Here is a 101,047-nt window from a genome sequence, read left to right as displayed (position 1 = left end):
TTGTTTTATTTATTAAACAACAAAACAATGGGTACAACAGGTCTCCCACTCCTACGGTTTTCCCTGCTTTTCAAGTAAGTTAAAATACTGGCTGCAAGAAATTAAATAAGAGGCATCCACTCACACCTGAAGCTGCCAGTCTCTTATGGCGGAGCTCTCCTGCTTCTTTGAAGTGATTTGGCTCATTCCAGTATGGAGTGATGATGATGAGAAATATGGCAATTGCTAGAGTTGTGCCTATGGTGCAGCTGCTGTAAAGGAATAGAAGCCTCAGCCTAGAGATGGGGAACTGGCGGCCTTCCAAGTTTTTGTTGGACTACAACTGCCATCATCCCTGACCACACTGGTTGCAGCTGATGGGATTTGAGGTCCCACAACATGGCCCATGCTTGACTGGATGAGATGCATACCTCCACCTTCTAAGAGAACTCCTTACAAAGCAGCTTGGAAAAATGGGGGAAAGATGGTGGTGCAATGGTCGTGTGGCCTTCCAAATATTGTGGGACAACAACTCCCATCATCCCCGACTGCTGGCCAGGCTGATGGGAGTTGGAGTTCAGCAACATCTGCAGGGCTACAAATTCCTCAGCGCCTCCGTAAGAAAAAGAGGCAAACCTGGCCACCACTTAGGAGTCATTACACACCATGCCCAAGGCTCCTTTCCCAAAGATAGCATCAAGCGTCTGGTGGGAAGGACAATGTCTTAATGCTCTTGATGCCCAGGAATCCTACGCTAGTTTGCCCAGCTGTGCCTGCAGGCTTCCAGCCCAACTGCCTTGCTTGCCCTTCCAGGAGCCGTTCAAGCAGCTCTTCCATGGAATCACAGCAGTCCCGGACTTCGGACCAGCACTGCCTGTCCTGCTTCCATTCAAGACGCAATTCTGGTCCACCTTGTGTCGGGTGAAGAACCAAGACAGCCCAGAGGCCGACCTGCAAGAGAATGACCTCGACATCCTTCTGCCTGCATTACCTTCTTCCACTCTCCCCCCCCCCCAATAATATTGGTGAGGTTACATTCAGGACAGCAAACAAACAGGAAGTCCTGTGGCACCTGCAAGACCCTGGCTGTGACCCTGCAATGCAGACCCCAAACACCCTGCCTTGTTTGTAGTGTGGGCAAGAGGGCTGTAGTGTTCAGCAAGAAGAACGTGCAGCTACTGCTGCAGCCAGCAAGAAAAGGAAGGTTAACCAGCCCCCCAAGCATTTCCCATTTAGAATGAAAGAAATGGAGTAAATAAATTTACCCGTGCAGATGCAGGAAATAAAGGTTGAGTCTCTAACGGCTACTCTGAGTGAATGTGTTGTTCTGTGCCAGGAGCCACGATGGGTGATGCATGTTTGGGAGGGCAGGAAGGGGTGACAGGTCCTGCCCATCTATCAATCTCAAACACCTAATCATGTTTTCCCCAATGTCATAAAACTGTGATCCTCCCAGTCAGGCAGATTGGTGTGACCCCTTATAGCAAGACCAGCTAAGACACAGCAAAATATAAGGCACGTTTTCTGGTTCCCCAATACAAAGAGGGTGGGGATGTGTTCTGGTGGTGGTGGGGAGAATAGTCTTCAGTTGGCAATATAGGTGGGGATGTCTTAGTTATGCAAGGCCAGCCTTCACCAACCTGCTGCCCTCTGGGTGTTTTGGACTACAAGTCCCATCAGCCCCAGGGGGTACAAACCAATATCTGAGTTATTACAGCTCAGATTGGGGGGGGGGAGGCATGTGAGTCCTGGGTGCAGAGGCTGAAGAATCCAGAATCACAATCAAGCCAAATTCCATTGCTTGCTTAGAGATTCTAGGTCATAGAATCATCAAACTGTGGACTTGGAAGGGACCCAAAGGGCCATCCTGCAACGCATGAATCACTATCAACTATCCTACCTGTTGCTCTCACTCAGCCAGCTCCACATCAATCACCCCTGAGCATCAGCCTTACTCATCACCCTTGTCAAAGCACCTGTTGATGCCTCTGACACGAGCACTCACAGATGCACACTGCAGAGAGATCCCTTCAGCTCAACCCCTTTTCCAGACTGTTAGATACATGGAGACCAGCAAGGCACGTAACCCAAATCCCCATGGCATCTCCAGTTGCCTGCTTACTGGAGCACCCTGGCATTCCTGCCTCTTGGCCAGTGTGAAAAACCTGTGGAAAGCCAAGATTTATTTTTTTGAAGTGTGTGCCATCCTTGGAGCAGAGCAGCCAGAGCTGCAATCTCATCTTCTCCAGACACACAGAAAGTATCAACAATACTCCCTCACTTGGAACGACAAGTGTGACTGAGACCCAGACCAGCAGCAAATGGGGAGCAAGCGTTTCTTTTTTGCTGCTGCCACCTGGTGATGACAGGAACAGCTGACATTTGATGCAAAGCCCAGTAGCACACAGAGAAGGTACAGGGATCCCTGAGTTGTGTTGGGGGTTTCAAAGAAGTGTGAGAGTCGTGCAACACACTCTTCTGGGTCTTGTCCAAAAAGAGGGCAAGGCAGTGACACACTGTCCCTTTGGATGAGGCCTGGAAACATGAGGCCCAGCAGAGGCAGCACAAATGCCTCCACAGAATGTCCTGCAAGGTTCAGTATCTGGTACCACCGACAGCGCAGCCCCCTACATGAGGACAGCCAAGAGAGAGCGCTACATGCAGCCAAACTAGAGTCAGCGCTTAAGGGAGGAGGGGGAGAGGGACACACTGCAAGAGCTCAGCCCAGGAGAAGACTGAGCCGCACAAGTAATACAAATGAGGTTAAAAATGCTAACACCAAACTCTGGGTTTCTATACGGAACCCATTTTTAGGCTCCCGCCTGAGGTGATGCCAAGCCACAGGAAATATACTTTTCCACACACACAAATAGTAACTTGTCAATTTGGGAGTAGCAACGGACATGCACAGATCCAGTCTGCAAATTACTGACATCAATAGCAGGGAAGATTCTGGAGCAGATCATTAAGCAAACATTCTGTGAGCACCTAGAAAGGAATGCTGTGATCACCAATAGTCAGCATGGATTTCTGAAAAATAAGTCATGTCAGACTAACCTGATCTCGTTTTTTGACAGAATTACAAGCCTGGTAGATGAAGGGAACGCAGTGGATGTAGCCTACCTAGATTTCAGCAAGGCATTTGACAAGGTGCCCCATGATATTCTTGTAAAGAAGCTGGTAAAATGCGGTTTTGACTATGCTACCACTCAGTGGATTTGTAACTGGCTGACTGACCGAACCCAAAGGGTGCTCATCAATGGTTCCTCTTCATCCTGGAGAAGAGTGACTAGTGGGGTGCCACAGGGTTCTGTCTTGGGCCCGGTCTTATTCAACATCTTTATCAACGACTTGGATGATGGACTCAAGGGCATCCTGATCAAATTTGCAGATGACACCAAACTGGGAGGGGTGGCTAACACCCCAGAGGACAGGATCACACTTCAAAACGACCTTGACAGATTAGAGAACTGGGCAAAAACAAACAAGATGAATTTTAACAGGGAGAAATGTAAAGTATTGCACTTGGGCAAAAAAAATGAGAGGCACAAATACAAGATGGGTGACACCTGGCTTGAGAGCAGTACATGTGAAAAGGATCTAGGAGTCTTGGTTGACCACAAACTTGACATGAGCCAACAGTGTGACGCGGCAGCTAAAAAAGCCAATGCAATACTGGGCTGCATCAATAGGAGTATAGCATCTAGATCAAGGGAAGTAATAGTGCCACTGTATTCTGCTCTGGTCAGACCACACCTGGAGTACTGTGTCCAGTTCTGGGCACCACAATTCAAGAAGGACACTGACAAACTGGAACGTGTCCAGAGGAGGGCAACCAAAATGGTCAAAGGCCTGGAAACGATGCCTTATGAGGAACGGCTAAGGGAGCTGGGCATGTTTAGCCTGGAGAAGAGGAGGTTAAGGGGTGATATGATAGCCATGTTCAAATATATAAAAGGATGTCACATAGAGGAGGGAGAAAGGTTGTTTTCTGCTGCTCCAGAGAAGCGGACACGGAGCAATGGATCCAAACTACAAGAAAGAAGATTCCACCTAAACATTAGGAAGAACTTCCTGACAGTAAGAGCTGTTCGACAGTGGAATTTGCTGCCAAGGAGTGTGGTGGAGTCTCCTACTTTGGAGGTCTTTAAGCAGAGGCTTGACAACCATATGTCAGGAGTGCTCTGATGGTGTTTCCTGCTTGGCAGGGGGTTGGACTCGATGGCCCTTGTGGTCTCTTCCAACTCTATGATTCTATGATTCTATGATTCTATGATTCTATACTCAAAGCCAAACCATAGCTTCACACACAAACACAGGATCATATGGCCTTTGCTCCTCCTCTGGTCCTGCTGCTGTAAGCTGCTTTGGCTTTGCATGTAATCTGAAAACAGGCATCATGATTTGTCTTTTCTAGACCATGGGTAGGCAAACTAAGGCCTGGGGGCCGGATGTGGCCCAATCACCTTCTCAATCTGGCCCGTGGACGGTCCGGGAATCAGCATGTTTTTATATGAGTAGAATGTGTCCTTTTATTTAAAATGCATCTCTGGGTTATTTGTGGGGCATAGGGATTTGTTCATTCCCCCCCCCCCAAAAAAATATATATTCTGGCCCCCCACAAGGTCTGAGGGACAGTAGACCGGCCCCCTGCTGAAAAAGTTTGAGGACCCCTGCTAGACAAACCATGACCTGTAAACCTAGGAACAAACCTTGCTTAGTTTGTCTGGAGACAAAACCACAAGCTAAGGTTCAAATGACGAAGAAAGCCAAACTGTGGCTTAGCTTACAACGGGACTGGAGGAGCAAAGGAGCTGGCAGGCTCATGTGTTCATGCTAAGTGGTGGTTTGGCTTCATGTTTTGTGTGAATTGAGCCATGCATAGGAATGTAAAAGGCAGAGAGCACCTGTAAACTGCAACTGGCTGTTATTAGTTATTGTCTAAAAGCCTTCCACAATCTTGGTTAAGCTGCCATGATGATGTCACAGGCACCTAGCAAGAACATCAGGCCTGCCAAGGGCAAGTTGCCCTCCGCAGCCTAATTTACAATACTTTTTTAGCACAATGCCATGCATTTGGCAGCACAATAATAAAGGCAACACAGAGAAATCCACCACAAAGCAGAAATATGAGCGTTCACTGAGTGCAAGATGACGACTTACAAGCAGTGATGACAGAGCAAGACAGCTTTATAAAATGTTCTCATTTTATTACAGAATATACACAAATACACTTCCTGAACTACAAGGCTGGAAAAGAACCATGTAGGCAGTGTCCATGCACTAAGTTGGCTCAGCTAGCCTGACAGTCAAAGCCCCAGACAGCAGACAGAAGAACTCCACTCAGGCTCCCATTTCCATCCACCAAGGAATCTGGGCACCTGCTGGCCGGAGGGGAGCCTCTTTCTTCGCCCTTCCCTTTGGGCTGGAATGCATCTTGGCAAGAAAAAATACTGATCTTTGAGTCCTGAAATCACTACTGCAAAGTCGGTGGCTGGTGCTGCTCCTTGCAGCTGTTCTTAGACCATCTTGGCCTTACAGAATCCACACCAGAATTGGCAGGCCATTGACTCCCGTCCTGCAATGGGTGGCAGGTCCTCAAGGAGTGCAAGAGGCGCAGCCAAGCAAAAAGGTCACTGAGGTAGGCCCAGAAGTAACAGCCTTTTATAAAACGAAAAGGAGGGGAAAGGGAGCGAATCAAACAGGCTATCTATCTCTGGAAATGAAGCCATGCCCAATTCTCAGATAGAGAAAGAGAAGAAATCCAGTTGAGAGCTTTCTGTTCGATGCTCACAGAAATGATTATGCTGCACTCTGTGCACAAGGGACTCTTCAGCCAACCCAGCCTCTTTGTGCATCTTCCCCCTTGTATGTATATGAAGCTCTTTCTCTCTCTGCTAACTTTGATACTTCTGTTTGTGTAGTACAGGGAGCTTCATGAGGGCAAGGAATGGTAGTTCAGGGGGAAATGGATCACAACACAGTTCCCGGTGTGCTGCAAATTTCTCAAGTATCCAGCAAATGCATTTGATTTGTTCCTCATCTCCAGACTGACTGCGAGGCCTGTAATCCCTCCATCCCTCTCCAATGATTGTCTTTTGCAAATAACAGACGCTTTCCCTGCACTTTAGGGAAGATACTCAGCTGAAACAGGAAGCCCTCCAGGAGCTTATGGGATGCTCATGGACCACAAGCCATCCCACCCAAACGTCTGCTGGCAGAGTGCTGCATCAACCCATCAGCAACTAAGACAACTGGCCACCCCTCCTGAAAGCAACATGGGAAGACATCAGCCTCTCTGCTTCCCAAGAGTGGCCCAACAGAGACCACGTGTGGACAAAATCAGGCTCCAACGACGCTTGGTCAGAAAGTGCTCTCCAGCAAGCAGTGGCACCCACAGCCTGTGGGACACACTTCCTGAGTGCGGAACCACTCCATCATGTGGCTGGTGTGTCCTCCGTGCCCGCAAGTTAGGCAGAAGTTGGAAGAGCCTCGGACTGCCACGTGGCAGATGGCACACTGGAACGCAAAGCCCTTGCACAGGGCACACTGAACGCCACGCACTTCGCTGCGGCAGTGGCTGCAGTAGACTCCAAACTCTGCGAGGAGAGAAAGAAAGGAGAAGCAGTGGAGAAGTTATTGGAGGGGCTCTTGCAAGCAAGGCTGCACCTGCAGGGAAAAGGCTGGCATATGAGAAAGCTAGGATCTGGACACCAGCATGTTACTAACACCACCACCGTGGGCTCTTTGGTTTTACCTTCTTTTCTTTCTGCCAGAGGGCATCTCAAAAGAAGAAGCTAAAAAGCCCCCTCCGGCAAATATCGCATTAACCAAAGTAGAAAGACACTCTGCTCCCATGGATCAATTTTGTAGGAGGGAGAGAGGAAAGAGAGAGGCCTGAACTACCCAGTCCAAGGACAATTTCTGTGGGAAGGAAACCCAGGACCTTCTTGCACGCACAGCATCTACTTTTCCACTGAGTTCTACAGTTCCTCCATCGAGGTTTCCACTCACCAATCCCCTTGTGCGGGTCAGGGGGGCAAGAGACAAACTTGAGAACTTCCGCCCGCTTCTCTCGCAGGCCCCAGCGGTAAAGGATTTCTCCGTAGCACTTCTTAAAGTCATCAAACTGCTGGGTGTTGGCTGGGTCCAGAAGCCTGGAGAAAGATCACAGAGTCCTCATCTCCACATACAATGAAGTCAAAGGGCACCTGAGCGCCTTTGTCCCAGGCTAGCAAAGGCTGGCATTTACTCACAGTCACTGCATGATACCACCTCTGCACCTCTCCTCCCTTTGTCCCCGCCCTCCAAATAAAATTCAGATTGTGTGCTCTTAGGGGCAGGGACCTATCTGATTTTGTTTTGTGTTTATGTAGGTTTTTCTGTACGTTCCAAGTTACCTAGATGGGCTTTGCTTCATGCTGCTGCTTTTTATTCTTCTCAGTTTTGTATGTTTGTAGTACGCAGTATTATCGTAGTACAGTGGAACCTAGGTTTTCTATCATAATCCATTCCAGAAGACCGTTCAACTTCCAAAACATTCAAAAACCAAGGATCAAAGGGTGGTTGGCAAAATCAATTGAAAAAATGGGGAAACACGCCTTGGAAACCATTCAACTTCCGAGGCACGTTAAAAAACGGAAGCAATTACTTCTGGGTTTTCGGCGTTCTGGTTCTGAATTGTTCGGCTTCCGAGATGCTCGAAAGCTGAGGTTCTACTGTATGTGCCTCTGTAGGTCAAACAGTTAAGAAAAGTGGCTCACAAAGAATAAAACTTTCTAAAGTTGGGAGGAAGAGGCAGAGGAGAATGATTGAGCATGCATGTTCGTGTAAAGTAGAGAGTAACTTTTATCTTGGCAATAGTTTGCAGAAATATAAAATTGTAGAGCTGAATAATGTAATAGACACAGCATTCAAGGAGCACAGTGCTGGCCACCAGCTGTATCAGTGTGAAGGAGGAGAGCAGCAGGGCTTTTCATCCTCAGGTTTGGCAAGATCCCTCCAAAGAGAAAACTGTGCACAAACATCTCAGCATTTAAAACAGCCTTTCCCAAGCTCATGGGCGTAGCCAGGGGGAGCCAGGGAGGCAGCTGCCCCCACAATCAATCAAAATCAATCAAAATCTGAGGTTCTGCTTCCCGAACAAAAGCCTGTGTCCCCCATAACAATCATGGCTACACCCATGCCCAAGTTCATGCTCTCCAAGTGCTGGCTGGGGTGCAGCTTGAGGAAGGATAACTTAAAACTTGAATAATATTGTTGGTGGGAGATTGGCATGGAAGATTTAAAAAGAAATGAAAACATGAGAACCTCAAAAATAAATGTGTGTGTTGATATTCCAGCTCCCTGGCAGACCAAAACGACCTGCTGGCTCAGCTGCACTCCCCAGTTAAACCAAGAGCTAGCCTGGAGTTGCAAAGGTTCCCCACTTTCCACCCCTGCCTCAGCCTAACTGCACTCTAGGAGGGAACAGGAAACGCTCAAAAAAATGGGAATGCAGAGCCAATGGGAATGCAGTTGATTTGAAGCTCAGTTCACCTCCCTTGTGAACTTTCAACCGAGGACACCAGAAAGCTTTCTGCCACCCTCCCTCCCACGCTTGATCACCCTTCTGTACCTTTTGTTCTTGTCATGCTGATCCTTCTCCCGATCCCGGTGGTCTGCGACTGCCAAGTTCCCAAAGCGGAAGTCATCAGGTGAAGACTCGCCCCAGGCTGGTATGTGGTCCAATTCTTTGCTGGCTGCAGGAGGTCAAAGGGTGGATAAGACCTTACAAGATGGTGGCAGCTCACATAGGGCTGTGCTGGTGGAGATGGGAGTTTTGGACTAGGACCTAGGAGACCAGGGTTCGATCCCCATGCAGCCAAGAAGCTCACTAGGTCACTTTGGGCCATTCACTGCCTCTCATTGTGAATTAAGGCCAAGTCGCCCAAGAGCTGGGCTTGGGTAGTCAATGGAAAGTGCTTTGCACAATTGTGTTCAATTGCCCTTTTGCAAGCAGATTTGCCAAGTGCAAAGCGACCACCCAAATTTATTTTTGATTTTAAAATCCCACTTGTAATGCAATCTGGGTTCTCAAAGTGGCTCACAATTATTAAGTCCCCAAAGTACAAAGAAAAAGACCCAGATGTGAAAACCTAAGCTTTCTTTTAATTATCTGAACAAAGAGGGCTGGGAGGTGATCTTCCAAGATGCCAAAATCTCTTCCTACTGGATATTTCAGAACTGACAGCAGTGTACCCACCTATGTTCCAGCTGCTGGTGCTGAGTCCAGGGTCTGACATGCTGGAACAGGAGCCAGAGGAGGTAAAGCTGGGCTGTTGGGAGAGAGACAAGAGGGAAGTTGCATCACCAGAAGAACCGACCTTGACTGGTCCTTTTGGGGAAAGCAGTCAGAGGCAGAGTCTACCCGTACATATCGGCTGTGGCTGGAGGAGCGTTGAGGAAAGAATCCCACAGGAATCAGGGCTCCCTGTGGCCTGGACTGGGCTTCAAAGACGCTGCACAGCATGGCCAGAGTCTGCACATCATGGAGCCGGCAATAGTGGGCCACCCTAGGAAGGGGAGGAAAAGAAAAGACTGGGTAGACCAAAGGCCACTCACACACACAAGGCTCAAAGCAGAGATGGGGGCCACCTGCCCCCAAAGAAAAAATAATTCAGATTTGGCAACCCAACGTCTTAGAGGAAATATCATGTAGATATAAACCATCATTTGCTTTGCCCTCAACAAAACCAAAGAGGAGGCAAACAAGTGCTCCAAAGCAGAATTCCTGTTTAGCATTACCACCAGCAGGTTTGGGGATTTCACATTCTTCATACTTCCCAATGTTTCTTGGGTTTTTCTTTGTAGCAAAAAAAGGGGTCTTCACTTGTTTTTGCTTTCATTTGCAAAGGAAAAGGTGAGAGAACCAGGATGCTGAATTTTTGTGCCTGATTTCAGATTCACTTTGCAAAGTATACAAAGCTTGGACTAAAACAAAGACCAAAACCCCCACAAACACTGCCTGGCTGAGAGACACACCTTTTTTCCCTCAAGTCTCTATGGTTTTATATTTGCAAAAGAAGATGGGCTGGGGAGCCTTGGGGAACATAAGCACCATCCAATGAGATCCTGGATGATCTACAATTTGAAAAGGAACACACTGGTGCTTCAAGCAATAACAAAAAGCTAAGTAATTTTTGTGAGTGTGTATTTTTAATTGAGAACAAAATATGACTGACAAGGGACAGATGAAGGGATTGGGAACATGTGGCCCTCCCAAAGTGGTTGCACTACAACTCCCATCAGCCCCAGCCAGCATGGCCAATGATCACGGGTGATGGGAACTGGAGTCTCCCTGCATCTGGCAGACCACAGATTCCCCACCCAGCTGTGAGAGAGGATAATGAAGTGTTGCATGGCATAGCAAAATAACTCTCTCTCCCTCCCTCTGTCATAATAGGAGAACCGAGAGACATCCAACGAAACCAATTGCAAAAATATTCAGGGCAGACCGATAGGATTTATTTACACTACAACATAATACTTATGGGATTACCTGCCCACAGCACATGTTAGGTAGTGCTGAGGGAGCTGCAGCCAAAGCAGAGATTACTGATGACCTCAATGATCCCCAAACTGGGAGTGCAGAAACTGTTGACACCCACTACTATAGGTGACCAACCACTCAACACCTAAGAGGCACCCAGAAAAAAAATAGGAAGAAAATAAAAGGCACTGTTTTGTTTAAGCCTTTGGGTCCTCGCCTCTTCCCCACCCTCCCCCCAATTCTTATTCCAGCTGCTTACAGAGAATCCAGGAGCTGGCGGCCGAATGGATGCTGGGCCCAGGGGGTCTCCAAGTCTGGGTCGGAGTTTGGGCCAAGGCAGAGATCAGTTGCTACTGTGGCCAGTGACCAGACCTGGAAAAGAAGGAGCAGATGATGGTCACACACACACACAGATGCCCATGCTGTGCAGTCCACAAAGCAAGCAGTAACACTGTAGGGAAGAGGTTGAAGGTTGTCTGCTGAAATCCATAGCTCCATGTTGCATGGATGGTGTAATTCCACCTATGGAAGAGAGGGGGCCACTAGAACAGGGATGGGGGAAAGAAGAAGACAAGTAGCTGAGCAACAAAGAAGAGAGTAAAAAGCTCAGGCTAGACCATTGGCCCACTCTCTGCTGCTCCCTAAGTCAAGATGCTCCCAAGACAATATTGCGAAGTGATGGGAGATGCCTCGCTGGGCTAGCAAAAGTACCTGCAAGAGATCCTTGCGTCCCACAGTCAGGGCAGAGGCAGCGTTCTTCTGACAGGTCTCTTGGATGTCAGTCACGTTCAGTCTGAAGGACAAGAATAGCAGGTGATGCACAAGTGGGGGAGACATCACTCTCAAAGGCTTGGTCTGATTCTCCATATTTCATGTAAAGCAGGAGTGGGGAACCCTTTTCAGTCAGAGAATTGCATTCCCTCACAGGCAATCTTACTGGAATTGAAGGCTGGTGGTGGGTAAGGCCAGAGACAAAGATGGGCAGAGCAATGGGTGGAGCTTTTACCTGTGTGCTGTAGTCTATATTCCAGCCATGCAAAAGACAGAGGCTTTTGAAGCCCACTACCACCACCCAGCAAGCAAGAGGCATTTTAACAAATCAAAGACAGGTTCCAACCAGACACAAACACTGGAGGCCAGCTCTGCAGCTTCCCTTCCTCTTCTGTTGAGACCATTGGGGTGGGGGGATGACTGTTGGCAGACAACTTGGGCAGTGGCTAGTTACTGAATCTCCCTTCCTTTCTGCCCAGGACAGGTGGAGACACAGCACTCAGGGCACCTCAGCCCTCTATTGCCATTTCCTAGCTTGGAAACACAGCAGGGTGCAAAGCAGTCACTAGGCTCTAAGATCTCTCTGCAGAGTGACAGAGAAGGAAAAGCCAGAAGCTGTATACAAGGCTGCCTCTCCCCTCCCCACCCCACCTCGAGCTATACAGTAGTATAGCTGGAAAGCTGGAAGGAGTGAACTCCACTGCACTGTCTCCAGAACACAGCATTCCTTGAATGAAAGACTGAGCTCTGGAAGTGGGTTCAGGGTTCCTGCTTTCCCCCTTCCAGGAAGAGAAGACCCAACAACCTGAATCACAGCCAGGAGCTCTTTAAGGCTAAAAGAGAGAATGTGGATTTGCCTGGTCAGCTGCGGGCAACCTAGCTCACCACAGACAAACAGGCAAGTGGCTATTTGCATGCCTGCAAAATGCGGGGGGGGGGGGTTAGGGGTGGAGGAAGGGATTCAGGATTGTAGGCAGCCCAGGGACAGACTTTCTGCCCTGATAGGGTGAAGGCCTGCAACAGAAAGTACAGAATAGGATCACAGGCTGAGTTCTTAGCCTGTCCCCCAGAACAGTACCCAAGACTGAGTTGCCACACAGAGTTTCTTGCACATGTGGCCCAGGTACTCACATGTACATCTCCCCTAGTAATTTGTGGACAGGAAGCAGGCAAGAGACATCCTGAATGATCACTTTCCCGGCAGCTTTGATGGGCCGGTTGGCAGCATCTGTCCCCTCTCGCTTGCTGCTCTTCCATCTCCTGGATTTCTGCAGTAGACAGAGCAGCATTTTAAAAGCAGTGATGAGGGAGAAAGACTGCAGACTGAGGGCAGGCAGGGAAGCTTTGGAAGGAGAATATTCAGCCCACAGCCCTGGAAGCTCTGCCTTAAGACCAACCAAGCAAACAGGAGCAGCTAATACACAGGGAGAATTGATAAAAGGCAGTCAAGACAGCAGCAAGAACAGAAGGAAGGAAGGTCTGTCGAGTTCAGTGGGCAAAGCCTAGAGAAGAGGCAGCTAAAGCAGGAAGCTGCCTTATGGAGAGTCAGGCTCTTCATTGATCTGGCTAATGTGACCGGGCAGAAGCTCTCCTGGGTTTCAGACAGAGAACTCCTCCAGCCCTACCAGGAGATGCTAGGGATTGAATCTGGGACCTTTTGCAGGCAAAGCAGATGCTCTACCACAGAAATAACAAGCTAATCCTTGTATAACCTTGGGGGAAAAGGCCACCAATCTGACTGTAGAAGGTATGTTCCATGTGGCATATGGAGAGTGAAAGTAAGAAAGATTTGGAAAAAGGAGACCTTCCTAGAATCCAAGTGGTTGTGGCCACATGAGCAGGCAGGGTGTGCTGGTGCATGGCCAGCCTGGCACGAAAGCAGCTTCTGCCAATCTGGTGCCCTTCAGAAATACAGCTCCCAACACAGCTGTGCTTCATGAGAGCTGGAGGGAATGGGCCTGGCAGAGGCCACACAGCAGGAAACGCTGTACCAGGAGGACAGGCAACGTTCACTTTCAAAACAAGAGCATGGGCTGCAAGCAAATTAGCCGTGCCCTGTGCTTACAGCCACGAAGACTGTCTCAAGTCCATGGTTTCACTCATTCCTTTGGCCACGTTTTCCCATTTAGTTCTTAGATTTGCTTCTAGCTGCCTACTGGGTGAAGGGGAAGGGAGACACATGCAGAGTCGGGAAAGATGGAAGCCATGAGGTGCCAGCAGCCATGCAAGTCATTGGGCTTTCACTGCATCCACAAGAGCTGGAGGCTTCTCTGGGTCTCCGAGTCTCATGTACACCAGTTTATATGTGTCAATGATGCTAAAGCAGCTGGTAACTAATCTGCAAGATGTTATCAATAAATGCCTTATAGGGGTATGCATGGATCCCATTCCCAATCCAAGTTCATTCTCAGAGGGACTTTGGCTGAAAAGGTCCAGGCAACACTGATCAAGCTGTGCTTACTGCATGTGATCTAGCCATTAACGTCCAAGGTGGTGACTTGGTGCATCTCTCACAGAATAAAACGACATATGACCTAATAGAGGGAATTGCTGCCTCCCACCCCTCCTCCCGTGCAAGTCCCTGTTGCAGATGCAATAATACGTGCAAATACACAAAAGCACAATTCCCTTGAAGTTCCCCTATTTGCACGAATCATTAACATCCAAAGCTGTTTGTCGGAGCAAAACAGAATTTATAGGGGGGAAATGTGTAGGGAGGGAGGTGGATGGGTGCACAGAGGAATGCACAAAGCCAGTTATGGTTCATGCACCTCTCGCCAGCTATTTAAAAAGCTGTGAGTTAGAAGAACATCTGGGATTTGAAGCCTGAAGGAGAGACCACAACTCTGAGAAAGCAAACCCTGAGAAAGTGAACACTCAAGAGACAAACTCTGCACTGGCACAGCGACACATCTGCAGAGGAAGCTTCCCACCCTGAGCGGCCAGAGGCCCAGGGGGCTCTATGATCTCAGAGGGGGAAAGTCAAGCAAAGTCATACTGGTGCCTCGTGGGGGGCACGAATTCTTTCTCATACAGACTATACAGCCTGCAATTCCACACATTCACTGTGGAGACAAAAATCGAGGATTAGTACAAACTGGGAATGAGAGACTTGGAGATCATACTGAACAGGGAGTCCCCCAGGCCACTTTGCTCAGACAGAAGCAAACACAAAGGCCTGTGTGTACTCTATACTAAAGAGAGAAAGAAAAGCAGGGTTCTGCAACTTATTCCAAACTAGGCAAATTTCACACATAAAGACTGGTTGTTTTCAGTCATTTTATTCTGAAGTCTGCCTGTCCCCTTCTCTTGCACTTGGGTGTCAGAGATTCCACAGGGCACGATCTCAAATATGTCTCCACAGACATAAGGGAGAGGAAAAATGTATGCTTAATATGAGGGTCAAACTAGATGTGACTTTCAGAACTTTCTTGAACTACATGCTAATGACTAACCACATCAGCTGCAAGTGTCCTGGTCTGGCTTAGCTGTTACTGGTGATGTAACACTGGTACCCCATCCCCACAGAGCACCCTGTTTTCAACATTGCTTGGAGGCTACTATGCTGTAACCAGCTGCCCTGAGACACAAGGACAGGCTGCTTACACCTCCAATTTCATTATGAACTGCAATGCAATCAAATGGAATCCAGATCAGCATTTGCCAAGCCCTCCAGGCATTTTGGACTGCAACTCCCTTCAGCCCTGAGCAACATACTGATGGGAGTTGCAGTTCAAAACACCTGGAGGGCACCGGCTTGGCAAGATACACACTCAGTGACTTGATAGAGCAAAAGAGCCACAGAGGGAATGAAAAGGCCAAGCAACCTCCTCAACTTCTAAGCATCAGGAAGAGGGATGTCATGGGATGGGGATGGAAGCGGCAACTGCACTCAACGAGCTCACAACGAGCTGATGGTCTGCACCAGCACACGGGAAGGAAGAGAGAAGCCATGGCAACTGGTTATGGATATATAGACATGAAGCAAGCCCAAGAATAAGCCACCAACCACTTTGTAGCAACCGCTGGGATATTTGCACAATCAGCAGGGTGTGGGGCTATGAAATCTTTCCACCCTCTGGTGACTCGTGTACACTTCCCTTTAGCAGCACATTAGATGGATGAAGCCTCAGCTGATACGTCAAGAATTCAAAAGCAACTTTTCACTAAGAATCTGCACTCCACCCATATTATGTCAAATAATGTTAGCTCACCCCTAAATCAAACTGGTCTGCGAAGGGAGGGCAGAGTCAGTTAAAGAGACTGAGGTCCCACAATACTCTGCTTTCTCCGTGCCAGTATTCAAAGCAAAGCCCTGATCACCTACAGTCAGTAAACAAGAGAAACAAGACATAGCAATCAATCAGGATGGCTGGTTGGTTATCGCATTCTGGCTACTAGGAATACAGATATCATTTGCCCTGATCTGCTGCTTAGAAGTTGTGTGTGCGCACGCATACACACAATTTTTGTTTTGTTTTGTTTTCTTCTCCCTCAACACAATGCAATGGAGCTTTATGACTCAACCATTGCCATGCAAATAACTTAGCAGCATCACCGATTAGTAATTCTCATCACTTCTTAAAAATAAGGTGCACAAATTGCCACCTGGCACAACATTTTGCTCCATGGCAGAGCTGGAACTTGGAGCTACTTATTCAGGTCTGCAGGCTTAGGCCTAAGTCCACACATTCAGCAAGAATTAAGTGGTGAAGTAGACTATACTACATCAGGTATCTCAGGCTGCATCTCAAGTTTCAAACACATAGGTCAGAGCCAGGGAATCTATGGACCTATGTTGCTGAACTACAATTTCCACCATTCCCAGCCACTGACCATGCTAGCTGGAGCTGATGGGAACTGGAGTGCAACAACATCTAGAGGGCCCAAGGCTCCCCATCACTGGTGCAGATGAAGATATAGACCTCAAAGAAGCACTACTATCACTTGAATCACGCTAACCTTGTACTATGAATGTGCTCTGGATGCATGCAATGTGTGTTTGGGGAATGGGGTGGGATACCACACTGCTTCTCTTAATGCCCCCCACCCCGGGGCTGATATGAAACAGTAGCCCCCGCAGGTGCTTATCTCTACCACCATCAACCAGAGCACAAGACAGTCTCAGTTGAACTGGCCCTGGGCAAGAAAAGACTCTCCTCCTGCCAGCTCTCTGCTACCACCACCAAAGCCCATTGCCTGATGTGGAAGGAGAGACTGGTAGGGGGATCCATTCCTTTTTAAAAAATATAATTTTATTAAGACTTTTCAGCATACAATAAAAACAGAAACAAAACAAAGAAGCAAGCTGACAGAGAGATAAGAATAATAACAGAGTGTACATGTGTGTGTAAGTGTGACTTCAAACTATTCATGTTTCAGTTGTGTCAACAAAAATTCCTCATAATAATCCAGTGTTCAATCCAGAGTAATGTCCAGTTATTCCTCCCTCTGCTAGCTGATGTTTTCCTGATATTAAATCCAGGCACCGCAGGTTCATTCCTTTTCCTTCCCATCCAATAATTCCAAAAGTTTGTCCAGTTATTATAAGTAAGCCTTAATCTTCCTGTAGTCCAATCTCACAACTTTACCTCCAGACTTAAAAAAAACATTCAGTCCTTATTCTGTATATAATAAGACAATATTCATAATTTATTAAAAAATATGTCCCTCAATGTCTTTGCTGCCCAGGCTTGCCAACTCTATGGGGCTGAGGCCTCTACAGCTCCCCACCTCAATGTCTGCTGGAATGGGACTCAGCCCCCTCCCCACAGGAGGCCTGGTGGGATGTCACCCCCCAATGTTGGTTGCAACTTAGCTGCTGCCACCTTGCTTAGAGTTCTGGTAAGGATGGCACTAGCAGCATAGACTTGGGAAGGCGAAATACTTGCTTTGACTTGATGGGTCTACTGGCGAGTCTAACTGCTGACTCAGCCTTATGCTACACTTGTGAGTATTATCAGGGCTTGCTAACAAATTATGTAGACATTAATTCACAGCCCCTAAAGATGTATCCATATCTTCCAATTCCATTTCCCGTGGCCATGGGCTTCCATCTTTGTCATTTAGGGGGAAAAATGATTTCCCGCTTCCTGTATTTCCATCCTTTTTTCAAAAGTATTGCAGGAGGCATTGTCAACTTTCCCCCCTCAGATGATTTCAAATTGTACACAGAGTCCTCCTTCCATGAATTCCATCTCCTTCTTCAACATCATAGCTCCAGCATTACATTGTTCCACTCCTTCCAGCACTGATACTACTGCAAGAGGCTTAGTGGCTTTTCCCCCCAAAGGAGAACACATTCCTCATACATGATGGCAATGGTAGCTTGGATGAAGGACTTCATAGAGAGGTGGGGTGGGGGTTCTGGAAAGAACACCCTCTCCTCAGACTTACTTACCCTACAGCTCTTCACCCCAACCACTGTTGCACAGGGGGAAAGCATATTTCAGGCTCAGGCAAGCTGAATGAAATGCTCTGTAGAAATTATGTAAATTAGGGAAGCTCACCTATTTTGTAGAGTTTGCTCTCCCCAGGAGGGGAAGGGATCTAGAGGGCACCCAAGCCCCATCCTCAGAGGACCAAAGATCTGAACAGCCACGTGGATTGCAATCCACATGGATTGCACCAGGAATTTCCAATGAATCTTTCACAAAATTATTATCATAGAAATGAAGAGCGAGCATAACAACTGGCATTCCTATTAATGCTGTCGGTGGTTCAAAGTGCTTCACGTATGCAAGCATATGATAATTCTTGCAACCACGCCGAAAGGTAGGTCAGTATTGTTATTATCCTTGTCTTGCAGATGTGGAGCAGAGACCAGGAGGCTGGCCACACACTTGCCTAAGGCTTTCCTAGTGAGTTCATGGCACAAACAAGATCTGAAACAGAGGATTGCTTGGCCTCTTAAACACCCTTAACAGCTCTGGACTTGCCAGGGCCAACATTCTTAAGAAGCTTGTTTCTACAGCCTAGACCACATACTGCATGGAAAAAAGGAAGCTCCCCACCCAACATCCCTGTCAGAGAGCCTATTCATAGGCTACTCCAATCCAATGCAGGAATCACAACTAAAGAATCCCTGAGAGATGGCCATCCATCTGTTTAAAAACTTCCAATGGAGGACAGTTTGTGACCTTCTGAGGTAATTCATTCCACTGTCAAACAGCTCTTACTCACAGAAAGTTCTTCTTTATGTTGAGAGAGAATCTACTTCCTCGAAATTTGAATCCACTGGTTCAGGTCCTCCCCTCTGAAGCAGCAGAAAACAAGCTCACTCCATTCTCCATGTGACAGCCCTTCAGATATTTGAAGGTGGCTATAATATCACCTCTCAATCTTCTCTTCAACAGGCTAAATATCCATAACTCCCTCAACCACTCCTCATAAGGCCTGGTTTCCAGGCCCTTTATCGACTTGCTCGTCCTTCTCTACACAAACTCCAGCTTGTCAATATCCTTCTTAAACTGTGGTGCCCAGAATTGGTTACGGGACTCCAGGTGGGGTCTGACCAAGGCAGGGTATTATCTTGCTCCAATTAGCACCAAGCATTAAAAGCTATATAATCATCCTGGTTGTCCTAGAAAACACAACCGACTCTGGAGTACCACCTCACATAAGCACAGGATGCCTTCCCTCCCACTGCCCTGATTCTTCCACCCACCCAAGTCAGTTGTCCTCTCCAGCTACAGTCTGGGTTACGCAAAGCCAGGCAGGTGGCAGGTTATTCTTGGGCCCATGGGGAGCGGACAGTTAGTCAAGGGCAGCAGTAACACAGCAAACAGTACCGGGAAGTCGTTAATTGCTTGTATGGACCAACGCCGTCTGGCAGAGCAAGGCGACATCTGTGCATGAGAATGTTACGCCCAAGAGGGGAAGGAGGGAAGAAGGTGAGCCGTTGAGAGAAGGAGAAGAGGAAGAAAAGAACACAGAGCTGAGAAACTCATGAGCCAAGGGGCCTCGTGCTGCACCAAGGGCAGAGGCCAGCTGTGGACCAGTCAGAGATGTGCCATTCCAGGGCAGCCAAGGGCCTTCTTATTCTGATTCAGCACAGGAAAGATGGAAAGGTCTGCCCTCTAGATGAGTGACACAGTACTATCTACTCTGAGAGCCAGCACCTCTCCCAAGGTGCAGACAAAAGACTGCAATCTGCCATTGCAGGGGCTGAACCTGTGGCCCTCTACATACAAAACATACTCATGACCACTTCCCACAAAAAACACAACAGAAGCAAGTTTCCCCAAGATGTCATACGAATCCTCGCTGGTCCTCATATCAATCCTCTATTCCAGGGATAGGGAAACCTGTGGCACTCCAGATGTTACTGGACTCCCAATTCTCCCATCAGTCCAAGCCAGCATGGCTAATGGTCAAGGGAGATGGGAGCAGAAGTCCAACCACAGCTGGAGGGGCACAGGTTCCCCACCCCTGTTCTACCTTCACTGTGGAAAGGGAAGTGTCTCACGCAACCAGCGCTGCTGACAGTGACACTGAGGTCAGAGGCCTTGAGTCCTCTGAGACACAGAGCAGTCAAATACACAGGCAGGAAGGTCCTGCTGGCTGCACCCCTCAGGTGGTTGTTTCCCTTTCCTTATCTGTTTTCCCCTGTGGCTAATTTAACCCACACAAATTCCTAGGAAATAATTAGCTGCTAAGAAAGGGAGCTCAGATGACCCCCATCAGTGCGCAGCAAATGCTCAGCATCTAGATGTGAAGAGCCCTCAGCCTGTGCCAATCCCTCCACCTATCCAGGCTATCCATGGATAGCTTCTGGGGTGCTGGCATTTCATACACTGCTTCCCTACAATATTCTTCCCATGATTCAAATTAAATACTCAATTACTGACCCAAGAGCACAGGAATTTGCCACGGGAAAAGCCCTGTGCAACTGTGTTTTATTTCATCACTTTAAAACCACCCTGTCAGTTGGGCCTCCCAGTCCCTGTGCATTTCAATCCCCGAAAGGCCCAAAAATAGGCAGGACTAGATACAGCTTCAAGAGCAAAAGACTCCTTCCAAAATGAGACCCCTGAAAACTCAGCCTTCAGGGAACCTGGCTGGCTCAAAGTGGCACATGCCACGCTGGGGAGAGGGTCTCTATCCGCTGCATCAGGTTTTGCGAAGCTGCTAACTGCTGATAGCGCTGGGAAATTTGAGCCTAGTGTGACCAGCTCAAAGAGCCCCAAGCCCCGATTCTAAGTGCATCAGCTCAGTTAAGTTTTTTTTAGCTCACTCTCAAGATTGTCATTTTAGGCCTCCGTACAGTATATGATGGTGTGGGGAACTCCAAGACTGCCAAGAAGGTAGTCACAGCTGTATCCTATGCGGTTTCATTAAAAAAGGGCCATTCAAGCTCTTCCAAAGTGGGCAGGAACTAGATGTGGTAAGTCTGCCCTGGGACACATAACCAATTATCTCTGGCAAGTGGAGGTGCTCAGCAGGAGCCAGTCAACAAGCCCAGCTCTCAAGTAAGCAGGGAGCCGGAGGCAATGTCACAGCCTTTGCAACCCAGGGGTTTGGCAGATTTCCACGCTCCCTGATGGACCCCAGTGTGACCCAAGTGTAAAAAGCCTGCCCTCTTGTGCCACACAGTCAGTCCAGATTGCTTGCACACAAATCCACAGAGCTGTCAGGCACCCCTATAGAATTCTTGCATGGTCCACCCAAGGACCACTCAGATGCATAAAAAACCTAGCAGCTGGACAAGTCCCTAATTGCAGATAGCTGGCCTTTTTCAGTAAGTGAAGGCATAATGCTAAGAAAGGAAGAATCAAGAGCATCCCAAAGAGAGCCAGCAGCACAGCTCATCCAAGGTGTCTTCTTGGCCTTCTATTACAGGACAGGCAAATCCTGCCCTCCACCCCGCAAGAGTGCTGTTAAGGGCAGTGATCTCCAACAAGCATAAATGGCTGGAAATGAGGCAGCGAGGAAGCTCCACAGACCACACACTTACCCTCTCCTTATAGTAGAAGGAACTGATGGAGACCTGCTCCTTCTCGTTGCGTGTAGGGCTCCCACCGTACAAGCGCAGGTTGCCAGGGGTCTCTGTACGGATCTTCATGGGAGTGATGAGGCCACTATGGTAGGCTGAGAGGGCCGACAGGGATCTGAACACAAGATACACATTCCTGAAAGCTAACAGTCAGTCCCATGCAGCATCACAGAAAGCAGGGATTGAGGCAAAGGGCACAGCAGAAGCATAGGAAACTGTCATAAACCGAGTCAGGCCATTGGTCTATCCCAGAGTTCACCAAAGGTTTATGGCACGTGGGCACATTTGCAAGCCTGAGAAACTATTATGGGAGCATCACACACACCACAACCTATTCTATACAACAGAATGTTTCTTTCAAGACTAAATTCTCAGCAGTGGAGGGGACCCTATGGACACCTGGGAAGGCCTCCGAGGGTGCATGTGTACCTGTGGGCACCATGTTGGTGACCCCTGTTCTATCTAGCACAATACAGTCTACTCTGTGCGATAATGCTTTCCTAAAGTCTCAGGCACAAATTATTCCTGGCCCTGGTACCCGAGAGCCCAAGGAATGAACCTGGGACCTTCTATAGGCAAAGCATATGTGTTTCTACAGAATCATGGGTCATTCCAATAGCCAAAACAAACTCCGTCTCCCTCATTCAGAGAAGAGGAGGAGGAGCCTGGGCATCGCCATGAGCACACCTCTTGCTGCTGAGATGGCTTCCACAACAGTCAGCTACCCACGTACTTACCGGGGGGTTGGTTCTGTAGGGGAGACTGCACGGTGCATCGTCATAGGTCGTGTGAAGTACACCAAGTACCCTGTGAAGATGAGAGATCCTGCACTGAAGAACACAGCTTCCAAAGTAATAGTTGGTACCACTTCTATAGTTAGAAAGGATGGTTATTTAAGTGTCTTCCCACAGGAAGGCAGCTTTAATCAGGGCTGTGTCTATTCTGGCCAAGCACACAATGCAGTACTGCAAAGCCTAGGGTCAAGGCTAGATAGAATCTCACAAGGCCAGCCAAGATCTCCAATGGCCAGGGGCTTTGACCCCTTGCTGCACTTCTCCCATATCTTGCAGACAGAATTAATCACACAGTTCAGGTAAAGGCACATCTGTCCAACCTGCAACTTCTATACTAGATGTCAAATGCATGGCTCATACTTATCCTAGGGACACATAGCAAGCCAAGCATTATCATGCTCCCACAACTGCCCAGGGATCAAAGGTGGGGGGTGGGGGGAGGTTGCACTCTAGTCTAGAATGCTGTCAAGAATTCCTGTCCACATGCAAAGATTCCACAGCTGACAAATGGGTAGGGAATTTGCTCCCTGAGCACAGAAGTCTGAATACCATTGCTCTAATTTGGGCTTTGTTCAGGGTTATTCTTAAGCTGCTACCACTTTGCTAAAGATTAGGCAATTCTACCCATTTTCTGCTTATCTTTACAAGAAAGAACTGTTTTATAAGAATGCAGGTTTTACTCAGCAAATCTGAGGGGCAAATTTGTTAAGGGCTTAAAATCGGTGTTTGGTAGGATGCAACTCCTTTGGCCAGTGTAGCACCCAAGCCTTCCCTACTCCCTGACAAAATCATAAATCTTATTCTGTCTCAAACAGGTTTTCTTTTTTAAAAAAAAATACATAGAAATTTGCTCCCTCGCTATATACATAGATTAGTAAATAAACTGGAGGAAAGGGAACCTAATCCTGGAACTGGAAACCTAAAATATGAACTCTATTTTTATTTTGCAAAGCTGCCAATTCTATTCCACTCCTGGAAACAAAGATTTTAAGACAAAAGATTTCTAGATGCCCAGAATCATGTCAATTTGTTTGTAGGGTTGTCCGCAAACCTCGTGAATTGCCTCCTTCATTTTGAGGGCAGGTTTCCTGATGCTGCACCAGCAGCACTGTAGCAACAGCTTGCTGTGCAGGCGAAGGGAAAGGGGGTGAGGGCACAGTGGTGTACCCTTACCACACTCACTCACACCCTTCTCCTCTTGGATAAGATCCGAGCTGGGAGCCCTGACCATTTCCCTGCCCTTCTTTAGCTTCACATGCTTAAGAGTCTACCAACCTGCCCCACAAAACCTGGCTCCAGAGGTGCGTGGAAATGGGATGTTGGAATCCTGATAGGAGCCGTAAGCATTCGAGACCCTGGGGAATGTTGGCAAGGGCGGCGTGACAGAGTTTGGGAGTGCATAGGGGTTGCTGGAGGAGCTGTCCTCCTGGTTCTGAAACAGAAAACAGATTAAGAGTTGCATGCATGGAGCCCATCATCTTGACAACAGGGCTTTCGTCCTGAAACACCAACATGCCAATATTTCAGGGAGGGGGCATAGCTCTAAGCTAGAGCGCATGCGTTGCAGGCAGGCAGTCCCAGGTTCTATCTCTGGAAACCCCAGTTAAAGCTATCCCAGAAAGCTCTTTCTGTCTGACGCTCCAGAGGGCTGCTGCCAATTACAGGAAGCAAAATGGGGATGGATGGACACAGTATGACCTGGGATCAGGCACTTTCCTACATTACTGCGCAGGCCTGCAGGGTCAGCCATGTCCCCTTTTTAAACTTTCCCAGTTTGCCATGTTTAAAGCAAAGGAACATGAGAGTAGCATTATTACTCTACCTAAGGATAGTAGATTTATCAGACAGAATTGAAAACAACCAATTAGACAAAACAGACTTTCAACCGGTGTTGAGTTCATTCATTCATTCATATATATATATATATATATATATATATATATATATGCTTTCGTAGATTTTCACGGGTACAGGAATGTAGGTTTTGGTGTCTTCGGGTGTCTTCCCGTGTAAGAGTTGGGGTGTCTAGGCGACGTTTCGACGAGGTCTCACTCGTCATCTTCAGGCTGGTGCTTTCGGCTTCTTGTTACTAGAACAGAGCAGGATCTCAGTGTTTGAGTTCCTATAAATACTGTGGAGGGGGTGTGGTGTATAGCCTCCAACGTTCTGGGCAGAGAGGAAGTTCCTAGGTTAATGTGCCTTTTCTTCTTTTGTTCATTAATTACTTGAGGGATATCTTGAGTGATTACTTGAGTGATATTCTGAGTACCACTTAGGAGGGTCATTAGGTGTGGATTAGTTGCTAAAGCTTTCGTGTCTTGACCTCTTGACCTTGTAAAGAGTTTTTCTGAGAAGATGGCTGTACTGCACTTAGTTGTGCTCTGGCTTGGCTTCGTGTATAGGGGCGAGCTGTGGTTTTGTGCCCTGTGCCAGCCAGATCTGTGTAGGGATTGCAGGGGGGTGCAGCATCCGGAGGTGCCACTATGGTTTGGCTACTGGATGGTGTCTGTAATTTATCTGTGGAGAGGGTCTGGGTTTGGGTCTGGTGTGGTTGATTGGAGATGGCGTTCTGTGTGCCTCTGGTTCTGGTGTCGGTTTTTGTGGGGAGGGCTAATTTCCAGATGTCTGGCAGGCGGGACGTGTCGTCACGCTTGTTCATGTTGTGAGGGTGTTTCTCTATCTCGATGGCTTCCATGATTATTCTCTTGTGGTGATGTTCCATGTTAAAGAGCAATTTGGAATCTGCAAAATTAATTTCGTGTCCTGTTTCTTTCATGTGTTGGTAAAGAGAGGAAGTTTTTTCTTCTTTTTTGACGGCATTCTTGTGTTCTGCGATACGTGCATTTATTCGTCTGTTTGTTTGTCCAATGTACGTGGCTGGGCAGACTTTGCAGGGTATTTCATAGACCCCTTGGTTTTCTAACTGGATTTTATCTTTTGGGTTTCTGAGGATATTGGCTATTTTTTGGTTGGTGCAAAAGGCTGTTTTGATATTGTGTTTATGGAGGATTTTGCTAATTTTATCTGTAGTGCCCTTGATATAAGGAAGGAGGGCCATGCCATTGTTTTCTTCTGTGTCTTGGTTTTTGGGGGGTGTTTCTTTTTGGATTAGCTTCGTAACCCTGTTTTGCTGGTATCCGTTGGCGATTAACACATTTGAGAGATTCTGTAACTCAGTTGTCAAGTGGTCTTTGTCAGCCAGGCGTTTGGTTCTGGAGATGAGAGTCTTGGCTACGGAGTTTATTTGTGCAGGGTGGTGGTGTGATTGTGCATGTAAGTAGCGGTTGGTGTGTGTTTTTTTCCGGTAGATAGTGTGTCCTAGGGAGCCATCAGGTTTTTTGTAGATTAGGACGTCAAGGAAGGGAAGTTGGTTGTTGGCTTCTATTTCCATAGTGAATTGTATTTTGGGGTGTAGGCTGTTGAGATGTGTGAGGAAGCTATCTAGTTTTTCCTTCCCGTGTGGCCAAATTACAAAGGTGTCGTCAACATATCTGAGCCAAAGTTTGGGTTTGTGTTCTGACTTGTCTAAAGCATTGGTTTCAAAGTGTTCCATGTACAGATTTGCGATGACCGGTGAGAGGGGTGATCCCATAGGTGCTCCTTCTATCTGTTTGTATCTTTGTCCATTGTGGATGAAGTACGTGTTGGTTAGGCAGTGGTTGGTCAGGTCCAGGATGTATTCGGGGGGATTGTATTTGTTTTGAATGGCTGTCAAGGCTTCATTAATGGGCACTTGTGTGAAGAGAGATACAACATCGAAGCTCACAAGTAGGTCATCGGGATGTAGGTTTTGCTTCTTTATTGTTTCTATGAACTGGAAGGAGTTTGTAACGTGTGAAGCGATAGATTCTGCATAGGGCTGAAGTTGCTTAGCGAGAAATTTAGCGAGATTTTGTAGAGGTGAGCCTATGGAGCTGACTATTGGTCTGAGTGGTGTTCCTTCTTTGTGTATCTTGGGGAGACCGTAGAGTTTGGGGCATCTGGATGATTTTTCTCTGGGGATGATTCTTAGCTGGATTTCTTCACTGATAGGAGAGGCTTTTATTTTGGATTTGGTGGTTTTTTCCAGATAGGTGGTGGGATCTGTTTTTATAGGTTGGTAGGTAGGGTCTTGGAGTAGATTTGATAGTTTTGCTTGGTAGTCCGATGTGTTCATCACAACAGTGGCATTACCTTTGTCTGCTGGGAGAATGATTATGTTGTTGTCTTTCCTCAGGTTGGTGAGTGCTTTCTGTTCTTCTTTGTGTAAATTGCTTCTGGGTGGTTTGCTGGAGCAGAGGATGTTGGTGACTTCAAGTCTGATTTTATTGGCTTCATCTGGGTTGATTTTGGTTAGGCTAGCTTCGACTCCGCATATGATGTTTTCCGTGGGGATGCGTCTCGGGGCGACTGCAAAGTTGAAACCTTTGGAGAGTACTTTGGTTTCAGTTGAGGTGAGGATCCTGTCTGATATGTTATGTACTGTTTGTTTCATGGGTTGTTGTGGAGGGTGGCTGGGCTTCTGGCGTTTCTCTAGTTTGTGGAGTTTGTTGGTGTGTATGTCTGTCTTATGTGAGGACTCTGTTTCAGCTCTCCAAACGGCTAGTTGTTTGCATTTGTCCCAGAGTGCAGGGTGGATTTTGTTACAGAGTTTGAGGTGAAGAGTGAGCAGATCTTTGTTGGTTTGGTTTAGTAGGTATCTTTTCTTATGTAGTTCGTTTCTGATTAGGGATAGTTCAGTTCGTTTCAGGATCCTTTCGGTAGCTGGGGTTTTAGAGTGGAATTTAAGTTGGAAGCATGTGGGAATTAAGTTGTTGTCTCGGCAGTTGCGTAGGAACAAGAGATCACATAAGATGGTGGCTCTTCGGATTTCTAGTTTCTCGTAGGTTCTTGTCAGCTGGAAGGTTTCCTCCCCGTAGAGGTGAGATATTTGCTTTCGTAGATTTTCACGGGTACAGGAATGTAGGTTTTGGTGTCTTCGGGTGTCTTCCCGTGTAAGAGTTGGGGTGTCTAGGCGACGTTTCGACGAGGTCTCACTCGTCATCTTCAGGCTGGTGCTTTCGGCTTCTTGTTACTAGAACAGAGCAGGATCTCAGTGTTTGAGTTCCTATAAATACTGTTGAGGGGGTGTGGTGTATAGCCTCCAACGTTCTGGGCAGAGAGGAAGTTCCTAGGTTAATGTGCCTTTTCTTCTTTTGTTCATTAATTACTTGAGGGATATCTTGAGTGATTACTTGAGTGATATTCTGAGTACCACTTAGGAGGGTCATTAGGTGTGGATTAGTTGCTAAAGCTTTCGTGTCTTGACCTCTTGACCTTGTAAAGAGTTTTTCTGAGAAGATGGCTGTACTGCACTTAGTTGTGCTCTGGCTTGGCTTCGTGTATAGGGGCGAGCTGTGGTTTTGTGCCCTGTGCCAGCCAGATCTGTGTAGGGATTGCAGGGGGGTGCAGCATCCGGAGGTGCCACTATGGTTTGGCTACTGGATGGTGTCTGTAATTTATCTGTGGAGAGGGTCTGGGTTTGGGTCTGGTGTGGTTGATTGGAGATGGCGTTCTGTGTGCCTCTGGTTCTGGTGTCGGTTTTTGTGGGGAGGGCTAATTTCCAGATGTCTGGCAGGCGGGACGTGTCGTATTTATAGGAACTCAAACACTGAGATCCTGCTCTGTTCTAGTAACAAGAAGCCGAAAGCACCAGCCTGAAGATGACGAGTGAGACCTCGTCGAAACGTCGCCTAGACACCCCAACTCTTACACGGGAAGACACCCGAAGACACCAAAACCTACCTACATATATATATATATATATATATATATATATATATATATATATATATAAAATACTATCCATCCTGCTGTTTAACTGCAACATTATGTATCACTGTTTCATATACATGTTCTTAAGAGTTCAATATAGTACCATTTTCATATTTTGGATCTTTTTGTCTTGCATGCACTGTTATCTAGGGACCCTTATCATTGTGTATTTTTAACTGCAAGGTACAACAGGGCTGCTATTCCCCCTGGCCTGCAATCACGCTACTCATGTGGGAATTGAGTGTCCTGTCACCACACACAGAAACTCAGCGCTAGTCAGCTTTCTGCTTTTAAAAGGAAAAAGCATAGAGCCAATGGAGAGGTGTCTCTTAGGACTGGAAGGCAGCAGAATGAACCCAGATACATCATTTGTTGTTGCCATTTTCTATTGTGGTCCGTAAGGAGGGTCTCTTCCTGAATCAGAAAGTATTTGCCACAGTGGTAGAAGAACAAGGCCAAAGAAGAACACTTTGTGGCCAACCAGGGCTTAGTTCTTAAGGCTTAAGGGCACTTCTAGATGGGGATTTCAAAGCACTTCCAAATCCCACAGCAGAGGTGCACAGAGGTGCTGTTCCTGGTATCCCAGTCCTCAGTCTGCCACAGAGCATGCAACTTGCATGACTGGTGCCTGGTTTATAGAAAGGAGAAGAGGGCAGTGGACTATGCCCCCTTTGGGTTTGAGGAACGTTTCCTGTCAGTGGAACAAAATGTTTTGCAATGCAGGAATCAGAACAATCATAAGATGAGAAACCTGCTACCCAGCCTCAGCAGCAACCCACATGCCAGTGACAAGGGCCAGCCAGCTTGAGAATCAGAGCCACCCCTCCCTGCGGATAGGCAAATTTTGGCACCTCTGTCCAATGTGGTTTCTATGCTTCTGCTTTAGCAGTACAATGCTAAAAACTGAAAGCATGCAAAGCTACTATGGAAAAGTTTTAAAATCTGTTGTAAAGCACTCTGGATTTGTAAAGAAAAAAGGGATACTAGGAGGTTTTCTCCAAACAAAGGTCAAGGAGCCTAGAGCAAAATGAGAAGATAGGTTGGCGCTGAAAGCCATTTCCTACCACAACAGACTCCAGGCAGGAGACCAGCTGGCGCAGACAGGGCTCCAGGCAGCACTGATTCCGTTTCACCTTCTGCATTGAAGTGTCCTTCAAGATCTGCAAGAGACCCCCGCATACTATGTGAATGGTTTGGGTCATGACCACACACACACCCAGCTTCTCCACACACTCAAACAATGATCAAGGCTCCACGACTGAGGGTTCCTTGGGACAGAATTCATGGGTAGGCAGCCAATGTGGAGACCCTCCCTGTTCCCGGACCTCCACAGCCTTCTGCCACCCCACCTGCCAGAGATTTGCTCGCTTGCAGACCCACCTTCAGCAGCTTGGCCTTCATGGTGGAGGGGATGGTGGTCTGATTGACAAACTGGAAGGAGGGGGCAGCATTGTTGGGATACTGAGCAGGGAACATCACCAGCATCTTGACCCTGTGGTTGCTGCAGTGCACGGAGACGGTGCAGCTACGATTTACAGCATCCATCTGCCAAAGTCAATGGAGGAACAGAGGAGATGTTAGGAGAATATTTTGTTAGTGGATCCAATTGCACTGACCTACTTCAAGGAACAGTGGAGGTCCGCAAGGGGACCAGACTCGATCTAGACCCTGCAATAATCATCATCCTCAGTGGTGGCTGGTACCCATTGGAACTGGATTCTATTGGTGGAAGGCAGGGAGACCAACAGTAGGAGACCAGAGCAAATGGTGGGCTGAGCCAAGTGGTTCTGGAATTGTCCCCATCTTCCTTTCTGCTGAGTTCTGTAAGGTCAACACGGAGACTAAGGAGGAAGTTGACAGCCAGTGCTATCATCTCGACTAGTTGTAAGAAAGAAGTTGGCTGGGGGGCTGACTGGCTGTGGGAGACCGAGCTTGGTGGGGCAGTGCCCTATTCACCCTAATAAACCAGCCTCTCTTGATCATCATTACTGTTATTATCACAGAAGGTTCCGTTACATTTCTTTTTGTTTGTAAACTGCTGCTGCTATTGTTGTTGCTACACTTAAAGTACGTACTTAGCAAATAATTTAAGTGAAGTTCTTGCCTGAAAGCTCAATCTTTGTTTTAACAAATGTATCTTCTTCCTTAGACTTCAAAAACAGATTTTGTATACTGCTTAAAGCAATTTTGGAAAAGTAAATGAACTGTATTTTATAATGAAACAAGCAAATTCACCACCAGAGCAGTCTAAAAACAGATGGGGCTCAAGGTGAGGATGGCTGAAAACAATGTCACAGATCTACTCTGGGCAGACTCACTAAAATCAGGGGGCCTCAATATCATGACTATTAATATCAATGGGTCTATTCTAAGTAAGAACACTGGATGCAACTCAGTATTTGGGCTGGCTGCTTCCACATTCTCTCCCCCCTCCCCTGCTTTCTGCTTAAGTGGTACTCATGGATGCAACCCTGCCAGGGAAGTCTCTACAGACCCTTCCCTTGGCCTGTCAAGGAGTCATGGCCCAAGAAAGGCAGCCTGCCAGAAGATGGCAAACAATCCCCACCCAGCAGCAGACAGGGTGTTGCAAATTCCACCCTCTCAAGCAACAGCACACCCAACAGGAGGACATGGCTCCTACCTCCATGTTGACGTTTCGGATCTGAACGTTGATCAGAGAGAATTCCTGCTGCAAGGTTTGAGGCAGCCCCAGCTGGTCTAGCTTTTTCCCCACCAGGAGACTTTTCTGAGAGTCTTCTTTCAAGGCTGTCAGGGAGAGAAGGCAGTGCTGAGGACCTGTGCCCTCCTCCTCCCATCCCCAGTCAGGGAAAGTGGGGAGAGGTGGGACAACAAGCTGAAAGTGCCAGGCATTTGGGGGTGATGAGGAGAGAATTAGAGTGGAATTGGACAGGGGCAGACAGGAAGATTATTCCTTCATAGAAGTCTGATGGACTCTTTGAAGCTCTGATACTTCAGCAGTGCTTTTAAGGCTGAAGTGGGGAACGTTTCCTCCTGAGAGTAGCATTCTGTCAGGGTCTACATAACACCAGCAGTGGGTCAAAAGCGGGAAAGGGTGGAGCTAGACCCCTTTCCCTTTTTCTGCCACCCCCTCTGTCCGTCCCCCCCTCACACTTTCTGCCACCTCTTCTTCTCTTTGCCACCTGCCTAAAATGAGTCAAGGGCTACCATTGCCAAACCCTCTTCTAGGGTCTAAGTCCAGATATGCAACTCAGTTGCCACCTGCAAAGAGTGAGCAACTCCTGTAGGCAAGTCTTTGTAACTCAGGACAGAGCCCTTCCTGATGTTGTGGAGCCTCACCTGTGTAACTCCCACCCATTCGCCTGCTCCCTTTTATGCTATTCAAACACCCACTGAAGACTGTTCGCTAACAAGTGCCCCTTCCCCCCCCCCCCACCAGAGCATGTTGTGTAGCATCCACTGAAGACTAATGGCTTAACTGCTTTCAGCAACTTATGTACCATCTCTACTTTTGAAGTAGAAACCCCCTTGCCTGCAAAATGCTCTGCTTGTTCAGCACAGATCTGTTGCTGGCAATCTTCTCTGTAGACATCCGTGGTGGCTGGTGCCCACTGTGGCTGTTAGGGTGGAGGGCAAGGCAGCTACTAAGAGATAGAGCCTGGGGTAGTAGGGCTGACCCTGTGACAGGGCCTTTTCAGTAATGGCTCACCAGCTGTGGAGTGCCCTCCCTAACAAGGTGCACCTGTCTCCAACATTGTTAATTTTCAGGAGGAATTAGAAAGCATGGCTGAAGACCACTGTTCCTAGCAACCTTGAGATCACTGGATGCAAGAATGTTTTTAACTAACTACTTTTAGATGTTCTTGATTGTAATTGTTTCTGGAGTGTCTTAACTGTTTTAGAATGCTATTGCTTCCATTTTTGTTTTCAAATTCAATTTATGAATTAATAATAGTAATACTGGGAGGGAATGGGACATGGTTAGGGAGGCATCCACAGAGCGACATGCAAAACAAGGCACAGAAGAGTCTGCCAGCTCCACGAACCACTCAGGCACCCCCTCGCCTCACCTTCCTCTTCTCCATGGTTGGCATTTTGCTGGGGCTCAGTGTCTTGGGAAGGCAGGGCCTTGTCTGGCTCTGGCAGGAGAGAAATCCCATCGATGAGCTCCTCCACCCCTTCCAGGAGGTCATTGGAGCACAGCTGGAACAAGAAGCAGCAAATGCAGCAAAGCAGAAACAGAGAAGGCCACGGATGCGGCACAGCAAACATGGTGCAACTGGAAAACATGGCCCCCCCCAAGTTGCAAATTGACTAGGATTTCTGCACCATCCCTTGTCTAGAGACCTCACTGGCTTCACGCTGCTTGTTCCAAGCTCCCACATAATCCTCGTCCCGGTTCATATAACCTCCACACCAGCTTTTCCCCGTAAGCTCCAATATGCTCCATCTCCTGGCAGCATTTCAACATTCTCACAAAAGTCAAGAGACCTCGCCTGCATTATTGCTTCCTTGCAACCATCCAAAAGGGATCACCACCCACACTTTGGGAAACCCTGAGCCTTGCTTGCTTATAGGTTTATCATCTGCAAAGGTGGACAAAACTGTACAGCTTCCCTGCTGGCACACCTTGCATGCCCCCTTCCTGTTGGGGGCAAGGGGAGCTTACACTGCAGTTTGAGGGATGCTGGCTTAGAGGAAAGAAGATACAAGGACAGAGTTATGTGTTTCACAACTGCTGAACCACCACCACCTCCACTACCAAAAGAAGACAGGCAGCTCTTGACCAGGGCCCCAAAAGGAAGGAGAAAAGGCCCACGTTTTGGTGAGGCAGCTGTAGGCTAGATTGAGGGAATGCTTCCTGACTCTAAAAGCAGTGGGATGAAGATGTTGACCAAGGACACTAGTGTAATGGTGCTTCCATGCTGATGTTAAAGCAGGTGGTGAACTTCTATCAGAATTAAGAGATTTTGCCAGCGCAAAGGGTTGATCCAGATACTCTCAAGGTGGGTTCCACTTGCTTGATTTATTCTGCTGAAACCACCATAAAGTCAGGAACAGGAAAGAGGTTTGATACAGAAGCACAGAAAGCAAACCCCATAACAGGAGATGGACCCAGGACAACAGGTACAGGAGGTACCTGACAATTTAGCTGGAAAATAGATGTTTTCTGGTTTCTGACATCTGCAACTTTGAGCAAAACAAAAAAGGAAAGACTATGCCACCTGCAACTTACCCGTTGCAGCTGGCAATCAACTCGCCACATCCGAAGTGTCTGATCTCGAGACCAGGTGACCAGCTGGTAGTCCTTGGATCCTGAAAGGCGTTTTAGATTAAAGAGTTTAAACTCTGGCTCTTTTGAGATGGTCTGGTATTTTGAAGGCGTATCTCTGTGCTCTGCTTGAGATGTTTTTCTTTGAGGTGGACTTACTCATTCTAAACGCTTGGCCCACATTTTTGTACTTTTGCTCTCTCAAGGGTGGGGGAGAGGGAGAAGGGTGAATTTAGAATTATCTTTGTGTGATGTCTGGCAATGTTGGGTTTTGCTTGTAGACCCACTTCTGTATGTACTCTTTTGGTTTCACCTGTTTCGAAACTCAATAAAAATCACATACAAAGAGCTCAAACCAGCCCATATTCCTTTGATATAAAAGGAATGGGTAGGTTGAAGTCTGTGTGAAATGCAGCTTAAACCCAATATTTGTGCCACAAGTGCCCAAGATCCTTTCCCTGCTTGTGTCATGCATGGCATTTTGTTCTGCACAGTTAGACCAAAGTTCTCAATTTCTTTTGGCCATCACAGATTTCCACACACACACCCGCCCCCAGCAAATACAGTTGCAGAGTGATGAGGGGGGATCTCTTATGGTTTACTGCAATTTAATTTTAAATGAACTAGTAGAAGAACAGAGAGACATGACACAGAGAGGGAACTCAGAAAAGACACAATGCAATTGAAAACAAACTGCATAAAAAGAGCCAGAACAGGCTTTAAGCTTCAAAGCCACCTCTGTGCTTTGTGGGCCAGACAGCCAGCAGGCACACTGAGGCCACTATGAGAAGGACGTATCTGTCACGCACCTTCCTTCTGCTTCCGCCACTGGAATTCTAGCACAACATCATCATGCCCTACAAAGGTGTGGACCGGCGTGTTCAGGTCAAAGACATTCCAGAGGAGGAGGCTGTTCTCTCTCCGCAGCTGGGGCACCATCACTGTCACCAGTCCATTGCTGAAAGGCTAAAAGAAGTCACAGGGGAAGGTTGGAGGTTCAGAAACTCTGAAATGTTTCTCAGTTGCCCTTTCCCCACCAAAACAAGTTACAACATGGCAACACACATGCATCTTTGTAATGTGTGAGTGATCACATCTGAAAGACCTGACAGCGGAACACCCCTGGGTGTGTGCCCAGCTCTTGTGCTAATTAACAGTGCCAATGTATCAAACCTCAGTGATTTTCACAAGCTTTATTCCTTATGGCTCTTGGGTGGAGAGTGAAGCAGGCTGCAATCTCAAGTTGTTCATTTACTTCATTTACTGTTCTTCTCTCTGCCACCTCTGCTACTTCCTACTCCACCCATGAGGCAGAGAAGAAGAGGGTCTTACATCATCTTAGTTGTAAACATGTGAACCTAGGAGTGTTGGAGGGTTGTTTTTTGCTTGGGATATATTTGTATGATGGAGATACACAAACACCTTAGATTAAGTTTGCAAACTTAGAAGAGTCATTCCCACTGCAAGGGAGAAAAGGAGGAAAGCCTCTTTTAAGACATCCCTGCTGAGATACATATGTCCATCACCTGAAAACAGATAAATATGCTTTTTCTCTTTGAACATTTGCCTTACCAGCTTTCTCAAGTTGGCTCTGTCCTTACCGTGTATCTGGCTTTCCAGACAGGAACCTGACATGCCAGGATGTTGAGGTATTTTCGGGGTTGTCGGTAATCCCAAAACTTCAACGAAAGAGATAACAAGCCAGTTCAGGAGGAGGATGCTTACCAGCAGCAACATATACACACACCTGGGAGATCACAGCACAACAAGAGCACTACAACATGGCCAGAGTGGCAATGACTTCTGGCCTTCAGTAAGTGTACATATGCTATTTGGAATAACATCCCACTGAAGGACTGGGGTATTCATAAAGGATTTTTAGTACCTGGGCTCCATGTATCATTTGAAGGTACAAACCACCCCTGGCTTGCCCACAAACCTCACCCTTCACTCCCCTGTTAATCACGCTGAGAAAGGGGAGCAGAGGTCATCCTTTCTATTGGCAGGACTTTCTAGCAGTAGTAAGACATGTGCATATCTGAAAGAAGCCTCCTGGCTACAGAAAACACAGCTGTAACATCTTGGGGTTTTCCTGGTTCTGGTCGCCAGAAACCCAGAAGGCACCTGAAGCTGGAAATGCTTTTTAATCAACACAAGAATAGACAGCTGGGGCCCTCCTCAGAGGAAAAAGCCCTTGTCACCACCATTAATGTACCGGTAAATATGTTCTGCGGAGGGCTATCCTTGAAAACAGTCTGGAAACAAAATGCTGCTGCCCTCCTCTTGCTAGAACTGCTAGAAGACACAGCTAAGTAAGAGTAGTGCACTCAGTACACCACCTCTCTGAAAGCTACCAAGTATAATTACAAAATGAAAGCAATGACCCATAAAGTCCTATAAACTGCCTTAAGCTATGATGCTTTCAAGCAGGGATGGGGAATGCCTGACCCTGCAAATGTGGCCTGACTTCGCCTCTCATCACCCCTGTTGGCCACATTAGGCTGGGGCTGATGGGAGATGGAAACCAACTACACTTGGAGGGCCTCAGGTGAGTCACCCCTGCATTAGGGGAAAGGTTATGTTATGCCAGTATGTTGCAGTGGTTAAGAATGTTGGGTTGCAATCTGGGAGACCAAGGTTCAAGTTCCCAGCCAGCCATGAAGCTCATTTTGACCTCTCAGCCTAAGCTACCGCACAGGGTCACTGCACATGGATGGAACTTCACAAATATAAGAACACACACAAAAACAGGCAGATCCAGCTTTTGCAAAATAAAATGCAAAGATGCCCAAAGTCTGCAATGATTTTTTAGCCTGTGGCAGTGTCACAAACTGTGACATGCAGCAAGGAGTATGGGAAAGTAGTCATGGAAAAGACTGGTTGCTTATTCACCAGGACACCTCTTCCCTCAAAATGGGTTGGTGCCCACACATACCCTCCATTCATTTCCCAGTGGCCCCCAATGGCTGTGAAGACTGGCAGGGATCAGCACAACTGGAACTCTCCACCTGCCTGGCTGGTGAAGTTCACATTTCAGCCAGTTTGAAAGGTAAGCGCCATGTCAGAACTGGGCTTAAGGGCCCTCAAAACCCAGCCCCACCCACCCACCTACCCTGACAGAGTTGTCCTGGCTGGACGTAGCCAATATGTTCTCATTGTCTGGGTGCCAGTCCAGGCCATGGATTTTAGAGAGATGAGCAGCCAAGTACTCCACCGCAGTGCCGGGTTTCTGCAAGAAGAGATTTCATTTGAAAGCTTGCACAAGAGATGACCACAACCATCTCCCTTAGAGGGGCAACAGTGACTCACCCGCCTGTCCCAAATGCGCACATCCCCGTCATGGCTGGTTGCCAAGCAGTGGGCATTCTTCTTATTCCATTTTACCTGGGAGGCACCAGCTGCAGAAGGAACAGAGCACACACACAATTTAAAAGAACACCAACATGCCAATAGGTTGTATGGTCAGGTGGGTATGCCGATGACACAGCAAATGCAAGTGAGATGTCAAGTCAAGCTCAGCCTGTTTATTGTATCTTGCTGGGCACAAATAATTGACAACGAACAGGGCAAGAGCTTTCAAAAATGGAGTGGTCACCAGAGGCGTAGTACAGAATGCTGCAGGGTGCAGCACAGCCACCCGAGAAGGCCAGCCCAGGGCACCAGTCAAGAACCAAGCCAGCTCATCTGCAGCCTACTGATGCAGCAGGCAACTGTCTGGGCAAGTGGGGCATGGGTCAAATTTGAAAAATAGGTTATCGCAGGTATAGGCAAAAGGTAGATTGGGCTCTACTGGAAGACTCCTTGGTGATTTGCAGCAGATTGCCAAGAAACTCTAGATCACAATGCCTTAGCAAGAACACCAACAAAATGTCTCCCCTGCCCTGTCCTAAATTATGCTGCTGAAATAAAGTCTGAGTAAGGCAGAAGTTGACACTTTATGCTAGCCTCTCCCAAGCTGGTGCTCTCCACATACTTAGGGCTACTACTCCCACCCGCCACAACCATGCTAGTTGGGGCTGATGGGAGTTGTAGGGCATGACATCTGGAGGGTGCCAGGTTGAGGAAGGCTGCTTAATACCATTGCCAGATCTGCTACTGCCTGCTCCAATAGTGGCAGGCATGCCACAGGTTGGACACCTTGTGGGCTACTGGAAACCAGTGCCAAGACCTCTTCTTTGCAGGGCACTTAACACCAACTACTGAGTGAAATATTATGCCAATATTTCAAATTCCACCTAACCAACTGGTACTCACCGACAGCAGAAAGTGAGACAGTAGGCTTCCGAGTGTCCCTGAAATACAACAATACCAGCATAAGCATACATACTGTTCTCTCTCTATTCAGGTTAGTGCCTCTCAATTTTTGCTTCTCCAACTTAAAACTGAAGACACAGAGTTCTTACACTCAGTAAGTTTTGCATTTTGAGGGTAACAAACTTCACTCATTTTGACCAGTAACAGGTGATACAGAGAGGCAACAGCATTACTTGCCTCCAGATAAAGCTGGACAGAAGAGGGCCAGGCCAGGAAACTATGCAGAGACAGAGCAGGCAATCTTCTCTGCAGTTGAGGACTCTGAGCTTTCATTAACAGTTTAATTAACTGGGTTTCCCCCCCTTTTTTTCTCTCTTTTTTCTATTATGTTTTATTGTGATTTGTATCTGGTGTTAGCCGCCCTGGCCAGGGAGGGCGGGGTATAAATAAATTTATTATTATTATTATTATTATTATTATTATTATTATTATTATTATTATTTGCTGAACATTTCTCACAGCAATGAATTTGAAAATGACTGACCTAGACAGATAGCAAATCATTCAGCCACCCCCAGCTCCCACAACTGAAGCTCAGCTGCATGGTAGCTTCTGCACAATGGGGGGGGGGGTAACTATGCTAGTGAGACAAAGTGCAGAATGCACAGGGGCCTTACAGGCTTCTGGGGTTTCTAGATCACTTGACTGGGGAGTGCTCCTTCATGATCCCAAATATGAAAGAGCAAAACCCATTCACCAAGAGGATATTACTAGGGACAGCTTCACCCTTCCAAACTATCCTGCTTCAGTGGCAGCAGTCCAAAGTGCCACACGGGAATTTGCTCCCGTAAAGACCAGCAGTATCTTCCCCGATGTGGCTCTGCACTTACTTGATATCCCAGATGTAGATGTATGTGTCAACCGAACTGGTAACCAGCAGGTCTGGCTCAAAAACTGCCCAGTCCAAATCACTAGAAAAGTTGCAAAAAAGGGAAGGGGGGGTGAGCATCAGCAAGAGGGATCTATCTTGGACAGCTGCAAACACCAGACTCTGCATAGTCATTAGTAACTCTCTCGTTCATTGCCTTCTTAACACAATACCCCACTGGCCCAGTTTCACAGCTCCAAAGACCAGCTTTTCCAGAGACAGAGGGAGCTTTAGCTACATGCCCTTTGCTCATTTTACTGGCCACTGTATTTCTCTAGGGCATAGGTAGGGAACCTCCAACCCATGGGCCAAAGGAAGCTCCCAGGACCTTCCCCAGAGTGCTTTGGTTTGGCTAAAATGAGTCCTTGAAATATAATACCTCCTGGAGGATGGAAAGGAGTTTGTGGATGTGTGGGTGTGGGTGGGTGTAAAACTCACTTTTGTGTGGCTGGAATGTAGCACATTGTACAAAAGGCAGGAGTCACATCTGCTGATCCACCCACTTTTACCCCTGGTTTCATCCACCATTGGATTGTGTCCACCTCATCCCACAAGATTGCCCGTGAGCTTAAAGATGTTCCCTACCACAGCCCTGGAGCAGAAGGTTCTACAGAAACAAGATCCATGATGGAAAACAGTGTTCCTGAAAAACAGCTAGCCCACTACTACTGAGATCTCCCTATAACACAGCCACAGAAAGAGCAATATTGCTTAACATCTGTATGATGCTTCCTATACGTTAACACCCTGCAAGGCACATCGGTATTATTATCAGCCATATTTCAAACAGGAAGGCTGTGACCGAGAGTGCTGTTTGCCTAAGGTCACCTATTGAGCTCATGGCAGAGGTGAGATTCAAAATGGAGACTTCAGGACCTGTAGCCCTTAGCCCTTAGGCTACCCCAGCTCCCAACAGAATTTGTGACCTGGAATATTCTTCTGAATCCTCCATAATGCAAAGCAGTTTCACAGAAAACAAACTGGCATGCAAAGAGGTAGAAAGTTTGAAAAGCACAGCTCTGGGGACTAGGGGAGTTCCAGCCCACCAGAGGAAAACACCCTGTTGCTGCTGAGACCATCATTTAATCAGGATGAGAGGGGGATGCTTAATCTTCTCCCTCTAATTCACTGCATGAATATTGAAAATATGTCCAGACAAACTCAGGATTTACTAAGCTGGAATATCTGGACATGTCCGCAGACAGTTGGTTAGACTGTGGTGCTGATAACGCCAAGGTTGCAAGTTTGATCCCAATAAGGGACAGCTCCATAGTCCAGCACTGCAGGGGGTTGGACTAGATAATCATCAGGGTCCTTTTCAACTCTGATTCTATGAGCCCAAAGTTACTGCAGCAGTGACTGATGCACTTCATGCACTCCAAGCAGGGAGGGCCAAAAGGGAGCCTTCAGAGGGGGGAGGGGGGGTCCAAGCATCAAGCTCATCACATCAGGACTGAAATTCCCAACACCATGAGCCAGTGTGCAAGGCTCACTGGCCCGCATGACAATGGAGTGCGCTAGGGCTCCCCAGGGCCGTACCTGATCACACGTGTGTGCCCTTGCAAGGAAGTGCCAACTTCCCCATTACCATCTTTCCATTTATACAGGTCAACTCGTTGGTTGCTCTGAAATTAAACAGAAGACATGAGAAGCCACAACACGGGCAGCAGAGTGCTATGTAGCTACAAAAGTGCTCCCTAGCATTGGAACACTCCACCACCGTTTAAAATCAGCAGGAAAGGCCCTGCTCTGGAGCATGTCAACAAGAGAAACTAGCTTGCCAGCATCTTTGCTACAACAGCTCTTCCTCCCTCCCTCCCTCCCAGCCACACCACCCCCAAGAGTCTGAAATGAAATCCCCACAGAGATGCATCAATGCACCACCCATTTAATTTTTCCTAAATGATGCAAGACAACTTACGAGAATTGATTTGGCTGCTTTAAGTTCTCCTTTATTTACACCACCTCACCTGTTTCTAATGGCTTGCTGGTTTGTTTTGACCCTCAGAATGCTTTACTAATTCTGAAGTTTGTTAGTTGCCTTGATCATCAAATAAAGTTTAACATAAACAAATTGTGCTTTGGTTCACACATCACATGAAACCATCGTTTTTAAAAAAAACCTACGGTTTAATATGAACAAGTAGCATGTGAACTGCTGAAAAGCTTTTGCTCCACTCATTTCCTGCTCAAAACTGGACTTATGGTTTGTTTCCCTTCTGAGGCTTATTCTTTTCTTATGTTCTTATGACTGCAAATCTTCTAGATGACCATTTTGGGAAAGAGGAGTACCCTTTCCCACCAGAAAACATGTTTAACTTTTCACACAACCAAGAAAAGTTAGCATTTGTAAGAACACCCAATGCAACTACTCCATTGCAAACCCTTGAAGCATCCTGATTGACAGGATAAAAGAGGCAATATAGAGCCATTAACTGGGCTGCCTCCAATCCCTGTCCATGAATGAAGATGTCCTGGCCACACACACACACACATGACTTGGGATCATGTCCAATGTTACATTTCCCTCACCAAATGTTTAAAATGCTTGGAGGGAGGTGGCTAGAAGAGAGCTGAATATGTGTTTTTATGTGTAACACTGAAAAGGGCCAGATGTGGGCAAGCTTCCAAGAAGTTCTGTGGAATTCAAGCAGCCTGTCCCAAGAACTGAAAGGGGCTGATTATTACAGGTTGATTGCAGAGTAAAGGGGTGTGTGGAATAAACATGATTGTTGCTATTGTTATTTCCGTTTAGGGTACCACGTACGGAAAGGTGGGACTCTGAACACTAGCATAGTCCCGTTCCCACAAGCTAGTTGGACAGATTTGTTGCACTCCTGGGATCCAGTTGGGAGGAAATGTAATCACAGGATCAGGGCCAGCATGGAGCATACCGATGCAGCAAAGTAGTGTGAGTGACTGTCATGCGGGTTCCACTGCACAGCTCCTATGTCCCACTTGCTCTGGCGCGAGATCTTGCGGTGGCCATCAGAAGGTGAATCTAAGTTAACAATGTAGAGGAAGCGGCGCCTGCAAGAGACAGACACACACAAAGAAGACATCAGCAGCATCACACTGGAACCAGCCTGTGAATTGCTGCACCTATGATTTCCAAAGCATCAGAAGAATAGAGCACAGTCGACCACCTACAAACTCCATCTTGTTTCTGAAACTGCTTGGTGGGGGTGGACATTTATCAATGCTGGTCAAAATGGGCTAAGCTACACTCCATCATGAGTGGAGGGCAGATTTTGCTCCCATGAACAGCTCAGACTTTCCCTGAAAGCAATGGGTGGCAGCCACTTAATTCAAGGATGGTTCTGAGGCTGGAGATAAACTTTCTTCCCAATGACCCCAGCCCCTGGTAAACAAGCTAAGCTTGATGGGATTCTGCTATTCAGTCACACCAGAGTATTGGGAACCTCTGTAAGGTCCATGAGGTTGAGCGAGAACCATGCAGCATCTCTTGTTAAGCTTCACAGCCATGGCCAAAGATTTGAATCTGGACCTCCTTGCTCAGCACTCCTACCACAACCCTACACTGGCTCTGTGACATAAATCATGAAACGTTAAAGTGAAAGAGATGCAAATTAAAGACAGCCGTGAACAAGAGGACATTAACTTTGCTGCTGCAGAACTTCACAACAGCAAAATCCTATATGACATATTCCAGGCCAGGCTAATGCAAACTGCCTTAGTTGGACACCAGGCTTGTGGCTGGCCTGGTTCCTCCAAGGGACTGACGGAGGCGCTGGCTGACAGCAATGTAAGGCTACACGGTCAGACGGCTTAAAAACAAAGTCCTACACGGTGTGTGACATTGCGCCAGTGAGAGACTGACAGGGAGGGCAGCTAGATCCACCACCAAGGAATGCCTCCCAAGAGGCTTAAAAATATCACAGAATATGATACGGAGACAACTATGTCCAACATTCCTTTCTCAGTCAGGATGTCGGCCTGGTTTCTGCAAAGAACGGAAGGGAGTGTAAACATGTGTCTGGTGTGTATCACTTCAGACTACAGGTGGAGCTGACATGACTGAATGCTCTTTCCATGCAAACGAGTAAGTCAAGGCAAATGATCCCAACCAATTCTATGCATGGGGCTTTTGGAGAAACAAAAAACCCTGTATGGAAGAAGCAGCCTTCCAGTTAGATGAACTCATACCAGTCATCCTGAAACAGATTTACTGCCTCGTCTGTGGATTGCAAGAACTAGGTCACAATTTAGATGCTTGCCTGGCTTGAGAGGCTGAAATCAATCACAGATTTTTGACCACAAGATGATTCTATCATGCCAGCCTTTACCTAATAAAAAATTAATTTGAACGCGCTGTCACGTGGCAAAAGCTGGCATTCACCACCTATGGTATATTCAGTGAAAATAAGCTTGTGTCCAGATGATAAGCACTGCATTCTATCAGGGGCAGGCACATTTGAATAGAATATTTACCACAAAGATAATGTTGTCACATCAAAATATAAAATGAGAGTTACGAAATATCACTCTGGGAAGGGAAGAAGGAACAGGCATGAACCCCCATGCAAAGTAAATGTCCAGAGACTTAGAAACAACCTGGGGAACGGCTGGGTGCAAAGCTGCACCAACTTTGTTCAGATACTCTGCCAGTACACTCTCAGTTCTTTTTTTCTTTTTTCCTTACTGTTTTTATTGAAAGATTTTCATGGATAGCAAAGGTACATATAGTGACTACGTTTTCAGTTCATGGAGTCCTATCTACATTTGGTGTGAGATAATGCTATCATAGGCATTGTGAGGATTGGGGGGGGGGAGAAAGAGGTGGGGAGAGAGAGAGGTGGGAGAAAGAAGGGGGTAATGCTTTTTTCTTCTTTTGCATAGTGTATGTGCATGGTTTTTGTGTCACTGTCATGTGGATAGGTTCTGCATCTATTTATTAATTTTTGTTGGTAGTGGGAGAGATTGGGGAGCCCAGGGCATGGCTGGTTGCATTCAATTGATTGAAGTGAGGGGTGTGTGGGTGTGGGTGTGTGTAAGGGGATTCTATGCTGTTGGAGGATTTATGTTGGTATCTTGTTGAGCTGTGTATGAAATAAAGGGCAGCCACACTAGAGTGAAGGAATCCTTTTGTTTGTCCCCATGCTAATTTCAATTTTTTTGATGCCCTGACCTGGCATGGAGGGGGCAGGAGGGACAGGGTTGGTGCAAGTGCAATCAATCCACATCTACATGTAGAGAACTGATGTCTGCGTAGGGCATTAGGGAAAGAAACAGCATACAAGGATGAAAAGAAGCATGAAGGTTAGACTTTGGCAAACACACAAGCAGGAGGACATCAGATAATCAAATCAGCAGAAGTTGAAGGTCACTGAACAGAGCTGAATACATGCAAGATGGGATTAGGGATAAGACTGAACAAGGCTTCAAAATCAGCAACATGGAAAAGAAGCAGTGTGGGGAGAGGCAAAGTGTAAGACTCAGAAGTCAAGGCCTCATGATTTTGGATCTGAGCAGTGACATGTGCCTCAATATGTTTTTTTAAGACTTTGCCAAAATGAATTGCATCTCATTAAAAAAAATCTGCTGAGAGGGAAAATATGGCATAGACTCAGCATGAACAAAGTCTTTCTTCATACAACATATAATTGACATATGGAATTCAATGCTACAAGGTGTAGAAAACGTTAGTAACAGACTGATTTTTTAAAAGTTTACAACCGCCTCCCCCACCTCGAAGTTTCAGACTACAGCTCTCATAGTCCCAAGCTATCATGGGAGTATTGATGCTGGGGCTGATGGGAACTGTAGCCCAAATCCTTTGGAAGGGGCTAGACTGGGAAAGGCTGGTATGTACAAATTCAAGGAGGTTAGGTCTTATCAAAGGCTATTAGGCCACAACAACTAAATGGAGCTTCCACCTTGAGAGACAGTGCGCTTCTAAATAGGACATCCTGACAGCAATCAGTGGGGTGGGGTGGGGGTTGCCTTCATGCTTTGTTTCCCAAAAGAGGCTTTTGAATGGCCAGTCATGAAAACAGGACATTAGACTGAACAGATCCTAGAGTCAGATCCAGGAGGGGTCTTTTATGCTTTTGGCACCTGAACTTATGCTCTCAATCTCTTCTCTTCTGCCCCACTGAGAATGTGAAGCACTAGGAAGAGGAAGAACATCAACCCAAGAAGATGTGTCCATCTTCCCTCCACGTCCACCTTCAAGCAGCTGCCAGGGCTAACTGGAATTCTATCCCAAAGGTGTTGGCACTCACCCAGAAAGCACTGCATGCTGCCCAAGACAGTCCACGGACATTGCAGTTGCCTGCAAAATAGGAGAGAGAAAGAAATAAGGTCCCTCACATTAGCTTAGCTTGTCGATACATTCATTGCTTAGGAAAAAGAAGAAAATGTTAAGTTGGAAAATTTGGTGGTGGGGAAAAGAGATCACTAGAGTCAACCTGATAGGGATGAAATAAACCTGATTAAACACACAATTAGGAAGGAGAGCTACACACACTTACTAGAGAGTAAGTCCCACTGACAACAACAGGATTTACCTTCACGTGGGCATGAGTAGGGTTGCACTCTAAGGAAAGAAATTCAATTTAGAGCAGATGGGGAGGCAAGTGAGCTCTTGCCTGCAAATGCACAAATCACATGTTCCAAAGATACTGAGATTTAAATATATATACTCAATATGCTTAAATCCAAGCATACCCAATTTAAAGGGCTGCAGCCCCTCTTCACGCCAAGGGGGGTTTTTTGTCCCTGTTTTGCAAGCTCCACATAAGAAATGGAAGCAAAGAAAAGGGAAGGGCAGTAAAATGGTACTAGTTGTTACTATTAAAAAAATAGTTATCATGAAAAACTAAAAAGGATTACGACATTTTGGTTGAAAACAACCTTTTTCAGGAGCACTGGGGAAAAACAAGCACATTTGCAAACCAAAATACACACACAAGCACAATGGAAAAGCCTGTGATAAGAACCTGTAGTAGACAAGACATATCATAAAACCTAAAATCGCTAAAGGCTTTGGTATGCAGCCTGGGAATGCTATTTGATTTGCCGTTATCCCTTGAAACTCAAACAACCTGAGTGGCAGGAATGACCTTCTAAAACTGAGCATAATACACTGTGTCCACCCCCTTCCCCAGGAGATAGCCTTGCCAGTTATCCAGTTATTCAAGGCAGGATTGCTGCAATGTGCTCCCCTTGAAGACTGTTCAGCAACTACAGCTAATCCAAAATACCTGCCCTGCTCTTCAAAAAGTGATTTGGGGGGTGTCAATCATTTGGTCAACACTTTAGCTTAAAGCTAGAGCTCTGCTGTGCTACCTTGTCTTCAAACCAGTAACCCAACTTCTATTTGGGCGCTGTAGTGAAATTTAGCATAAGGCTTTTAATCCAACAAGAAAATCAATACTGGAGTCCAAGTTCTGAGTCCACCAGTAAGACCTAGGATAGTAGCTCTGTGGTAAAGCATGCAGTAGGTCCCAGGTTCAGTCCCTGGTGTGTCCAGGCAGTGCTGCATAAAGACCCATCTCAGATTGGAGAACCACTGTCAGTCAATGTAGACAATACTAAGCTAAATGCATCAGTGGCATAACTCGGTATCTACCTAACAAGCATCACATCCTGCACCCCAGCTGCTTTGCTGCAAATTGGCAGTGAATCAAGGCAGGTAAAGAGCAGCTACTACAGTCTTTTGGTAGTACTCTTCCCAGAAAGGCATAGACAAATGGAATAAGCCTGCAATGCAAACTCAGTAAACTTGTTTTAATAAAAGCACTTGATCTGCAAGCATATTGCACTGCTCGATAGCAATCTACCTTGAAATGAAAGAGACTACCTTGAAATAGACTACCTTGAAATGAAAGAGAAACACCATGAAAGGCAGCCAGTGATTAGAAGCAGATGAAATGCTTGCCTTTCCAGCCTCTCTTTGCTGTGCTTCTACACTGTCAATGTGACAGACTAGGTCAGTAGGTAAACACAACAGCTGTTGGGAGGAATGGAGAGAAAGATGAGCTCAGTTCTGGAAGGAGAAATTCCAGCATCAGAAAATGCCTAAAGGGCTTGGTCTTCTGGGAAAGATTTCTTCATGACCTCTGAAAGTCTGCCCAGAGCCAAACAACAGCAGAATCTCCTTCAAGTGGGTCCTTGGGGCATCCATAATTGCTCCCATTATAGAAATACCTGCTAGCAGGCTTGCACTGAAGCAGCTGCAAAGCTTGCAAGGAATCTGGAGCCACTACAGGACTCCAGCAACTCGGTAACAATTTTTCTCAAAAGATTCATATTTTTTTTTAATAATATTTTTTTATTTGCTTTTTTCCAAGGTCAGAATACATCGTCAATGATACAGCAAAAGCGATTTTACAGAAAGAAAAAAAAGAAGTTAAATACAAGAAAATTCACTTTTCCAAATCTTTTTTCATAATCAACTGGACTTCCCCACATCTTCCATCCCCTGTTTTCTTTGCAATAAAAAATGAACAGCAAATTGATACCTTGTTTCATGTGTTTTTGTAATTTCATCTAATTATATACTCTATAAATTAAGCTTTTCACAGTCATAACTTAATTTCCATCATTTTCAGATCTCAATACTGAAGCATGTTTTTCCAAAACTTAGCAAATTTCTCAACATTCATATAACTTATAATGTTTTTGTAGATAGTCCTTAAATTTTTTCCAATCCTCTTCCACTGCCTCTTCTCCCAGGTCTCGGATTCTGCCAGTCATTTCGGCTAGTTCCATGTAGTTCATCAGTTGCGTATGCCACTCTTCCAGCGTGGGTAGCTCCTGTGCCTTCCAATGTTTGGCTATAAGGATTCTTGCTGCTGTAGTTGCGTATAAAAAGAAAGTTCTATCCTTCTTTGACACTCTCTGGCCTACAATGCCCAGGAGGAAGGCCTCTGGTTTCTTATGGAAGGTATACTTAAATACCTTTTTCAACTCGTTATAAATCATTTCCCAAAAGGCCTTCACCCTCGGACATGTCCACCAGAGGTGAAAGAATGTTCCTTCAGCCTCCTTACATTTCCAACATTTATTATCAGACAAATGATATATCTTTGCAAGTTTGACTGGGGTCATGTACCACCTGTACATCATTTTCATAATGTTTTCTTTTAAGGCAGTACATGCCGTAAATTTCATACCGGTGGTCCATAACCTTTCCCAGTCTTCAAACATAATGTTGTGCCCAATGTCTTGTGCCCATTTTATCATGGCTGATTTAACTGTCTCATCTTGAGTGTTCCATTTAAGCAGCAAGTTATACATCCTTGAAAGCACTTTCGTCTTAGGTTCAAGTAGTTCTGACTCTAATTTTGATTTTTCCACCTGGAAACCAATTTTTTTATCTTTTTTAAAAATCTCTAAGATTTGGGCATAGTGGAACCAGTCTCGCACCTTTCCTTTCAATTTTTCGAAACTCTGCAACCTCCAAGTATCACCAACTCTTTCTATTATCTCACAGTATTTTACCCAGCCACTCTCCATGTTAACTAGTTTTCTGGTCTTAGCCTCCATCGGTGATAACCACCTCGGGGTCTTATTTTCAAGTAAGTCCTTATATTTGGTCCAGACAATGAATAAAGCTTTCCTGACAATATGGTTTTTGAACAGTTTGTGAAACTTTACCTTGTCGTACCACAGATATGCATGCCACCCAAAAGCATTGCTAAACCCTTCCAGATCTAGGACATCAGTGTTTTCTAGCAAAAACCAATCCTTCATCCAGCAGAAGGATGCAGCTTCATAATACAACCTTAAGTCCGGCAGGGCAAATCCCCCTCTTTCCTTTGCATCTGTTAGTATTTTAAATTTTATTCGGGGCTTTTTGCCCTGCCAGACAAACTTCGTAATATCCCTCTGCCACTTTCCAAAACACTCCACTCTGTCCACGATCTGGAGGGTTTGGAACAGAAACAACATTCTTGGCAATACATTCATCTTAACTGCAGCAATTCTTCCCAACAAGGAAAGTTTCAATCTTGACCAAGTTTCTAAGTCCTTTTTAATTTCAGACCAACATTTTTCATAATTATCTTTGAACAAATTCAAATTTTTCCCAGTCAAATTAACCCCCAGGTATTTCACTTTTGTAACCACATTTAATTCTGTTTCCTTCTGGAACCCATCTATTTCTGAAGGTATCAAGTTTTTTACCAAGACCTTAGTTTTTTGTTTGTTCAACTTGAATCCCGCCACCCGACCAAACTCCGAAATTAGTTCTAAAGCTCTTTTTGTGCTAGGTTCTGGCTCCTGTAGTGTCAAGACCAAATCATCTGCGAAAGCCTTCAGTTTATATTGTTTTCCTCCGACCTGTATTCCTTCCACCTGCTGGTCCTTCCTAATCAAGTTCAGCAACACCTCCAGGACAGAAATAAATAACAAGGGTGATAAGGGGCACCCCTGTCGTGTCCCTTTTTCAATTTTGAACTCCTCTGTCACCACATTGTTTATTATCAATTTAGCTTTCTGTTCTGAATAGATTGCTTCAATACCATTTTGGAACGCCCTTCCCACTCCCATCCCTTCCAGGTTTTTCTTCATAAATTTCCAAGATATGTTGTCAAAGGCCTTCTCAGCGTCTATAAAAATCAAAACTGCTTTCGTGCTCAAATTTGTCTGAAGTAACTCCAAAACATCAATAATATTCCTGGTGTTGTCAGACAAATGCCTACCAGGGAGAAAGCCTGCTTGGTCCTTATGAATTACTTCGTTTAAAACTTTTTTCAGTCTATTTGCCAAAATATCAGCAAAAATTTTGTAATCCACGTTTAGGAGTGAGATGGGACGGTAGTTCTTAAGTTGAGTCTTTTCAGATTCCAATTTTGGTATCAAAGTGATGAATGCCTCTTTCCACGATTCTGGTGCCCCCTTCCCTTCCATAATTTGGTTACATACCTCCATTAGTGGCTGGGTCAAGTATTCCTTCAGTGTCTTATAATATTTGGAGGTGAGTCCATCTGGGCCTGGGGATTTGCCTAATTGCATATTCTGAATGGCACTTTCGATTTCCTGTTGTGTTATTTTGTAATTCAGAGCTGTTTGTTTGTCTTGTGTTAGTTTTTGCAGGCCATGGCTTTTTAAAAATTGGTTTATCTCGGTCTCTACTTGGGGTCCTTGAGTAAACAATTTTTTAAAGTATCTCTGGAAACACTTTCTAATTTCTTCTGGTTTCTGAATACATTCTCCTTCAACCTCCAGATTGGTAACAAAGTTCAATTTTTGTCTCTTTTTCAGCTGCCATGCCAGCAGCTTCCCACATTTATTTGCCGATTCAAATGATCTTTGTTTCATCTGTTTAATTTTCCATTCAACTTCTTGATTTATCAATTTCGCATATTTCTCAAAAGATTCACACATCTCTGTTCCTAGAGCCCAGCTAGGCTCCATGATCTAAGTTTTTGGAAAGCAGAGATCCAATTGCTGTTATCCCTCTGATTCCTGCAAGGTCTTTCCTGATTGAGATTGTTATCTCTTTTGAATGTTTATGTACCCCACCTTTTGACTGAAGGGTCCTCAGGGTATTTGTTTCTCAATAGCATAAATGTGTATGCATTTACTCCTAGAGTCTTGGAAGACTAGGATTCAACAAGCAAGGATCCCACATTCTGGTCTATACTATCAGATGTCATCATGATGCAATTAAAAAGGCTTCATTGCATACTTTGCTGCAATCAAATATTGACAAATAATAGTCAACTGACCACCATCCTAATCCTAGTAAAAATAATTATTAGTACACCATCTGCACACATATTTCCATGAAGTTTAACTACTTCCATACCCCCTCCAGTTTATGTGCAGAAAAGCATTGTGACTTATGTATTGGGGATGCTGCACTTGAAAAGCCTTTCAGGAGAGTTTGCCTGCCTTATTCCATAACATACTGCACAGATACCCCTCAGTAGATATATCCATTATTCTATGTAATGAATTTGTTCCCACAACAGTAATATTCTGGAAGGAGCAGCTTCCACAAAGGGAGCATTCACACGTTTTCTAGGATGTGGAGAGATATTTTATTTTATTTTATTTATACTTGCCTCTTCTCATGCTCCTAGTTGCATACTTAAGCCTCATTTCAAGTAGAACAAGATGACAGGAGAAGTTCCCATACCCTGAACCATTCTGCAAAGAGCACACATCCTGCATGGGTCCCATCTAAGCCTGGACAGGTTAAACAGAGTTGTCCAAAATTCTTGTCAAGTACTGTCTGCTGCAGTCAGATACAATAGTGCTGAAGTGCTAAATGATGAAACGGCATGTTTAGTCTGTGCTTCTTCCAACACTAAATGTAACCTTTTAAAGTATGTAAAAAAAGGCCCTGTTGGAACAGACCAAAGGCCCATCTAGTTTAGCATCCTGTTCTCACAGAGGTCAATCAGATAGCCCATAAGCAAAACCCAATAGCAACAGCACTGCTTCCACTTGGGTCCCAGTAAATGGTATAGAAAGATAAACTGACTCCAACAGCAGTCAGAATGGAACATGAGATATGACACAGCTGCCAAGAAGGTTGCATGCTAGATGTCGACGAAGATTCTGTTTCCACCAGTCAGCTTTGAAAGTAGGCACTGGTTAAGTGCAGCATGCCTTCAATCTCTTTATAAGAAACACAAGTACACTTATTTCACATTACTTTAGAAGTGGAACTCCCCAACAGTTGTATAGAATAAATTAGCACGAACAAGCTATATTCATAGAAACTGCCTACGGCATACCCCAATGCAATATTCAGGAAGCATTAACTGCAAATGTTAAATTTCCTCAAACTATTTTTAAACCAATCAGTACGACAGATCGCTGTATCTTTGTGTAAATTCAGTTCTCACATGACAAGCTTTCGATTTTTTGAAACTGAACAGCAGACCACAATCAGTTCACCATCTACAAGATGGAAACGACGGCAACTTACTGTACAAGGATGCTGTACAAGTTGAGCACATTACAAACAGAATTTTCAGGTGGTACAGAGATAACACACTGGTAAAGGGTCTCATTTTAGCTGCAAAACTATTATTGCAGCTCTATAATAACAGCTTCAGAAATGAATTAATAAAAACTACCACTATTGGAAAAAGGAAGCTTCTTTACCCTCCACCCAAAATAGACACCCATCCATCTAGCTATAAGCAGAAGCCCAGTATCCTGTTGGGAGATGGGGGAGCTATTCCCCCTTGGCAACAACACCAATAAGAGGAGTAGACAAGGGCACATTATTCACCACTGAATAAACTTTCAACAGTTACTGTCCCTGGCTTAAGAGGTCTCGGGGCTGGAAGTAAGTGATACTATCTGCCCAAAGAAGTAGCATCCTGAGTGGCACCACAGGAACATCTGATAGACTCCATACAGCAAGGATGGAGAGCCTGTGGCTCTCCAGATGTTGTTGGACTACAACAAGAAACAACACTACATGAAGGCAGATGTTAACCCCGCTATGTGGAAATTCCTTGTAGACCACCACAGTGCCTGGAGTCAGGTCACATATCCACAGCAGTGACCAGAAGAGAAATGACCACTGGGAGGAGCAGAGAGAAGAAACACCATGGTGCATTTGTAACAGTGAAACTGGATACCTTCATCTGCCCCAGCTGCAATAAAGCATGTATCTCCTGTATTGGCCTCTACAGCCACAGGAAATAACTATGCAACAGTTTGACTTCACCCCCAATGGCACACTCTTCCATTGTCTCTTGTCTTGAGACAGATGCCAACAACAACAAGAAGAAATGAGATTCTGACTAAGCATCAGGAAGAGCTCTCTGACAGCAAGAGCTGTTTGATGGTGGAACAGTCTCGCTTGGAAAGTGGTGGACTCTCCTTCACTGGAGGTTTTTAAGAGGAGGTTGGATGGCCATCTGCCATGGATGCTTTAGCTGAGATTCCTGCATAACAGGGGTTGGACTAAACGATCCTCAGGGTCCCTTCCAACCTTACAATTCTATGATTCTATGAACTAACATCATCAGCCATGACCACAGGACATGCTGGGTGGGACCAGTAGGAATCCAAGTCCAACATCTAGAGAGCCACATGCTCCCTATCCCTGACTTAAGAGGACTCTGAAAAACACCTGTCCTTTCCCCCGCCACTTTTCAAAGAAACACAGAGTCAAGAATCACATGCTGTCAATGGCCGGAACCACTGGAAGCACCTACTGTTCCAGAGGCTGGGAGAGGGAGGCTTGTTTCTCTTTCCTGAGGAATTTTATTTGGTAACAATGCAGGAAATATCTCCCCCAGTGCCTGCACATGATGATCAGCATGCTTTGCAGGGAATGGTTTCACAGACCAGCCTGAGACTTGGGCCAGGCCTAATTAATCCCAGAGACTGCAGGTTGGCTATCGTGAGGATGCTTGCCTAGATGAACCATTTGCATGATACACCGGGGTGTTTCTTGTGGGGAGAAGGAGACAGGTGGGTCCTGTAGCACTAACAAAATTATTTACTATGGCGTAAGTTTCCTGAAAAGTGGGCTTAAGTCCACAAAAGCTTATGCTGCAATACAATGATTTTTTTGGTGGACCACCTGAAAATTGCTGAGGTTTTTGGTCAGAGCGCTTAATAATCTTTTTTGCTGCTGTTCTACAAATCGAAATATATAATGTTTTAATAACCACAATTGAGCCTTTCTAGGGAGATGAGTGAATAAAAATAAAAACACTTTTTCTTCAATACCAGCACCATCATGAAAATCAGCACCTTATTTGTTGCATAATTATGAAGTTAGTTCTTTCACTTGTTCTACCTCCACTGTTCAATGTCAGGTGCTGGGAATCCCAAGTGAGAAGAGTTGCTGTTGCACTCAGGTCCTGCTTTCAGGCTTCCCTTTGAGGCATCACATTGACCACTAGGAGAACAAGATGCTAGACTAGTTTGGCCTTTGACCTGATGTTATTATGAAAACCATGGGCCCTGAACGCCCCTTAAGCTGGCAAATACTTTCAGAAAAATTAGACCTGGTATCCATCATCAGGAAAAAAAGGTTATTATTAAGCTTATTCATGACCTTGTAGAAAAGCATCTAAAAGCAACACACAGTATAAAAGAACACTAAATACAAACTAAGGTCACACTACCATTTGAAAACCCCTCATATTGCTCTTTTTCTAAACAAGTTGCCCTTTCCATTCTAATGTACAGTGGTACCTCGGGTTACATACGCTTCAGGTTACAGACTCCGCTAACCCAGAAATAGTGCTTCAGGTTAAAAACTTTGCTTCAGGATGAGAACAGAAATCGTTCTCCGGCGGCGCGGCAGCAGCGAGAGGCCCCGTTAGCTAAAGTGGTGCTTCAAGTTAAGAACAGTTTCAGGTTAAGAACAGACCTCCAGAACGAATTAAGTACTTAACGCGAGGTACCACTGTACCTTCAAAAAATGCTTGCTGTAACAATCTTATGTTGAGAGCTTTGCGAGGTCTACCTAAAAAATGGTATATAACTACTGTAAATAAATGGGCCTGTACTGTGACCACAGGACTCTTAGACCTTGACTACAGCAGTCTTAACACAGCCACGCTTGAGAAATTATGTTCTTAAAAACTCCCTACACACACACACGCACATACACTTGGGCTTGCCATCAAGTCTGGTGAAGAGTTCTGCAGAACTCGAATCTTTTGGCAGCGTTTTGGTTGGCCTGACAAAGAAAGGTGTTGCCCAAAACTGGATTTGGAAGTTTTCAGTTAAGGTGAAGCCAGCCCTCTTCAGCAAACCACGAAGGAGGGAGAGGCGCCCCAACTACACCAGAGGACGCCCCCCACCCCGTGTGACGCGTCAAGGGACATGGGTGCACCCCACTCATGGGTGGTAGGTAGGAAGGAACAGAGGGGGAGACAGCTGCTGCTCTCCCCCTCCCAGGGAAGAAACTTGTATGGGAAGGAAGAGACTGCAAAACAAAAGCCCCGCCGGCCATCCCGCTTCGGCGCAAGCCGAGGAGACCCGGTTACCTGCGAGTCCCGAAACTCCACCACAACATTCTCGCTACTCCAGCGCGCCGCCATCTTGGACTGCCCAGGAAGCAGCTGGAGCAAGGGACGCCGCAGGCGGGCGTGACGCAACGCGCGTCGCGCGCGAGGCCTGCCGGGAAATGTAGTCCAGCCTTAAGGAAGCCTGAGGAAGAGCGTATGGCTCGCCTGTAGCGTTTTATACGCTCCGGCGCCCCGCCCCACCTGCACCGTCTCCTCCAATAAAATAAAATAAAATAAAATACAGCCTCCCCTTGCTTTTCGTTTTGGGACTGGGTGGGGTTTAAAAATACGTGGAGCCAATATTCAGTTTCTTAAATTGCAAGGGCTAAGGAAGTCACATCTTGTGGAAGCCAGATGTGCTGAGGTTGGTTGGGAGTGGGGTGTACTTGCAGCATGCTCAGAAGCTCGTTTCCTCATATTTATTAAATTGTTAATTGGTCTCTTAAAGCCACTTTCCTGGTCCAGCTCATCCAAAGCGGCTTGCAACATTTTAATACCCCACAATGGCTGAACAATAAACTGGACAACCAATAAAGAAGCCAATTAAACAGCATGATTTCTAGGCAATAAAACAATATCACACGAGGGAGGGAGGGGTGAGAAGCCCAACACGATTCCCCAGGCTCGTTGGAAGCTGCGTTATGCAGTTTCAGATATTTGGTATTACGTGAACTCGGGGATGTGGAACAGTGGAAGGCTTTAAAAGAGAACTGAACAAATTCATGTGGGATAAGGCTACTAATGGCTACAAGCCACAATGGCTATGCTCTGCCTACACTGCTGAAGCCACTGTGTCTTGAAAACCAGTTGCTGGGGATTGCAGCAGGAGAGAGTGCCCTCAGGTTCAAATCTGGTTGGCATGTCGGGCACTGTGAGAACAGGATGTTGGACAAGATGGGCCACTTGCCTGGTGCGCAGCATGCCTTTCTTATGTTCTTATGTCCCTCCAGCACAGAAAGATGCAGTAAAAGTATGTTCATATTACACTGGAGCAGGCTTATTTTACATTGATTTCTCCTAACAGTTGAAAACAAGCTCTGCTGTCTAGTGCCCCCTGGTACAAATGTTAAGCCCTGGGGGGCATTCAGTTCCCATCCATGATGAAGGGTTCTGAGATGCACCTGCTATCTACAGTAACAAAACTCCAATGGAAGAGCTGTTTTATGTCGCAGCAGTGTCCCCCTCCCCTCGCAAAGAAAACCTGAAATTGGGCTTAATATTAGAGTATTAAGAATAAAAATTGCTCAGAGGAGCTCCACCCTGTAGATGCCTCTGAGACGTTAAGGTAGTAGGCGGCTTTGGAGTGGGCGCAGCTGCTCTATAAGCAAAAGAATTAAGTTTCAAAAGCAGGCAAATGAGACTATTGAGCAGCAAAAGATCTAGGGTTGAGATCCATTGGGCCACCCCCTAAGTACACCCCTGGTTATGGTTCACACTGGAGAAGAGGGATTTAAAGTGTTATGTGCTAATGTTCAATGTTGTTGTCCCCCCAACACTGGCTTACTGCTGCACATGGTCACTGTGTTAAAAACCAGTGAATCTTTACTTTGATCAATGAATTCCACAAGCTGATTATGGGTGTTCCAGACATCCTGTTCATTGAGGATCCATCCTGATTTGTTTGCAAAGGAGGCCAGATGACGTTGGTCATTTACTGAGCAATCAGCCATTTGGGGGGGGGGTGCTAGGCAGTGGCTGTGTACACACCATACATTTAAAGCACATGGCTTCGCTCAAATAATCTTGGGAACTATAGTCTGCCCTCTGCAGAGCTACAATTCTCAGCACCCTGAACAAATAAGTTTCCTCAGAATTCTTTGGAGCAAGTAATGTGCTTTAACTGTGTGCTAAATGGCCAAAATTGCGTCAAGCAAACGTTAGCCTGCACTTTCCAGAGATTTTCCCCATCACTTTCCTTAACTCAAAAAGTCTGGTCTTTTGAGGGAAGCAGGTTTCTTGCACAAAACCTCCCAACCAACTGTAATTGCATTGCCTGAATTTGCCAGTATGTGACGGAATCCCACTAAAAAGAAGTGACAGACTGGGGAGTGCCATATAAAAAGAAAATGAGGTTCTGCATGCAGATGGCAGTTGTGGACAAGGACAATCTATTTCCTCAACTTTCTACAACTAGGTGTATTCCAAAGAGCAACCCTATCATTAGATGTTGGGCTGCAAGGCTATCGGCCTGAATATAAAGATACAGGTTCAAGCTCGCTTCCTTTGCATCAAGTGAGCTTCCCAACCAGCTAGATGAGCTCTCTAGCTTTTCTGCTATATGTGTCAGTGGCTATTTTTAGAGCCCTCTTGTGAGCCTGGAATAAGATCATTGGAAAAACAGACAAAAGGTGGGTTTCCTCTCTGCCATCAGCACTGTTAGGCACAGCTTTAGCAGAATCCCTTTCTTACCTTCTGTACAGAGCGCTTTATGCAACTCACTGTGAATTTGCTGGACAGAATTTGGTCCTTTATGCATTCACACTCTGGCCCTAAAGTTCTGGGGTCTACTAAACAAATCTGGGAGACTGGCCATCATGGTTGACTTGGGCACGACTAGGCAGAAGGTAGATTTGCAGTAGATCAGCAAAGATTCCGACTCTTAACAGCCCCAAAATGACCTCGGGGGGCGTCAGATATGTGGAAAGACACTTAATTCAGTTCTGATACCCTAGTTCCTGGGCACAAATTGTAAGTCAGGGGAAGTGAATATGGTCCTTACATCTTGTTGGATTTCTCTCATTAGCTCTAGCCAGCACAGTCAATGGTCACGAATGATGGGAGTTGTAGTCCAGCAGCATCTGAAGGTCACTTGAGGTTATAGTGAAAAATGATGTAGAATTTGCAAGATGGAAGTCTGCCCAGCCATGTTTTAGCATAATTGTCAGTGTGAAGAGTGCACTTACCTTGCACTTTTATGAGACTCCCCTAAAACACTGGAAAGAATGGCTGTGTCCTTGCTACAGGACTGCGGAGCAATGCTAGATGAAATTTGAGAATATATACAAGGAGCACAATACAAAATGAAGTGCAAAAAATATGGGGGTAGAACAGGATAGGTTATGCATCTGTGGCTTCATCTTAAGAATATAATCTTCTGGGGGGGAGGATGGTGTTGCTATATAAATAATAATTGATTCTGTGTACTTGTGTGTGTATGTTAGTACTAGAAAATAAGAAAGTGTTCAAGAGATGTGAGAGATATGTATGAACTCCATTTTCAAAGGCCAAGAGGGCTGTCTTCTGTCCTTGTTCGCACCCAGTGTTTCACACTACACATGATCAATAGTGCAATCCTATACAAGTCTACACAAAAACTCCCATTAAGAACAAAGGGATTGACTTCCTAGTAAGAGGGTATAGAATTGCAGCCTAAAACTCAGGAGCACCTATAATAGCTGGTCAACTACTTAGCTCTGCTATTTTTCGCTATTCTTATTAAATATCAAATTCCCATCTGCACTAAATATGCATTTCCAAAAACCTGACTGTTTTATATTTGTGCTTATAAAATTCCTATTTATTATTTGATTTTTAAAAAGTCTCCCCACCAAATGTTTGTGTAACACAATGAAGCACACATTTGCTTGAAAGTAAGTCTCACTGCAGTTTCAAATAGAGTACCAAATTATTTTGTAGCCATCTTTGAAAAAGAAACCCAAAGCAGTCCTGGGACCCTTGGTGTGAATCAACCCCCCTCCCCATGGCAGGACCTAGGATGTGGTCAGATGGCACAGAAAACCACCATAGTTCCTGAAGCTAAGCTGGTTTGGGCCTGTTTGGTACCTGGATGGGTGATAACAGGTATGCCTCTTTGGGCTCCTTGATGAAAGAAAGGTGGAAAATAAATGTAGAAAGTATCATAAAATCAAAACCCTCTTAGGGCCACATAAGAGTGTAACTGGGAGCTGTATGATGGAATGCAGTATAGCTTCAAATCAAACAACATCGCTTAATATCTGAGAACCTGCTTCTCTTGTTCCTTATGACTTCAATCATTTTATTTATTTATTTTATAAAAAAATTACATTGCTTGATAGTAAAAAACTTCAAAGTTGTTTACAAAAAGATAAAAGAATCAAGTCAAGAAAAATGTCCCTCCCCCACTATAGGAGTCAGTAACCTCTGGAACATCCGAAATAACTCCGCTGGACAGCTACTAGAAGACGCAATGCAAGCTGCAAAATGAGAATTCTTTGCAGCCCGCACTACCACATGGTAGGCACAAGGTTAGGCACAAGCGAGACTTGTGCCACTTGTGTTCCAGTCTTTATCCAGCCTGTTTCAAAGTCCAGAGCTCCTCAGAATACCAAGGGGCTAGTTGCTCAGACTCCAAAATGCCAGAGAGGATGCTCAAGAACGATTGTGTCAGCCACCTATTTCAGCTTGCTATTCCATTGCAAGACCAGGGTTTCACCAGGACCGCCAGCTTTCTCCACTGGAAAATCCCCCAGAGCATTCAGGAACACATCAGGTTCCACCAGTCTCTGAGTGTGGGATGTCCTAATGGGCCCACCACACTTACAAGGAGGAACTGCTGTTGTCAGTCCAAGCATAACCAGATAATGGGCTGACCATGACAAAGGTGTACATTGCATTTCTCCTATCTTCAGTCCATCCCACGTATTACTAAGGGCAAAGATCATATCAAGGTGAGTCCTGCCTGGTGTGTTAGGCTGTTGACCCTTTGAGAGAGACCCACAGTTGTCATGGGTCTCAAGCTTGTCCAACAGCAGCCTGTGTGGATACTGAAGTTGTAGCATCCTCCAGGAACACCTCAGCCAGCTAGATCAGGGTTGCTGCTGGGTAATAGGGTAACCAGCAGCATCCCTGATCTGTCTTTCTGGCCCAACACCAGGTGCAGACAGTGTAAGCGCATCCCAAGGTCAAGAGGCTTCCTGGTGAAGGAGATGGTGCTCCTATAGACAATAGCAACATCCTCGCCTTGACCCCTTAGTCTAACCTGGTGCAGTACCAAAAACCCAGGTGGGTATATGTAGGTCAGGTTAGGTCCATCCAGCTCACTCACTCAAGTCTCTGTAATGCAAGAGAGAGAGAGGCCGGAACAAGGAATAGAGACGAAACACCTATGCCACACACCCCCATAGTGGTCAGCACCCTGCACCGCACCCAAACAGTGGCTCCCCATACCCAACACCACTGGAACTGGAGCAGCATCTAGACCAGCATCCTATTCTCACACTGGCCAAACAGATGCCTGTGGGAAACCAGTAAGAGGAACGGAGAACGAGAGCATTCTCTTCTCCTATGGTTCCCAGAAACCCCACTTACCTAGGAGCTAGTCCCAGTGGCCTTTGTGCTAATTACTCCCGAGTAAACGTGCGGGGAGGGGGGGGTGGCGGTTGGGCTGCAGTCCGACCTTGCGTACAGTTTACCCAGCAGCAAGCCCCAAGAAAGTAAGTGCGCCCACTAGGACGACGGCTGCCGTGCAGCGCAACCCCGCGCGCGTTTACCGGGGGATCCCGCCCCGCTGCTTTTCACGGGGCCCGACTCCCCCGACAGTTTCACGCGAGGTGGGGAGGGAATCCTGGCGGCCCGCCCCGTCCACGCGCCCACCGCTCGCCCGCCCAGCCCTTGACGCAACCCCGTGGCGGGGGCGGAGAGAAGCTCCGGCGCAGGCGTCCTGCGCGCCTCTATTGTCTCTCCTCCGGCAGCCGTCAGGAGGGCTGGCTAGCCGGACGGACGGAGGAACAGGCGGGAGGGAGCCAGCCAGCGAGGACGCCCCCGCCCCCGACGGAAAGCGGCGCCTGGCCGAGGAGCGACGAGGACGCCGGCAAGGCCGCGCCGAGGCAGCCCTCGGGCGGGCAGGGCGGCGAGGAGAGCCAAGGGAGGGCCTGCGCTCGCTTGCTCTCTCGCTCGCTCCATGGCTGGCCGGGGCGCGCCTTGACGGAGCCCGTCGCAGGCGGGGCTGCTGTTCCTCCTGCGAGAGGCCGGTCTCGCCTTCCCCGCGCTTCGCCTGGATGCGGAGCGCCAGCGCCAGAGGACCCGCGCACAGAGGCCGGGGCCCCAGCGGCGGCGGCGTCTTTCTTCCGTAGGGCGGGCCCCGGAGGCGGGGCAGCGCTGGCCCTGCTGCCTTGTCGCCGTGGATGAGCCCGGGAGGAGCAGCGGGCCGCCCGGTGGGGCGCGGCGTCGGACGGCGGCTGGGGCTGTTGCTGCTTGCGCTCGGAGCGAAGGAGGAGCGGCGGCGGCCGGAGCGGCGACGACGGCCCGGAGAAGATGCCCGGCTCCGGGGGCCGCTTTAGCTCCTAGTCCCCGGCGCGGGTGCCCCTGCTCGACCTCCCCGTCCACGGCGCTGCTGCCGCCGCCGCCAGCGGCATGGGCGGCAAGCAGAGCACGGCGGGCGCAACGGCCACGGGGCGCTCCCGGGGCGGGCCCTTGGCCGGCGTGTCGAGCGACGACAGCGCGGTACCGCCGCCCGGGGGAGCCCCCCACTTCGGGCACTACCGGGGCGCGGGCGGCGGCGGAGGGCCCGCCATGGGCTTGCGCAGCCGCTCCGTCAGCTCCGTGGCCGGCGTGGGCGTAGGGCTGGGCATGGAGCCCGCAGCGGCCGGCAGCGTCCCCTTCGGCCTCTACACGGCGGCGGCTGCAGCGGGGGCCACAACGACGACGACAGCCGCGGCGGGAGCAGACTCGGAGCGGGGTCCCGGCGGCGGGTCGGGCGCGGACTCTACCCCTTACGCCCATGGCAACGGTTTCCAGGAGACGGGAGGCGGTCACCACAGAGACGGGATGCTCTACCTGGGGTCCAGGGCCTCGCTGGCTGATGCGCTGCCTCTGCACATCGGACCCCGGTGGTTCAGCTCGCACAGCGGTGAGTGTGCTCGTCCCCGCGGCCTTGTTTCCGGGCCCCCTTTCAGACAGTCATGGGGAACCCCAAGGCTCTTCATAAAATGAGAAGGGGAAACTGTGCAAGAAATACCACCCTGCAACATATCTATAGCATCATTTATTTATTTTTTTGAGGGGGACCCAAATGCATCCTTCTTCCCTCTTGCCCCAAACACAAGGCCAGGGTCCCATTAGGCAGGCAGCAAAGATGCAGGCTTATCTGTGGTGAACTTGTCTTGTGCTTGGAGGTTCTGGGGGTCAAGTTTGCTGACACTTGAAGCCCTTGACTGGATATTCAGAGTTTTAAAGAAGGTGAGGGTGGCTGTTGTCCTTGCTTGGTGGTGGTGGTGAGGGAAAGGTTTACTGTGAGCATGTTTAGAAGCATGCCTGTGCTCAAGGCCTGGCAAGTACGTTTCATTTGTTTATATACTTTATGAAAGTACTTATAAACGGTATGTAAAATATCAATGCAGCATACAACCACATTTACAAGTCCCAAAAAGCATTAAATACCATAAAAACAATATACAATCATAGAATGGTAAGGGATCCAAAGAGTCATCCAGTCCAATCTCCTGCAATGCAGGAATCACAGCTCAAGAATCCCTGACAGATAGCCATTCAACCTATCTTTAAAAACCTCCAGTGAAGGAGACTCCCATCAGCTTCCAAGGGAGTCTGCTCCATTGTTGATCATGATAATAAAGTTATTTCTAATGTTTAGTCAGAATCTCCTTCCTGGTTATTTAAATCAGTTGGTTTGGGTCCCTGCTCTCTGAAGCAGCAGAAAACAAGCTTGCATTGTCTTCCGCATTGTCTTCCGCTTTTCAAATATTTGAAGATGGCTTTCAGATCACCTCTCTGATCTTCTCTTCTCCAGACTAAACATGCCCAACTCCCAACACAACCACTCATAAGGCTCGGTTTCCAGGCCATTAAAAATCCTGGTCACCCTACTCTGTACATGTTCTAGCTTGTCAATATTCTTCTTAAATTGTGGTGCCCAGAACTGGAGACAGAACTCCAGGTGAGGTCTAACCAAGGCAGAATAGAGCTGTACTGTTACAGTACTTCCCTTGACACTATAGGTTCATAAAATGACTGGCTCATCTTTGAAAAGTTTATACCAGCGAATAAGCCTTTTGACAGGCGCAGCAGTGATTTAGGGTCAGTTTGTGCCCAGGCAGCACTTTGGAGTGCCCACCTGTTTGTTTGTTTGTTTGTTTGTTTGTTTGTTTGTTTCTGTTTAGGGTTGGGGTGGGGCCTGCTTTAGACATACAAGAAGATGCACCACTATTTAAGTGGTGTTTCTTTCCCCCCATAGGAGCCCAGGGAAGCTAATAAAAACTGTACAAATAGAATTGTCAAACAATAATTTAACCCCAACTATAGAATAACAGTAGCGCTTCAACTGTTGAACTCCACTCCAGCTTTTGTTGAATTGACACTGTGACTTGTCTGGTGTGGCAGCTGAGGAAGTGATTACTGGGGTGTGGAGAGACTAAGGTAACGACCTGTTCTTTCTTACGGATGGCTGCCTGTGGCAGTTTTGCAAGTATGGTCTGAGGCTTTGGCACATCACCTATCAGTGCAAAAGAAAGCTGCCCAACAGACCATGTTATTATTATTAGTTATTAAATTTATATACTGCCCTTCATCCAAAGATCTCAGGGCAGTTCACAAGATAAAAATGGTGGTTCTCTTGATTAATGGACAGTATTTTTCTTTTGCTCTTGGGAAAAGAGCAGGCTTTCATTGTATTCTCCCCCACTCCACCTCACCCTCTATCTTGGATTAAAGCTAGAAGGGGAATGTAGTAACTTGCTTTCTCACCAATATAAGAAATGAACTGCAGCTTGTTGGCTCCCTTCAGGCATCTTGATGACCCATTATGTGCAGGATACTGGACTTAAATGGGCCTTTGGTCTGATCCAACAGATTTTTTTGTGGAGCATGTTAACTTAGGGCTGTGTTTAATTGGAACAGATTTTAGAGTTGCAGGAATGTATGGCCTCTATAGGCTGTTAAGAAGTTATGGTAAGTAATTGAGGGTGATTTTAGTTTTCAAATCTCACTCTTTGTTCCTTACCAAATTACCTGAGCCTGGACACCTGTTGTTAGTATGCAAGACATAGAGAATGAAGATAAGATCTGTGGGGCCTTGAAAAGTGGTATTTGGGCCTACTGCCCTCAGAAGTGTGTAGAACACATATTTGATAACCCATCTGGTAGAATTCTGGTAGATAGGTGAGCACCCCAAACAACTGGGGAGGCACCAGGTAAGCGAAGGCCATTTTAAGGGGAAGCTGAGAAAAGAAATTATCTGGGATGGAGAGTACAGAGATTTACGGTCCTGTCTTCTACATGTGAACTTGGAGGCAAGTCCTGGTAGGTTCCATGGGGTAAACTCTGATGTGTGTGTTCATAGTTTCCCTTCCACTGTGCTGCAGGGAACAAGTGATGTAAAGATTAAGCAGTGTCTCCTAGCAAGGCAATTTGCAACCAGGTTCTGTCAGGAAGTGGAGGAAGTCCCTTTCATCTTGGGAGATATTTTAGTCATCTATCTGTTGCCTGCCTAATTGATTAAAATATCAATTAGGCTAAATGATACAAGCAAATCTGATGAGTCCTGGTGTTTTCCAAGCTCATCTTCTTCCCTGTTAAATATATTTGCTACTTTGTTTTGCTTTGTCACCCTGGCCAATCAAATTCCTTCATAGTTAATGTAGTTCCTCTCCAAACCTTATGACCTGTCTTAAGAGCAGCAATGCTATATTTCTGTTTTTACAGAAGAAGAGCTCCATGTAACTGAGAATCTTTACCATTTCTAATATTGCTCCATTCATGTTGTCTCAGTTGGTCTGTGTGTTTTGCACCTCTGCAAGAGCAGTATGGCTACCAAGAAATGCACAGAACCAAAATATTATACTGCCAGTACAGATTTGTGGTTAGTTGATGCTAATTTTCTGTGGACCAGCTGGCACAGACAAATCATGTATTGTTTGGAAAATAATTGCCTGGACCAAGTGGAGTGCATAGATTGTTTACAGCCGCGATGTCTTCTTCACAGAGTGCAGCTCAGAGAGAAATTATTTAAAACCCATGTATTCTGTGTCCAGATAATTAGGTTAATCTTCCAATTAATGCTTTCCATCACCTTGATATTTCCCTGAACAGCAGGGGGCTTTTCTGCTTGGCTGTATCTGTGTTGCAATATTCTTGATACTCTATTGCTGGAGGGGGAAGCTTTTCTTCCAAGGGGGGAGCGGGAGCGGGAGCACTGTGAAGGTCACAGCGCACGGGACTCATCTCCACTTCACTGGCTGCCTTTACATCTCTGACAGAAGATATCTGTGTTCATGGCTGTAAGTTCTTGGATAAAGAGCAGTGGACAGCTCCCACAAAACCTTAGTTCCTTTGCGATGTAATTGCAGCACTGCCTTGTGTAGCATTCAGAAAGCTGGCTCTTGAATTCAATTATAACCTCCCTGGGTATTTATTTTATTTTATTAATTAATTTACTCTGGAAAACTCATGAAAAGCTGCCTTACATCAGCTCAGACAGACTGTTGATCCATCAGTATTGGCGACACTGACCGGCAACAGCTTTCCAGGGTTTCAGATGGGGAACATGCATTCCCAGTCCTACCTGCTGATGCTACAGATTGAAGCTGGGACCTTTCATGTGCAAAGCGGATGGTCTACCTCTGAGCTACAGCTCTTCCCCATTTACTGAAAGTGGCATGCCTGGGTTCCCCAGGGTTCCCCATCTAGGTGCTGACCAGCCCCAGACCAGTTTGGCTTCAACAAGGCTGCTGCATCAAGCTCCTGAAAGCCTGAGTTAGTTACTACTCCTTGATTCTTTGCCTGGGAGACTAACTCCCAGTCCCCCATTTCAAGCATCTTTATCAGTCACTTTGGTGGACTCCCCAAACTCAGCCTTGTCAATAAATTGACAAAAGAGAACAGCCTGCAAACTAGTAGTTCACCTGCCTGCACATGCCCAAGTTTAGTCACTTGTGACCTAAAAGACAGGTGGAGGGCCCGGCGTTTCCAGAGAAGTGTGTTGCTTACTACAGGTTTCCAGGCAAGTGGCTATTTATAAGCCAAACAGCTGGTAGCCCCTCCCTGAAAGGAGGCTTCATTGCTAAAATGGACCTTGCAGAGAGCTGGGTTCAAGCAACTTTTCAAGGGTGGTTTCTCTTGCTCAATTGCCCTCCCTAAACATAAGAACATAAGAAGAGACTGCTGGATCAGACCAAAGGGGGCCCATGTGGTTTTGCATCCTGTTTGTGCTGTGGTCAGCAAGACGCCTATAGAAAACCCATAAGCAGGACCCCATTACAAGAGCCCCTCTCTTTCAGTTTCTAGCATCTGGTATTCAGAAGCATTGCTGCCTCCTGCTGGGTAGGCACAGCATAGCCCATCTCGGCTTTTGGCTTGCCTTTTGCAAGGGCTTAGCCTCAGTGTTTGGGGCTAAGTCCTCAATCTAGCACTTCTCTTATGAGAAAAGTCACTTGACAATTGTTGGCTGTCTCTAGGTGGGGCTTCCTTGAGCAGCTGTTAGAGCTGGGTCAACATCTGTTTGCTCAGAGCCAACTAACCTTTTCTTTATATGTCTGTGGCAGCAGAAATGGGGCAGAGGTGAACATCTAGCTAATAAGACAGCAGACCTCCAAAAATGCAGCATTCCTGTTTTTTAATTAGTCACAGTAGGCGTTGTAGTGGATCCATATGGGTGAGTTTGAGGGCTGTCAGACAAGCGGTTATGGCCATTTCTTCCCAGTGAGTAGTATGACAAGGGAAGTCTCTCTCTCTCTCTTTTTTAAGAAAAAGAACAGTCTGCACACACAAACACTAATTATCTGACCTGTTGAGCCAGTGTGTTTGAGGCATACCATTTACCGTGGTATGCAACGGAAGTTGGGTCAACCTTGCCTTCAGAGCTTCATCCTGTGAGCTTAGCCACACAATTGATAGAGGAGGTGGTGCTTTTGAGCCATGTGGAGAGTTTGTTTTCCTCACCACTAAGTACCATAAAATGGTGGATTTGGAAGGGACACCCAAGGGTCAGTCAGTCCAACTCCCTGCAGTGCAGGAATGAAGCAGCCGCAGCTTGACCTCTTGCATCTAGGAGTGGAGGTGGGGAGCTGCTAGCACCACCTCCAAGAGAGATGCCTTGCTTCCATGCAGGTTCATTGCACAGAGATATAGCAAGGCCTGAACTTCCATTGTAACTGAAAGCTTATGGGTGTAGAGCAGTGTCGCTCCAGATCCTAGCATTGCTCTGATGGAAGCTCTGCTTACCTTGCATTGGAGGTTTGAGTGCGCAAAACCAGTCGTAGACCCGCAAGTGCCTTGTGATCACCATTGAGGCGGTCCCGTTTGGTGATTCCTTGTGCTGAGCTGTTGGACAAGTGGAAGAAACACTTGCCAACCTAGCCTTCTGCAGTGTGTCCCTGTGGTGTACTGGGGGTTGCTTTACAGTACAAGAAACCGCATATGCACACTAGTGAGCCATAAATAGGTCTTTTAAAAAAGAACTTGTATGGAGTCTTCTCTCAAGCAAGACCTTCCACCAGCCTTCGCCAACCCGCCGTCATCCAGCTGTTCTGCACCACCATCCCCAGTCAGCACAGCAAAGGCTGGAGCGCACAGGCAGAGAATAACTTCCCTGGACTTGCAGTGGCTCTTCTCAGCCTTTCACAAAGTTGGAAACAGCCCTTCTGTGAGTAGAAGAGGCTCTCTTGGTTAATGGAAGGGCACCTTTGGATCCAAGCTGTTATCTTTGTTTAAAAATGTATTCTTATTGTGTAACTACCAAGGCTGGTGGTGTTATTGGAGATGTGAATGGATATGGGTCTCGGGAGAGAGGGTTGGCCTTGGGTTTGGATGTGAAAAGGGCACTGTTATTATTGTTTATAGTTACCACTGTTTATGTACAGTGTGCCAACTTCCTTATAGATTCAGGGCATGATCTGAAGACCCGTGATGCAGCAATTGTAGGCCAGGTCTGGTCAGCGTCTGGGATGGGTGATTGCTTGGAAACAGTGGTGGACTTTGGGCTCTCAAATTCCAGTGTCACCCTGGGTGCTGCTAAAATTCAGCATCCCCCACGTCTAGTGGTCCATTCTACAGCATTGTTTTGGCACCCTCTGCAGCATGGTGCTCTACCCTATAATTCCCTCTGCTAGAAAACCCTTGGATAGTTTGCCTTGAGTTCTAGAGAAGAAAGGAAGGAGGTAAACACCTTCCTGATAGGTATTTAGAGAATGGATTCGGTTGCTGGTGCATAATCAAGTTATAGATTTCATCAAGATAACGTGCAGAATTCTAACTTTATATGGGGTGTCCAACCTCTCAGCTACACACACGCAGCCAGCCATCAAAAGCACATTTGCTAAAGAGTGTTAAGCTGGTGTAGCATAGTGCTGGAGTGTTTGACTAGGCCCTGGGTTCAAATCCCCATTCAACCGTGAAGCTCACTGGGTGACCTTGGACCAGTCACTGTCTCATAGCCTAACCTATCTACCAGGGGTGTTGGGGTGGGGTGGGGGTGGGGGAACGAAGGCATGCCAGTTTGAGCTCCTTGGAGGAAAGGTGGGATAGAAATCAGATGGATGGATAAATAAATATAAAGGCTTTGTGAACTAGATGTGAAACATGAGTATACCACTGGCATAGCTGTGCATTTCCTTGCTTGGAAGAAGGGGTTGCATGTGGAGCAGGAGGCAGCAGGAGTGTCTTTGGCAGAAAAAGAAAGGAGACAGGAGTCGTCTACTTTCACATAGCAAGGCCGTTTCTGGGGTTTCTGTTTTCAGCATCTGTGCTCTGCAGGAAGCAGCGGCTTGTGTGTGCAGCTTAATACTTCCTATGGGAAAGGAAATGAACAGCCTGCCAAGAGAAGCTGCAAGCTGATCATTACCTGTTTGTTGTGAACTCGTTGGCTGCACCTGGTGTGCCAGATACCACCGTTTCTGAAATTTGCCTCATTTAGAGAGTCACAACCCTCATCTTAAGACGGGGCTCTTCCTATGAAGCAAGGCTGGGGAACCTCTGGCCCTCCAGATGGGACTACGACTCACATCATTTCTGGCCAAGGACTCTTCAGGCTGAAGGTAGACATAATATGGAAGGGGGACATGACTCCTGCAGTGGAAGCCCAGCTTTGCTATGTGTGGGACAATACATTCATTTTGTCACGCCTAATGGCAATCTTGCTACACTTCTCCCCAACCTTCAGGTGGGCTGCTTGCCTTGCAGAAAGCAACATGCTCATACAAAAAGCTGTATTTTTCCACTTTTATGAAGTACACATTCCTTTTTAAACACAAATATCTGGCAACGGAGAGGCCTTGATATCATGAGTGGTCGCTGTTGAAGTGGTTTTGGCGGCAGTTCACCTTTGCTGCAAACCTTCAGGAAGTTTGTTCAGCTTCTGCCCTGGAGAGGGCAAGTTGCATTTGGGCAGAATACGGCATCATGCGTGTCTCCAAACAGGCACCGCTGCTTTGCAAGTGATGCATCTTTCTAAGATAATGTTGAACCAAGATTGAAGACTGCTGCCTGGTTCCATCCAAATGTACAGCTTTCGGTTTGAACGTACAGCTGTAAAACATTTAGGCCCGAACCCTGCATGGGCTGAGTACAGCACAGCATCAATCAAATGAGCACATTGGGAGACCCCTCACAGAGATACAATTTGCAGAGTAGTTTAACAATCAATCCCGCTTTCAGGGAACTCCGGGAATTGTAGTTCTGTGCAGCAAATGGGGTCTCCTAACAACTCTCAGCGCCCTTAACAAACTACAGTTCCCAGAATTCTGGGGGGGAAGCCATGACTGTTTAAAGTGGTATTAAAGGTAAAGGTAAAGGACCCCTGACAGTTAAGTCCAGTCGCGAACGACTCTGGGGTTGCGGCACTCATCTCGCTTTAAAGGCTGAGTGAGCTGGCGTTTGTCTGCTCCACAGACAGTTGTTCCGGGTCATCTGGCCAGCATGACTAAGCTGCTTCTGGCACAACGGAACACCGACACCAGAGCAGCGCACCTTCCCGCCGAAGCAGTACCTATTTATCTACTTGCACTTTTTGGGGTGCTTTCGAACTGCTAGGTTGGCAGGAGCAGGGACCGAGCAACGGGAGCTCACCCCATTGTGGGGAATCGAAACGCCGACCTGATTGGCAAGCCTGAGAGGCTCAGCAGTTTAGAGGTGTGGATGTGGCCTTGTCTTTTCTTGGCCATGTGCCTTTCCTACTGTGCATTTTGTGAGTTGGCAATTTTTACTGTTCTTCCCCCACCAAGTAACCCCTTGGTGTTGCTAAAGTTTTGGTTGTATTGGGTGTATTTTATTTTTTACCTCAGCAATTTCCTCCTTAGTTTGCCCTGTGTGTGTGCTTTTGTGTTCCTTTTGAAGAGGGATGGATTGTTAAACCATTCTGAGAACTGAGCAATTATCAATGCCTTTAACAAACTACACCTCCCATAATTCTTTGAGGGACGCCATAACAGTTTAAAGTGATACGGCAGTCCTGTAAATATGTGGTGCGAATATGGCCTGGATGCCTTTCAGTTCTTGTGGAGCAGCTCCTTGGACCTTTTTTCAGCAGGTGGCAGCTGAGCAGATGCCATTTTATTCTTGTCTCAAGAATGAGAGTTCTGTAAGTAGTTGATGCATTTGCAGCAGCTGGGAGATTCTACCCACCAGGCGAATTTGAAACCTTAATGGTGCACAGAGGGATTTCTGGGGAGTGTTTGAAAGGAATGAGAAGCAAAATATATAAGAGAGCTTCCTGAGTACAATTGTGGCAGTGGTGGCCTTTCTGCCACATCACTGCTGGCTGAACATTTCCTTCATGAGAGGAGAAATATCCCCTGACTCTCTAGGAGCATTTATTTATTTTGGAGATAAAGATTCTGCATCTTCTTTTTCCTTGGCCATCAAGCCACTGCTTTGAACCTTTTAACAAGGTTGAACCAACCATTCTTCGCCCACCACAAAATGCCAACAACCTTGCAGGTGCATTTCTCAATGTTATTGCGCACCAGCCAGACATGCCCTTCATTTGCTTACCTTTCTTTCCCCTCCCTTCCCTGGTGTGATACTGCTTCCTGCAAACACATTGTACTGGCAGAACCAGTGTGGCATAGTAGTTAGAGTGTTCAACTAGGACCCAGGAGACCAGAGTTCAAATCCCCACTCAGCCATGACTTTGCACCTGTCCCTATCCCCTAAGCCTGACCTTCCTCACAAGGTGGTTGTGAAGATAAAGGGAAGGGGGGAGAATTATGTACAACCACCTTGAGGTCCTTGGAGGAAAGGTGAGATTAAAATGTAATAATAAATAAAGCATAGACCCCTTTTTAAATTCTTTTAATGTAATTTTATTATTGTGAGCTTCCCTATCTGCTTACTTCATAGAGAAAGAGTACCATAAGTTGTCAGTTTGAAATAGATAAAGCAATTTCATGTTTGGCTTGTTTCTGTGTGCTGCTAGAGTGGTTTAGAGCAGCAGGCCTCAGGTTGCCTATAATGGACAGCTTTGGCTGCTTGGTTTAGCACCTGGAGGCTGGGAAGTCAGCCACTTAGGGACCTACAAAATACAGGTCACTTCCTGTCTGCATTGCTGTGCTGTTGTAAACACATGTGCTAGTTGGCCAACCCTAATTCCACACTGAACTGTGTTCACAACTTGCATTGCAGTTTTGAGGGCAAGTGTAGGTAATGCAAAGTGCATGAATGGATCTGCTATGGCCAGTGTGTATGTATCAGATGACATTGGATCACTTTTGCACACTAAGGAGGGCCTTTACAAAAAATCCATGCTTAAGATTCCAGTTTAGCACTGAAGAATTCCATGGAGAAGTAAATTATATGCCTGCTCGCATAACACAGCTGATCCCTGCTGTTCTGGCTATTTTTGGAGGTGTGATCCTCTCCACACAGAGGCAGGGTCCTTGCAGGTTTGGCTTGGTTTGGAAGTAAGGAGGAGCGGAGAAGTTCTGGGAAAGATGTGGGCATCACCACTGCTGTGTTCCTGAGTCAAGGGGACCCACCTTGCTTAGTGCTTAGAGTGCAAGGTATCCTAACATACTGTTTATTTACTGCACAGATATCCCACCTTTTCCTCCAAGGATCTCAAGGTGACATACATGGTTCTCCCCTTCCTCATTTAATCCCCACAACAACCCTGTGAGGCAGGTTAGGCTGAGAGGCAGTGACTTGCCCAAGGTCACCCAGTGAAGTCCCCTGGTCTCCCAAGTTCTAGTCCAACACTCCGGCAGCTTTTAAAAAGCAGCTTGCTAGGATTACACAGAGCTTGCAGAAGGTGAGGAAAGCCAGCCCCCAGCAGGAAATCGGGTTAGGTTTCCTGTGTATGGATCAAGCTTCATATGGGACAAGTGGGAGTTGTAGTCCAAAACATCTGGAGGCAAGATTGTGATGGATGGGTGGTGTTGGGACATCCATAAGTTGATGACAAAGTTATTGTAGCCTTGAATTGGGAATCCAGGAAATGAAGGCTTCTAGGAAACCAGTTTGCTTTGAAATTGAACTTGAGCTGTCTGGCATATCAATAAATTCTATTTTTACAGGGTGCTGGTGCTTCTTTTCTCTGCCCTCCCTCTCCCCATTGCTTACTCAGAATATTATGCTTAAAAATAACAACATCCACACCAATCCTCTTAGATCCTCTTTCTTTTAATATGTTAATTATTGTGTATATTTTGTCCTTTCTTAGTCAATCAAGTTACCTCTTGTAAAATAAACATATATTTTTTAAAAATGAAGCCGATTGCTCAGTATACCCCCAACCCCCTTGTTTACAAATTACTTGTTCTCTGCTGTGTGCTTAGTATTTTCCTTGTTACAGAAGATGAACAGGTCCATAATTTCCCGAATTACCTTTGTCCCTAATGGGCTGACAGTGGCCTGTAACAAGATCTGGGTCTGTTAGGCAATATGAATCTCTGACCCGGAAGGACTTGCGGCCAGATTTAGTACTGAATGAGAGAAAGGTGTTGGCGAAGGGCTGGGGCATAAAGGGCATGAGACTTAAGTTACTGCAAGCAGGGGCATGGGGTGAGATTCAGTGCCTTGTTGCAGCAGCCCTGTTTGTTGTTCTTTTCCTTTTACAATCCAAGGTGGTTAACGTGAGAAGCACAGAATGCAAGAAAACTAATAAGAATAAGGAGCCAGCAGGTTAAAAACCACCAAATACCAGCATAAAAAATGTAAATTTGATCTGTGGGAGTAATACTGATGTAAAAAGGCCTATGTAGTACAGTCAAGCTTTTAAAAGGGTAAAAGCCTTTTAGTACACACAGATCTTACTGGCTTTCCACTGCAATATCAACACAGATCTCCTGCCTAGGCAGGGAGTCCCAGAGCAACAAAACAATTGTGAGCTTCATAAGCTCCCTCAGATCTCTTGCTCATAAACCAGATCCCGTTGGTGGAGAAAATGGCCCGCTTTAATCACCATTGCATTTTTGGAAAAGGCTTTCTTTTGCCTGCTCTTTCCCAACAGGCTGATCACTTATTGCATCACAGATTACCTGTCTGCGCACAGCCCCTGTCACACAGGCATCTGGTTAGCCTGAGCCTGCAATTCTTATGGGTGATGCTGTAATGTTGCTGCACACATTCAGCATAGGGTGTGTGTGTTATTGCGTTGTTTTTGTTTTTGTTTTGATTATTAATTTTGTGTTTTCATATTGTGTTATTATCTTGGGAACCGCCATGAGACCTGCGGGTCCAGGGCAGTATACACATTTTAATAATAATCTTCATGCTGCAGTTAAAATAGCCACCTATTGATGGAATGTGACAGCACCTTACATTTTTATGTATATAGGAAGATATATACAGTACATATAATTATCATTATTTAGTTGGAGGTCACTTTATACAATTATAACTTTAAAATGAGTGTTTTATACATGATAAAACTCTAAGCCATTTACATAAAAACAATAAAAATACAGCAACAATCACTGACATTTGCATCCATTTGTTGTGTCTGCTATAGAGCAGGGGAGGGCAGATCATCACGATTATTTATGATTATTATTATATCTCATGTTTCTTCCAAGGCATTCAGAGTGGCATGCATAGTTCTCCCTCTCTCCATTTTAGCCTCACAACAACCCTATGAATTAGGTTAGGCTGAGAAAGAGTGATGTAATAGTAATAGGGGTTGCTCGTGAGTAAGTTGCCGCCACTCCTGGCTAGGTTGCCTGGTTAAACCTTTCTGTCTGGACAGCCCTTCACTTCGTGGCTGTTTCAGTCGCTAGCAGAATCCGTCAGTGGGCGTTTCTTAAACCTTTTCCAGCATAAAAGCTCTTTGACGCCAAGTCTCCTCCTACTCTCCTTGCGCGGAAGTCTTCTGCGCAGGGAGGGTGTGGGTAGCGGAGGACCCGTGCTCTCCCCACTGGTGTCCTGCGAGGAGTCCTGGAGCCCTCTCGCCGATTCCCCCATCTGCCCCCCTTTATCCCTGGTGTTGCGCTGATTTCCTTCCCCAGCTGATGAGCTGCCTCTCTCCCTGCTGGGTCCTTCTCCAGCATCACTTGGGAGCCTTCCCTCCGCCTCTGGCTCTGATGTCAGTTCCCTGACAAGTGACTTCCCTGTGAGTTTTGTGGGAAAGAATGTCAGAGGCCGGCTTCTGCTTCAGTGATGAGCATGTGGTTCTTGGTATATTGGATAAGGATTTTTCCTTAATTTATTTAAGCGATTTTTATATTGCTTAACTGCAATCGTCTCTAAGCAGCGTACAACGAATACAGTATGGGAAAGGTAAAAATCAGTTAAAACTTTAAAATCAGACTTCAGTTAAAATGCCTGCTGGAATAATAATAATAAAAAATCAGTAAGACACCGAAAGTTCAACAGGGAGTGGGCCAGTTGTAAATACTGGTAGCTGCTTTGAGGGCTGTAGCTGAGAAGCAGGAAATAAATGTATTAAATATATAGCAGAACCAAATCTATCTTCTACCCACTCCTGCGCCACAACAGTATGCTCTTGACACTGAGCTGTGACACAGGGTCTCGCCTGTAGTTGTTTACCTAAGTCAGAAAGGTACCTACTGGGTTGTGTGTGTATTTCTGCTGTAAAGGGCTGACAATAGATAGGATGATCAGAAGTGTCCCTAAGCGTGACAAGGGACGTACTGCCAAAGGGATGATTTGTTGGAATGTAAGTCTGCCATCCAGTGTTGTGCATCTGGTTGTCAACAAGCATGATTAATCCTGCTTGTGGGTTTCCCATAGGCATCTGGTCGGCCGTTGTAGGAAACCGGATGCTGGACTCGCCAAGCCATTGGTCTGATCCAGGGGGGCTTTTTAAATTATCCCTTAAGAAATGTATGGTGTGCAGACCATCATGGCGATCTCCAGATGACTCCTTTAGCAGATGACTCCTTTACCATCATATCACGGCACCATGGCTTTTTCCTGCTCAGAGGCCAAAGAAAGGTCAGCATTGCTGTGGGCTGTATGCACGTGGTGGTGGCTGTGATGGCACCACTGTGCAAAACCTAAATAAACTCTGCCTGGGCATGCCAAGACCTTGTCCCTGGGCTACTGGCCAGCATTCCAGCCTGTGCTCATCACCTGGGGATGTCAGTCAAAGCAGCGTCCCAGCCCTGCCCTTAGGGGAATATAGCATGCTGTTGACATGGGCTGTTGGCTTTTTTAAAAAGAGTATGTGCATCCTTATTTTTATCCTGTGTCCCGATCCTAGTTTGTGGCAGAATGAGCAGCCTTTGTTTGAACTTGCACTTCAGGCGAAAGCAGCACTGAGCTTTCCCCTCTTGGATGCTCTTTCCCTCCCATTTTGAGGGGAATCTCCTTTCCTGCTCTTGGACTGCTCACACCTCTTTGCGTGTTCCAAGGAAGCAGGAGTTGGGAGTCATAGTCTGACAAGTCAAGGTAGCTTATCCTGAAATAAAATGTACAGGTAAATGGTGGTGGTGGGTAGTTAGCCATGCACTCTGCATGCTCACCCCAAAATCACTCTCACAGATCCGATGCTCCAGCTGCGCTTGGTTATGCTGTGGGAACTGAAACTCACAGACCTTGTTGGCAACGGCTGTTTCACTTCTGCAATTAGTCCAGCAACAATCCTGAGACAAAAAAGGGACTGGAGACTGCGTTTGAGGATGTTGAGGGCTTGAGGGCACAGTTAACGCACAGTTAGCAAAATATGCATGTACACCAGGAGTTGGATAATATAAATTTGGATTTTGTTGCAGGTGCTGTGGCTACCACCCTCTGATCATGTCTCTCCCTCCCTGCCCCGCCCAAAAATCAAAATCAAATCCCAGATCAGCCCACCACCAAGAGACAGACTTTACTTTTCCAATTGATCTGGATAAAAGTTGGAACCAGAAGAATTAATCTGTTTCTTGAAAAGCAGATAGAGCTGAAGTGGGAAAGAGGGTCAATCTTCCAAGTTGCTCCTTCAGCATCTTTGTACTTCTCAGGGGACAAAGGGGTAGCCATTCTTACACACCTCATGACTCAGGGGGCAGTGAGTTTGTAGGGACTCAGAGGCCTTGAGGATGTCAAGAGTGGTATGGTATGCACGGCCGCCTATTGGCAAGCCCTAATAATACACACAAGTGTAGCATAAGGCTGAGTCAGCAATTAGACTCGCCAGTAGGCCCATCAAGTCAAAGCAAGTATTTTGCCTTTCCAAGTCTATGCTGCTAGTGCCATCCTTACCAGAACTTTAAGCAAGATGGCAGCAGCACAGGCACCAAGTTGCACCCAACATTGGGGGTGACATCCCGCCAAGCCTCCTCTGGCCTCTAAGATTGGGAGCGTGGGGCTGAGTCCCATCCCAGCAGACATTTGGGGGGGGAGCTATAGAGGCCTCAGCACCATAGAGTTGGCGGGCCTGGGCAGCAGGGACATTGAGGGCAGAGGCAGCCACCATCTGTCTCCAGCCACCTTTGTGCCAAAAGATTGCATGTCTGCATACTGGTTGATTTCTTGATTAATAAAAGGACTGAGGCAAGTGTGTTGCTTTCAGGGCTGTGTACATCTGCATTTGGATCTGGGAGGAAAAAGATAGGCTTCAGAGCTATAAAAATAGAGGATGGTTGCTGGGTGACAGAAACGAGCCGCTCCTGGTTGCCCAGGTGAAAGCCAATATCACGTGTTAGTTGTCTCTTCCTCATCAGCTTGGGTTTGTTTTCAATGGCATTTTCGTTGCTACGTGGCTGGCATAATGTGTGCATCAGCCTGGACTGCAACCTGCTTCTAAAAGGGTATGGAAATACTTTGTGTCTCGAGGCACACCGGCTTGTTGATGTTCCAAGTCTGTGTGAGAACCGGGAACAAAATGTTTGCCTCCTTTAGAGTAGCTGCAAGTGATGCTGTGGCATCCCTGAAAATGATCTCCCCAACAGCAACACTAAGATGTCAAAATGGTCTGTACAGTGTGACACTTAGGTGTCTAGAATGTCAGCCATGAAAGTGTTCAGCATCTCTTAGGTGTCCATGTTGTAACTTCTGGGTTAGCTGTATTTCACCAATAATGCTTCTTCAAGAATTAAAACTGTGTAGCTTCAGCTTCACCACCTTTTGAGCTCACCTCTTTTTTTGTGCAACTGTGGTCTGTGAGTGATCCATGAACTTTGCTCAGGTGATCCCTATCATGTCTGCAAATATACCATAAAAAATCATACCGCATCAAGCACAGTGCAGTACAGTTGATGCTGCAGGTCAGCCAACCACAGCTGTATACCATACAGTTGTTGCAAGATTCATATCCTGAAATGTGGATTTTAAGGGGTGCAGGGAACACTGCATTTACACACACACACACACACACACACACACACACACACACACCCTGGGCTTGGAACTATCATATGGAAAATTCTAGATCAGGCTCATTTTCATATCCCTTTAATTGATAAGTTACTAGAGATTTAATTGATTGGGGAGTGCAGATTGTAATAAATAGAGCTGCAAGCAACTAGTTTGCTTATTTGTTGGAACCACTTTAAACTTGCTGTATTAGTGAAATGAAAGAGAGAGGGAAAGATATTGCGAGAAGTGTACAGAAACTAAAAGCTTTAAAAGGTTTTTTTACAGCTTAAAACACTTTCAACTGTTATAAACATAGTCTTTTATAATATGCAAAAGCTTTTATGATATGCAGAATTATTCTAATCAAAGTTATTGTCTGATTTTTAACAGAGCATTTAATCTTCTGAAAAGTCTTTAATTGGCTAGCAGCCCTTATTTCCACACATCCTAATGAGGGCTTTTAAAACGGGAACAGACCTTCCTCATTATCCCACAGCTAGAGGAACTATTGATCTTGCAAAATTGTAACAAATATATTTAAACAGCCTCCCATGGTTCAGTTTGTAGAAATCCCCACTTTCTTGCCCCACATCTCTGAGTTCCTGAAAACTGAAGTTCCTGATGGGGAGGGTCCATGTTTGCTACATAGCTGCAGAAAGGGGTAGCTTTATGGATTAGCATTATTTAGAGTGGCCTTCCCCAACCTGGTGCCCTCCAGTTGAGGCCATGATGGGAGTTGCAGCTCTAAGGCTCTTGAGGGTATCTAGCTGAGGCTGAGGCTGGGTGTTATCTCTGAAGGTTCCCAGGTGACATTAGCCATTGCCTCCAAAGGCTTATGCCATGCAGAACACTTCCTTGGGGGGCATGGGTGAAGGAAGCAGGGAGTTGTTTCCTTGGCAGTTTGTGACAGGCATAAGATGGCATAAAGGTGAGCAGTTCCTGCTGTGCTCACTCAGGGCACCTGGCATCAGAAACCATTATTCGTACAGTGGTACCTCGGGTTAAGTACTTAATTCGTTCCGGAGGTCCGTTCTTAACCTGAAACTGTTCTTAACCTGAAGCACCACTTTAGCTAATGGGGCCTCCTGCTGCCGCTGCGCCGCCAGAGCACAATTTCTGTTCTCATCCTGAAGCAAAGTTCTTAACCTGAGGTACTATTTCTGGGTTAGCGGCGTCTGTAACCTGAAGCGTATGTTTGATAGAAAAGCATAAAATTTCTGTAGCCAACTGAACGCAGGGGGTTGCTGTTGTTTTCTTGGAAGCGCACATTTAATTTTGCTTCTGACTGGACTAAGAATGTTCATCTCTAGACCTAGCTCAAGTGAGGCATTCATAATAAAAATGAGTACTGCACTACAGGTTTACTTTTTGTTTTATTTTGTGTGTTTCTAGTTCATGTCTCTTTTGTAGGTTTATGTGAAATGAATTTGAGTTTTCAAAAATATTTTTATTAAGGGAAACTTAAAGGGAAAAATACGCCTCCACAGTTTGCACGACCCATAAAGACAGACACAACCTATCAGTCATGTATTGTGGCCCACCAGGTATTTGGCAACTATCCTGTGATCCTAGTCCAGGAAAACAGCAAACAATGGAGATTTGTAGGTCCCCTGATAAGCTGGGAATTGCTTGGTGCGTCACCAATTGTGTAGGCCTGATATAGATTTATGGTATATATGTTCATGGTAAGAAATAGAGATATTTGTAAGACTCGTAATGTGACTTTATTTTCTACCTGTCTTGCTAATATTCCTCCTAAGAGCACTAAACTTCTTTCATGGGCAAAGGCCAGCCATATGTCCTGGTTCTTCAGGGAGAAAACAACAGAGCATCTTGTCACCCCTTAAATACAATGCTGCAATAAACTAGTTTGTCTTTAAAATGCTTCAAGACTCTAGTTTTGCTGCAACCCCTAAGCTTAGGCTAATTCTCTGGAAACATTCATAGGGGGCATCCAGGATCAGGTGCTGCCTTTTCTCATACGTGAGCATGAAAAGATTGCGCTTGATTGCTTCTTGTTTTTCAGGAAAGCCTTGTGGCATATTCCAGAGTTCTCTCCTTCCATGTCCTGTCCTGTCCTTCCTGTGCCCTCTCTGACTGCAGCTGTCTGTCTCACACGGCCGAAGGGCAGCGCAGAGGCATTTCTTGGGAGGTGCACGTTCTTTCCCTCTGTGGTAGAAAGATGCCAGGCTGGAGAGGGCCTGGCCCATGAGACGTTTTTGAGCATGTTAGGAATACAGTTACAAAGCCATCCACAAAGAAAATGATTACAGAGCAGTTGCTCGTATGCAGAAGGTCCCAGGGTCACTCTTGACGTGTCCAGATAGGGCTGAGAAAGGGTTTGGTTTGGTTATGGAAATCAAATCTGGCACTCTTTCAGCTGCACCTTCCCTTACAGGGCTGCCTGACATTTAGTACATGTGACCTCAGGGAGATTTTAACTTCATGTCAGGTCTGACTTGGCAGGAGGCGGCTTCCTGTGTTCCTAAGATGGTGTCAGAGTCAGCATCCCGCTCTAATCCACATGTCCTTCTCTTTTGCTCCTTTGTAGGTTTCAAGTGCCCCATTTGTTCCAAATCCGTGGCTTCCGACGAAATGGAAATGCACTTTATCATGTGTCTGAGCAAGCCCCGCCTCTCCTACAATGGTAAGTGGGGGCTTTTGAGCCCCATCTGACTTGCCTGTTGCCACCTTGTGTTCTTAACCAGCTCACCTTTCTCAGCATCTTTCATGCAAGCCCAAGGGTGAACAACCAGACTTGGTTGGGACTCCAGCTCCCACCAACCCGAGCCAGCATGGTCCAATGGTCAGGCAAGCAGCAGCTGGAGGCACCAGATTCCCCAGACCTGAGGTCAGCTGTCCAGCAGCGAGTGTTGATACACCATGTCACGTTCTTCCAGCCTGGGCTTTTGGTGGCGTCACCTGTGCTCCTCAGAACTGTGTCAGCTTATGTGCTAAAAAATACAGAGAGAAGTATTAAAAACTGCTGCCTGGAAAAATAAGTACTAAGCCATTTTTTATGCAATGCACTCTCAAAAGATGCAAACTAAGTTTCTGGGATTTCTCCCACACCTGCTTAAATTCTTCTGAATTAACTCTGCAGCCATAAGGACTAGAAACTCTACAATAGAAGGCTTTTATGTACTGGGTATCAAATCCTGTTCTTAGATAGTGTTGATTGTGAGCTCATTGTAGGGGGTGGGCATGCACTGCCCTCCTTTTGCTGCTGGAGCAAAGGCAGTAGTCTAGCGCTTGGTGGGTGGGTGAGTGTGCATGCATGCATAGTTGGCGTAGATCAAGAACCCCAGGTGATTTCTTCAGCCTCCTTTGCAGAGCCAGTGACCCGCTTCCCTCGCTCAGGGCACTCGCTTGCTTTCTGCTGCTCACACAGAGAGCAGTGCAGGCTTTGCTCAGGGCTGCTGCAGTCACTGCTTTGCAGCTCAGCTGGCTCTCAGCATGGCAAGGGGGCTGGCTGCTCTCTCCCGCCCCCCAGGAGTGATGAGCCGGCCTGCCCAGCAACCAGGGTGAGTGGGGGGGGCAATGGCTTGACCGGCACCTGCTCCAAGCTGTTGGTGCCAGGCTGCATTAGTCCCCCAGTGTCCCTGACGCTACACAGGATCCGCCCAGGCTGTGCTGGCAGAGACGGCGCCAGGCAGCTCCTGAGGCTGCAAACTAGAAATCAGGTCAGGAGGAGGAGCTGGTCGCTCTGCATCACAGCTGGGCCTTCCCCAGCCTGCCTGACAGCAGCCTGCGATAGGGAAGGCAGCTCCATCACTCCCTCCCCACGCAGAAATTTCTCAGCCTGCCAAATTGAGCATAGCCAGAGATGGTGCACCTTACGCAGTGGTGCTGGAAGATTAAATCCGAGCTGCCTTCTCTGCTGCCCTCCCCACCATGAGAATCCCTGTTCTTCAGCACCCCACCCCACTACCCCAATGAGCCCTTACCATGCATTCAGCCTGCTTTTACGCAGGGTTGTGTCAGGTCAGGCAGCGGGGTGGGGGTGGGAAAAGTGGCAGGGGATTTGTGGAAACAGCAGAACTGCAGTGCTTAGCAACTCATCCAGTGCCCCCCCTTTGTCCTCACCTTTGTTGCCTATTTTTGGAGCTGTGAAGCAAAGGAGGGCTTTCACAGAACTGCCTCCAGGCATCAGACAGTGGGATGCTGCTTTCCTTTGATGCCTCTCAGTGTCAACCTAGCAGCCTCTCTGGCCTGCGTTTAGTTCAGAGGCTTCCAGAGGAGAAGAATATTGCACTATTTGTTAGGGCTGTCAACCGAGTAATGATCTTCACCGGCTTCCAAGGAGCTAAAGAATTACATGATTAGATTTATGCACACTTAACTAGTGCAGTGGCACAAAAGGTGCTTTTAGCATGGCAAGCGCAGGTGGCAATTTCTATTTTAGTATGCAGACTCTGCATATAAGAAGAGAGAGAAATGTTACCGCTTAATGTTTCAGACAGTGATTTTTACCGCTTTTGCTCTGGATCCTCTTAGTTTTTGTCAGCTTATCTGGTTGGAGAGCATAATGGCAGCAGCCTCCCAGAGTGAGTGTTCCTGAAAAGAGGAGTGAATAATCAAAATGAGTTCTGCAAAATAAACACTCCTTTGTAATGTTATGTTCTGATTGCAGCAGGAGTGTGATATCCAATTCAGACATCACACTAAACCATGCTTAGTCTTCCATAACAATGGTTTGGCATGATATCTGAATTGCATTTAATCAGATTTTCAAGACAGTGCAACTTCTCTATATAATAAGCTGTCCAGAGTGTGATGAGGAGGGAATGGGCCTTTTTAGTAGCGCCCACCACCAGGTTATATGGAATGCTCTCTCTGGAAAACTTTCCTGCCATCAACAATGATATCTTTTTAGCACTAGGCGAATACATTTCCCAGGCATTTGAGTGCTATTTTTTTCATTTGACAGCAGTTGATGGGTGTCTCCTCCCCTTGGGGATGCTCTCTGTGGTTGGTTGGACAGAGGGATTGTTTTTCATAGTACAATAACCTTGTTTTGCTTTTAATTATTTTGTTTACTACTATTTCCAAGATGTTTTAAAACATGGGTAAAGTGACTAATAAGCTGAAATGATAATCAGTGTGAAAATATTGCTTGGGCTTTTCTCTTAGCACTTGCCTGTGACTGCCTTTGGCTTGGATGTCTTATTCCTAAAGCATACAGCACAATCATTGTTTGTTTTGTAGGTAGCAATTGGGTTATTCCCTTTTCTCATTTCGTGATCATTGGTTCCTCTGAGTTCTGTTTTGCTTTCCTTTTCCTTTCAGCAGGATGCTTCGTGTAGCGTGAGCAAGATTGGTCTGTGAGACTAGCAACGTAGTAATAAAAACTAGAATAGAAGCAAGCCCCCTGACGTGCTAACTCTCTGTGGGTAGGAATGTTTTTTCTCAAGGAAGTGTTTATGGTCCACCACATGAGCTCTGCCTGTAGTCTGAATTAGTGGAACCTAGACACAGGCTTACCATCTCTATGAAGACTAGGTCCCAAGTCTCTAGTCAGATCTCCCGTTGCCTTTTCGGAAGGTCCTCCCTTCGAGAGCGGTCAGGAACAAATTAGTTGGTTCTCACATTCAAGATCTGTACAAAGAAGCCAGCCCTTGTCCCCAGCTCACCTATTTAGGTGTGCTGGTGGTAATCATTTGTTGCCCTAAAAGAGAGGGGGGATCTCTCCTGCTTGGTGGCTTGGAGAGGATTCTTATCTGCACAAATGAACGAGCAAGTGACTGTTTACAATATGGCCACTGTTGGGCTCAAGATGACTACCCGTGGAACTGCAGTGTAGGGGAAGGCATGCTCTCTGCAAGACCAAGGTTGCATGAGAAGAGGGACTTTGTAGCATTAGCCCATGGACAAATCCAGGAGTGAGAAATTCTGTCTCTGTTATGGGCCCTTACAATCTCCCTCTTGAGGCTGGAAGGTTGCCAAGATGGCACAGGAGGGTAGGAACCCATTTCTGCCTGGTGCTCATTGCTCAACCGCCTTCTCTGACCTTCATTCCCCCCTGCAGATGATGTCCTAACAAAGGATGCAGGCGAGTGTGTCATCTGCCTGGAGGAACTCCTGCAGGGGGACACGATAGCCCGGCTGCCCTGCCTGTGCATTTACCATAAAAGGTAGAGTATGAAGAAGACCTGAGTTCAGCAATCTCTCTCCGTAGAGTTCCATTGTGGGACAGCAAGGCTCCCGCAAATGGCCAAACCTGCCCCATAGCACCTTCATATGGGCTGCAGAATTCCTTGGGTGCTTCTTCCTCCTCAAGCCCCTTCTGCTGGGCACAGGTAGCCATGCTGCTCCTCATCCACAACCACCACCACCCTGTAGAGTTAGGGCAAGTACTTGGCCTCAAGGATTCCCCTGTTGTGGGGTCTAATACCCACCTTTTCTTCTTCAGTTGTATAGATTCCTGGTTTGAAGTGAACAGATCCTGCCCAGAACACCCTTCGGATTGACCCTGGCAACGCTTGCTGACCTCTCCCAAGGTGAGGCTTTGCTCAGAAATCTTCTCTTGAAACATCTGGAGGCCTTAAAACACCACCCACACTTCTATTTATTGCCAAGTTTTAGCATGAAGCGTTTACAAAAAACGAGCAGAGGGCAACCAATCAACAAACACTATCAGTTTATCCAACACCATATTTTAAAGATAAGAACTAACCCCTGAGTCATTCTTTACCCAATAGATGAAATTTTAAAACAACCAAAACATATTAAGCTGACAGAACTTAAAAGAGGTGTCAGCCCAACAACAAGATAAATCTGATAGATGAGTAAAAACCAGGATATTCAGAAATAGTTTTGCAGTTGATGAATATGACTTGTCTGCACAAGCTGCAAACCCTCATAAATGCCCTGGTTTTTATTTGCTTGTATGTGTTAATCTCTGTCAATTTCTCTACTTAAACATGGAACACATTTCTACAAACTACTGAGCCTTTCAGGGATGTCATCAGCAAGCTGTTTACTAGTTAAGTCAGCCTATGGTACAGTTAACAAAAAGCAAGACACCTGTAGTCGACTGTATACTTTTAAGAATTATTTCTAGAAGTAGCATTGGGTCTTCTGCAATAAGCCAGAGTTTCATTAATGTGGAAAAAAAGCCCAAGCAAGTATGTGTTGTGTTTCTTTGCAATGAGGAGGGGCCTTTGATGTTCTCAGGGTATCATGTTGATGTACTGTCTACCAGTTAAGGTGACACTCTTTGGTGGGTTGACAAACCACATTTTACAAAAAGCCTTGCCACGCAGAAACAGTTCCCTCAAATTTTCCTAGACTACTTTTGTGTTTAAAAACACATCTTCTGCATGCATATTTTTATAGCATCTACATGATGCTTCTCCTAAGTCCCCCGCAACCTCAATTCAATCCAGATTTTCCATTTCCAGGAAAAATCCCATAAAGCAAATAATAATAATAATTTTTGGCTAACAACCTATTTGTGATATTAAGCTCCTGTATGGAAGCTTCCTTTTTTCTTTCTTTCACTGAAAGGGTATATTACCCATTGCAGAACAAGGGGTGCATTTGTAAGAATACCCATAATGGATTTCTCATCTCATATAGAAGAATACTCTGGTTTTGTGTTAAGTTTAAACTCCCCTTATTCTGTGGGGGTTAAATGTGTTTTTCCTCTCGGTTGGTGTTGTCAAGAACTTGCTTTCCTCGACTTGAGCTCGCTTCTCTGTGCTCGTGGCAATCATTGATCCTGTCATTTCTCTCAACAGGTTGTCCTGCCATCCATCTCCCCTCCCTCACCCAACCTCCTCTGAGCAGGCTCTGGACCCCACTGGGACGACAGTGGGGGCGAGGGGCTTGTGTTAACTTCTCAACTTAAAAGGGCAGACAAGAACCCACCCCAAGAGAAGCTGCTGCCCTTGCAGGGCTACACCTCGGCAGCCGCCAGCCTGGGTCGAGAGGAGTGCCCGGTGCCAGAGCCGGCGGCCGTCGCCCAGCGGCGCCATGATGTTTGGGCCAGACCTGGTTGCTAGCCAAACGGAGCATGAGAGAGTCACCCACCATTTGACAAGGACTCGGCCCTTCCTGCCATACGCGGGTCACACTTTTGCACTGAAAAGGTGATTTCCCAGCCCCCCTCCCCTTCTCCTTTTCACCTCCACCCCTTGGAAAAGGAAGAGGAAACAACAGACTCCCCCCTCCCACCACGCCTGCCCCCTACCCTCATCCTGCGGAGGAAAGGGCATTTTCTGTCACGTTTTTGAAGGCGTCGTAGGTTTGTCTTTCAAGTGTTTACAAAACAGCCATTTCGTGTCAACTGATGTGTGTTCCTGGTGATGTTTACAAGACTGCGTCCTCTTGGCCTCCTGGCTCGAGCCGCTCCGGCAGTTGAGGAGCCAAATTTCCCGAGACCCTTCTCTTCTCCCTCCTGCCTCACCTAGGGACACCCCCCACCTTCATTGCCAAAAGTCCCCTGGTTTCCCCTTCCTCCCTTCCCTCCCTCCTCTCAGTAAGTCTTGGTTTGAACTCCTGACTCTGGGGCACCTTCAGGGGCATATTCTGAAGGGCTGTTTGCCACTCACAAGTGTCCTGCTAAGATGCCTGAACCTTTCTCAGCCCTGTGTGGAAAACAAAAAAACAACAACTGATTTTTATTAAAACACACACACACACACACACACAAATGCGCGCACACAGACACACACACACTCCTCCCTGATCCACATTTGAGCACGAAGCGGAGACCGCCTCAGCCATGGGAAAAAGCCCCTGCCCCGGTGACCTCCATCCAAGCAGGAAAAGGTATCTGTATTTATATAGTAAAAAAATAAAAAAATATAAAAAATAAAAAAATATTCAAAGCTTGGGAAGGGAAGCTTCCCCTATTAGTCAAGGTGTTTTGATATGGTATTAAATAATGTTCAATAAAATAGTCACTGTTATTTTATTTCAGTTGTATTCTTAGTTGTGTAAGGGCTTGAGATATGGTAGGTGTGCACTTTTATCAATTCTTTTGAGTCTGCAGCTCTTTTTGGTCATTTGTTTCAGCCAGAAATGCTACTACAAGGTAAGAAATCCCCAAATGGCAAAGTGATCGCTTGGAGTGAGAATATCGGAAGGGGCTTCATGGAAACGAGTGGTCCAAACCATGGCTTAGTGTGAACAAGCCAACATGTGGGATCCCGGAACAAAGATTGTGGCTGCTGTATTCTTCTGCCATTGCTGCTGTGTGACGTGGGGCTAAGCCATTTTGTTTCATTGCTTGTTGCTGCTAAACTATCGGTTGGCCTAGCATTACCTGTAAAATGGGGTCAGTGTGAGTTGTACTGCAGTATGTAAATGTGTGACATGGAAGCTTCTGTCACTGATTGGCTAAATTGCTCTGATGGTATGGACTATGAAGTCCAGAGAGCAAGGCAGTTTGCTGTCCATGTTCCATGAGGGATGAAAAAGTTGTAAAGTTTGGCTGGGATTAAAACTTCACCTGGGGTGGCTGAGGGCTGGAAAGAGGTTGCCCTGACTTAAGAGAAACGGGGAAAAAGATGCTCGGAGGAAGAAAACCAAAAGAAGGGCACGGGATAAGCGAGGCACAGAAGAAATTTGTGGATGAAGGAAGAGGAGACAGAATAGAAGGAAACTGGGAATATGTACATAGAAGGCTCTGAAAAAAATGTCAGAATGCTTAGGAGCTGGAGGAGCAGCAGACCAGGGAATGTAAGTGGGAGAAAGTGCCAGGGGAGCCTGTCAAGGGCCAAGGCTACTAGAAGAATCAGAGCAAATATCTTTGACCATTACCTGCAAATCAGAGATTGTGCAGAGGACCCAGGAACAGGAGGAGCTGTTCATTGTTGGTGGAAAAGAGCCCAAGGGCATAAGAAACCTGTCACTGCTGCATAGTGGGCTGGCAAGCTGGAGAAGGCAACAAGGGCCAAGAAGCGGTGCAAGAGGGGCTAGGTGTTTTTTTTCTTTCTTTAAAAACCAGTTCTTTGGTTGCAGTCTTGTAATGTCCACTGGTGCTGCTTCGGTAGTCAATTGGTGGAGCTGCTGGGGTGGCTGAATGCCTCAGGTCTGCAATTCCCCTAACTGGGACTCCTCTCTCATTTTTAGGAAAGCCTGGCTGCCACAGCCTGCATATATTTACACTGGTTAAGAATTCTCCTACGTGATGTGTATACTGCTGGGGGTGGTAAAAGGGCATGTGGGGCAATGAATCCCCGTCCCTCTGGCGATTCACTAGGTGTTACCTGCAGATCTTCACACTGGCATCTGCACCCACGTTGCGTTTCCTTTTAAGCTACAGCTGAGGATCTCAGGAAGCTGAGCTGTGCAGCTGCAACCACAATCTTGAGGTTTTCTGCACAGAATTGCAACCTACGCACATCTTTGCTTGGGGCTGTGGTATTGCGTATCAAGTAAAAAGGCTGGATGTTAAGGGACTTTTTCTTAGGAATGGCTGCATCTTGTTTCCTTCAGGTAAAAATGAATTGCAGGTAACAGGCAGTCCAAGGCCCCCTCTTGCTTGTCTCAGTGTTGTCCCTTGTAGAGCTCAACAGGTAGGAGGATGGGGACAAAACCAGAACTCGCTGGCTCTGGTGCCATCTACTGCTGGGTTCTCTGGATAGCAAGAATGGGGAACCTGTGGCCCTTTAGCAGTTGTTGGACTCCAGCTCCCAGCAACCCTAGCTTGCCTGACCAGTGGTCAGGGATGATGGAAACTGCAGTCCAGCAACACAGCACAGGTAGAGCCGCAAGTTCACCCATTCTTGGTCCATGGAATGAAAGAAAGGAGCCCGCACCTTGTGACATGGTTGAGAGCAGGAGCAAAACTCTCTCCCCCTCCCCCGCCGCCTTCTAGAAAACAGTGGAGAACCAGAAAGACGACAGCACTAGCCTCAATTTCAAAAGTGATGTGTTGGACGCACCCCTCCACTTTCCCCGGTACTGATGAATCACTGCCATTAATTGGACTGCCTTTGTATGCCACCTTTCTGCCAAGGCATCTGTATTTGTATTACAGTTTTGAAATACTGAAACGAATGGTATAAAATGCAGTGACAAGAGTTCTATTAGGCCAAGGGATGGTACAAGCTCTTCTCTAATGGCTTTTGTCTTCTCTTAAGAGCACACAGGTTTTGCATAGCTCCAGAGAAGGTGGAGGAAAAGCTACCCTCCAATCCCATCAGGCCCTCTTGATGCTCTCTGGCTGGGCATCCTCTCTTCCAGCTTATTAATTGGGGATGTTTTTCATTTTGTGAGACACTTGCAGGAAAGGCAAAATCTGACCTTGGTGCTGGGAGGCCTAATTCCCATTTCCAGGGTTGGCTCATGAAGATGAAATCTCTCATGTGTGTGAGGTTCAGATCCCGTACCCTCACTGCTTCTCCTGTAGTGTAAAATACGCCTGGGCCAGCATTCCCCAACCAGTGCCCTCCTGCTGTTGCTGCCAGATTCCAACTCTCATCAGCCCTGAGCATTTGCCATGCTGGCAGGAGCTGATGGGAGGCGGGAGTCCCAACAGCTGGTGGTCCATAGACTGGAAAAGCTGTTTAATGCAACTGGCAAGCCTACACACACTTTCCCGACATGTGCTGAAGGCAGTTTAGTATTGCTTCATCTTGGTTAAATAGTGGTGGTAATGGGGGCAGCTTGAAGTCCTTGATCAAGGGTCAGCAAAATTTTTCAGCAGGGGGCCAGACCACTGTCCCTCAGACCTTGTGGGGGGCCAGATGGTGGCAGTGGTGGGACAATGAGCGGTGCGCAAAAGGGCTCCAGAGAGAGGCTGCTTTAAATGGCGGCTGCTCAAGTGATCACGCTGCTGCTGTTGGCACCAATCAAAGCCCAGCTCCCTTCCTCCGCAAGGCGGGGAGAAGCCAGGAAAAGGGAGGGAAGAGGCGCCGTCGCAGTGTGTGTGTGTGTGGGGGGGAATGGCACAGCCTGAATGATCAGAATCTGATCCACGCGGCGATTCCCGGACCGTCCGCGGGCCAGATCCAGAAGGCAGTTGGGCCAGATCCAGCCCCCGGGGCCTTAGTTTGCCGACCCATGTTCTTGATCATGAGTTCTGCCAGTGAATTGGAAAGTAAGAAATGAAAAAGCAGATACCAGAGGATTTGCAGAGGAGAGAAGTCAAAAGAGACACACATACAGCTGTCAACCTGTGTAGGTAGGGAAATTGATTGAGAAGGCATCATGCAACTGCAACTTTGCTTCCTGGAACTAGAGAGTGAAGGATGAGTAAGAGGTAGATACCTCTTTGATTTGAAGTAGATCAGTAAGGGTTTCTGACTCTCAGAAATGTCACAACAAAATGCCTATCCCCCCATCTAGATTAGGCTGCTGAAACGAAGAAAGCTGATCAGCAGTGGGCCTTGGTGGGGAAAAGACAGAACAAGTACAGGTACTGAAAATGATTTTATGTGATTAGAAGCCACCCTGTTCTTTCATTTTAACTGGGTGCCTTTGCAGCTGGCTCTGGTTGGTAGATCTTGGGGCTCTAGTAAAAAAGCCCCAAAGCAGATTCAGCAAGCCTGGTCTTTGGCAAAGGACAAAACTTTAGGCTTTTCTCCACTGGAAAAGCATTTCTTCAGAGCCCACATCCCATCCCAGCTTCTACCCATGTGCTTTTGTAACACCTGCAGCTCCATGTGCTCCACAAATGCACATTTGTGGCTCATTTCAGCTCCGCTTGGCAAAACAGGTACGTAATACATATTCAGACAGAGGTGGCTGTGGAGTCACATGAGCTTGCCCCTCCAGCCAAGGTCATGCCTACCTAACAAAAGGTTGCCACATTTAAAGCATCTTCAGAATCAAAGCTTCAATCAGGAACCTTGGCAGTGGCACACTGGGTGAAGCAGAGAGTTCTCCGCTATACCGATTGCCCTTTGGATAACTACAGTACTCTGCATCCCTTGAGAGAATGGTAAGCTCTGCAGGTTGAACTGAACTGGTTTAATTTTTAAGATTGCAGTGCAAATGGGCCAGAGGTGGTTGGCAAGCCCCCTTTGGAAGGGCGTATGTGGTGCAGCCTCCGCAACAGATGCTTCCAGTCAAAGATGGAGCTTTTGCCCTGTATGGGAAAAAATGCTGGGCCTCATGGGAAGACACTCCAAGCGTCCTTATCATGTGTCCGTAACGGTTTGCGCTCATGATGGTAGCGGAAAGTATATACACAATCCCACTTTCAATACTGTGCCCCTCCAGATGGCAGTGATGCAATTAACACTGGGGAACCATCACAGAACAATTCATAGAGTGGACTGATGTGTGTGGACGGTTCCATGTAAATCCACTACAAAGCACTGTTATTACATCTGTGCAGACAATCTCAGGCTTTCACAGCACCTTTCCAGGGTTCATGAGGTTTTTAGGGTCCAGCGCCGCCTTGATCTGCTGCATGGTGGACAGCGCCACCTCGTCTACTTCCTCACGCAAAAACTGGCGTTTGCCCAGGCCTATGCCATGTTCCCCTGTGCAGGTGCCGTCCATCGCCAATGCACGCCTGGAGGAAAATAATAACAGCACAAACATTGGATCAAAACATAAGCACATCCGTGCTGGTACTTTGTTCCCAGCATTTGCCAGCCAGCATTTGCCTCTGGTCCTCTTGTTAAAACAAGGGGCAGCAAGGATACAAAGGGGCTGTGAGTTTTGCCTCACCCCTTGGCTTGCACAGCCCCCCACATATTGAAAGGTTAACTTAGGAAGCAGAAAGACTCTTCTATTATCACCATCATCTCATTCATTGGAGGCTCTTAAGCAGCAGTGATTCCTGCATACCACAAAATATAGAATCACAGAGTACGAGTTGGAAGGGACCCCAAGTGTCATTAGTTTAAAGAAATGACAGCTCCAGAATCTCTGACAGACGCCCATCCAACCTCTGCTTAAAAACCTCTAGTGAAGGAGAGTGGTGGACTACCTTCCAAGGTAGTCCATTACCCTGTCAAACAGCTCTTACCGCCAGAAAGTTTTTATCAAATGTTTCGTCGGAATCTCCTTTCTTGTCATTAGAATCCACTGGTTCAGGCCCTCCCCTCTGAAGTAGTAGCAAACAAGTTTGCTCCATCTTCCATGTAATAGCTTTTTCGATGTTTGAAGATGGCTCTCATATCCCTGCTCTCTGGAACAACCCTCAACCATTCCTCATAAGGCTTGGTTTCCAGACCCTTGATCACCAGTCAGATCCTTACCTGACCAGCCGTTTAGAAAACTCTGCCACCCTCCTGCTTTCTTCGGCATCTTCCGGATCAAAAATCAAGAGGCAGTGGAAATTCCCATCACCAACATGGCCGACAATAGGGCCTGAAAAACCAACAGTGGTAAAGAGATCATTGTTTGCCATGATACAGGATGAAGATGAGGCCAGCCTCCCTCAATCTAGTGCCCTTCAACTGGACTAAAACAGCTCAGGACCCCAGTAGCTCAAGGACCATCTCTCCCCACACGCTCATCATCCAACTAGAGGTTCATCATCATCATCATCTGAACTAGAGGTTCAGAAGTGGCAGTACAAAATCAGGCCTTTTCAGTGGTGGCCCCACATTTCTGGAATGCTCCTCAAACAATATTCTGCCCACCTGTGAGCTTGGACTCCAGTAGGTCTTTCTTTGTTTCCAGCAGGATTGCAGGGAGGCGGGAGATTGGAACACAGACGTCAGTCGAGTATCCCTGCAGATGCAGATGGGAGGAGGGAAAGGGTGGGGCAAGTGAGATGCTTTTGAGGAGGCATAACTTTCTCCCCTTCCTATCCTTTTGAAATCTTTTTGAGACCCACCAGACCTCAAAATGCCCTTGCCTAGCCTTCAGCCCAAGGAAGAGAGGTGGCAAAGGCCAAACTCCTCCTCCATCAACACCACCCCACATTAATCAGTCTCTGCAACCCTCCAGTCTACCCTTGTGTGGCTCCACAGCAGCCCAGTCAAGTTGCACCAAACCCTAGTTTCACTAGACATGCAGCAGAGTTCTTTCATCAACAACTCATTCTCAGAAGCAACCTTGAAAAGAAGGTAGCCAGTCAGCCAAACTTGGGAACCTGCTTGTAACTCAACCTTGCGATCCTCGTGAACGGAGGTGGCGTTCGGAACAGGGTAAGCGAGAGGTAAAATGAAGCATAATGGAGAGTGTTCTTCGTAACTCAAGCAAAGGAGCCAAATTGCAAGGCAGATCAGATTTCTTTCTTTCTTTTTAAAGCGCTAAGCCACCCACCAGAGCTTGCTCCTCTCCCCTTCTGACTCACCTTCCGGCCTGGGCGAAGGGCCAGCGCAGCATACCAGGCATTGTGGCGTGCGGCCCACAGCTGACTGCGAGCCTCCTGCTCCCGTGCCCACACAAAGTCCGAGCCCCCATTCGACTGCACAATCTCCCCTGCGGAGATAGGCTTGCGTCAGAGCCCCACCACTACCACCTCTGGTGAGCCAGCGTAGTGTAGTGGTGAAGAGCGGTACACTCATAATCTGGTGAACCAGGTTCGCTTCCCCGCTCCTCCACGTGCAGCTGCTGGGTGACCTTGGGCTAGTCACACTTCTTTGAAGTCTCTCAGCCCCACTCACCTCACAGAGTGTTTGTTGTGGGGGAGGAAGGGAAAGGAGAATGTTAGCCGCTTTGAGACTCCTTCGGGCAGTGATAAAGCAGGAGATCAAATCCAAACTCCTCCTCTTCTTCTTCGTCTCTGCTGCCAACCATAAGAAGAGCCTTCTGCATCAGGCCAATAGCCTATCTAGTCCAGCATCTTGTTCTCACAGCCACCAACCAGATGCCTGTGGGGAAACCCATGAGCAGGAGCAGAGCCCAAGAGCCCTCTCCCCTCCTGTGGTTTCCAGCAACTGGTGCTCAGAAGCATTGCTACCACCAGCTGTGGAGGCAGAGCATAGCCATCAAAGCTAGTAGCCATTGATCGCCTTCTCCTCCTCCATGAATCCATCCTTTTTTAAAGCCATCCAAGTTGGTGGCAATCACTGCCTTCAGTGGGAGAGAGCTCCATAGTTTAACTATGCACTACCACCACCAAAGCATAGTGCCAGGCTGCTGTGCCAAACATATCCCAACTCAGCCTTGTTCGCAGGCTTGTCTGGCTACCAGGCTTGGCCTGGCTTCTGCAGAACCTACCTGTTGCTTGGACCTGCTCCTCCACGCTGTTTTCAGTGCCGTGGAACTCCAGGAAGAGGGTGGGCAGCTCTGTGTAGCTCAGGCCACTGTGACGGTTGCAGGCGGCCACCATGACATCATCCAGGAACTCTGGTGGCAAAGAGAAGAGGGGCACTCGCCATAGGGGGACATCACAGGAGCAGAAGGGAAAACCCAGAGCAAGCAAGGCCACTTCAGCTGTGATCCTCATCTAGCTTACACCCCATTGAAGCCAATTGGAGCTGACATGATTAGGACTGCACAGTTAGAGGGCAATGTAACACACACCTGGGAGGAAGCCTCTTGGAACGCCATGGCGCTTACTTCAAAGTAGACTCACGTGAGATCATTAGTGTACGAATCAATGGGAGCAGCCTTCCTGCAGCATCAAAAAACCACCTCCATGCCAGAGCAATTTTCAGGCAAAGGAAGGAAAAAGTGTGCGTGCGTATTGGACAATGTAAGGAGGTGAACACAAACTTACTTGAATATATATGTCTGTGGAATGTATTTATTTGTTTCAAAGGGAAGGCTTGCCTTGTGGGAGAAAATACAAGAGATCCAATTTTTAATGTAACACTTGTGGTCACAGACTTGACTGTTTATTTTGATAGCCAGTGGTGGTGTAATGGTTAGACTGTCAGACTAGGACCTGAGAGGGGCCACAGTTCAAATCCCTGCTCAGCCATGAAGTCACTTCTTCCCAGCCTAACCTACCTCACAGGCCTGTTGTGGGGGTTAAATGAGGAGGGGGAGAACCATGTAGGCCACCTTGAGATGCTTGGAGAAAAGGGTGGGGTATAAATGCAATCAATCAATTAAATGGACATCTTTTACTTCTGGCCTTTTTGCTCCTAGATAGCATGAGGCTCCTTTAATCTCTGTCTCACTTCCTCCCATCCACCCCACCCCACCCCACCGCACAAACACACACACGCATATGCCAGCCATTAGCCCCTCTACTTCCCAATTCCCCTCTAACCGCCCTCACTCCCCATTCTTCCTGCTCTTATGTCCTGGTTCTTCCACCCAGCTGTCCTATTCCTTCCCTGACACAGCACCTCCACTTACCTTTGCATTCCATGTCTAACCCCTTCCCACCCACCCCAGCAGTTAGACCATTTGTGAACATTCCATGCCATCCCAACTCAGCCAGTAGCAGAGAGGAGTCCTATATATACTGCACAGAGAAGATTCAGGCTGACAAGACCATTACGAGGCCTGATCTTGCAGGCTCCGGAAGGAAGCCTTTTGTTTCTGTTCTTCTCCCTTGTCCCCCATCCGCCAACCGCCTGGGGTGCCCTGTAGTCCTGCTTACCAATACGGGCGATGGGGATCCCAGTTTGAAGAACCTGCACAGTGCTGTCCACAGCTGCTTGCACGCTGGGAAAGGCGCAGACGGCTGCCACGGTGGCCTCTGGGGTGCCGTGCAGGCGCAGCGTGGCCTGGGTGATGAGGCCCAGCGTCCCCTCGGAGCCGACAAAGAGCCCTGTTAGGTGGTAGCCAGCAGCGCTTTTCCTGCAAGCAAAAAGCAGCCCGTGAGTTTCAAGGGACCAGGCTGGGCCCTGCACTGACCAGCCTCTTCCCCTGGTGTAAGCAGTCAGCTTCCTCCTCCCAATGAGCACATGCAATGTATTTGATGCTGTATAAGGTCACACAACCATCAGGATGGTCGCTTTTCTGTTGGGCTAGCAGCTTAAGAATATAAGAACATAGGGAGAGCCTGCTGGATCAGGCCAATGGCCCACGTAGTCCAGCATCCTCTTCTCACATTGGCCAACCACAAGCAGGATCCGAGCACAACAGCACTCTCTGCTCCTGTGGTACACAGCAAATGGGACTCAGAAGCAACAGTGGAGGCAGAAATTAGCCATCATGGCTGACAGCCATCGATTGCCATTTCCTCCATGGATTTGTCTAATCCTCTTTTAAAGCCCATCTCACTCCTGCAGGAGTTAGATGACGTTGCATCAAACCAACATCATCCCATACTTTCTGGTGTGTTCCCCCTCACTTCCCTTCTTGCAAAACGTCTAATCTTTTGGAGAAGCAACCAAATCCATTTTAACTGAGCAAGCTGAACTTGCTGGCATATGACTGAACCCCATCCCAAAAGAGCGGCAGCCTGGAAGTGGCCAAAGCCAAGATTTGAGGGAAGGCGCAGAAGGAGCTTCAGGACAGCAAGAGTGACTTAGCTGGGTACCTGGGCCTCCGGCCCTGGCCGGCCGTGTGGAGCACCCTCCCGTCAGGAAGCACCACCTGCAGGTTGAGCACGTTTTGGCGCATGGTGCCATAGCGCACAGCATTGGTGCCTGAGGCACTTGTGGCCGCCATGCCGCAGAGAGAAGCATCAGCCCCAGGGTCTGAAGAAGGAAAAGCACAGCCGGGGGAGCAGTTAGGTAATGGCAAACCAGGCCACCCCCCTCCTAATGCAGGTAAGATCAAAGCAGCAATGGCTTGCCAGCCACTAGGCTGGTCCGCTACCACATTCCTTTATTTCCCAGAATGCAACTCCACTGCACCCCTCCCAGAATTGTACTTAAGGCAAGCGTACCTACAGGAAACCAGAGTCCACTGCCCCGTAGGTAGCTGTTCAGTGCCTTCCGGGTCACCCCTGGTTCTACAGCCACAGTGAAGTCCTCTGCGTTCAGCTCAGAGATCTGGTCCATTTGGGTCAGGTTAAAGCACACACCACCCTGTCCCATGGAAAGAGACAAGCACAGGGTTACCAAAAGGGGAACACAGGGAACCCAAAGAGGAGGAGTCTGGCATGGGGGGCAGGGAGGAGCAGGAGTCCCACCTATTCCCCAGCCTTTAAAATCCATCTCCTTGCCTCTGGAGAGCAGCCAATTTGTTCATTTACTGGTGTGATGGCATATTGAACAATAGTCAAAAACAGGCAGGAGAAAAGGAGTGATTGCCACACACAAAAGCTAAGGCACCATCTGTTTAAAGCAGTATCATACCACTTTAAGCAGTCACGACACCCACAAAAGAATCCTGGAACATATAAATTCCTAAGAGTGCTGAGAGTTACAAGGAGACCTCTATTCCCCTCCTGGAGCCGCAGTTCCCAGAGTTCCCTGGGAAGAGGGATTGATCATAAAACCACTGAGAACTGTAGCTCTGGGAGCAGAATGGGGTCTCAGCACCCTTAACAAACTACAGTTCCCAAGATCCTTTGGGGGAAGCGATGACACTTTAAAGTGGCACAAGAGTAGAGTGCTTTAAATGTACAGTGAGGATGTGGCCTCTGTTTAGGCCTGGCCTCACTTGGCACTCTGTCCTCCCCCAAAACCATACCCCACACCCCCACTCACTCCTCCGGCCTACCTTTCCCCCGCCCCCAATCCCTGGTCCCATTTCGCTTGCCATTCCCCTCCTTACCTGCACGGCACTCACGCCCCCTTCTAGGCCCGTTCCTGTCCCGAAAGGGATGATGGGAGCTCCACGGCTGTAACAGGCCTTCGCCAGCAAGCTGACCTGCTCCACGTTCTGGGGCCAGACCACGGCATCTGGTGGGCGGCACCTAAAGAGACGGTGGTGGGACAACGTAATTTATCCATCAATTTTGCACATGTATAAACGCCTCACTGGCCAAGGCTGTCAGTGCACTGCATAGCACATTAAGATGTGGGAGAAAGAAAAGTTAAAGCCATTTCAACAAACTCTAAAAACAGTAAAAAGTTTTCCTTTTAAAAAAAAGGAAAATTAATTTCTAGTATTTGTAGAGAGAAACGAGGTAAAATGTCTAAGCGCTATTCTCCTCATTGGTTTTGTGAGGAAATGTCACTGTTCCCTCCTTCCAGTCATGCGTCTTCATTTACTCAGAACTATGATGGTGTTGTTGATGATTTATTGAATTTATTCGTCGCTTTATTTGCCATGGCAACTCAAAGCAACCTAGGGGGGGAAACCTGCATTAAAACCAGGAAGAAAAGATGAATTGAAACATCCCACCCACTCTAAAAGGCCACAGATAATTAAAAGCCAAAGGCCTGATTAGAAATGAAGGTTTTTGGCTGTCTCCTGAAACAGAGCTGTCCATGAGGCAGAGAGAGTGAAGTGCCCACCTCAGGTGGCGGAAGTGCAAGAGGAGACACCCTGCTCAGGAATCTCTTTTGCAATCTCTCAGAGGATGTTGGGGTACACCTCTTGGGGGTACAGCTGCTTTAGTGAGCACAGCACCAGCCTGTCTAGGAGGTCCTGCATTCTCCCTCTGCCTGAGCACAACCAGTCGACTTTCCTCCTCTTGTTCTTCCACTCTCTGGTCAATACCCAGGAGCCAAGGACAGCCATCTCATGCAAGCATATAGTGCTGGTAGGAACACAGGAAGCTGAGTCAGAAGATTGGTCCATCTAGCTCAGTATTGTCTGCACTGACTGACAGGCTCACCAAGCCTAGAGATGCTGGGGACTGCTCTACGGCCCTTCCCCAGAAACGGTCCATTCTCCGTCACAGCGTACTGTATGTGCAGAGTCATCATTTATACCTGAGAAGTCCAAGGCCATGCATCAATCAATCGAGGTCAATGTGCAGAAGAGGAATTCTGGGAAGTCCCACTGCATACCTGTGCATGGACTCGTCATGGCCATGTTGCTCACAAACTGGGGTGGCTGTGGACACATTGGTGCTCCCCACCACTGCTCTCAGGGAATCTAGGAAGTCCTCTGTCAGCCAGCCCTGCAGGAAAGATATACGGCTGGGGGTTGACAAGACAAGCAAGGAAGCACAGCTGGAGAGACAAATGGGCAGCCAGAAGTACAGAGGGTGCAAGTGGATGTCGTTACTGGTACTGAGTGAACAAGGGATGCAGACCTGGGGTGCTCAAGGAATAAAGAAACAAGAGAGACACAAGGATTTCATAATAGAACCTTAAAGACTCTCCGCCTCCTTCCATAGGTTCCTTCCCACATGCCCCAATCCATATACAGTGGTACCTCAGGTTAAGTACTTAATTCGTTCCGGACGTCCGTTCTTAACCTGAAGCACCACTTTAGCTAATGGGGCCTCCAGCTGCCGCCACGCCACTGGGGCACGATTTTTGTTCTCATCCTGAAGCAAAGTACTTTTTCTGGGTTAGCGGAGTCTGTAACCTGAAGCATATGTAACCCGAGGTACCACTGTAGATTAGCCTTTGCCCTCCAGATGTTTTTGGACTACTACTCCCATCAGCCTCAGCACTAATGGGAGTTGGAATCCAACATCTCAAGGGCAACAGGTTGGTGATTGCTCACACAGTCAAAGCACACTCAAAGAATCCTGGAGCTACAATGATCAGCACCCTTAACATATTACAGTTCTCAGAATATTTTGGGCGAAGCCGTGTGCTTTAAATGTGTGGTGTTGGCTGCGACCTTATTTGGGATTAAGACCCACTGAACACATATTTGCTTCTGAGTAAATGTGCATGGGATTGTCTTGCTCTACACCTTAATGGCTATTATAGTTCTGTACCATTATCTCAAATATTAATAGGTTGAAACAGTTGCACAATGGGCAGAAATTCAACAGGTGAACCTCCTCTCCCATCCACTGCCTCTCTGTGCGAAGAAAGAGTTTTCACTGGCTGAATTTCTGCCTCTTGTGGCAACTGTGAAAGATTCAGAGGGAAGGGGGGGGGGAAGCAAACCTGAGCTTGTTTTGAGGCTCCAGCTATTAGAGAGCTGCACCTGATCTCACCCACCAGCAATTTTCACGGAGACAAACCCATTTCACACGTGCAGCTGCAGAATCAACAGACCAAGTTCCTTCTGGACTTTGGCCACTTCACTCGACAAGCTTCCTCCTACGGGGAGAAGACCTATATGCGTAGCTTCTTATCCCGGTTCAGCACTAGAACCTTCAGACACCTTTTATACGAACTGGCATTTATAAGACAACCCTCCTCACAAGCTTGGCGGATCAGGAACTGGACCTGATGAGCAAATAAGGCTAACTGTTCTTTACTTGGACTTCGTTCTTTTAACCTATGTGCAACTGTACTCCGTGCCTATTTTATAGTTTTGTTTTTCATCGTTTAATTTCCATCAGCTGTCATAACTGTTCTGTTTTATATACATTATGAATGTTTTTTAAGCTTTACCCCGCCCCCCGCAAAAAAAAATATTATCATGGTTCAGCCAACTATCTCCCTGTCTTGCTATCCTCTCCCCCCCCCCCCGGCAATTTATTTTATTTGAATACGTATAGGCCCCCTATTAAGTAGGAAGGAGTAAATTAATCTCCCTCCCGCCGCCCCATGGGAGGGGAGAAGCCCCCAGACCCCCAATTCTCCTCTCCCGCGGCCCGAAGTGGTACAGTCCAGGCAAGGCTCTGCCTGCCACCGGGTTACACGGGCGCGCGCACTTCCAGGGGAGCTCCGGGGCGGCTCGAAGGCGAAAGGTCGGCGGGTTACCTTGGCTGCTGCTTGCGAGTAGTTCCGGACCGCGAAGCCCAGCGTCCGCCGCGCAGCCATGGCGAAGGACGGGCGAAGGAGGCAGGGGAGGCGGAGCAGCCTCGGTGCGGCTTAAGGTGGACCGGCGGCGGATCCGGAGCGCGCCTCCTTAGCCCATTTCGCCGCTCGCAGGAGAGGCGCAGCCTGCGATGTCTCAAGGCCGCCTCCGCCCCCGGGATGGGAGGCGAGCACTCTGCACGTGCTCAACGGCACGCCCCTTTTTCTCCTCGCACCTCCCCTAGACCACTTTTACGCATTTCAGCGAAACGAAACGGTTCGTGGAGAGGTTTATACTGGAGTCTTTTTTACCTTCTGGGCTGCAGGTAGGCGGGGAGGGGGAGAAATAAGCCCCACTAAGCTCATCGGGGTTGTAAGCGTGTGTAGGATTGAGGCTTAAGTAAAATTGAGTAGAAATCTTGGATTTTGAGTAGTCACTTATGAGTGTGTTGTCAACAGATGAAACGGCCACTCCAGTTCACTTCAGTTATCATTAAGAGTTACACAACCAAGGGCAAGTAAAGCACAGCACTTACTAATTAATCAATCAATCAATTAATTGGTGTGACCAGAGCCACAATACTCTGCAAGAGGGATGCACAACTCCCTTAACTACCCTGTGTCACACTTGCCGTAAAATAAATTATAACCACTAGTTTACACATTATGTCAAATAAGATGGTAGAATTCTCTGTAGAATCATAGAATTGTGAGGCTTGAAGTGACCCTCAAGGATCAACTAGTTCAAGCCCCTGCAATGCCGAAATCGCAGCTCAAGAATCCCTGAGAAGGGGGCCCTCTGACATCCGTTTAAAAACCTCCAGTGAAGATGGGGTTCTAGCACCAAGGTAAAATGTAAGATGGGATTGATAATAGATAAGTTAAACTGGATATGAATTTGCTGAACTAAATTTTAAGAAAAGGGATACAAAAAAGGGAGGCGTGAGGAAGTCAGGAAAATAAGTTAACTAAAGAGGAATTTAAAAAGAGGGAGTTTTGTCTTCTTTTTTATGTGCTTCTTTTTTCCTTTTTTCCTGTCTTTTTATGTTTAATGTTTGTATTTTTGTATTTTGTAACTTTGTATCCTTTTTGTTTTTGTATTCTTTTGAATCTCCTTATTGATAAAACCTAATAAAATATTATAAAAATAAAAATAAAACCTCCAGTGAAGGACAATCCACCACCTTCCAAGGTAGAGGGAGTGCAAAATAATAAATAAGGAAGTGTTGTGAAAATAAGAAATATTTTTCGGGGGGGGGGGCGCACCAAAAACTGTCCTTACACAGGGCGTTGTATTACTAAAGTCTGCCCCTGCCTAGAACTGATTACAGTGGTACCTCGGGTTAAGAACTTAATTCGTTCTGGAGGTTCGTTCTTAACCTGAAACTGTTCTTAACCTGAAGCACCACTTTAGCTAATGGGGCCTCCTGCTGCCGCCGCACCACCGGAGCACAATTTCTGTTCTCATCCTGAAGCAAAGTTCTTAACCCCAGGTACTATTTCTGGGTTAGCAGAGTCTGTAACCTGAAGCGTCTGTAACCCAAGGTACCACTGTACATGCAAAGAGGTTTGTTTGTTTGTTGGCATGGG

General features: G+C 46.9%; 4 protein-coding genes across 7 annotated transcripts in view; 2 read left to right on the top strand and 2 right to left on the bottom strand.

The window, feature by feature from the left end:
* The window catches only part of LOC308591729 (uncharacterized protein), a 10,387-nt gene extending 9,134 nt beyond the window's left edge, over nt 1–1,253 (top strand). The window contains exon 4 of the mRNA XM_081202624.1: nt 793–1,253. Within this exon, the coding sequence (XP_081058750.1) occupies nt 793–904 (112 nt within the window). The 3' untranslated portion in view covers nt 905–1,253. The remainder of the gene's footprint in view (nt 1–792) is intronic.
* Nucleotides 1,254–5,168: 3,915 nt separating this feature from the next.
* WDR59 (WD repeat domain 59) lies at nt 5,169–54,321 on the bottom strand. 3 transcript variants are annotated; one of them, XM_081203367.1, is made up of 27 exons: nt 54,243–54,321; nt 44,541–44,590; nt 41,190–41,325; nt 39,835–39,920; nt 38,258–38,338; nt 37,368–37,405; nt 36,423–36,511; nt 36,226–36,342; nt 34,715–34,792; nt 33,923–34,079; nt 33,078–33,157; nt 31,912–32,044; nt 30,504–30,628; nt 29,243–29,407; nt 28,927–29,022; nt 23,345–23,501; nt 22,013–22,082; nt 21,237–21,390; nt 19,072–19,128; nt 12,413–12,549; nt 11,222–11,303; nt 10,770–10,882; nt 9,395–9,533; nt 9,224–9,296; nt 8,597–8,720; nt 6,994–7,136; nt 5,169–6,578 (listed from the first exon to the last, which is right to left on the bottom strand). In XM_081203367.1, exons 1-27 carry the CDS (start codon nt 54,294–54,296, stop codon nt 6,343–6,345), a joined length of 2,970 nt encoding a protein of 989 aa, XP_081059493.1. In that variant the 5' UTR covers nt 54,297–54,321; the 3' UTR covers nt 5,169–6,342. The 3 variants fall into 3 exon arrangements, with proteins under 3 accessions (XP_081059493.1, XP_081059494.1, XP_081059495.1); XM_081203368.1 differs by lacking the exon at nt 19,072–19,128; XM_081203369.1 differs by lacking the exons at nt 39,835–39,920; nt 54,243–54,321.
* Nucleotides 54,322–60,496: 6,175 nt separating this feature from the next.
* ZNRF1 (zinc and ring finger 1) lies at nt 60,497–85,845 on the top strand. The gene is made up of 5 exons (XM_081203787.1): nt 60,497–61,092; nt 79,477–79,572; nt 82,954–83,059; nt 83,338–83,425; nt 84,668–85,845. The coding sequence occupies exons 1-4, from the start codon at nt 60,597–60,599 to the stop codon at nt 83,393–83,395; spliced, it is 756 nt and encodes a 251-aa protein (XP_081059913.1). The 5' UTR covers nt 60,497–60,596; the 3' UTR covers nt 83,396–83,425; nt 84,668–85,845.
* A 3,989-nt stretch (nt 85,846–89,834) lies between these two features.
* On the bottom strand, nt 89,835–99,586 carry LDHD (lactate dehydrogenase D). 2 transcript variants are annotated; one of them, XM_081203785.1, is made up of 11 exons: nt 99,422–99,586; nt 97,595–97,707; nt 96,411–96,552; nt 95,578–95,719; nt 95,227–95,386; nt 94,342–94,541; nt 93,006–93,134; nt 92,137–92,264; nt 91,478–91,568; nt 91,091–91,202; nt 89,835–90,399 (listed from the first exon to the last, which is right to left on the bottom strand). In XM_081203785.1, the coding sequence occupies exons 1-11, from the start codon at nt 99,479–99,481 to the stop codon at nt 90,234–90,236; spliced, it is 1,443 nt and encodes a 480-aa protein (XP_081059911.1). In that variant the 5' UTR covers nt 99,482–99,586; the 3' UTR covers nt 89,835–90,233. The 2 variants fall into 2 exon arrangements, with proteins under 2 accessions (XP_081059911.1, XP_081059912.1); XM_081203786.1 differs by lacking the exon at nt 99,422–99,586 and adding an exon at nt 98,657–99,042.
* Between the last annotated feature and the right edge of the window lie 1,461 nt (nt 99,587–101,047).

Source organism: Podarcis bocagei, assembly GCF_964188305.1.
Source record: "Podarcis bocagei genome assembly, chromosome: 7".
Lineage (NCBI taxonomy): Eukaryota > Metazoa > Chordata > Lepidosauria > Squamata > Lacertidae > Podarcis > Podarcis bocagei.
This window is presented reverse-complemented; position numbering and strand designations above follow the sequence as displayed.

Coding starts and splice junctions, on each gene's coding strand:
- WDR59 (XM_081203367.1), bottom strand. CDS start 54,296: ATGGCGGCGCGCTGGAGTAGCGAGAATGTTGTGGTGGAGTTTCGGGAC. Junction 23,502..28,926: donor CCTGCCTGGAGTCTGTTGTG/GTAGGAAATGGC, acceptor TTTCTGTTTCAG/AACCAGGAGGACAGCTCCTC. Junction 19,129..21,236: donor CCTTCTACTATAAGGAGAGG/GTAAGTGTGTGG, acceptor TCTCATGCACAG/ATGTCGCCTTGCTCTGCCAG.
- LDHD (XM_081203785.1), bottom strand. CDS start 99,481: ATGGCTGCGCGGCGGACGCTGGGCTTCGCGGTCCGGAACTACTCGCAA. Junction 96,553..97,594: donor CATGACGAGTCCATGCACAG/GTATGCAGTGGG, acceptor CCGTCTCTTTAG/GTGCCGCCCACCAGATGCCG. Junction 95,720..96,410: donor GGGGCGTGAGTGCCGTGCAG/GTAAGGAGGGGA, acceptor TCCATGGGACAG/GGTGGTGTGTGCTTTAACCT.
- ZNRF1 (XM_081203787.1), top strand. CDS start 60,597: ATGGGCGGCAAGCAGAGCACGGCGGGCGCAACGGCCACGGGGCGCTCC. Junction 61,093..79,476: donor GTGGTTCAGCTCGCACAGCG/GTGAGTGTGCTC, acceptor GCTCCTTTGTAG/GTTTCAAGTGCCCCATTTGT. Junction 79,573..82,953: donor GCCCCGCCTCTCCTACAATG/GTAAGTGGGGGC, acceptor TCCCCCCTGCAG/ATGATGTCCTAACAAAGGAT.